Source organism: Ambystoma mexicanum, chromosome 3q (assembly GCF_040938575.1).
Source record: "Ambystoma mexicanum isolate Mex_15411 chromosome 3q, UKY_AmexF1_1, whole genome shotgun sequence".
NCBI lineage: Eukaryota > Metazoa > Chordata > Amphibia > Caudata > Ambystomatidae > Ambystoma > Ambystoma mexicanum.
In genome coordinates, this window is record NC_090926.1 from 199907722 (window position 1) to 200051900 (window position 144179).

The following is a 144179-nucleotide window of genomic DNA, read 5'->3' on the forward strand; positions in this document are numbered from 1 at the left end:
GGGGCTTCTGGGAGGAAAAAAGGCATCAGTATTCCAGCAAGATCATCGTCACCAAGGCCACCATCACTAGGGGATTACAGAGCATGCTGTGACACTCTCCAGGGCCTGGTTGGCCAGGCTTATGTTGAAGAGCACATATCCTAACCCTAAGCTACCTGGGTGGCTGCACCATAGAGGCTGCACCGACATAGGGCTGTGCCCGTAAGGGCTGTAGTCGCGTTTGGGAGCGTTAGGGACGCGTGGAGGACACAGGGCGCAGACCTCTGCCCGTTTCCGACCAGGATTAGCCCCTCATTCTCAGTGGTGGAGCCGGCCACTCCAAAATTGAGGGTGTTGAAGGCCGAAAGCAGCCCTCTCACCCCCAGGGCAAAGAGTGGGAAATGCTTGTTGCATCAAGAGTCTTTCAAATATTTCACTGTTTACATTTAGGAATCGTGAACAAGCAGCAATAAGAATGCATACAGTAGCACAGGACAGAAGACTGCCCAGCGCATATCAGTACACCCCAATGACAAAGTCAAAGATTTAACTGACCTGCTTAGCTATTAGTGGCTGACACCTCACAATGATTATCATCTCTCCGTGAAGCAAAACATCCTCTGAATTGGGTTGAAAGATAGATCAAATGTGCCAAAGGAAGGCAACATGGAAATTCAGTTTCCTGCTCTCAGAGGAAGGAGGGTCCACAGCCCGATGGGTTAATGCACCTACTGCAGCCTCTTATGTGTAGCCTGCAGGCGACACATTCAGTTGCTGGTGAGATGCTGATACAGGTTTGCTTGCTATGCAGGGGCCGGTGGTCACCTCATAGCACCTCGTGAAGGTGTCCTGTTTGAGTCCCAGGGCAATTATTGTATCAACCATGACCCGTAGATTACACCTTTTCCCCTCGTTTTTTTCCAGTCAACTGGGGCCAGAGAGACAAACTTTTGTATGGGTGTTACCTAGGCCAGAGTGCAGAAAACAAAGGCACAACTGCTAGTAGGAATGCAGGTATTGAAGGGGCATTGGCTGTTGGCTGATTGCTCAGGGCAATGCATACCCATTTTCAATTAAAAAATATATTTTTTTAATTAAAAAAAAACATGCCCAGGAGATTGCAGACATTGGATTAGAACTCAGGTCTCCAGCATTCCAAGACTGGTGGCTGTGCTTCTGAGGGTAGCTTTTGGGCGTATATATCTTTCTTCTGCATGCCCCCATGAGCATAACCATTTCAGTTGTGAAACATGTTCACTGGAGCCAAGGAGGATAGACCATCTGGCCCCCCGCTCCACCAAACACCAGCTAACTGCAGTGGCCTAGAGGTTAAGTGCTTGTGTTACAGCACTGGGGGCCTGGGTTCGAGTCCTGCTTTCGGCACAGAAACAGAGTAGTTGGGTAATCAGTTGAGGGGACCCAGTCCTTCTAAAAGGTTCAGTGGTTATGTAATGAGTTCCCTGGTAATGGGAGGGTGGAAAAGAGGCAGGACTGTAGAGGTGGGGGAGAAGAAGTGCAGAGTAAATAAAGGAGGAGGCCGGGTAGGCAAAAAGTGAAGGTAGGGCTGGATGAAGGGGTCCCTGTGGAGAAGAGGAGCGGCCTGGGTGAGTGGGGGGTGGTAGAACGAGAGAAGCATGGGGATGTGGGATAAAGTGGGCCCTGAATAGTGGAGGGAGGGTTCTAATGTGGGGAAAGGGGCCATGAGGAAGGGGGAAGATGGAATGGACCCCACAATGGGCTGAAATTTTTATCCTCATCCGGCACTAACGTGCACTTCCTGGCCGCCTCTATTCTTTCTTCCTCCCTTTACCAGGGAACCTACGCCATGCCCTTCTAGATCTACCCCGCCTCCCATAAGCAAGGAATGCATCTTTTGTTGGTAGATTTCCTTCATGAGGCTTAGCTAGGCCTGCATTCATTTTCAAAGGGCCACAGAAGAGAGCAAAAAAGGAGAAGGCATAATAGAGCGGGAAGTAGGTGTAAGACGAGGGGTTAGGGGGGGTTGGCAGTAAAAGAAACAGGGCCTGGCCTGGCAGAGAGTTAGAAGTTAGGGAACACAATGAGCGAAGGAGGAAGAAAGATGCCTCAGGCATGTAGCTCTCTGACTCTTTCCCACCGAGCCTGCAGAAAGAGCCTTCCTATTCCTAGCTCTCTCCCGAAATGGATACATTTGCCTGGAAAGCCCAGAACTAATTTCAGTTAGCCAGAGGGTAAACAGAGGCCAGTGAGAGGTGCACACCCCTTCATTTCAATAGGCTTCTGGGGCTTCTGGGAGGAAAAAAGGCATCAGTATTCCAGCAAGATCATCGTCACCAAGGCCACCATCACTAGGGGATTACAGAGCATGCTGTGACACTCTCCAGGGCCTGGTTGGCCAGGCTTATGTTGAAGAGCACATATCCTAACCCTAAGCTACCTGGGTGGCTGCACCATAGAGGCTGCACCGACATAGGGCTGTGCCCGTAAGGGCTGTAGTCGCGTTTGGGAGCGTTAGGGACGCGTGGAGGACGCAGGGCGCAGACCTCTGCCCGTTTCCGACCAGGATTAGCCCCTCATTCTCAGTGGTGGAGCCGGCCACTCCAAAATTGAGGGTGTTGAAGGCCGAAAGCAGCCCTCTCACCCCCAGGGCAAAGAGTGGGAAATGCTTGTTGCATCAAGAGTCTTTCAAATATTTCACTGTTTACATTTAGGAATCGTGAACAAGCAGCAATAAGAATGCATACAGTAGCACAGGACAGAAGACTGCCCAGCGCATATCAGTACACCCCAATGACAAAGTCAAAGATTTAACTGACCTGCTTAGCTATTAGTGGCTGACACCTCACAATGATTATCATCTCTCCGTGAAGCAAAACATCCTCTGAATTGGGTTGAAAGATAGATCAAATGTGCCAAAGGAAGGCAACATGGAAATTCAGTTTCCTGCTCTCAGAGGAAGGAGGGTCCACAGCCCGATGGGTTAATGCACCTACTGCAGCCTCTTATGTGTAGCCTGCAGGCGACACATTCAGTTGCTGGTGAGATGCTGATACAGGTTTGCTTGCTATGCAGCGGCCGGTGGTCACCTCATAGCACCTCGTGAAGGTGTCCTGTTTGAGTCCCAGGGCAATTATTGTATCAACCATGACCCGTAGATTACACCTTTTCCCCTCGTTTTTTTCCAGTCAACTGGGGCCAGAGAGACAAACTTTTGTATGGGTGTTACCTAGGCCAGAGTGCAGAAAACAAAGGCACAACTGCTAGTAGGAATGCAGGTATTGAAGGGGCATTGGCTGTTGGCTGATTGCTCAGGGCAATGCATACCCATTTTCAATTAAAAAATATATTTTTTTAATTAAAAAAAAAACATGCCCAGGAGATTGCAGACATTGGATTAGAACTCAGGTCTACAGCATTCCAAGACCAAGCACTTACCACTTGAGCCACTGGTGGCTGTGCTTCTGAGGGTAGCTTTTGGGCGTATATATCTTTCTTCTGCATGCCCCCGTGAGCATAACCATTTCAGTTGTGAAACATGTTCACTGGAGCCAAGGAGGATAGACCATCTGGCCCCCCGCTCCACCAAACACCAGCTAACTGCAGTGGCCTAGAGGTTAAGTGCTTGTGTTACAGCACTGGGGGCCTGGGTTCGAGTCCTGCTTTCGGCACAGAAACAGAGTAGTTGGGTAATCAGTTGAGGGGACCCAGTCCTTCTAAAAGGTTCAGTGGTTATGTAATGAGTTCCCTGGTAATGGGAGGGTGGAAAAGAGGCAGGACTGTAGAGGTGGGGGAGAGGAAGTGCAGAGTAAATAAAGGAGGAGGCCGGGTAGGCAAAAAGGGAAGGTAGGGCTGGATGAAGGGGTCCCTGTGGAGAAGAGGAGCGGCCTGGGTGAGTGGGGGGTGGTAGAACGAGAGAAGCATGGGGATGTGGGATAAAGTGGGCCCTGAATAGTGGAGGGAGGGTTCTAATGTGGGGAAAGGGGCCATGAGGAAGGGGGAAGATGGAATGGACCCCACAATGGGCTGACATTTTTATCCTCATCCGGCACTAACGTGCACTTCCTGGCCGCCTCTATTCTTTCTTCCTCCCTTTACCAGGGAACCTACGCCATGCCCTTCTAGATCTACCCCGCCTCCCATAAGAAAGGAATGCATCTTTTGTTGGTAGATTTCCTTCATGAGGCTTAGCTAGGCCTGCATTCATTTTCAAAGGGCCACAGAAGAGAGCAAAAAAGGAGAAGGCATAATAGAGCGGGAAGTAGGTGGAAGACGAGGGGTTAGGGGGGGTTGGCAGTAAAAGAAACAGGGCCTGGCCTGGCAGAGAGTTAGAAGTTAGGGAACACAATGAGCGAAGGAGGAAGAAAGATGCCTCAGGCATGTAGCTCTCTGACTCTTTCCCACCGAGCCTGCAGAAAGAGCCTTCCTATTCCTAGCTCTCTCCCGAAATGGATACATTTGCCTGGAAAGCCCAGAACTAATTTCAGTTAGCCAGAGGGTAAACAGAGGCCAGTGAGAGGTGCACACCCCTTCATTTCAATAGGCTTCTGGGGCTTCTGGGAGGAAAAAAGGCATCAGTATTCCAGCAAGATCATCGTCACCAAGGCCACCATCACTAGGGGATAACAGAGCATGCTGTGACACTCTCCAGGACCTGGTTGGCCAGGCTTATGTTGAAGAGCACATATCCTAACCCTAAGCTACCTGGGTGGCTGCACCATAGAGGCTGCACCGACATAGGGCTGTGTCCGTAAGGGCTGTGGTCGCGTTTGGGAGCATTAGGGACGCCTGGAGGACGCAGGGCGCAGACCTCTGCCCGTTTCCGACCAGGATTAGCCCCTCATTCTCAGTGGTGGAGCCGGCCACTCCAAAATTGAGGGTGTTGAAGGCCGAAAGCAGCCCTCTCACCCCCAGGGCAAAGAGTGGGAAATGCTTGTTGCATCAAGAGTCTTTCAAATATTTCACTGTTTACATTTAGGAATCGTGAACAAGCAGCAATAAGAATGCATACAGTAGCACAGGACAGAAGACTGCCCAGCGCATATCAGTACACCCCAATGACAAAGTCAAAGATTTAACTGACCTGCTTAGCTATTAGTGGCTGACACCTCACAATGATTATCATCTCTCCGTGAAGCAAAACATCCTCTGAATTGGGTTGAAAGATAGATCAAATGTGCCAAAGGAAGGCAACATGGAAATTCAGTTTCCTGCTCTCAGAGGAAGGAGGGTCCACAGCCCGATGGGTTAATGCACCTACTGCAGCCTCTTATGTGTAGCCTGCAGGCGACACATTCAGTTGCTGGTGAGATGCTGATACAGGTTTGCTTGCTATGCAGGGGCCGGTGGTCACCTCATAGCACCTCGTGAAGGTGTCCTGTTTGAGTCCCAGGGCAATTATTGTATCAACCATGACCCGTAGATTACACCTTTTCCCCTCGTTTTTTTCCAGTCAACTGGGGCCAGAGAGACAAACTTTTGTATGGGTGTTACCTAGGCCAGAGTGCAGAAAACAAAGGCACAACTGCTAGTAGGAATGCAGGTATTGAAGGGGCATTGGCTGTTGGCTGATTGCTCAGGGCAATGCATACCCATTTTCAATTAAAAAATATATTTTTTTAATTAAAAAAAAACATGCCCAGGAGATTGCAGACATTGGATTAGAACTCAGGTCTCCAGCATTCCAAGACCAAGCACTTACCACTTGAGCCACTGGTGGCTGTGCTTCTGAGGGTAGCTTTTGGGCGTATATATCTTTCTTCTGCATGCCCCCGTGAGCATAACCATTTCAGTTGTGAAACATGTTCACTGGAGCCAAGGAGGATAGACCATCTGGCCCCCCGCTCCACCAAACACCAGCTAACTGCAGTGGCCTAGAGGTTAAGTGCTTGTGTTACAGCACTGGGGGCCTGGGTTCGAGTCCTGCTTTCGGCACAGAAACAGAGTAGTTGGGTAATCAGTTGAGGGGACCCAGTCCTTCTAAAAGGTTCAGTGGTTATGTAATGAGTTCCCTGGTAAAGGGAGGGTGGAAAAGAGGCAGGACTGTAGAGGTGGGGGAGAGGAAGTGCAGAGTAAATAAAGGAGGAGGCCGGGTAGGCAAAAAGGGAAGGTAGGGCTGGATGAAGGGGTCCCTGTGGAGAAGAGGAGCGGCCTGGGTGAGTGGGGGGTGGTAGAACGAGAGAAGCATGGGAATGTGGGATAAAGTGGGCCCTGAATAGTGGAGGGAGGGTTCTAATGTGGGGAAAGGGGGAAGATGGAATGGACCCCACAATGGGCTGACATTTTTATCCTCATCCGGCACTAACGTGCACTTCCTGGCCTCCTCTATTCTTTCTTCCTCCCTTTACCAGGGAACCTACGCCATGCCCTTCTAGATCTACCCCGCCTCCCATAAGCAAGGAATGCATCTTTTGTTGGTAGATTTCCTTCATGAGGCTTAGCTAGGCCTGCATTCATTTTCAAAGGGCCACAGAAGAGAGCAAAAAAGGAGAAGGCATAATAGAGCGGGAAGTAGGTGGAAGACGAGGGGTTAGGGGGGGTTGGCAGTAAAAGAAACAGGGCCTGGCCTGGCAGAGAGTTAGAAGTTAGGGAACACAATGAGCGAAGGAGGAAGAAAGATGCCTCAGGCATGTAGCTCTCTGACTCTTTCCCACCGAGCCTGCAGAAAGAGCCTTCCTATTCCTAGCTCTCTCCCGAAATGGATACATTTGCCTGGAAAGCCCAGAACTAATTTCAGTTAGCCAGAGGGTAAACAGAGGCCAGTGAGAGGTGCACACCCCTTCATTTCAATAGGCTTCTGGGGCTTCTGGGAGGAAAAAAGGCATCAGTATTCCAGCAAGATCATCGTCACCAAGGCCACCATCACTAGGGGATTACAGAGCATGCTGTGACACTCTCCAGGACCTGGTTGGCCAGGCTTATGTTGAAGAGCACATATCCTAACCCTAAGCTACCTGGGTGGCTGCACCATAGAGGCTGCACCGACATAGGGCTGTGTCCGTAAGGGCTGTGGTCGCGTTTGGGAGCATTAGGGACGCCTGGAGGACGCAGGGCGCAGACCTCTGCCCGTTTCCGACCAGGATTAGCCCCTCATTCTCAGTGGTGGAGCCGGCCACTCCAAAATTGAGGGTGTTGAAGGCCGAAAGCAGCCCTCTCACCCCCAGGGCAAAGAGTGGGAAATGCTTGTTGCATCAAGAGTCTTTCAAATCTTTCACTGTTTACATTTAGGAATTGTGAACAAGCAGCAATAAGAATGCATACAGTAGCACAGGACAGAAGACTGCCCAGCGCATATCAGTACACCCCAATGACAAAGTCAAAGATTTAATTGACCTGCTTAGCTATTAGTGGCTGACACCTCACAATGATTATCATCTCTCCGTGAAGCAAAACATCCTCTGAATTGGGTTGAAAGATAGATCAAATGTGCCAAAGGAAGGCAACATGGAAATTCAGTTTCCTGCTCTCAGAGGAAGGAGGGTCCACAGCCCGATGGGTTAATGCACCTACTGCAGCCTCTTATGTGTAGCCTGCAGGCGACACATTCAGTTGCTGGTGAGATGCTGATACAGGTTTGCTTGCTATGCAGGGGCCGGTGGTCACCTCATAGCACCTCGTGAAGGTGTCCTGTTTGAGTCCCAGGGCAATTATTGTATCAACCTTGACCCGTAGATTACACCTTTTCCCCTCGTTTTTTTCCAGTCAACTGGGGCCAGAGAGACAAACTTTTGTATGGGTGTTACCTAGGCCAGAGTGCAGAAAACAAAGGCACAACTGCTAGTAGGAATGCAGGTATTGAAGGGGCATTGGCTGTTGGCTGATTGCTCAGGGCAATGCATACCCATTTTCAATTAAAAAATATATTTTTTTAATTAAAAAAAAACATGCCCAGGAGATTGCAGACATTGGATTAGAACTCAGGTCTCCAGCATTCCAAGACCAAGCACTTACCACTTGAGCCACTGGTGGCTGTGCTTCTGAGGGTAGCTTTTGGGCGTATATATCTTTCTTCTGCATGCCCCCGTGAGCATAACCATTTCAGTTGTGAAACATGTTCACTGGAGCCAAGGAGGATAGACCATCTGGCCCCCCGCTCCACCAAACACCAGCTAACTGCAGTGGCCTAGAGGTTAAGTGCTTGTGTTACAGCACTGGGGGCCTGGGTTCGAGTCCTGCTTTCGGCACAGAAACAGAGTAGTTGGGTAATCAGTTGAGGGGACCCAGTCCTTCTAAAAGGTTCAGTGGTTATGTAATGAGTTCCCTGGTAAAGGGAGGGTGGAAAAGAGGCAGGACTGTAGAGGTGGGGGAGAGGAAGTGCAGAGTAAATAAAGGAGGAGGCCGGGTAGGCAAAAAGGGAAGGTAGGGCTGGATGAAGGGGTCGCTGTGGAGAAGAGGAACGGCCTGGGTGAGTGGGGGGTGGTAGAACGAGAGAAGCATGGGGATGTGGGATAAAGTGGGCCCTGAATAGTGGAGGGAGGGTTCTAATGTGGGGAAAGGGGCCATGAGGAAGGGGGAAGATGGAATGGACCCCACAATGGGCTGACATTTTTATCCTCATCCGGCACTAACGTGCACTTCCTGGCCTCCTCTATTCTTTCTTCCTCCCTTTACCAGGGAACCTACGCCATGCCCTTCTAGATCTACCCCGCCTCCCATAAGCAAGGAATGCATCTTTTGTTGGTAGATTTCCTTCATGAGGCTTAGCTAGGCCTGCATTCATTTTCAAAGGGCCACAGAAGAGAGCAAAAAAGGAGAAGGCATAATAGAGCGGGAAGTAGGTGGAAGACGAGGGGTTGGGGGGGTTGGCAGTAAAAGAAACAGGGCCTGGCCTGGCAGAGAGTTAGAAGTTAGGGAACACAATGAGCGAAGGAGGAAGAAAGATGCCTCAGGCATGTAGCTCTCTGACTCTTTCCCACCGAGCCTGCAGAAAGAGCCTTCCTATTCCTAGCTCTCTCCCGAAATGGATACATTTGCCTGGAAAGCCCAGAACTAATTTCAGTTAGCCAGAGGGTAAACAGAGGCCAGTGAGAGGTGCACACCCCTTCATTTCAATAGGCTTCTGGGGCTTCTGGGAGGAAAAAAGGTATCAGTATTCCAGCAAGATCATCGTCACCAAGGCCACCATCACTAGGGGATTACAGAGCATGCTGTGACACTCTCCAGGACCTGGTTGGCCAGGCTTATGTTGAAGAGCACATATCCTAACCCTAAGCTACCTGGGTGGCTGCACCATAGAGGCTGCACCGACATAGGGCTGTGCCCGTAAGGGCTGTGGTCGCGTTTGGGACGCGTTAGGGACGCGTGGAGGACGCAGGGCGCAGACCTCTGCCCGTTTCCGACCAGGATTAGCCCCTCATTCTCAGTGGTGGAGCCGGCCACTCCAAAATTGAGGGTGTTGAAGGCCGAAAGCAGCCCTCTCACCCCCAGGGCAAAGAGTGGGAAATGCTTGTTGCATCAAGAGTCTTTCAAATCTTTCACTGTTTACATTTAGGAATCGTGAACAAGCAGCAATAAGAATGCATACAGTAGCATAGGACAGAAGACTGCCCAGCGCATATCAGTACACCCCAATGACAAAGTCAAAGATTTAACTGACCTGCTTAGCTATTAGTGGCTGACACCTCACAATGATTATCATCTCTCCGTGAAGCAAAACATCCTCTGAATTGGGTTGAAAGATAGATCAAATGTGCCAAAGGAAGGCAACATGGAAATTCAGTTTCCTGCTCTCAGAGGAAGGAGGGTCCACAGCCCGATGGGTTAATGCACCTACTGCAGCCTCTTATGTGTAGCCTGCAGGCGACACATTCAGTTGCTGGTGAGATGCTGATACAGGTTTGCTTGCTATGCAGGGGCCGGTGGTCACCTCATAGCACCTCGTGAAGGTGTCCTGTTTGAGTCCCAGGGCAATTATTGTATCAACCATGACCCGTAGATTACACCTTTTCCCCTCGTTTTTTTCCAGTCAACTGGGGCCAGAGAGACAAACTTTTGTATGGGTGTTACCTAGGCCAGAGTGCAGAAAACAAAGGCACAACTGCTAGTAGGAATGCAGGTATTGAAGGGGCATTGGCTGTTGGCTGATTGCTCAGGGCAATGCATACCCATTTTCAATTAAAAAATATATTTTTTTAATTAAAAAAAAACATGCCCAGGAGATTGCAGACATTGGATTAGAACTCAGGTCTCCAGCATTCCAAGACCAAGCACTTACCACTTGAGCCACTGGTGGCTGTGCTTCTGAGGGTAGCTTTTGGGCGTATATATCTTTCTTCTGCATGCCCCCGTGAGCATAACCATTTCAGTTGTGAAACATGTTCACTGGAGCCAAGGAGGATAGACCATCTGGCCCCCCGCTCCACCAAACACCAGCTAACTGCAGTGGCCTAGAGGTTAAGTGCTTGTGTTACAGCACTGGGGGCCTGGGTTCGAGTCCTGCTTTCGGCACAGAAACAGAGTAGTTGGGTAATCAGTTGAGGGGACCCAGTCCTTCTAAAAGGTTCAGTGGTTATGTAATGAGTTCCCTGGTAAAGGGAGGGTGGAAAAGAGGCAGGACTGTAGAGGTGGGGGAGAGGAAGTGCAGAGTAAATAAAGGAGGAGGCCGGGTAGGCAAAAAGGGAAGGTAGGGCTGGATGAAGGGGTCCGTGTGGAGAAGAGGAGCGGCCTGGGTGAGTGGGGGGGTGGTAGAACGAGAGAAGCATGGGGATGTGGGATAAACTGGGCCCTGAATAGTGGAGGGAGGGTTCTAATGTGGGGAAAGGGGCCATGAGGAAGGGGGAAGATGGAATGGACCCCACAATGGGCTGACATTTTTATCCTCATCCGGCACTAACGTGCACTTCCTGGCCTCCTCTATTCTTTCTTCCTCCCTTTACCAGGGAACCTACGCCATGCCCTTCTAGATCTAGCCCGCCTCCCATAAGCAAGGAATGCATCTTTTGTTGGTAGATTTCCTTCATGAGGCTTAGCTAGGCCTGCATTCATTTTCAAAGGGCCACAGAAGAGAGCAAAAAAGGAGAAGGCATAATAGAGCGGGAAGTAGGTGGAAGACGAGGGGTTAGGGGGGGTTGGCAGTAAAAGAAACAGGGCCTGGCCTGGCAGAGAGTTAGAAGTTAGGGAACACAATGAGCGAAGGAGGAAGAAAGATGCCTCAGGCATGTAGCTCTCTGACTCTTTCCCACCGAGCCTGCAGAAAGAGCCTTCCTATTCCTAGCTCTCTCTCGAAATGGATACATTTGCCTGGAAAGCCCAGAACTAATTTCAGTTAGCCAGAGGGTAAACAGAGGCCAGTGAGAGGTGCACACCCCTTCATTTCAATAGGCTTCTGGGGCTTCTGGGAGGAAAAAAGGCATCAGTATTCCAGCAAGATCATCGTCACCAAGGCCACCATCACTAGGGGATTACAGAGCATGCTGTGACACTCTCCAGGACCTGGTTGGCCAGGCTTATGTTGAAGAGCACATATCCTAACCCTAAGCTACCTGGGTGGCTGCACCATAGAGGCTGCACCGACATAGGGCTGTGTCCGTAAGGGCTGTGGTCGCGTTTGGGAGCATTAGGGACGCCTGGAGGACGCAGGGCGCAGACCTCTGCCCGTTTCCGACCAGGATTAGCCCCTCATTCTCAGTGGTGGAGCCGGCCACTCCAAAATTGAGGGTGTTGAAGGCCGAAAGCAGCCCTCTCACCCCCAGGGCAAAGAGTGGGAAATGCTTGTTGCATCAAGAGTCTTTCAAATATTTCACTGTTTACATTTAGGAATCGTGAACAAGCAGCAATAAGAATGCATACAGTAGCACAGGACAGAAGACTGCCCAGCGCATATCAGTACACCCCAATGACAAAGTCAAAGATTTAACTGACCTGCTTAGCTATTAGTGGCTGACACCTCACAATGATTATCATCTCTCCGTGAAGCAAAACATCCTCTGAATTGGGTTGAAAGATAGATCAAATGTGCCAAAGGAAGGCAACATGGAAATTCAGTTTCCTGCTCTCAGAGGAAGGAGGGTCCACAGCCCGATGGGTTAATGCACCTACTGCAGCCTCTTATGTGTAGCCTGCAGGCGACACATTCAGTTGCTGGTGAGATGCTGATACAGGTTTGCTTGCTATGCAGGGGCCGGTGGTCACCTCATAGCACCTCGTGAAGGTGTCCTGTTTGAGTCCCAGGGCAATTATTGTATCAACCATGACCCGTAGATTACACCTTTTCCCCTCGTTTTTTTCCAGTCAACTGGGGCCAGAGAGACAAACTTTTGTATGGGTGTTACCTAGGCCAGAGTGCAGAAAACAAAGGCACAACTGCTAGTAGGAATGCAGGTATTGAAGGGGCATTGGCTGTTGGCTGATTGCTCAGGGCAATGCATACCCATTTTCAATTAAAAAATATATTTTTTTAATTAAAAAAAAACATGCCCAGGAGATTGCAGACATTGGATTAGAACTCAGGTCTCCAGCATTCCAAGACCAAGCACTTACCACTTGAGCCACTGGTGGCTGTACTTCTGAGGGTAGCTTTTGGGCGTATATATCTTTCTTCTGCATGCCCCCGTGAGCATAACCATTTCAGTTGTGAAACATGTTCACTGGAGCCAAGGAGGATAGACCATCTGGCCCCCCGCTCGACCAAACACCAGCTAACTGCAGTGGCCTAGAGGTTAAGTGCTTGTGTTACAGCACTGGGGGCCTGGGTTCGAGTCCTGCTTTCGGCACAGAAACAGAGTAGTTGGGTAATCAGTTGAGGGGACGCAGTCCTTCTAAAAGGTTCAGTGGTTATGTAATGAGTTCCCTGGTAAAGGGAGGGTGGAAAAGAGGCAGGACTGTAGAGGTGGGGGAGAGGAAGTGCAGAGTAAATAAAGGAGGAGGCCGGGTAGGCAAAAAGGGAAGGTAGGGCTGGATGAAGGGGTCCCTGTGGAGAAGAGGAGCGGCCTGGGTGAGTGGGGGGTGGTAGAACGAGAGAAGCATGGGGATGTGGGATAAAGTGGGCCCTGAATAGTGGAGGGAGGGTTCTAATGTGGGGAAAGGGGGAAGATGGAATGGACCCCACAATGGGCTGACATTTTTATCCTCATCCGGCACTAACGTGCACTTCCTGGCCTCCTCTATTCTTTCTTCCTCCCTTTACCAGGGAACCTACGCCATGCCCTTCTAGATCTACCCCGCCTCCCATAAGCAAGGAATGCATCTTTTGTTGGTAGATTTCCTTCATGAGGCTTAGCTAGGCCTGCATTCATTTTCAAAGGGCCACAGAAGAGAGCAAAAAAGGAGAAGGCATAATAGAGCGGGAAGTAGGTGGAAGACGAGGGGTTAGGGGGGGTTGGCAGTAAAAGAAACAGGGCCTGGCCTGGCAGAGAGTTAGAAGTTAGGGAACACAATGAGCGAAGGAGGAAGAAAGATGCCTCAGGCATGTAGCTCTCTGACTCTTTCCCACCGAGCCTGCAGAAAGAGCCTTCCTATTCCTAGCTCTCTCCTGAAATGGATACATTTGCCTGGAAAGCCCAGAACTAATTTCAGTTAGCCAGAGGGTAAACAGAGGCCAGTGAGAGGTGCACACCCCTTCATTTCAATAGGCTTCTGGGGCTTCTGGGAGGAGAAAAGGCATCAGTATTCCAGCAAGATCATCGTCACCAAGGCCACCATCACTAGGGGATTACAGAGCATGCTGTGACACTCTCCAGGACCTGGTTGGCCAGGCTTATGTTGAAGAGCACATATCCTAACCCTAAGCTACCTGGGTGGCTGCACCATAGAGGCTGCACCGACATAGGGCTGTGCCCGTAAGGGCTGTGGTCGCGTTTGGGAGCGTTGAGGACGCAGGGCGCAGACCTCTGCCCGTTTCTGACCAGGATTAGCCCCTCATTCTCAGTGGTGGAGCCGGCCACTCCAAAATTGAGGGTGTTGAAGGCCGAAAGCAGCCCTCTCACCCCCAGGGCAAAGAGTGGGAAATGCTTGTTGCATCAAGAGTCTTTCAAATCTTTCACTGTTTACATTTAGGAATCGTGAACAAGCAGCAATAAGAATGCATACAGTAGCACAGGACAGAAGACTGCCCAGCGCATATCAGTACACCCCAATGACAAAGTCAAAGATTTAATTGACCTGCTTAGCTATTAGTGGCTGACACCTCACAATGATTATCATCTCTCCGTGAAGCAAAACATCCTCTGAATTGGGTTGAAAGATAGATCAAATGTGCCAAAGGAAGGCAACATGGAAATTCAGTTTCCTGCTCTCAGAGGAAGGAGGGTCCACAGCCCGATGGGTTAATGCACCTACTGCAGCCTCTTATGTGTAGCCTGCAGGCGACACATTCAGTTGCTGGTGAGATGCTGATACAGGTTTGCTTGCTATGCAGGGGCCGGTGGTCACCTCATAGCACCTCGTGAAGGTGTCCTGTTTGAGTCCCAGGGCAATTATTGTATCAACCATGACCCGTAGATTACACCTTTTCCCCTCGTTTTTTTCCAGTCAACTGGGGCCAGAGAGACAAACTTTTGTATGGGTGTTACCTAGGCCAGAGTGCAGAAAACAAAGGCACAACTGCTAGTAGGAATGCAGGTATTGAAGGGGCATTGGCTGTTGGCTGATTGCTCAGGGCAATGCATACCCATTTTCAATTAAAAAATATATTTTTTTAATTAAAAAAAAACATGCCCAGGAGATTGCAGACATTGGATTAGAACTCAGGTCTCCAGCATTCCTGACCAAGCACTTACCACTTGAGCCACTGGTGGCTGTGCTTCTGAGGGTAGCTTTTGGGCGTATATATCTTTCTTCTGCATGCCCCCGTGAGCATAACCATTTCAGTTGTGAAACATGTTCACTGGAGCCAAGGAGGATAGACCATCTGGCCCCCCACTCCACCAAACACCAGCTAACTGCAGTGGCCTAGAGGTTAAGTGTTTGTGTTACAGCACTTGGGGCCTGGGTTCGAGTCCTGCTTTCGGCACAGAAACAGAGTAGTTGGGTAATCAGTTGAGGGGACCCAGTCCTTCTAAAAGGTTCAGTGGTTATGTAATGAGTTCCCTGGTAATGGGAGGGTGGAAAAGAGGCAGGACTGTAGAGGTGGGGGAGAGGAAGTGCAGAGTAAATAAAGGAGGAGGCCGGGTAGGCAAAAAGGGAAGGTAGGGCTGGATGAAGGGGTCCCTGTGGAGAAGAGGAGCGGCCTGGGTGAGTGGGGGGTGGTAGAACGAGAGAAGCATGGGGATGTGGGATAAAGTGGGCCCTGAATAGTGGAGGGAGGGTTCTAATGTGGGGAAAGGGGCCATGAGGAAGGGGGAAGATGGAATGGACCCCACAATGGGCTGACATTTTTATCCTCATCCGGCACTAACGTGCACTTCCTGGCCTCCTCTATTCTTTCTTCCTCCCTTTACCAGGGAACCTACGCCATGCCCTTCTAGATCTACCCCGCCTCCCATAAGCAAGGAATGCATCTTTTGTTGGTAGATTTCCTTCATGAGGCTTAGCTAGGCCTGCATTCATTTTCAAAGGGCCACAGAAGAGAGCAAAAAAGGAGAAGGCATAATAGAGCGGGAAGTAGGTGGAAGACGAGGGGTTAGGGGGGGTTGGCAGTAAAAGAAACAGGGCCTGGCCTGGCAGAGAGTTAGAAGTTAGGGAACACAATGAGCGAAGGAGGAAGAAAGATGCCTCAGGCATGTAGCTCTCTGACTCTTTCCCACCGAGCCTGCAGAAAGAGCCTTCCTATTCCTAGCTCTCTCCCGAAATGGATACATTTGCCTGGAAAGCCCAGAACTAATTTCAGTTAGCCAGAGGGTAAACAGAGGCCAGTGAGAGGTGCACACCCCTTCATTTCAATAGGCGTCTGGGGCTTCTGGGAGGAAAAAAGGCATCAGTATTCCAGCAAGATCATCGTCACCAAGGCCACCATCACTAGGGGATTACAGAGCATGCTGTGACACTCTCCAGGACCTGGTTGGCCAGGCTTATGTTGAAGAGCACATATCCTAACCCTAAGCTACCTGGGTGGCTGCACCATAGAGGCTGCACCGACATAGGGCTGTGCCCGTAAGGGCTGTGGTCGCGTTTGGGAGCGTTAGGGACGCGTGGAGGACGCAGGGCGCAGACCTCTGCCCGTTTCCGACCAGGATTAGCCCCTCATTCTCAGTGGTGGAGCCGGCCACTCCAAAATTGAGGGTGTTGAAGGCCGAAAGCAGCCCTCTCACCCCCAGGGCAAAGAGTGGGAAATGCTTGTTGCATCAAGAGTCTTTCAAATCTTTCACTGTTTACATTTAGGAATCGTGAACAAGCAGCAATAAGAATGCATACAGTAGCACAGGACAGAAGACTGCCCAGCGCATATCAGTACACCCCAATGACAAAGTCAAAGATTTAACTGACCTGCTTAGCTATTAGTGGCTGACACCTCACAATGATTATCATCTCTCCGTGAAGCAAAACATCCTCTGAATTGGGTTGAAAGATAGATCAAATGTGCCAAAGGAAGGCAACATGGAAATTCAGTTTCCTGCTCTCAGAGGAAGGAGGGTCCACAGCCCGATGGGTTAATGCACCTACTGCAGCCTCTTATGTGTAGCCTGCAGGCGACACATTCAGTTGCTGGTGAGATGCTGATACAGGTTTGCTTGCTATGCAGGGGCCGGTGGTCACCTCATAGCACCTCGTGAAGGTGTCCTGTTTGAGTCCCAGGGCAATTATTGTATCAACCATGACCCGTAGATTACACCTTTTCCCCTCGTTTTTTTTCCAGTCAACTGGGGCCAGAGAGACAAACTTTTGTATGGGTGTTACCTAGGCCAGAGTGCAGAAAACAAAGGCACAACTGCTAGTAGGAATGCAGGTATTGAAGGGGCATTGGCTGTTGGCTGATTGCTCAGGGCAATGCATACCCATTTTCAATTAAAAAATATATTTTTTTAATTAAAAAAAAACATGCCCAGGAGATTGCAGACATTGGATTAGAACTCAGGTTTCCAGCATTCCAAGACCAAGCACTTACCACTTGAGCCACTGGTGGCTGTGCTTCTGAGGGTAGCTTTTGGGCGTATATATCTTTCTTCTGCATGCCCCCGTGAGCATAACCATTTCAGTTGTGAAACATGTTCACTGGAGCCAAGGAGGATAGACCATCTGGCCCCCCGCTCCATCAAACACCAGCTAACTGCAGTGGCCTAGAGGTTAAGTGCTTGTGTTACAGCACTGGGGCCTGGGTTCGAGTCCTGCTTTCGGCACAGAAACAGAGTAGCTGGGTAATCAGTTGAGGGGACCCAGTCCTTCTAAAAGGTTCAGTGGTTATGTAATGAGTTCCCTGGTAAAGGGAGGGTGGAAAAGAGGCAGGACTGTAGAGGTTGGGGAGAGGAAGTGCAGAGTAAATAAAGGAGGAGGCCGGGTAGGCAAAAAGGGAAGGTAGTGCTGGATGAAGGGGTCCCTGTGGAGAAGAGGAGCGGCCAGTCGGGGAGTGGTAGAACGAGAGAAGCATAGGGATGTGGGATAAAGTGGGCCCTGAATAGTGGAGGGAGGGTTCTAATGTGGGGAAAGGGGCCATGAGGAAGGGGGAAGATGGAATGGACCCCACAATGGGCTGACATTTTTATCCTCATCCGGCACTAACGTGCACTTCCTGGCCTCCTCTATTCTTTCTTCCTCCCTTTACCAGGGAACCTACGCCATGCCCTTCTAGATCTACCCCGCCTCCCATAAGCAAGGAATGCATCTTTTGTTGGTAGATTTCCTTCATGAGGCTTAGCTAGGCCTGCATTCATTTTCAAAGGGCCACAGAAGAGAGCAAAAAAGGAGAAGGCATAATAGAGCGGGAAGTAGGTGTAAGACGAGGGGTTGGGGGGGTTGGCAGTAAAAGAAACAGGGCCTGGCCTGGCAGAGAGTTAGAAGTTAGGGAACACAATGAGCGAAGGAGGAAGAAAGATGCCTCAGGCATGTAGCTCTCTGACTCTTCCCCACCGAGCCTGCAGAAAGAGCCTTCCTATTCCTAGCTCTCTCCCGAAAGGATACATTTGCCTGGAAAGCCCAGAACTAATTTCAGTTAGCCAGAGGGTAAACAGAGGCCAGTGAGAGGTGCACACCCCTTCATTTCAATAGGCTTCTGGGGCTTCTGGGAGGAAAAAAGGCATCAGTATTCCAGCAAGATCATCGTCACCAAGGCCACCATCACTAGGGGATTACAGAGCATGCTGTGACACTCTCCAGGGCCTGGTTGGCCAGCTTATGTTGAAGAGCACATATCCTAACCCTAAGCTACCTGGGTGGCTGCACCATAGAGGCTGCACCGACATAGGGCTGTGCCCGTAAGGGCTGTGGTCGCGTTTGGGAGCGTTTGGGACGCGTGGAGGACGCAGGGCGCAGACCTCTGCCCGTTTCCGACCAGGATTAGCCCCTCATTCTCAGTGGTGGAGCCGGCCACTCCAAAATTGAGGGTGTTGAAGGCCGAAAGCAGCCCTCTCACCCCCAGGGCAAAGAGTGGGAAATGCTTGTTGCATCAAGAGTCTTTCAAATCTTTCACTGTTTACATTTAGGAATTGTGAACAAGGAGCAATAAGAATGCATACAGTAGCACAGGACAGAAGACTGCCCAGCGCATATCAGTACACCCCAATGACAAAGTCAAAGATTTAACTGACCTGCTTAGCTATTAGTGGCTGACACCTCACAATGATTATCATCTCTCCGTGAAGCAAAACATCCTCTGAATTGGGTTGAAAGATAGATCAAATGTGCCAAAGGAAGGCAACATGGAAATTCAGTTTCCTGCTCTCAGAGGAAGGAGGGTCCACAGCCCGATGGGTTAATGCACCTACTGCAGCCTCTTATGTGTAGCCTGCAGGCGACACATTCAGTTGCTGGTGAGATGCTGATACAGGTTTGCTTGCTATGCAGGGGCCGGTGGTCACCTCATAGCACCTCATGAAGGTGTCCTGTTTGAGTCCCAGGGCAATTATTGTATCAACCATGACCCGTAGATTACACCTTTTCCCCTCGTTTTTTTTCCAGTCAACTGGGGCCAGAGAGACAAACTTTTGTATGGGTGTTACCTAGGCCAGAGTGCAGAAAACAAAGGCACAACTGCTAGTAGGAATGCAGGTATTGAAGGGGCATTGGCTGTTGGCTGATTGCTCAGGGCAATGCATACCCATTTTCAATTAAAAAATATATTTTTTTAATTAAAAAAAAACATGCCCAGGAGATTGCAGACATTGGATTAGAACTCAGGTTTCCAGCATTCCAAGACCAAGCACTTACCACTTGAGCCACTGGTGGCTGTGCTTCTGAGGGTAGCTTTTGGGCGTATATATCTTTCTTCTGCATGCCCCCGTGAGCATAACCATTTCAGTTGTGAAACATGTTCACTGGAGCCAAGGAGGATAGACCATCTGGCCCCCCGCTCCATCAAACACCAGCTAACTGCAGTGGCCTAGAGGTTAAGTGCTTGTGTTACAGCACTGGGGGCCTGGGTTCGAGTCCTGCTTTCGGCACAGAAACAGAGTAGCTGGGTAATCAGTTGAGGGGACCCAGTCCTTCTAAAAGGTTCAGTGGTTATGTAATGAGTTCCCTGGTAAAGGGAGGGTGGAAAAGAGGCAGGACTGTAGAGGTGGGGGAGAGGAAGTGCAGAGTAAATAAAGGAGGAGGCCGGGTAGGCAAAAAGGGAAGGTAGGGCTGGATGAAGGGGTCCCTGTGGAGAAGAGGAGCGGCCAGTCGGGGAGTGGTAGAACGAGAGAAGCATAGGGATGTGGGATAAAGTGGGCCCTGAATAGTGGAGGGAGGGTTCTAATGTGGGGAAAGGGGCCACAGGGGAAAAGGGAAGATGGAATGGACCCCACAATGGGCTGACATTTTTATCCTCATCCGGCACTAGCGTGCATTTCCTGGCCTCCTCTATTCTTTCTTCCTCCCTTTACCAGGGAACCTACGCCATGCCCTTCTAGATCTACCCCGCCTCCCATAAGCAATGAATGCTTCTTTTGTTGGTAGATTTCCTTCATGAGGCTTAGCTAGGCCTGCATTCATTTTCAAAGGGCCACAGAAGAGAGCAAAAAGGGAGAAGGCATAATAGAGCGGGAAGTAGGTGGAAGACGAGGGGTTAGGGGGGGTTGGCAGTAAAAGAAACAGGGCCTGGCCTGGCAGAGAGTTAGAAGTTAGGGAACACAATGAGCGAAGGAGGAAGAAAGATGCCTCAGGCATGTAGCTCTCTGACTCTTCCCCACCGAGCCTGCAGAAAGAGCCTTCCTATTCCTAGCTCTCTCCCGAAAGGATACATTTGCCTGGAAAGCCCAGAACTAATTTCAGTTAGCCAGAGGGTAAACAGAGGCCAGTGAGAGGTGCACACCCCTTCATTTCAATAGGCTTCTGGGGCTTCTGGGAGGAAAAAAGGCATCAGTATTCCAGCAAGATCATCGTCACCAAGGCCACCATCACTAGGGGATTACAGAGCATGCTGTGACACTCTCCAGGGCCTGGTTGGCCAGCTTATGTTGAAGAGCACATATCCTAACCCTAAGCTACCTGGGTGGCTGCACCATAGAGGCTGCACCGACATAGGGCTGTGCCCGTAAGGGCTGTGGTCGCGTTTGGGAGCGTTTGGGACGCGTGGAGGACGCAGGGCGCAGACCTCTGCCCGTTTCCGACCAGGATTAGCCCCTCATTCTCAGTGGTGGAGCCGGCCACTCCAAAATTGAGGGTGTTGAAGGCCGAAAGCAGCCCTCTCACCCCCAGGGCAAAGAGTGGGAAATGCTTGTTGCATCAAGAGTCTTTCAAATCTTTCACTGTTTACATTTAGGAATCGTGAACAAGCAGCAATAAGAATGCATACAGTAGCACAGGACAGAAGACTGCCCAGCGCATATCAGTACACCCCAATGACAAAGTCAAAGATTTAACTGACCTGCTTAGCTATTAGTGGCTGACACCTCACAATGATTATCATCTCTACGTGAAGCAAAACATCCTCTGAATTGGGTTGAAAGATAGATCAAATGTGCCAAAGGAAGGCAACATGGAAATTCAGTTTCCTGCTCTCAGAGGAAGGAGGGTCCACAGCCCGATGGGTTAATGCACCTACTGCAGCCTCTTATGTGTAGCCTGCAGGCGACACATTCAGTTGCTGGTGAGATGCTGATACAGGTTTGCTTGCTATGCAGGGGCCGGTGGTCACCTCATAGCACCTCGTGAAGGTGTCCTGTTTGAGTCCCAGGGCAATTATTGTATCAACCATGACCCGTAGATTACACCTTTTCCCCTCGTTTTTTTCCAGTCAACTGGGGCCAGAGAGGCAAACTTTTGTATGGGTGTTACCTAGGCCAGAGTGCAGAAAACAAAGGCACAACTGCTAGTAGGAATGCAGGTATTGAAGGGGCATTGGCTGTTGGCTGATTGCTCAGGGCAATGCATACCCATTTTCAATTAAAAAATATATTTTTTTAATTAAAAAAAAACATGCCCAGGAGATTGCAGACATTGGATTAGAACTCAGGTCTCCAGCATTCCAAGACCAAGCACTTACCACTTGAGCCACAGGTGGCTGTGTTTCTGAGGGTAGCTTTTGGGCGTATATATCTTTCTTCTGCATGCCCCCGTGAGCATAACCATTTCAGTTGTGAAACATGTTCACTGGAGCCAAGGAGGATAGACCATCTGGCCCCCCGCTCCACCAAACATCAGCTAACTGCAGTGGCCTAGAGGGTAAGTGCTTGTGTTACAGCACTGGGGGCCTGGGTTCGAGTCCTGCTTTCGGCACAGAAACAGAGTAGTTGGGTAATCAGTTGAGGGGACCCAGTCCTTCTAAAAGGTTCAGTGGTTATGTAATGAGTTCCCTGGTAAAGGGAGGGTGGAAAAGAGGCAGGACTGTAGAGGTGGGGGAGAGGAAGTGCAGAGTAAATAAAGGAGGAGGCCGGGTAGACAAAAAGGGAAGGTAGGGCTGGATGAAGGGGTCCCTGTGGAGAAGAGGAGCGGCCTGGGTAAGTGGGGGGGTGGTAGAACGAGAGAAGCATGGGGATGTGGGATAAAGTGGGCCCTGAATAGTGGAGGGAGGGTTCTAATGTGGGGAAAGGGGGAAGATGGAATGGACCCCACAATGGGCTGACATTTTTATCCTCATCCGGCACTAACGTGCACTTCCTGGCCTCCTCTATTCTTTCTTCCTCCCTTTACCAGGGAACCTACGCCATGCCCTTCTAGATCTACCCCGCCTCCCATAAGCAAGGAATGCATCTTTTGTTGGTAGATTTCCTTCATGAGGCTTAGCTAGGCCTGCATTCATTTTCAAAGGGCCACAGAAGAGAGCAAAAAAGGAGAAGGCATAATAGAGCGGGAAGTAGGTGTAAGACGAGGGGTTAGGGGGGGTTGGCAGTAAAAGAAACAGGGCCTGGCCTGGCAGAGAGTTAGAAGTTAGGGAACACAATGAGCGAAGGAGGAAGAAAGATGCCTCAGGCATGTAGCTCTCTGACTCTTCCCCACCGAGCCTGCAGAAGAGCCTTCCTATTCCTAGCTCTCTCCCGAAAGGATACATTTGCCTGGAAAGCCCAGAACTAATTTCAGTTAGCCAGAGGGTAAACAGAGGCCAGTGAGAGGTGCACACCCCTTCATTTCAATAGGCTTCTGGGGCTTCTGGGAGGAAAAAAGGCATCAGTATTCCAGCAAGATCATCGTCACCAAGGCCACCATCACTAGGGGATTACAGAGCATGCTGTGACACTCTCCAGGGCCTGGTTGGCCAGCTTATGTTGAAGAGCACATATCCTAACCCTAAGCTACCTGGGTGGCTGCACCATAGAGGCTGCACCGACATAGGGCTGTGCCCGTAAGGGCTGTGGTCGCGTTTGGGAGCGTTTGGGACGCGTGGAGGACGCAGGGCGCAGACCTCTGCCCGTTTCCGACCAGGATTAGCCCCTCATTCTCAGTGGTGGAGCCGGCCACTCCAAAATTGAGGGTGTTGAAGGCCGAAAGCAGCCCTCTCACCCCCAGGGCAAAGAGTGGGAAATGCTTGTTGCATCAAGAGTCTTTCAAATCTTTCACTGTTTACATTTAGGAATTGTGAACAAGGAGCAATAAGAATGCATACAGTAGCACAGGACAGAAGACTGCCCAGCGCATATCAGTACACCCCAATGACAAAGTCAAAGATTTAACTGACCTGCTTAGCTATTAGTGGCTGACACCTCACAATGATTATCATCTCTCCGTGAAGCAAAACATCCTCTGAATTGGGTTGAAAGATAGATCAAATGTGCCAAAGGAAGGCAACATGGAAATTCAGTTTCCTGCTCTCAGAGGAAGGAGGGTCCACAGCCCGATGGGTTAATGCACCTACTGCAGCCTCTTATGTGTAGCCTGCAGGCGACACATTCAGTTGCTGGTGAGATGCTGATACAGGTTTGCTTGCTATGCAGGGGCCGGTGGTCACCTCATAGCACCTCGTGAAGGTGTCCTGTTTGAGTCCCAGGGCAATTATTGTATCAACCATGACCCGTAGATTACACCTTTTCCCCTCGTTTTTTTTCCAGTCAACTGGGGCCAGAGAGACAAACTTTTGTATGGGTGTTACCTAGGCCAGAGTGCAGAAAACAAAGGCACAACTGCTAGTAGGAATGCAGGTATTGAAGGGGCATTGGCTGTTGGCTGATTGCTCAGGGCAATGCATACCCATTTTCAATTAAAAAATATATTTTTTTAATTAAAAAAAAACATGCCCAGGAGATTGCAGACATTGGATTAGAACTCAGGTTTCCAGCATTCCAAGACCAAGCACTTACCACTTGAGCCACTGGTGGCTGTGCTTCTGAGGGTAGCTTTTGGGCGTATATATCTTTCTTCTGCATGCCCCCGTGAGCATAACCATTTCAGTTGTGAAACATGTTCACTGGAGCCAAGGAGGATAGACCATCTGGCCCCCCGCTCCATCAAACACCAGCTAACTGCAGTGGCCTAGAGGTTAAGTGCTTGTGTTACAGCACTGGGGGCCTGGGTTCGAGTCCTGCTTTCGGCACAGAAACAGAGTAGCTGGGTAATCAGTTGAGGGGACCCAGTCCTTCTAAAAGGTTCAGTGGTTATGTAATGAGTTCCCTGGTAAAGGGAGGGTGGAAAAGAGGCAGGACTGTAGAGGTGGGGGAGAGGAAGTGCAGAGTAAATAAAGGAGGAGGCCGGGTAGGCAAAAAGGGAAGGTAGGGCTGGATGAAGGGGTCCCTGTGGAGAAGAGGAGCGGCCAGTCGGGGAGTGGTAGAACGAGAGAAGCATAGGGATGTGGGATAAAGTGGGCCCTGAATAGTGGAGGGAGGGTTCTAATGTGGGGAAAGGGGCCACAGGGGAAAAGGGAAGATGGAATGGACCCCACAATGGGCTGACATTTTTATCCTCATCCGGCACTAGCGTGCATTTCCTGGCCTCCTCTATTCTTTCTTCCTCCCTTTACCAGGGAACCTACGCCATGCCCTTCTAGATCTACCCCGCCTCCCATAAGCAATGAATGCTTCTTTTGTTGGTAGATTTCCTTCATGAGGCTTAGCTAGGCCTGCATTCATTTTCAAAGGGCCACAGAAGAGAGCAAAAAGGGAGAAGGCATAATAGAGCGGGAAGTAGGTGGAAGACGAGGGGTTAGGGGGGGTTGGCAGTAAAAGAAACAGGGCCTGGCCTGGCAGAGAGTTAGAAGTTAGGGAACACAATGAGCGAAGGAGGAAGAAAGATGCCTCAGGCATGTAGCTCTCTGACTCTTCCCCACCGAGCCTGCAGAAAGAGCCTTCCTATTCCTAGCTCTCTCCCGAAAGGATACATTTGCCTGGAAAGCCCAGAACTAATTTCAGTTAGCCAGAGGGTAAACAGAGGCCAGTGAGAGGTGCACACCCCTTCATTTCAATAGGCTTCTGGGGCTTCTGGGAGGAAAAAAGGCATCAGTATTCCAGCAAGATCATCGTCACCAAGGCCACCATCACTAGGGGATTACAGAGCATGCTGTGACACTCTCCAGGGCCTGGTTGGCCAGCTTATGTTGAAGAGCACATATCCTAACCCTAAGCTACCTGGGTGGCTGCACCATAGAGGCTGCACCGACATAGGGCTGTGCCCGTAAGGGCTGTGGTCGCGTTTGGGAGCGTTTGGGACGCGTGGAGGACGCAGGGCGCAGACCTCTGCCCGTTTCCGACCAGGATTAGCCCCTCATTCTCAGTGGTGGAGCCGGCCACTCCAAAATTGAGGGTGTTGAAGGCCGAAAGCAGCCCTCTCACCCCCAGGGCAAAGAGTGGGAAATGCTTGTTGCATCAAGAGTCTTTCAAATCTTTCACTGTTTACATTTAGGAATCGTGAACAAGCAGCAATAAGAATGCATACAGTAGCACAGGACAGAAGACTGCCCAGCGCATATCAGTACACCCCAATGACAAAGTCAAAGATTTAACTGACCTGCTTAGCTATTAGTGGCTGACACCTCACAATGATTATCATCTCTCCGTGAAGCAAAACATCCTCTGAATTGGGTTGAAAGATAGATCAAATGTGCCAAAGGAAGGCAACATGGAAATTCAGTTTCCTGCTCTCAGAGGAAGGAGGGTCCACAGCCCGATGGGTTAATGCACCTACTGCAGCCTCTTATGTGTAGCCTGCAGGCGACACATTCAGTTGCTGGTGAGATGCTGATACAGGTTTGCTTGCTATGCAGGGGCCGGTGGTCACCTCATAGCACCTCGTGAAGGTGTCCTGTTTGAGTCCCAGGGCAATTATTGTATCAACCATGACCCGTAGATTACACCTTTTCCCCTCGTTTTTTTCCAGTCAACTGGGGCCAGAGAGGCAAACTTTTGTATGGGTGTTACCTAGGCCAGAGTGCAAAAAACAAAGGCACAACTGCTAGTAGGAATGCAGGTATTGAAGGGGCATTGGCTGTTGGCTGATTGCTCAGGGCAATGCATACCCATTTTCAATTAAAAAATATATTTTTTTAATTAAAAAAAAACATGCCCAGGAGATTGCAGACATTGGATTAGAACTCAGGTCTCCAGCATTCCAAGACCAAGCACTTACCACTTGAGCCACTGGTGGCTGTGTTTCTGAGGGTAGCTTTTGGGCGTATATATCTTTCTTCTGCATGCCCCCGTGAGCATAACCATTTCAGTTGTGAAACATGTTCACTGGAGCCAAGGAGGATAGACCATCTGGCCCCCCGCTCCACCAAACATCAGCTAACTGCAGTGCCCAGAGGGTAAGTGCTTGTGTTACAGCACTGGGGGCCTGGGTTCGAGTCCTGCTTTCGGCACAGAAACAGAGTAGTTGGGTAATCAGTTGAGGGGACCCAGTCCTTCTAAAAGGTTCAGTGGTTATGTAATGAGTTCCCTGGTAAAGGGAGGGTGGAAAAGAGGCAGGACTGTAGAGGTGGGGGAGAGGAAGTGCAGAGTAAATAAAGGAGGAGGCCGGGTAGACAAAAAGGGAAGGTAGGGCTGGATGAAGGGGTCCCTGTGGAGAAGAGGAGCGGCCTGGGTAAGTGGGGGGGGTGGTAGAACGAGAGAAGCATGGGGATGTGGGATAAAGTGGGCCCTGAATAGTGGAGGGAGGGTTCTAATGTGGGGAAAGGGGGAAGATGGAATGGACCCCACAATGGGCTGACATTTTTATCCTCATCCGGCACTAACGTGCACTTCCTGGCCTCCTCTATTCTTTCTTCCTCCCTTTACCAGGGAACCTACGCCATGCCCTTCTAGATCTACCCCGCCTCCCATAAGCAAGGAATGCATCTTTTGTTGGTAGATTTCCTTCATGAGGCTTAGCTAGGCCTGCATTCATTTTCAAAGGGCCACAGAAGAGAGCAAAAAAGGAGAAGGCATAATAGAGCGGGAAGTAGGTGGAAGACGAGGGGTTAGGGGGGGTTGGCAGTAAAAGAAACAGGGCCTGGCCTGGCAGAGAGTTAGAAGTTAGGGAACACAATGAGCGAAGGAGGAAGAAAGATGCCTCAGGCATGTAGCTCTCTGACTCTTTCCCACCGAGCCTGCAGAAAGAGCCTTCCTATTCCTAGCTCTCTCCCGAAATGGATACATTTGCCTGGAAAGCCCAGAACTAATTTCAGTTAGCCAGAGGGTAAACAGAGGCCAGTGAGAGGTGCACACCCCTTCATTTCAATAGGCTTCTGGGGCTTCTGGGAGGAAAAAAGGCATCAGTATTCCAGCAAGATCATCGTCACCAAGGCCACCATCACTAGGGGATTACAGAGCATGCTGTGACACTCTCCAGGGCCTGGTTGGCCAGGCTTATGTTGAAGAGCACATATCCTAACCCTAAGCTACCTGGGTGGCTGCACCATAGAGGCTGCACCGACATAGGGCTGTGCCCGTAAGGGCTGTGGTCGCGTTTGGGAGCGTTGAGGACGCAGGGCGCAGACCTCTGCCCGTTTCTGACCAGGATTAGCCCCTCATTCTCAGTGGTGGAGCCGGCCACTCCAAAATTGAGGGTGTTGAAGGCCGAAAGCAGCCCTCTCACCCCCAGGGCAAAGAGTGGGAAATGCTTGTTGCATCAAGAGTCTTTCAAATCTTTCACTGTTTACATTTAGGAATCGTGAACAAGCAGCAATAAGAATGCATACAGTAGCACAGGACAGAAGACTGCCCAGCGCATATCAGTACACCCCAATGACAAAGTCAAAGATTTAATTGACCTGCTTAGCTATTAGTGGCTGACACCTCACAATGATTATCATCTCTCCGTGAAGCAAAACATCCTCTGAATTGGGTTGAAAGATAGATCAAATGTGCCAAAGGAAGGCAACATGGAAATTCAGTTTCCTGCTCTCAGAGGAAGGAGGGTCCACAGCCCGATGGGTTAATGCACCTACTGCAGCCTCTTATGTGTAGCCTGCAGGCGACACATTCAGTTGCTGGTGAGATGCTGATACAGGTTTGCTTGCTATGCAGGGGCCGGTGGTCACCTCATAGCACCTCGTGAAGGTGTCCTGTTTGAGTCCCAGGGCAATTATTGTATCAACCATGACCCGTAGATTACACCTTTTCCCCTCGTTTTTTTCCAGTCAACTGGGGCCAGAGAGACAAACTTTTATATGGGTGTTACCTAGGCCAGAGTGCAGAAAACAAAGGCACAACTGCTAGTAGGAATGCAGGTATTGAAGGGGCATTGGCTGTTGGCTGATTGCTCAGGGCAATGCATACCCATTTTCAATTAAAAAATATATTTTTTTAATTAAAAAAAAAACATGCCCCGGAGATTGCAGACATTGGATTAGAACTCAGGTCTCCAGCATTCCTGACCAAGCACTTACCACTTGAGCCACTGGTGGCTGTGCTTCTGAGGGTAGCTTTTGGGCGTATATATCTTTCTTCTGCATGCCCCCGTGAGCATAACCATTTCAGTTGTGAAACATGTTCACTGGAGCCAAGGAGGATAGACCATCTGGCCCCCCGCTCCACCAAACACCAGCTAACTGCAGTGGCCTAGAGGTTAAGTGTTTGTGTTACAGCACTGGGGGCCTGGGTTCGAGTCCTGCTTTTGGCACAGAAACAGAGTAGTTGGGTAATCAGTTGAGGGGACCCAGTCCTTCTAAAAGGTTCAGTGGTTATGTAATGAGTTCCCTGGTAATGGGAGGGTGGAAAAGAGGCAGGACTGTAGAGGTGGGGGAGAGGAAGTGCAGAGTAAATAAAGGAGGAGGCCGGGTAGGCAAAAAGGGAAGGTAGGGTTGGATGAAGGGGTCCCTGTGGAGAAGAGGCGCGGCCTGGGTGAGTGGGGGGTGGTAGAACGAGAGAAGCATGGGGATGTGGGATAAAGTGGGCCCTGAATAGTGGAGGGAGGGTTCTAATGTGGGGAAAGGGGCCATGAGGAAGGGGGAAGATGGAATGGACCCCACAATGGGCTGACATTTTTATCCTCATCCGGCACTAACGTGCACTTCCTGGCCTCCTCTATTCTTTCTTCCTCCCTTTACCAGGGAACCTACGCCATGCCCTTCTAGATCTACCCCGCCTCCCATAAGCAAGGAATGCATCTTTTGTTGGTAGATTTCCTTCATGAGGCTTAGCTAGGCCTGCATTCATTTTCAAAGGGCCACAGAAGAGAGCAAAAAAGGAGAAGGCATAATAGAGCGGGAAGTAGGTGGAAGACGAGGGGTTAGGGGGGGTTGGCAGTAAAAGAAACAGGGCCTGGCCTGGCAGAGAGTTAGAAGTTAGGGAACACAATGAGCGAAGGAGGAAGAAAGATGCCTCAGGCATGTAGCTCTCTGACTCTTTCCCACCGAGCCTGCAGAAAGAGCCTTCCTATTCCTAGCTCTCTCCCGAAATGGATACATTTGCCTGGAAAGCCCAGAACTAATTTCAGTTAGCCAGAGGGTAAACAGAGGCCAGTGAGAGGTGCACACCCCTTCATTTCAATAGGCTTCTGGGGCTTCTGGGAGGAAAAAAGGCATCAGTATTCCAGCAAGATCATCGTCACCAAGGCCACCATCACTAGGGGATTACAGAGCATGCTGTGACACTCTCCAGGACCTGGTTGGCCAGGCTTATGTTGAAGAGCACATATCCTAACCCTAAGCTACCTGGGTGGCTGCACCATAGAGGCTGCACCGACATAGGGCTGTGCCCGTAAGGGCTGTGGTCGCGTTTGGGAGCGTTAGGGAGCGTTAGGGACGCGTGGAGGACGCAGGGCGCAGACCTCTGCCCGTTTCCGACCAGGATTAGCCCCTCATTCTCAGTGGTGGAGCCGGCCACTCCAAAATTGAGGGTGTTGAAGGCCGAAAGCAGCCCTCTCACCCCCAGGGCAAAGAGTGGGAAATGCTTGTTGCATCAAGAGTCTTTCAAATCTTTCACTGTTTACATTTAGGAATCGTGAACAAGCAGCAATAAGAATGCATACAGTAGCACAGGACAGAAGACTGCCCAGCGCATATCAGTACACCCCAATGACAAAGTCAAAGATTTAACTGACCTGCTTAGCTATTAGTGGCTGACACCTCACAATGATTATCATCTCTCCGTGAAGCAAAACATCCTCTGAATTGGGTTGAAAGATAGATCAAATGTGCCAAAGGAAGGCAACATGGAAATTCAGTTTCCTGCTCTCAGAGGAAGGAGGGTCCACAGCCCGATGGGTTAATGCACCTACTGCAGCCTCTTATGTGTAGCCTGCAGGCGACACATTCAGTTGCTGGTGAGATGCTGATACAGGATTGCTTGCTATGCAGGGGCCGGTGGTCACCTCATAGCACCTCGTGAAGGTGTCCTGTTTGAGTCCCAGGGCAATTATTGTATCAACCATGACCCGTAGATTACACCTTTTCCCCTCGTTTTTTTCCAGTCAACTGGGGCCAGAGAGACAAACTTGTGTATGGGTGTTACCTAGGCCAGAGTGCAGAAAACAAAGGCACAACTGCTAGTAGGAATGCAGGTATTGAAGGGGCATTGGCTGTTGGCTGATTGCTCAGGGCAATGCATACCCATTTTCAATTAAAAAATATATTTTTTTAATTAAAAAAAAACATGCCCAGGAGATTGCAGACATTGGATTAGAACTCAGGTCTCCAGCATTCCAAGACCAAGCACTTACCACTTGAGCCACTGGTGGCTGTGTTTCTGAGGGTAGCTTTTGGGCGTATATATCTTTCTTCTGCATGCCCCCGTGAGCATAACCATTTCAGTTGTGAAACATGTTCACTGGAGCCAAGGAGGATAGACCATCTGGCCCCCCGCTCCACCAAACATCAGCTAACTGCAGTGGCCTAGAGGGTAAGTGCTTGTGTTACAGCACTGGGGGCCTGGGTTCGAGTCCTGCTTTCGGCACAGAAACAGAGTAGTTGGGTAATCAGTTGAGGGGACCCAGTCCTTCTAAAAGGTTCAGTGGTTATGTAATGAGTTCCCTGGTAAAGGGAGGGTGGAAAAGAGGCAGGACTGTAGAGGTGGGGGAGAGGAAGTGCAGAGTAAATAAAGGAGGAGGCCGGGTAGACAAAAAGGGAAGGTAGGGCTGGATGAAGGGGTCCCTGTGGAGAAGAGGAGCGGCCTGGGTAAGTGGGGGGGTGGTAGAACGAGAGAAGCATGGGGATGTGGGATAAAGTGGGCCCTGAATAGTGGAGGGAGGGTTCTAATGTGGGGAAAGGGGGAAGATGGAATGGACCCCACAATGGGCTGACATTTTTATCCTCATCCGGCACTAACGTGCACTTCCTGGCCTCCTCTATTCTTTCTTCCTCCCTTTACCAGGGAACCTACGCCATGCCCTTCTAGATCTACCCCGCCTCCCATAAGCAAGGAATGCATCTTTTGTTGGTAGATTTCCTTCATGAGGCTTAGCTAGGCCTGCATTCATTTTCAAAGGGCCACAGAAGAGAGCAAAAAAGGAGAAGGCATAATAGAGCGGGAAGTAGGTGGAAGACGAGGGGTTAGGGGGGGTTGGCAGTAAAAGAAACAGGGCCTGGCCTGGCAGAGAGTTAGAAGTTAGGGAACACAATGAGCGAAGGAGGAAGAAAGATGCCTCAGGCATGTAGCTCTCTGACTCTTTCCCACCGAGCCTGCAGAAAGAGCCTTCCTATTCCTAGCTCTCTCCCGAAATGGATACATTTGCCTGGAAAGCCCAGAACTAATTTCAGTTAGCCAGAGGGTAAACAGAGGCCAGTGAGAGGTGCACACCCCTTCATTTCAATAGGCTTCTGGGGCTTCTGGGAGGAAAAAAGGCATCAGTATTCCAGCAAGATCATCGTCACCAAGGCCACCATCACTAGGGGATTACAGAGCATGCTGTGACACTCTCCAGGGCCTGGTTGGCCAGGATTATGTTGAAGAGCACATATCCTAACCCTAAGCTACCTGGGTGGCTGCACCATAGAGGCTGCACCGACATAGGGCTGTGCCCGTAAGGGCTGTGGTCGCGTTTGGGAGCGTTGAGGACGCAGGGCGCAGACCTCTGCCCGTTTCTGACCAGGATTAGCCCCTCATTCTCAGTGGTGGAGCCGGCCACTCCAAAATTGAGGGTGTTGAAGGCCGAAAGCAGCCCTCTCACCCCCAGGGCAAAGAGTGGGAAATGCTTGTTGCATCAAGAGTCTTTCAAATCTTTCACTGTTTACATTTAGGAATCGTGAACAAGCAGCAATAAGAATGCATACAGTAGCACAGGACAGAAGACTGCCCAGCGCATATCAGTACACCCCAATGACAAAGTCAAAGATTTAATTGACCTGCTTAGCTATTAGTGGCTGACACCTCACAATGATTATCATCTCTCCGTGAAGCAAAACATCCTCTGAATTGGGTTGAAAGATAGATCAAATGTGCCAAAGGAAGGCAACATGGAAATTCAGTTTCCTGCTCTCAGAGGAAGGAGGGTCCACAGCCCGATGGGTTAATGCACCTACTGCAGCCTCTTATGTGTAGCCTGCAGGCGACACATTCAGTTGCTGGTGAGATGCTGATACAGGTTTGCTTGCTATGCAGGGGCCGGTGGTCACCTCATAGCACCTCGTGAAGGTGTCCTGTTTGAGTCCCAGGGCAATTATTGTATCAACCATGACCCGTAGATTACACCTTTTCCCCTCGTTTTTTTCCAGTCAACTGGGGCCAGAGAGACAAACTTTTGTATGGGTGTTACCTAGGCCAGAGTGCAGAAAACAAAGGCACAACTGCTAGTAGGAATGCAGGTATTGAAGGGGCATTGGCTGTTGGCTGATTGCTCAGGGCAATGCATACCCATTTTCAATTAAAAAATATATTTTTTTAATTAAAAAAAAAACATGCCCCGGAGATTGCAGACATTGGATTAGAACTCAGGTCTCCAGCATTCCTGACCAAGCACTTACCACTTGAGCCACTGGTGGCTGTGCTTCTGAGGGTAGCTTTTGGGCGTATATATCTTTCTTCTGCATGCCCCCGTGAGCATAACCATTTCAGTTGTGAAACATGTTCACTGGAGCCAAGGAGGATAGACCATCTGGCCCCCCGCTCCACCAAACACCAGCTAACTGCAGTGGCCTAGAGGTTAAGTGTTTGTGTTACAGCACTGGGGGCCTGGGTTCGAGTCCTGCTTTTGGCACAGAAACAGAGTAGTTGGGTAATCAGTTGAGGGGACCCAGTCCTTCTAAAAGGTTCAGTGGTTATGTAATGAGTTCCCTGGTAATGGGAGGGTGGAAAAGAGGCAGGACTGTAGAGGTGGGGGAGAGGAAGTGCAGAGTAAATAAAGGAGGAGGCCGGGTAGGCAAAAAGGGAAGGTAGGGTTGGATGAAGGGGTCCCTGTGGAGAAGAGGCGCGGCCTGGGTGAGTGGGGGGTGGTAGAACGAGAGAAGCATGGGGATGTGGGATAAAGTGGGCCCTGAATAGTGGAGGGAGGGTTCTAATGTGGGGAAAGGGGCCATGAGGAAGGGGGAAGATGGAATGGACCCCACAATGGGCTGACATTTTTATCCTCATCCGGCACTAACGTGCACTTCCTGGCCTCCTCTATTCTTTCTTCCTCCCTTTACCAGGGAACCTACGCCATGCCCTTCTAGATCTACCCCGCCTCCCATAAGCAAGGAATGCATCTTTTGTTGGTAGATTTCCTTCATGAGGCTTAGCTAGGCCTGCATTCATTTTCAAAGGGCCACAGAAGAGAGCAAAAAAGGAGAAGGCATAATAGAGCGGGAAGTAGGTGGAAGACGAGGGGTTAGGGGGGGTTGGCAGTAAAAGAAACAGGGCCTGGCCTGGCAGAGAGTTAGAAGTTAGGGAACACAATGAGCGAAGGAGGAAGAAAGATGCCTCAGGCATGTAGCTCTCTGACTCTTTCCCACCGAGCCTGCAGAAAGAGCCTTCCTATTCCTAGCTCTCTCCCGAAATGGATACATTTGCCTGGAAAGCCCAGAACTAATTTCAGTTAGCCAGAGGGTAAACAGAGGCCAGTGAGAGGTGCACACCCCTTCATTTCAATAGGCTTCTGGGGCTTCTGGGAGGAAAAAAGGCATCAGTATTCCAGCATGATCATCGTCACCAAGGCCACCATCACTAGGGGATTACAGAGCATGCTGTGACACTCTCCAGGACCTGGTTGGCCAGGATTATGTTGAAGAGCACATATCCTAACCCTAAGCTACCTGGGTGGCTGCACCATAGAGGCTGCACCGACATAGGGCTGTGCCCGTAAGGGCTGTGGTCGCGTTTGGGAGCGTTAGGGAGCGTTAGGGACGCGTGGAGGACGCAGGGCGCAGACCTCTGCCCGTTTCCGACCAGGATTAGCCCCTCATTCTCAGTGGTGGAGCCGGCCACTCCAAAATTGAGGGTGTTGAAGGCCGAAAGCAGCCCTCTCACCCCCAGGGCAAAGAGTGGGAAATGCTTGTTGCATCAAGAGTCTTTCAAATCTTTCACTGTTTACATTTAGGAATCGTGAACAAGCAGCAATAAGAATGCATACAGTAGCACAGGACAGAAGACTGCCCAGCGCATATCAGTACACCCCAATGACAAAGTCAAAGATTTAACTGACCTGCTTAGCTATTAGTGGCTGACACCTCACAATGATTATCATCTCTCCGTGAAGCAAAACATCCTCTGAATTGGGTTGAAAGATAGATCAAATGTGCCAAAGGAAGGCAACATGGAAATTCAGTTTCCTGCTCTCAGAGGAAGGAGGGTCCACAGCCCGATGGGTTAATGCACCTACTGCAGCCTCTTATGTGTAGCCTGCAGGCGACACATTCAGTTGCTGGTGAGATGCTGATACAGGATTGCTTGCTATGCAGGGGCCGGTGGTCACCTCATAGCACCTCGTGAAGGTGTCCTGTTTGAGTCCCAGGGCAATTATTGTATCAACCATGACCCGTAGATTACACCTTTTCCCCTCGTTTTTTTCCAGTCAACTGGGGCCAGAGAGACAAACTTGTGTATGGGTGTTACCTAGGCCAGAGTGCAGAAAACAAAGGCACAACTGCTAGTAGGAATGCAGGTATTGAAGGGGCATTGGCTGTTGGCTGATTGCTCAGGGCAATGCATACCCATTTTCAATTAAAAAATATATTTTTTTAATTAAAAAAAAACATGCCCAGGAGATTGCAGACATTGGATTAGAACTCAGGTCTCCAGCATTCCAAGACCAAGCACTTACCACTTGAGCCACTGGTGGCTGTGCTTCTGAGGGTAGCTTTTGGGCATATATATCTTTCTTCTGCATGCCCCCGTGAGCATAACCATTTCAGTTGTGAAACATGTTCACTGGAGCCAAGGAGGATAGACCATCTGGCCCCCCGCTCCACCAAACACCAGCTAACTGCAGTGGCCTAGAGGTTAAGTGCTTGTGTTACAGCACTGGGGGCCTGGGTTCGAGTCCTGCTTTCGGCACAGAAACAGAGTAGTTGGGTAATCAGTTGAGGGGACCCAGTCCTTCTAAAAGGTTCAGTGGTTATGTAATGAGTTCCCTGGTAATGGGAGGGTGGAAAAGAGGCAGGACTGTAGAGGTGGGGGAGAGGAAGTGCAGAGTAAATAAAGGAGGAGGCCGGGTAGGCAAAAAGGGAAGGTAGGGCTGGATGAAGGGGTCGCTGTGGAGAAGAGGAACGGCCTGGGTGAGTGGGGGGTGGTAGAACGAGAGAAGCATGGGGATGTGGGATAAAGTGGGCCCTGAATAGTGGAGGGAGGGTTCTAATGTGGGGAAAGGGGCCATGAGGAAGGGGGAAGATGGAATGGACCCCACAATGGGCTGACATTTTTATCCTCATCCGGCACTAACGTGCACTTCCTGGCCTCCTCTATTCTTTCTTCCTCCCTTTACCAGGGAACCTACGCCATGCCCTTCTAGATCTACCCCGCCTCCCATAAGCAAGGAATGCATCTTTTGTTGGTAGATTTCCTTCATGAGGCTTAGCTAGGCCTGCATTCATTTTCAAAGGGCCACAGAAGAGAGCAAAAAAGGAGAAGGCATAATAGAGCGGGAAGTAGGTGGAAGACGAGGGGTTAGGGGGGGTTGGCAGTAAAAGAAACAGGGCCTGGCCTGGCAGAGAGTTAGAAGTTAGGGAACACAATGAGCGAAGGAGGAAGAAAGATGCCTCAGGCATGTAGCTCTCTGACTCTTTCCCACCGAGCCTGCAGAAAGAGCCTTCCTATTCCTAGCTCTCTCCCGAAATGGATACATTTGCCTGGAAAGCCCAGAACTAATTTCAGTTAGCCAGAGGGTAAACAGAGGCCAGTGAGAGGTGCACACCCCTTCATTTCAATAGGCTTCTGGGGCTTCTGGGAGGAAAAAAGGCATCAGTATTCCAGCAAGATCATCGTCACCAAGGCCACCATCACTAGGGGATTACAGAGCATGCTGTGACACTCTCCAGGGCCTGGTTGGCCAGGCTTATGTTGAAGAGCACATATCCTAACGCTAAGCTACCTGGGTGGCTGCACCATAGAGGCTGCACCGACATAGGGCTGTGCCCGTAAGGGCTGTGGGAGCGTTTGGGAGCATTAGGGACGCGTGGAGGACGCAGGGCGCAGACCTCTGCCCGTTTCCGACCAGGATTAGCCCCTCATTCTCAGTGGTGGAGCCGGCCACTCCAAAATTGAGGGTGTTGAAGGCCGAAAGCAGCCCTCTCACCCCCAGGGCAAAGAGTGGGAAATGCTTGTTGCATCAAGAGTCTTTCAAATCTTTCACTGTTTACATTTAGGAATCGTGAACAAGCAGCAATAAGAATGCATACAGTAGCACAGGACAGAAGACTGCCCAGCGCATATCAGTACACCCCAATGACAAAGTCAAAGATTTAACTGACCTGCTTAGCTATTAGTGGCTGACACCTCACAATGATTATCATCTCTCCGTGAAGCAAAACATCCTCTGAATTGGGTTGAAAGATAGATCAAATGTGCCAAAGGAAGGCAACATGGAAATTCAGTTTCCTGCTCTCAGAGGAAGGAGGGTCCACAGCCCGATGGGTTAATGCACCTACTGCAGCCTCTTATGTGTAGCCTGCAGGCGACACATTCAGTTGCTGGTGAGATGCTGATACAGGATTGCTTGCTATGCAGGGGCCGGTGGTCACCTCATAGCACCTTGTGAAGGTGTCCTGTTTGAGTCCCAGGGCAATTATTGTATCAACCATGACCCGTAGATTACACCTTTTCCCCTCGTTTTTTTCCAGTCAACTGGGGCCAGAGAGACAAACTTGTGTATGGGTGTTACCTAGGCCAGAGTGCAGAAAACAAAGGCACAACTGCTAGTAGGAATGCAGGTATTGAAGGGGCATTGGCTGTTGGCTGATTGCTCAGGGCAATGCATACCCATTTTCAATTAAAAAATATATTTTTTTAATTAAAAAAAAACATGCCCAGGAGATTGCAGACATTGGATTATAACTCAGGTCTCCAGCATTCCAAGACCAAGCACTTACCACTTGAGCCACTGGTGGCTGTGCATCTGAGGGTAGCTTTTGGGCATATATATCTTTCTTCTGCATGCCCCCGTGAGCATAACCATTTCAGTTGTGAAACATGTTCACTGGAGCCAAGGAGGATAGACCATCTGGCCCCCCGCTCCACCAAACACCAGCTAACTGCAGTGGCCTAGAGGTTAAGTGCTTGTGTTACAGCACTGGGGGCCTGGGTTCGAGTCCTGCTTTCGGCACAGAAACAGAGTAGTTGGGTAATCAGTTGAGGGGACCCAGTCCTTCTAAAAGGTTCAGTGGTTATGTAATGAGTTCCCTGGTAATGGGAGGGTGGAAAAGAGGCAGGACTGTAGAGGTGGGGGAGAGGAAGTGCAGAGTAAATAAAGGAGGAGGCCGGGAAGGTAGGGCTGGATGAAGGGGTCGCTGTGGAGAAGAGGAGCGGCCTGGGTGAGTGGGGGGTGGTAGAACGAGAGAAGCATGGGGATGTGGGATAAAGTGGGCCCTGAATAGTGGAGGGAGGGTTCTAATGTGGGGAAAGGGGCCATGAGGAAGGGGGAAGATGGAATGGACCCCACAATGGGCTGACATTTTTATCCTCATCCGGCACTAACGTGCACTTCCTGGCCTCCTCTATTCTTTCTTCCTCCCTTTACCAGGGAACCTACGCCATGCCCTTCTAGATCTACCCCGCCTCCCATAAGCAAGGAATGCTTCTTTTGTTGGTAGATTTCCTTCATGAGGCTTAGCTAGGCCTGCATTCATTTTCAAAGGGCCACAGAAGAGAGCAAAAAAGGAGAAGGCATAATAGAGCGGGAAGTAGGTGGAAGACGAGGGGTTAGGGGGGGTTGGCAGTAAAAGAAACAGGGCCTGGCCTGGCAGAGAGTTAGAAGTTAGGGAACACAATGAGCGAAGGAGGAAGAAAGATGCCTCAGGCATGTAGCTCTCTGACTCTTTCCCACCGAGCCTGCAGAAAGAGCCTTCCTATTCCTAGCTCTCTCCCGAAATGGATACATTTGCCTGGAAAGCCCAGAACTAATTTCAGTTAGCCAGAGGGTAAACAGAGGCCAGTGAGAGGTGCACACCCCTTCATTTCAATAGGCTTCTGGGGCTTCTGGGAGGAAAAAAGGCATCAGTATTCCAGCAAGATCATCGTCACCAAGGCCACCATCACTAGGGGATTACAGAGCATGCTGTGACACTCTCCAGGACCTGGTTGGCCAGGCTTATGTTGAAGAGCACATATCCTAACCCTAAGCTACCTGGGTGGCTGCACCATAGAGGCTGCACCGACATAGGGCTGTGCCCGTAAGGGCTGTGGTCGCGTTTGGGAGCGTTAGGGAGCGTTAGGGACGCGTGGAGGACGCAGGGCGCAGACCTCTGCCCGTTTCCGACCAGGATTAGCCCCTCATTCTCAGTGGTGGAGCCGGCCACTCCAAAATTGAGGGTGTTGAAGGCCGAAAGCAGCCCTCTCACCCCCAGGGCAAAGAGTGGGAAATGCTTGTTGCATCAAGAGTCTTTCAAATCTTTCACTGTTTACATTTAGGAATCGTGAACAAGCAGCAATAAGAATGCATACAGTAGCACAGGACAGAAGACTGCCCAGCGCATATCAGTACACCCCAATGACAAAGTCAAAGATTTAACTGACCTGCTTAGCTATTAGTGGCTGACACCTCACAATGATTATCATCTCTCCGTGAAGCAAAACATCCTCTGAATTGGGTTGAAAGATAGATCAAATGTGCCAAAGGAAGGCAACATGGAAATTCAGTTTCCTGCTCTCAGAGGAAGGAGGGTCCACAGCCCGATGGGTTAATGCACCTACTGCAGCCTCTTATGTGTAGCCTGCAGGCGACACATTCAGTTGCTGGTGAGATGCTGATACAGGATTGCTTGCTATGCAGGGGCCGGTGGTCACCTCATAGCACCTTGTGAAGGTGTCCTGTTTGAGTCCCAGGGCAATTATTGTATCAACCATGACCCGTAGATTACACCTTTTCCCCTCGTTTTTTTCCAGTCAACTGGGGCCAGAGAGACAAACTTGTGTATGGGTGTTACCTAGGCCAGAGTGCAGAAAACAAAGGCACAACTGCTAGTAGGAATGCAGGTATTGAAGGGGCATTGGCTGTTGGCTGATTGCTCAGGGCAATGCATACCCATTTTCAATTAAAAAATATATTTTTTTAATTAAAAAAAAACATGCCCAGGAGATTGCAGACATTGGATTAGAACTCAGGTCTCCAGCATTCCAAGACCAAGCACTTACCACTTGAGCCACTGGTGGCTGTGCTTCTGAGGGTAGCTTTTGGGCATATATATCTTTCTTCTGCATGCCCCCGTGAGCATAACCATTTCAGTTGTGAAACATGTTCACTGGAGCCAAGGAGGATAGACCATCTGGCCCCCCGCTCCACCAGACACCAGCTAACTGCAGTGGCCTAGAGGTTAAGTGCTTGTGTTACAGCACTGGGGGCCTGGGTTCGAGTCCTGCTTTCGGCACAGAAACAGAGTAGTTGGGTAATCAGTTGAGGGGACCCAGTCCTTCTAAAAGGTTCAGTGGTTATGTAATGAGTTCCCTGGTAATGGGAGGGTGGAAAAGAGGCAGGACTGTAGAGGTGGGGGAGAGGAAGTGCAGAGTAAATAAAGGAGGAGGCCGGGTAGGCAAAAAGGGAAGGTAGGGCTGGATGAAGGGGTCGCTGTGGAGAAGAGGAGCGGCCTATGTGAGTGGGGGGTGGTAGAACGAGAGAAGCATGGGGATGTGGGATAAAGTGGGCCCTGAATAGTGGAGGGAGGGTTCTAATGTGGGGAAAGGGGCCATGAGGAAGGGGGAAGATGGAATGGACCCCACAATGGGCTGACATTTTTATCCTCATCCGGCACTAACGTGCACTTCCTGGCCTCCTCTATTCTTTCTTCCTCCCTTTACCAGGGAACCTACGCCATGCCCTTCTAGATCTACCCCGCCGCCCATAAGCAAGGAATGCTTCTTTTGTTGGTAGATTTCCTTCATGAGGCTTAGCTAGGCCTGCATTCATTTTCAAAGGGCCACAGAAGAGAGCAAAAAAGGAGAAGGCATAATAGAGCGGGAAGTAGGTGGAAGACGAGGGGTTAGGGGGGGTTGGCAGTAAAAGAAACAGGGCCTGGCCTGGCAGAGAGTTAGAAGTTAGGGAACACAATGAGCGAAGGAGGAAGAAAGATGCCTCAGGCATGTAGCTCTCTGACTCTTTCCCACCGAGCCTGCAGAAAGAGCCTTCCTATTCCTAGCTCTCTCCCGAAATGGATACATTTGCCTGGAAAGCCCAGAACTAATTTCAGTTAGCCAGAGGGTAAACAGAGGCCAGTGAGAGGTGCACACCCCTTCATTTCAATAGGCTTCTGGGGCTTCTGGGAGGAAAAAAGGCATCAGTATTCCAGCAAGATCATCGTCACCAAGGCCACCATCACTAGGGGATTACAGAGCATGCTGTGACACTCTCCAGGACCTGGTTGGCCAGGCTTATGTTGAAGAGCACATATCCTAACCCTAAGCTACCTGGGTGGCTGCACCATAGAGGCTGCACCGACATAGGGCTGTGCCCGTAAGGGCTGTGGTCGCGTTTGGGAGCGTTAGGGAGCGTTAGGGACGCGTGGAGGACGCAGGGCGCAGACCTCTGCCCGTTTCCGACCAGGATTAGCCCCTCATTCTCAGTGGTGGAGCCGGCCACTCCAAAATTGAGGGTGTTGAAGGCCGAAAGCAGCCCTCTCACCCCCAGGGCAAAGAGTGGGAAATGCTTGTTGCATCAAGAGTCTTTCAAATCTTTCACTGTTTACATTTAGGAATCGTGAACAAGCAGCAATAAGAATGCATACAGTAGCACAGGACAGAAGACTGCCCAGCGCATATCAGTACACCCCAATGACAAAGTCAAAGATTTAACTGACCTGCTTAGCTATTAGTGGCTGACACCTCACAATGATTATCATCTCTCCGTGAAGCAAAACATCCTCTGAATTGGGTTGAAAGATAGATCAAATGTGCCAAAGGAGGGCAACATGGAAATTCAGTTTCCTGCTCTCAGAGGAAGGAGGGTCCACAGCCCGATGGGTTAATGCACCTACTGCAGCCTCTTATGTGTAGCCTGCAGGCGACACATTCAGTTGCTGGTGAGATGCTGATACAGGATTGCTTGCTATGCAGGGGCCGGTGGTCACCTCATAGCACCTCGTGAAGGTGTCCTGTTTGAGTCCCAGGGCAATTATTGTATCAACCATGACCCGTAGATTACACCTTTTCCCCTCGTTTTTTTCCAGTCAACTGGGGCCAGAGAGACAAACTTGTGTATGGGTGTCACCTAGGCCAGAGTGCAGAAAACAAAGGCACAACTGCTAGTAGGAATGCAGGTATTGAAGGGGCATTGGCTGTTGGCTGATTGCTCAGGGCAATGCATACCCATTTTCAATTAAAAAATATATTTTTTTAATTAAAAAAAAAACATGCCCAGGAGATTGCAGACATTGGATTAGAACTCAGGTCTCCAGCATTCCAAGACCAAGCACTTACCACTTGAGCCACTGGTGGCTGTGCTTCTGAGGGTAGCTTTTGGGCATATATATCTTTCTTCTGCATGCCCCCGTGAGCATAACCATTTCAGTTGTGAAACATGTTCACTGGAGCCAAGGAGGATAGACCATCTGGCCCCCCGCTCCACCAAACACCAGCTAACTGCAGTGGCCTAGAGGTTAAGTGCTTGTGTTACAGCACTGGGGGCCTGGGTTCGAGTCCTGCTTTCGGCACAGAAACAGAGTAGTTGGGTAATCAGTTGAGGGGACCCAGTCCTTCTAAAAGGTTCAGTGGTTATGTAATGAGTTCCCTGGTAATGGGAGGGTGGAAAAGAGGCAGGACTGTAGAGGTGGGGGAGAGGAAGTGCAGAGTAAATAAATGAGGAGGCCGGGTAGGCAAAAAGGGAAGGTAGGGCTGGATGAAGGGGTCGCTGTGGAGAAGAGGAGCGGCCTGGGTGAGTGGGGGGTGGTAGAACGAGAGAAGCATGGGGATGTGGGATAAAGTGGGCCCTGAATAGTGGAGGGAGGGTTCTAATGTGGGGAAAGGGGCCATGAGGAAGGGGGAAGATGGAATGGACCCCACAATGGGCTGACATTTTTATCCTCATCCGGCACTAACGTGCACTTCCTGGCCTCCTCTATTCTTTCTTCCTCCCTTTACCAGGGAACCTACGTCATGCCCTTCTAGATCTACCCCGCCTCCCATAAGCAAGGAATGCATCTTTTGTTGGTAGATTTCCTTCATGAGGCTTAGCTAGGCCTGCATTCATTTTCAAAGGGCCACAGAAGAGAGCAAAAAAGGAGAAGGCATAATAGAGCGGGAAGTAGGTGGAAGACGAGGGGTTAGGGGGGGTTGGCAGTAAAAGAAACAGGGCCTGGCCTGGCAGAGAGTTAGAAGTTAGGGAACACAATGAGCGAAGGAGGAAGAAAGATGCCTCAGGCATGTAGCTCTCTGACTCTTTCCCACCGAGCCTGCAGAAAGAGCCTTCCTATTCCTAGCTCTCTCCCGAAATGGATACATTTGCCTGGAAAGCCCAGAACTAATTTCAGTTAGCCAGAGGGTAAACAGAGGCCAGTGAGAGGTGCACACCCCTTCATTTCAATAGGCTTCTGGGGCTTCTGGGAGGAAAAAAGGCATCAGTATTCCAGCAAGATCATCGTCACCAAGGCCACCATCACTAGGGGATTACAGAGCATGCTGTGACACTCTCCAGGACCTGGTTGGCCAGGCTTATGTTGAAGAGCACATATCCTAACCCTAAGCTACCTGGGTGGCTGCACCATAGAGGCTGCACCGACATAGGGCTGTGCCGTAAGGGCTGTGGTCGCGTTTGGGAGCGTTAGGGAGCGTTAGGGATGCGTGGAGGACGCAGGGCGCAGACCTCTGCCCGTTTCCGACCAGGATTAGCCCCTCATTCTCAGTGGTGGAGCCGGCCACTCCAAAATTGAGGGTGTTGAAGGCCGAAAGCAGCCCTCTCACCCCCAGGGCAAAGAGTGGGAAATGCTTGTTGCATCAAGAGTCTTTCAAATCTTTCACTGTTTACATTTAGGAATCGTGAACAAGCAGCAATAAGAATGCATACAGTAGCACAGGACAGAAGACTGCCCAGCGCATATCAGTACACCCCAATGACAAAGTCAAAGATTTAACTGACCTGCTTAGCTATTAGTGGCTGACACCTCACAATGATTATCATCTCTCCGTGAAGCAAAACATCCTCTGAATTGGGTTGAAAGATAGATCAAATGTGCCAAAGGAAGGCAACATGGAAATTCAGTTTCCTGCTCTCAGAGGAAGGAGGGTCCACAGCCCGATGGGTTAATGCACCTACTGCAGCCTCTTATGTGTAGCCTGCAGGCGACACATTCAGTTGCTGGTGAGATGCTGATACAGGTTTGCTTGCTATGCAGGGGCCGGTGGTCACCTCATAGCACCTCGTGAAGGTGTCCTGTTTGAGTCCCAGGGCAATTATTGTATCAACCATGACCCGTAGATTACACCTTTTCCCCTCGTTTTTTTTCCAGTCAACTGGGGCCAGAGAGACAAACTTTTGTATGGGTGTTACCTAGGCCAGAGTGCAGAAAACAAAGGCACAACTGCTAGTAGGAATGCAGGTATTGAAGGGGCATTGGCTGTTGGCTGATTGCTCAGGGCAATGCATACCCATTTTCAATTAAAAAATATATTTTTTTAATTAAAAAAAAAACATGCCCAGGAGATTGCAGACATTGGATTAGAACTCAGGTTTCCAGCATTCCAAGACCAAGCACTTACCACTTGAGCCACTGGTGGCTGTGCTTCTGAGGGTAGCTTTTGGGCGTATATATCTTTCTTCTGCATGCCCCCGTGAGCATAACCATTTCAGTTGTGAAACATGTTCACTGGAGCCAAGGAGGATAGACCATCTGGCCCCCCGCTCCATCAAACACCAGCTAACTGCAGTGGCCTAAAGGTTAAGTGCTTGTGTTACAGCACTGGGGGCCTGGGTTCGAGTCCTGCTTTCGGCACAGAAACAGAGTAGTTGGGTAATCAGTTGAGGGGACCCAGTCCTTCTTAAAGGTTCAGTGGTTATGTAATGAGTTCCCTGGTAAAGGGAGGGTGGAAAAGAGGCAGGACTGTAGAGGTGGGGGAGAGGAAGTGCAGAGTAAATAAAGGAAGAGGCCGGGTAGGCAAAAAGGGAAGGTAGGGCTGGATGAAGGGGTCCCTGTGGAGAAGAGGAGCGGCCTGGGTGAGTCGGGGAGTGGTAGAACGAGAGAAGCATAGGGATGTGGGATAAAGTGGGCCCTGAATAGTGGAGGGAGGGTTCTAATGTGGGGAAAGGGGCCATAGGGGAAAAGGGAAGATGGAATGGACCCCACAATGGGCTGACATTTTTATCCTCATCCGGCACTAGCGTGCATTTCCTGGCCTCCTCTATTCTTTCTTCCTCCCTTTACCAGGGAACCTACGCCATGCCCTTCTAGATCTACCCCGCCTCCCATAAGCAAGGAATGCATCTTTTGTTGGTAGATTTCCTTCATGAGGCTTAGCTAGGCCTGCATTCATTTTCAAAGGGCCACAGAAGAGAGCAAAAAAGGAGAAGGCATAATAGAGCGGGAAGTAGGTGGAAGACGAGGGGTTAGGGGGGGTTGGCAGTAAAAGAAACAGGGCCTGGCCTGGCAGAGAGTTAGAAGTTAGGGAACACAATGAGCGAAGGAGGAAGAAAGATGCCTCAGGCATGTAGCTCTCTGACTCTTTCCCACCGAGCCTGCAGAAAGAGCCTTCCTATTCCTAGCTCTCTCCCGAAATGGATACATTTGCCTGGAAAGCCCAGAACTAATTTCAGTTAGCCAGAGGGTAAACAGAGGCCAGTGAGAGGTGCACACCCCTTCATTTCAATAGGCTTCTGGGGCTTCTGGGAGGAAAAAAGGCATCAGTATTCCAGCAAGATCATCGTCACCAAGGCCACCATCACTAGGGGATTACAGAGCATGCTGTGACACTCTCCAGGACCTGGTTGGCCAGGCTTATGTTGAAGAGCACATATCCTAACCCTAAGCTACCTGGGTGGCTGCACCATAGAGGCTGCACCGACATAGGGCTGTGCCCGTAAGGGCTGTGGTCGCGTTTGGGAGCGTTAGGGACGCGTGGAGGACGCAGGGCGCAGACCTCTGCCCGTTTCCGACCAGGATTAGCCCCTAATTCTCAGTGGTGGAGCCGGCCACTCCAAAATTGAGGGTGTTGAAGGCCGAAAGCAGCCCTCTCACCCCCAGGGCAAAGAGTGGGAAATGCTTGTTGCATCAAGAGTCTTTCAAATCTTTCACTGTTTACATTTAGGAATCGTGAACAAGCAGCAATAAGAATGCATACAGTAGCACAGGACAGAAGACTGCCCAGCGCATATCAGTACACCCCAATGACAAAGTCAAAGATTTAACTGACCTGCTTAGCTATTAGTGGCTGACACCTCACAATGATTATCATCTCTCCGTGAAGCAAAACATCCTCTGAATTGGGTTGAAAGATAGATCAAATGTGCCAAAGGAAGGCAACATGGAAATTCAGTTTCCTGCTCTCAGAGGAAGGAGGGTCCACAGCCCGATGGGTTAATGCACCTACTGCAGCCTCTTATGTGTAGCCTGCAGGCGACACATTCAGTTGCTGGTGAGATGCTGATACAGGTTTGCTTGCTATGCAGGGGCCGGTGGTCACCTCATAGCACCTCGTGAAGGTGTCCTGTTTGAGTCCCAGGGCAATTATTGTATCAACCATGACCCGTAGATTACACCTTTTCCCCTCGTTTTTTTCCAGTCAACTGGGGCCAGAGAGACAAACTTTTGTATGGGTGTTACCTAGGCCAGAGTGCAGAAAACAAAGGCACAACTGCTAGTAGGAATGCAGGTATTGAAGGGGCATTGGCTGTTGGCTGATTGCTCAGGGCAATGCATACCCATTTTCAATTAAAAAATATATTTTTTTAATTAAAAAAAAACATGCCCAGGAGATTGCAGACATTGGATTAGAACTCAGGTCTCCAGCATTCCAAGACCAAGCACTTACCACTTGAGCCACTGGTGGCTGTGCTTCTGAGGGTAGCTTTTGGGCATATATATCTTTCTTCTGCATGCCCCCGTGAGCATAACCATTTCAGTTGTGAAACATGTTCACTGGAGCCAAGGAGGATAGACCATCTGGCCCCCCGCTCCACCAAACACCAGCTAACTGCAGTGGCCTAGAGGTTAAGTGCTTGTGTTACAGCACTGGGGGCCTGGGTTCGAGTCCTGCTTTCGGCACAGAAACAGAGTAGTTGGGTAATCAGTTGAGGGGACCCAGTCCTTCTAAAAGGTTCAGTGGTTATGTAATGAGTTCCCTGGTAATGGGAGGGTGGAAAAGAGGCAGGACTGTAGAGGTGGGGGAGAGGAAGTGCAGAGTAAATAAAGGAGGAGGCCGGGTAGGCAAAAAGGGAAGGTAGGGCTGGATGAAGGGGTCGCTGTGGAGAAGAGGAGCGGCCTGGGTGAGTGGGGGGTGGTAGAACGAGAGAAGCATGGGGATGTGGGATAAAGTGGGCCCTGAATAGTGGAGGGAGGGTTCTAATGTGGGGAAAGGGGCCATGAGGAAGGGGGAAGATGGAATGGACCCCACAATGGGCTGACATTTTTATCCTCATCCGGCACTAACGTGCACTTCCTGGCCTCCTCTATTTTTTCTTCCTCCCTTTACCAGGGAACCTACGCCATGCCCTTCTAGATCTACCCCGCCTCCCATAAGCAAGGAATGCATCTTTTGTTGGTAGATTTCCTTCATGAGGCTTAGCTAGGCCTGCATTCATTTTCAAAGGGCCACAGAAGAGAGCAAAAAAGGAGAAGGCATAATAGAGCGGGAAGTAGGTGGAAGACGAGGGGTTAGGGGGGGTTGGCAGTAGAAGAAACAGGGCCTGGCCTGGCAGAGAGTTAGAAGTTAGGGAACACAATGAGCGAAGGAGGAAGAAAGATGCCTCAGGCATGTAGCTCTCTGACTCTTTCCCACCGAGCCTGCAGAAAGAGCCTTCCTATTCCTAGCTCTCTCCCGAAATGGATACATTTGCCTGGAAAGCCCAGAACTAATTTCAGTTAGCCAGAGGGTAAACAGAGGCCAGTGAGAGGTGCACACCCCTTCATTTCAATAGGCTTCTGGGGCTTCTGGGAGGAAAAAAGGCATCAGTATTCCAGCAAGATCATCGTCACCAAGGCCACTATCACTAGGGGATTACAGAGCATGCTGTGACACTCTCCAGGGCCTGGTTGGCCAAGCTTATGTTGAAGAGCACATATCCTAACCCTAAGCTACCTGGGTGGCTGCACCATAGAGGCTGCACCGACATAGGGCTGTGCCCGTAAGGGCTGTGGTCGCGTTTGGGAGCGTTTGGGACGCGTGGAGGACGCAGGGCGCAGACCTCTGCCCGTTTCCGACCAGGATTAGCCCCTCATTCTCAGTGGTGGAGCCGGCCACTCCAAAATTGAGGGTGTTGAAGGCCGAAAGCAGCCCTCTCACCCCCAGGGCAAAGAGTGGGAAATGCTTGTTGCATCAAGAGTCTTTCAAATCTTTCACTGTTTACATTTAGGAATCGTGAACAAGCAGCAATAAGAATGCATACAGTAGCACAGGACAGAAGACTGCCCAGCGCATATCAGTACACCCCAATGACAAAGTCAAAGATTTAACTGACCTGCTTAGCTATTAGTGGCTGACACCTCACAATGATTATCATCTCTCCGTGAAGCAAAACATCCTCTGAATTGGGTTGAAAGATAGATCAAATGTGCCAAAGGAAGGCAACATGGAAATTCAGTTTCCTGCTCTCAGAGGAAGGAGGGTCCACAGCCCGATGGGTTAATGCACCTACTGCAGCCTCTTATGTGTAGCCTGCAGGCGACACATTCAGTTGCTGGTGAGATGCTGATACAGGTTTGCTTGCTATGCAGGGGCCGGTGGTCACCTCATAGCACCTCGTGAAGGTGTCCTGTTTGAGTCCCAGGGCAATTATTGTATCAACCATGACCCGTAGATTACACCTTTTCCCCTCGTTTTTTTTCCAGTCAACTGGGGCCAGAGAGACAAACTTTTGTATGGGTGTTACCTAGGCCAGAGTGCAGAAAACAAAGGCACAACTGCTAGTAGGAATGCAGGTATTGAAGGGGCATTGGCTGTTGGCTGATTGCTCAGGGCAATGCATACCCATTTTCAATTAAAAAATATATTTTTTTAATTAAAAAAAAACATGCCCAGGAGATTGCAGACATTGGATTAGAACTCAGGTTTCCAGCATTCCAAGACCAAGCACTTACCACTTGAGCCACTGGTGGCTGTGCTTCTGAGGGTAGCTTTTGGGCGTATATATCTTTCTTCTGCATGCCCCCGTGAGCATAACCATTTCAGTTGTGAAACATGTTCACTGGAGCCAAGGAGGATAGACCATCTGGCCCCCCGCTCCATCAAACACCAGCTAACTGCAGTGGCCTAGAGGTTAAGTGCTTGTGTTACAGCACTGGGGGCCTGGGTTTGAGTCCTGCTTTCGGCACAGAAACAGAGTAGCTGGGTAATCAGTTGAGGGGACCCAGTCCTTCTAAAAGGTTCAGTGGTTATGTAATGAGTTCCCTGGTAAAGGGAGGGTGGAAAAGAGGCAGGACTGTAGAGGTGGGGGAGAGGAAGTGCAGAGTAAATAAAGGAGGAGGCCGGGTAGGCAAAAAGGGAAGGTAGGGCTGGATGAAGGGGTCCCTGTGGAGAAGAGGAGCGGCCAGTCGGGGAGTGGTAGAACGAGAGAAGCATAGGGATGTGGGATAAAGTGGGCCCTGAATAGTGGAGGGAGGGTTCTAATGTGGGGAAAGGGGCCACAGGGGAAAAGGGAAGATGGAATGGACCCCACAATGGGCTGACATTTTTATCCTCATCCGGCACTAGCGTGCATTTCCTGGCCTCCTCTATTCTTTCTTCCTCCCTTTACCAGGGAACCTACGCCATGCCCTTCTAGATCTACCCCGCCTCCCATAAGCAAGGAATGCTTCTTTTGTTGGTAGATTTCCTTCATGAGGCTTAGCTAGGCCTGCATTCATTTTCAAAGGGCCACAGAAGAGAGCAAAAAAGGAGAAGGCATAATAGAGCGGGAAGTAGGTGGAAGACGAGGGGTTAGGGGGGGTTGGCAGTAAAAGAAACAGGGCCTGGCCTGGCAGAGAGTTAGAAGTTAGGGAACACAATGAGCGAAGGAGGAAGAAAGATGCCTCAGGCATGTAGCTCTCTGACTCTTTCCCACCGAGCCTGCAGAAAGAGCCTTCCTATTCCTAGCTCTCTCCCGAAATGGATACATTTGCCTGGAAAGCCCAGAACTAATTTCAGTTAGCCAGAGGGTAAACAGAGGCCAGTGAGAGGTGCACACCCCTTCATTTCAATAGGCTTCTGGGGCTTCTGGGAGGAAAAAAGGCATCAGTATTCCAGCAAGATCATCGTCACCAAGGCCACCATCACTAGGGGATTACAGAGCATGCTGTGACACTCTCCAGGACCTGGTTGGCCAGGCTTATGTTGAAGAGCACATATCCTAACCCTAAGCTACCTGGGTGGCTGCACCATAGAGGCTGCACCGACATAGGGCTGTGCCCGTAAGGGCTGTGGTCGCGTTTGGGAGCGTTAGGGACGCGTGGAGGACGCAGGGCGCAGACCTCTGCCCGTTTCCGACCAGGATTAGCCCCTCATTCTCAGTGGTGGAGCCGGCCACTCCAAAATTGAGGGTGTTGAAGGCCGAAAGCAGCCCTCTCACCCCCAGGGCAAAGAGTGGGAAATGCTTGTTGCATCAAGAGTCTTTCAAATCTTTCACTGTTTACATTTAGGAATCGTGAACAAGCAGCAATAAGAATGCATACAGTAGCACAGGACAGAAGACTGCCCAGCGCATATCAGTACACCCCAATGACAAAGTCAAAGATTTAACTGACCTGCTTAGCTATTAGTGGCTGACACCTCACAATGATTATCATCTCTCCGTGAAGCAAAACATCCTCTGAATTGGGTTGAAAGATAGATCAAATGTGCCAAAGGAAGGCAACATGGAAATTCAGTTTCCTGCTCTCAGAGGAAGGAGGGTCCACAGCCCGATGGGTTAATGCACCTACTGCAGCCTCTTATGTGTAGCCTGCAGGCGACACATTCAGTTGCTGGTGAGATGCTGATACAGGTTTGCTTGCTATGCAGGGGCCGGTGGTCACCTCATAGCACCTCGTGAAGGTGTCCTGTTTGAGTCCCAGGGCAATTATTGTATCAACCATGACCCGTAGATTACACCTTTTCCCCTCGTTTTTTTCCAGTCAACTGGGGCCAGAGAGACAAACTTTTGTATGGGTGTTACCTAGGCCAGAGTGCAGAAAACAAAGGCACAACTGCTAGTAGGAATGCAGGTATTGAAGGGGCATTGGCTGTTGGCTGATTGCTCAGGGCAATGCATACCCATTTTCAATTAAAAAATATATTTTTTTAATTAAAAAAAAACATGCCCAGGAGATTGCAGACATTGGATTAGAACTCAGGTCTCCAGCATTCCAAGACCAAGCACTTACCACTTGAGCCACTGGTGGCTGTGCTTCTGAGGGTAGCTTTTGGGCATATATATCTTTCTTCTGCATGCCCCCGTGAGCATAACCATTTCAGTTGTGAAACATGTTCACTGGAGCCAAGGAGGATAGACCATCTGGCCCCCCGCTCCATCAAACACCAGCTAACTGCAGTGGCCTAGAGGTTAAGTGCTTGTGTTACAGCACTGGGGGCCTGGGTTTGAGTCCTGCTTTTGGCACAGAAACAGAGTAGCTGGGTAATCAGTTGAGGGGACCCAGTCCTTCTAAAAGGTTCAGTGGTTATGTAATGAGTTCCCTGGTAAAGGGAGGGTGGAAAAGAGGCAGGACTGTAGAGGTGGGGGAGAGGAAGTGCAGAGTAAATAAAGGAGGAGGCCGGGTAGGCAAAAAGGGAAGGTAGGGCTGGATGAAGGGGTCGCTGTGGAGAAGAGGAGCGGCCTGGGTGAGTGGGGGGTGGTAGAACGAGAGAAGCATGGGGATGTGGGATAAAGTGGGCCCTGAATAGTGGAGGGAGGGTTCTAATGTGGGGAAAGGGGCCATGAGGAAGGGGGAAGATGGAATGGACCCCACAATGGGCTGACATTTTTATCCTCATCCGGCACTAACGTGCACTTCCTGGCCTCCTCTATTTTTTTTTCCTCCCTTTACCAGGGAACCTACGCCATGCCCTTCTAGATCTACCCCGCCTCCCATAAGCAAGGAATGCATCTTTTGTTGGTAGATTTCCTTCATGAGGCTTAGCTAGGCCTGCATTCATTTTCAAAGGGCCACAGAAGAGAGCAAAAAAGGAGAAGGCATAATAGAGCGGGAAGTAGGTGGAAGACGAGGGGTTAGGGGGGGTTGGCAGTAGAAGAAACAGGGCCTGGCCTGGCAGAGAGTTAGAAGTTAGGGAACACAATGAGCGAAGGAGGAAGAAAGATGCCTCAGGCATGTAGCTCTCTGACTCTTTCCCACCGAGCCTGCAGAAAGAGCCTTCCTATTCCTAGCTCTCTCCCGAAATGGATACATTTGCCTGGAAAGCCCAGAACTAATTTCAGTTAGCCAGAGGGTAAACAGAGGCCAGTGAGAGGTGCACACCCCTTCATTTCAATAGGCTTCTGGGGCTTCTGGGAGGAAAAAAGGCATCAGTATTCCAGCAAGATCATCGTCACCAAGGCCACTATCACTAGGGGATTACAGAGCATGCTGTGACACTCTCCAGGGCCTGGTTGGCCAGGCTTATGTTGAAGAGCACATATCCTAACCCTAAGCTACCTGGGTGGCTGCACCATAGAGGCTGCACCGACATAGGGCTGTGCCCGTAAGGGCTGTGGTCGCGTTTGGGAGCGTTAGGGACGCGTGGAGGACGCAGGGCGCAGACCTCTGCCCGTTTCCGACCAGGATTAGCCCCTCATTCTCAGTGGTGGAGCCGGCCACTCCAAAATTGAGGGTGTTGAAGGCCGAAAGCAGCCCTCTCACCCCCAGGGCAAAGAGTGGGAAATGCTTGTTGCATCAAGAGTCTTTCAAATCTTTCACTGTTTACATTTAGGAATCGTGAACAAGCAGCAATAAGAATGCATACAGTAGCACAGGACAGAAGACTGCCCAGCGCATATCAGTACACCCCAATGACAAAGTCAAAGATTTAACTGACCTGCTTAGCTATTAGTGGCTGACACCTCACAATGATTATCATCTCTCCGTGAAGCAAAACATCCTCTGAATTGGGTTGAAAGATAGATCAAATGTGCCAAAAGAAGGCAACATGGAAATTCAGTTTCCTGCTCTCAGAGGAAGGAGGGTCCACAGCCCGATGGGTTAATGCACCTACTGCAGCCTCTTATGTGTAGCCTGCAGGCGACACATTCAGTTGCTGGTGAGATGCTGATACAGGTTTGCTTGCTATGCAGGGGCCGGTGGTCACCTCATAGCACCTCGTGAAGGTGTCCTGTTTGAGTCCCAGGGCAATTATTGTATCAACCATGACCCGTAGATTACACCTTTTCCCCTCGTTTTTTTCCAGTCAACTGGGGCCAGAGAGACAAACTTTTGTATGGGTGTTACCTAGGCCAGAGTGCAGAAAACAAAGGCACAACTGCTAGTAGGAATGCAGGTATTGAAGGGGCATTGGCTGTTGGCTGATTGCTCAGGGCAATGCATACCCATTTTCAATTAAAAAATATATTTTTTTAATTAAAAAAAAACATGCCCAGGAGATTGCAGACATTGGATTAGAACTCAGGTCTCCAGCATTCCAAGACCAAGCACTTACCACTTGAGCCACTGGTGGCTGTGCTTCTGAGCGTAGCTTTTGGGCATATATATCTTTCTTCTGCATGCCCCCGTGAGCATAACCATTTCAGTTGTGAAACATGTTCACTGGAGCCAAGGAGGATAGACCATCTGGCCCCCCGCTCCACCAAACACCAGCTAACTGCAGTGGCCTAGAGGTTAAGTGCTTGTGTTACAGCACTGGGGGCCTGGGTTCGAGTCCTGCTTTCGGCACAGAAACAGAGTAGTTGGGTAATCAGTTGAGGGGACCCAGTCCTTCTAAAAGCTTCAGTGGTTATGTAATGAGTTCCCTGGTAATGGGAGGGTGGAAAAGAGGCAGGACTGTAGAGGTGGGGGAGAGGAAGTGCAGAGTAAATAAAGGAGGAGGCCGGGTAGGCAAAAAGGGAAGGTAGGGCTGGATGAAGGGGTCGCTGTGGAGAAGAGGAGCGGCCTGGGTGAGTGGGGGGTGGTAGAACGAGAGAAGCATGGGGATGTGGGATAAAGTGGGCCCTGAATAGTGGAGGGAGGGTTCTAATGTGGGGAAAGGGGCCATGAGGAAGGGGGAAGATGGAATGGACCCCACAATGGGCTGACATTTTTATCCTCATCCGGCACTAACGTGCACTTCCTGGCCTCCTCTATTTTTTCTTCCTCCCTTTACCAGGGAACCTACGCCATGCCCTTCTAGATCTACCCCGCCTCCCATAAGCAAGGAATGCATCTTTTGTTGGTAGATTGCCTTCATGAGGCTTAGCTAGGCCTGCATTCATTTTCAAAGGGCCACAGAAGAGAGCAAAAAAGGAGAAGGCATAATAGAGCGGGAAGTAGGTGGAAGACGAGGGGTTAGGGGGGGTTGGCAGTAGAAGAAACAGGGCCTGGCCTGGCAGAGAGTTAGAAGTTAGGGAACACAATGAGCGAAGGAGGAAGAAAGATGCCTCAGGCATGTAGCTCTCTGACTCTTTCCCACCGAGCCTGCAGAAAGAGCCTTCCTATTCCTAGCTCTCTCCCGAAATGGATACATTTGCCTGGAAAGCCCAGAACTAATTTCAGTTAGCCAGAGGGTAAACAGAGGCCAGTGAGAGGTGCACACCCCTTCATTTCAATAGGCTTCTGGGGCTTCTGGGAGGAAAAAAGGCATCAGTATTCCAGCAAGATCATCGTCACCAAGGCCACTATCACTAGGGGATTACAGAGCATGCTGTGACACTCTCCAGGGCCTGGTTGGCCAGGCTTATGTTGAAGAGCACATATCCTAACCCTAAGCTACCTGGGTGGCTGCACCATAGAGGCTGCACCGACATAGGGCTGTGCCCGTAAGGGCTGTGGTCGCGTTTGGGAGCGTTAGGGACGCGTGGAGGACGCAGGGCGCAGACCTCTGCCCGTTTCCGACCAGGATTAGCCCCTCATTCTCAGTGGTGGAGCCGGCCACTCCAAAATTGAGGGTGTTGAAGGCCGAAAGCAGCCCTCTCACCCCCAGGGCAAAGAGTGGGAAATGCTTGTTGCATCAAGAGTCTTTCAAATCTTTCACTGTTTACATTTAGGAATCGTGAACAAGCAGCAATAAGAATGCATACAGTAGCACAGGACAGAAGACTGCCCAGCGCATATCAGTACACCCCAATGACAAAGTCAAAGATTTAACTGACCTGCTTAGCTATTAGTGGCTGACACCTCACAATGATTATCATCTCTCCGTGAAGCAAAACATCCTCTGAATTGGGTTGAAAGATAGATCAAATGTGCCAAAGGAAGGCAACATGGAAATTCAGTTTCCTGCTCTCAGAGGAAGGAGGGTCCACAGCCCGATGGGTTAATGCACCTACTGCAGCCTCTTATGTGTAGCCTGCAGGCGACACATTCAGTTGCTGGTGAGATGCTGATACAGGTTTGCTTGCTATGCAGGGGCCGGTGGTCACCTCATAGCACCTCGTGAAGGTGTCCTGTTTGAGTCCCAGGGCAATTATTGTATCAACCATGACCCGTAGATTACACCTTTTCCCCTCGTTTTTTTTCCAGTCAACTGGGGCCAGAGAGACAAACTTTTGTATGGGTGTTACCTAGGCCAGAGTGCAGAAAACAAAGGCACAACTGCTAGTAGGAATGCAGGTATTGAAGGGGCATTGGCTGTTGGCTGATTGCTCAGGGCAATGCATACCCATTTTCAATTAAAAAATATATTTTTTTAATTAAAAAAAAACATGCCCAGGAGATTGCAGACATTGGATTAGAACTCAGGTTTCCAGCATTCCAAGACCAAGCACTTACCACTTGAGCCACTGGTGGCTGTGCTTCTGAGGGTAGCTTTTGGGCGTATATATCTTTCTTCTGCATGCCCCCGTGAGCATAACCATTTCAGTTGTGAAACATGTTCACTGGAGCCAAGGAGGATAGACCATCTGGCCCCCCGCTCCATCAAACACCAGCTAACTGCAGTGGCCTAGAGGTTAAGTGCTTGTGTTACAGCACTGGGGGCCTGGGTTTGAGTCCTGCTTTCGGCACAGAAACAGAGTAGCTGGGTAATCAGTTGAGGGGACCCAGTCCTTCTAAAAGGTTCAGTGGTTATGTAATGAGTTCCCTGGTAAAGGGAGGGTGGAAAAGAGGCAGGACTGTAGAGGTGGGGGAGAGGAAGTGCAGAGTAAATAAAGGAGGAGGCCGGGTAGGCAAAAAGGGAAGGTAGGGCTGGATGAAGGGGTCCCTGTGGAGAAGAGGAGCGGCCAGTCGGGGAGTGGTAGAACGAGAGAAGCATAGGGATGTGGGATAAAGTGGGCCCTGAATAGTGGAGGGAGGGTTCTAATGTGGGGAAAGGGGCCACAGGGGAAAAGGGAAGATGGAATGGACCCCACAATGGGCTGACATTTTTATCCTCATCCGGCACTAGCGTGCATTTCCTGGCCTCCTCTATTCTTTCTTCCTCCCTTTACCAGGGAACCTACGCCATGCCCTTCTAGATCTACCCCGCCTCCCATAAGCAAGGAATGCTTCTTTTGTTGGTAGATTTCCTTCATGAGGCTTAGCTAGGCCTGCATTCATTTTCAAAGGGCCACAGAAGAGAGCAAAAAAGGAGAAGGCATAATAGAGCGGGAAGTAGGTGGAAGACGAGGGGTTAGGGGGGGTTGGCAGTAAAAGAAACAGGGCCTGGCCTGGCAGAGAGTTAGAAGTTAGGGAACACAATGAGCGAAGGAGGAAGAAAGATGCCTCAGGCATGTAGCTCTCTGACTCTTTCCCACCGAGCCTGCAGAAAGAGCCTTCCTATTCCTAGCTCTCTCCCGAAATGGATACATTTGCCTGGAAAGCCCAGAACTAATTTCAGTTAGCCAGAGGGTAAACAGAGGCCAGTGAGAGGTGCACACCCCTTCATTTCAATAGGCTTCTGGGGCTTCTGGGAGGAAAAAAGGCATCAGTATTCCAGCAAGATCATCGTCACCAAGGCCACCATCACTAGGGGATTACAGAGCATGCTGTGACACTCTCCAGGACCTGGTTGGCCAGGCTTATGTTGAAGAGCACATATCCTAACCCTAAGCTACCTGGGTGGCTGCACCATAGAGGCTGCACCGACATAGGGCTGTGCCCGTAAGGGCTGTGGTCGCGTTTGGGAGCGTTAGGGACGCGTGGAGGACGCAGGGCGCAGACCTCTGCCCGTTTCCGACCAGGATTAGCCCCTCATTCTCAGTGGTGGAGCCGGCCACTCCAAAATTGAGGGTGTTGAAGGCCGAAAGCAGCCCTCTCACCCCCAGGGCAAAGAGTGGGAAATGCTTGTTGCATCAAGAGTCTTTCAAATCTTTCACTGTTTACATTTAGGAATCGTGAACAAGCAGCAATAAGAATGCATACAGTAGCACAGGACAGAAGACTGCCCAGCGCATATCAGTACACCCCAATGACAAAGTCAAAGATTTAACTGACCTGCTTAGCTATTAGTGGCTGACACCTCACAATGATTATCATCTCTCCGTGAAGCAAAACATCCTCTGAATTGGGTTGAAAGATAGATCAAATGTGCCAAAGGAAGGCAACATGGAAATTCAGTTTCCTGCTCTCAGAGGAAGGAGGGTCCACAGCCCGATGGGTTAATGCACCTACTGCAGCCTCTTATGTGTAGCCTGCAGGCGACACATTCAGTTGCTGGTGAGATGCTGATACAGGTTTGCTTGCTATGCAGGGGCCGGTGGTCACCTCATAGCACCTCGTGAAGGTGTCCTGTTTGAGTCCCAGGGCAATTATTGTATCAACCATGACCCGTAGATTACACCTTTTCCCCTCGTTTTTTTCCAGTCAACTGGGGCCAGAGAGACAAACTTTTGTATGGGTGTTACCTAGGCCAGAGTGCAGAAAACAAAGGCACAACTGCTAGTAGGAATGCAGGTATTGAAGGGGCATTGGCTGTTGGCTGATTGCTCAGGGCAATGCATACCCATTTTCAATTAAAAAATATATTTTTTTAATTAAAAAAAAACATGCCCAGGAGATTGCAGACATTGGATTAGAACTCAGGTCTCCAGCATTCCAAGACCAAGCACTTACCACTTGAGCCACTGGTGGCTGTGCTTCTGAGCGTAGCTTTTGGGCATATATATCTTTCTTCTGCATGCCCCCGTGAGCATAACCATTTCAGTTGTGAAACATGTTCACTGGAGCCAAGGAGGATAGACCATCTGGCCCCCCGCTCCACCAAACACCAGCTAACTGCAGTGGCCTAGAGGTTAAGTGCTTGTGTTACAGCACTGGGGGCCTGGGTTCGAGTCCTGCTTTCGGCACAGAAACAGAGTAGTTGGGTAATCAGTTGAGGGGACCCAGTCCTTCTAAAAGCTTCAGTGGTTATGTAATGAGTTCCCTGGTAATGGGAGGGTGGAAAAGAGGCAGGACTGTAGAGGTGGGGGAGAGGAAGTGCAGAGTAAATAAAGGAGGAGGCCGGGTAGGCAAAAAGGGAAGGTAGGGCTGGATGAAGGGGTCGCTGTGGAGAAGAGGAGCGGCCTGGGTGAGTGGGGGGTGGTAGAACGAGAGAAGCATGGGGATGTGGGATAAAGTGGGCCCTGAATAGTGGAGGGAGGGTTCTAATGTGGGGAAAGGGGCCATGAGGAAGGGGGAAGATGGAATGGACCCCACAATGGGCTGACATTTTTATCCTCATCCGGCACTAACGTGCACTTCCTGGCCTCCTCTATTTTTTCTTCCTCCCTTTACCAGGGAACCTACGCCATGCCCTTCTAGATCTACCCCGCCTCCCATAAGCAAGGAATGCATCTTTTGTTGGTAGATTTCCTTCATGAGGCTTAGCTAGGCCTGCATTCATTTTCAAAGGGCCACAGAAGAGAGCAAAAAAGGAGAAGGCATAATAGAGCGGGAAGTAGGTGGAAGACGAGGGGTTAGGGGGGGTTGGCAGTAGAAGAAACAGGGCCTGGCCTGGCAGAGAGTTAGAAGTTAGGGAACACAATGAGCGAAGGAGGAAGAAAGATGCCTCAGGCATGTAGCTCTCTGACTCTTTCCCACCGAGCCTGCAGAAAGAGCCTTCCTATTCCTAGCTCTCTCCCGAAATGGATACATTTGCCTGGAAAGCCCAGAACTAATTTCAGTTAGCCAGAGGGTAAACAGAGGCCAGTGAGAGGTGCACACCCCTTCATTTCAATAGGCTTCTGGGGCTTCTGGGAGGAAAAAAGGCATCAGTATTCCAGCAAGATCATCGTCACCAAGGCCACTATCACTAGGGGATTACAGAGCATGCTGTGACACTCTCCAGGGCCTGGTTGGCCAGGCTTATGTTGAAGAGCACATATCCTAACCCTAAGCTACCTGGGTGGCTGCACCATAGAGGCTGCACCGACATAGGGCTGTGCCCGTAAGGGCTGTGGTCGCGTTTGGGAGCGTTAGGGACGCGTGGAGGACGCAGGGCGCAGACCTCTGCCCGTTTCCGACCAGGATTAGCCCCTCATTCTCAGTGGTGGAGCCGGCCACTCCAAAATTGAGGGTGTTGAAGGCCGAAAGCAGCCCTCTCACCCCCAGGGCAAAGAGTGGGAAATGCTTGTTGCATCAAGAGTCTTTCAAATCTTTCACTGTTTACATTTAGGAATCGTGAACAAGCAGCAATAAGAATGCATACAGTAGCACAGGACAGAAGACTGCCCAGCGCATATCAGTACACCCCAATGACAAAGTCAAAGATTTAACTGACCTGCTTAGCTATTAGTGGCTGACACCTCACATGATTATCATCTCTCCGTGAAGCAAAACATCCTCTGAATTGGGTTGAAAGATAGATCAAATGTGCCAAAGGAAGGCAACATGGAAATTCAGTTTCCTGCTCTCAGAGGAAGGAGGGTCCACAGCCCGATGGGTTAATGCACCTACTGCAGCCTCTTATGTGTAGCCTGCAGGCGACACATTCAGTTGCTGGTGAGATGCTGATACAGGTTTGCTTGCTATGCAGGGGCCGGTGGTCACCTCATAGCACCTCGTGAAGGTGTCCTGTTTGAGTCCCAGGGCAATTATTGTATCAACCATGACCCGTAGATTACACCTTTTCCCCTCGTTTTTTTCCAGTCAACTGGGGCCAGAGAGACAAACTTTTGTATGGGTGTTACCTAGGCCAGAGTGCAGAAAACAAAGGCACAACTGCTAGTAGGAATGCAGGTATTGAAGGGGCATTGGCTGTTGGCTGATTGCTCAGGGCAATGCATACCCATTTTCAATTAAAAAATATATTTTTTTAATTAAAAAAAAACATGCCCAGGAGATTGCAGACATTGGATTAGAACTCAGGTCTCCAGCATTCCAAGACCAAGCACTTACCACTTGAGCCACTGGTGGCTGTGCTTCTGAGCGTAGCTTTTGGGCATATATATCTTTCTTCTGCATGCCCCCGTGAGCATAACCATTTCAGTTGTGAAACATGTTCACTGGAGCCAAGGAGGATAGACCATCTGGCCCCCCGCTCCACCAAACACCAGCTAACTGCAGTGGCCTAGAGGTTAAGTGCTTGTGTTACAGCACTGGGGGCCTGGGTTCGAGTCCTGCTTTCGGCACAGAAACAGAGTAGTTGGGTAATCAGTTGAGGGGACCCAGTCCTTCTAAAAGCTTCAGTGGTTATGTAATGAGTTCCCTGGTAATGGGAGGGTGGAAAAGAGGCAGGACTGTAGAGGTGGGGGAGAGGAAGTGCAGAGTAAATAAAGGAGGAGGCCGGGTAGGCAAAAAGGGAAGGTAGGGCTGGATGAAGGGGTCGCTGTGGAGAAGAGGAGCGGCCTGGGTGAGTGGGGGGTGGTAGAACGAGAGAAGCATGGGGATGTGGGATAAAGTGGGCCCTGAATAGTGGAGGGAGGGTTCTAATGTGGGGAAAGGGGCCATGAGGAAGGGGGAAGATGGAATGGACCCCACAATGGGCTGACATTTTTATCCTCATCCGGCACTAACGTGCACTTCCTGGCCTCCTCTATTTTTTCTTCCTCCCTTTACCAGGGAACCTACGCCATGCCCTTCTAGATCTACCCCGCCTCCCATAAGCAAGGAATGCATCTTTTGTTGGTAGATTGCCTTCATGAGGCTTAGCTAGGCCTGCATTCATTTTCAAAGGGCCACAGAAGAGAGCAAAAAAGGAGAAGGCATAATAGAGCGGGAAGTAGGTGGAAGACGAGGGGTTAGGGGGGGTTGGCAGTAGAAGAAACAGGGCCTGGCCTGGCAGAGAGTTAGAAGTTAGGGAACACAATGAGCGAAGGAGGAAGAAAGATGCCTCAGGCATGTAGCTCTCTGACTCTTTCCCACCGAGCCTGCAGAAAGAGCCTTCCTATTCCTAGCTCTCTCCCGAAATGGATACATTTGCCTGGAAAGCCCAGAACTAATTTCAGTTAGCCAGAGGGTAAACAGAGGCCAGTGAGAGGTGCACACCCCTTCATTTCAATAGGCTTCTGGGGCTTCTGGGAGGAAAAAAGGCATCAGTATTCCAGCAAGATCATCGTCACCAAGGCCACTATCACTAGGGGATTACAGAGCATGCTGTGACACTCTCCAGGGCCTGGTTGGCCAGGCTTATGTTGAAGAGCACATATCCTAACCCTAAGCTACCTGGGTGGCTGCACCATAGAGGCTGCACCGACATAGGGCTGTGCCCGTAAGGGCTGTGGTCGCGTTTGGGAGCGTTAGGGACGCGTGGAGGACGCAGGGCGCAAACCTCTGCCCGTTTCCGACCAGGATTAGCCCCTCATTCTCAGTGGTGGAGCCGGCCACTCCAAAATTGAGGGTGTTGAAGGCCGAAAGCAGCCCTCTCACCCCCAGGGCAAAGAGTGGGAAATGCTTGTTGCATCAAGAGTCTTTCAAATCTTTCACTGTTTACATTTAGGAATCGTGAACAAGCAGCAATAAGAATGCATACAGTAGCACAGGACAGAAGACTGCCCAGCGCATATCAGTACACCCCAATGACAAAGTCAAAGATTTAACTGACCTGCTTAGCTATTAGTGGCTGACACCTCACAATGATTATCATCTCTCCGTGAAGCAAAACATCCTCTGAATTGGGTTGAAAGATAGATCAAATGTGCCAAAGGAAGGCAACATGGAAATTCAGTTTCCTGCTCTCAGAGGAAGGAGGGTCCACAGCCCGATGGGTTAATGCACCTACTGCAGCCTCTTATGTGTAGCCTGCAGGCGACACATTCAGTTGCTGGTGAGATGCTGATACAGGTTTGCTTGCTATGCAGGGGCCGGTGGTCACCTCATAGCACCTCGTGAAGGTGTCCTGTTTGAGTCCCAGGGCAATTATTGTATCAACCATGACCCGTAGATTACACCTTTTCCCCTCGTTTTTTTTCCAGTCAACTGGGGCCAGAGAGACAAACTTTTGTATGGGTGTTACCTAGGCCAGAGTGCAGAAAACAAAGGCACAACTGCTAGTAGGAATGCAGGTATTGAAGGGGCATTGGCTGTTGGCTGATTGCTCAGGGCAATGCATACCCATTTTCAATTAAAAAATATATTTTTTTAATTAAAAAAAAACATGCCCAGGAGATTGCAGACATTGGATTAGAACTCAGGTTTCCAGCATTCCAAGACCAAGCACTTACCACTTGAGCCACTGGTGGCTGTGCTTCTGAGGGTAGCTTTTGGGCGTATATATCTTTCTTCTGCATGCCCCCGTGAGCATAACCATTTCAGTTGTGAAACATGTTCACTGGAGCCAAGGAGGATAGACCATCTGGCCCCCCGCTCCATCAAACACCAGCTAACTGCAGTGGCCTAGAGGTTAAGTGCTTGTGTTACAGCACTGGGGGCCTGGGTTTGAGTCCTGCTTTCGGCACAGAAACAGAGTAGCTGGGTAATCAGTTGAGGGGACCCAGTCCTTCTAAAAGGTTCAGTGGTTATGTAATGAGTTCCCTGGTAAAGGGAGGGTGGAAAAGAGGCAGGACTGTAGAGGTGGGGGAGAGGAAGTGCAGAGTAAATAAAGGAGGAGGCCGGGTAGGCAAAAAGGGAAGGTAGGGCTGGATGAAGGGGTCCCTGTGGAGAAGAGGAGCGGCCAGTCGGGGAGTGGTAGAACGAGAGAAGCATAGGGATGTGGGATAAAGTGGGCCCTGAATAGTGGAGGGAGGGTTCTAATGTGGGGAAAGGGGCCACAGGGGAAAAGGGAAGATGGAATGGACCCCACAATGGGCTGACATTTTTATCCTCATCCGGCACTAGCGTGCATTTCCTGGCCTCCTCTATTCTTTCTTCCTCCCTTTACCAGGGAACCTACGCCATGCCCTTCTAGATCTACCCCGCCTCCCATAAGCAAGGAATGCTTCTTTTGTTGGTAGATTTCCTTCATGAGGCTTAGCTAGGCCTGCATTCATTTTCAAAGGGCCACAGAAGAGAGCAAAAAAGGAGAAGGCATAATAGAGCGGGAAGTAGGTGGAAGACGAGGGGTTAGGGGGGGTTGGCAGTAAAAGAAACAGGGCCTGGCCTGGCAGAGAGTTAGAAGTTAGGGAACACAATGAGCGAAGGAGGAAGAAAGATGCCTCAGGCATGTAGCTCTCTGACTCTTTCCCACCGAGCCTGCAGAAAGAGCCTTCCTATTCCTAGCTCTCTCCCGAAATGGATACATTTGCCTGGAAAGCCCAGAACTAATTTCAGTTAGCCAGAGGGTAAACAGAGGCCAGTGAGAGGTGCACACCCCTTCATTTCAATAGGCTTCTGGGGCTTCTGGGAGGAAAAAAGGCATCAGTATTCCAGCAAGATCATCGTCACCAAGGCCACCATCACTAGGGGATTACAGAGCATGCTGTGACACTCTCCAGGACCTGGTTGGCCAGGCTTATGTTGAAGAGCACATATCCTAACCCTAAGCTACCTGGGTGGCTGCACCATAGAGGCTGCACCGACATAGGGCTGTGCCCGTAAGGGCTGTGGTCGCGTTTGGGAGCGTTAGGGACGCGTGGAGGACGCAGGGCGCAGACCTCTGCCCGTTTCCGACCAGGATTAGCCCCTCATTCTCAGTGGTGGAGCCGGCCACTCCAAAATTGAGGGTGTTGAAGGCCGAAAGCAGCCCTCTCACCCCCAGGGCAAAGAGTGGGAAATGCTTGTTGCATCAAGAGTCTTTCAAATCTTTCACTGTTTACATTTAGGAATCGTGAACAAGCAGCAATAAGAATGCATACAGTAGCACAGGACAGAAGACTGCCCAGCGCATATCAGTACACCCCAATGACAAAGTCAAAGATTTAACTGACCTGCTTAGCTATTAGTGGCTGACACCTCACAATGATTATCATCTCTCCGTGAAGCAAAACATCCTCTGAATTGGGTTGAAAGATAGATCAAATGTGCCAAAGGAAGGCAACATGGAAATTCAGTTTCCTGCTCTCAGAGGAAGGAGGGTCCACAGCCCGATGGGTTAATGCACCTACTGCAGCCTCTTATGTGTAGCCTGCAGGCGACACATTCAGTTGCTGGTGAGATGCTGATACAGGTTTGCTTGCTATGCAGGGGCCGGTGGTCACCTCATAGCACCTCGTGAAGGTGTCCTGTTTGAGTCCCAGGGCAATTATTGTATCAACCATGACCCGTAGATTACACCTTTTCCCCTCGTTTTTTTCCAGTCAACTGGGGCCAGAGAGACAAACTTTTGTATGGGTGTTACCTAGGCCAGAGTGCAGAAAACAAAGGCACAACTGCTAGTAGGAATGCAGGTATTGAAGGGGCATTGGCTGTTGGCTGATTGCTCAGGGCAATGCATACCCATTTTCAATTAAAAAATATATTTTTTTAATTAAAAAAAAACATGCCCAGGAGATTGCAGACATTGGATTAGAACTCAGGTCTCCAGCATTCCAAGACCAAGCACTTACCACTTGAGCCACTGGTGGCTGTGCTTCTGAGGGTAGCTTTTGGGCATATATATCTTTCTTCTGCATGCCCCCGTGAGCATAACCATTTCAGTTGTGAAACATGTTCACTGGAGCCAAGGAGGATAGACCATCTGGCCCCCCGCTCCATCAAACACCAGCTAACTGCAGTGGCCTAGAGGTTAAGTGCTTGTGTTACAGCACTGGGGGCCTGGGTTTGAGTCCTGCTTTTGGCACAGAAACAGAGTAGCTGGGTAATCAGTTGAGGGGACCCAGTCCTTCTAAAAGGTTCAGTGGTTATGTAATGAGTTCCCTGGTAAAGGGAGGGTGGAAAAGAGGCAGGACTGTAGAGGTGGGGGAGAGGAAGTGCAGAGTAAATAAAGGAGGAGGCCGGGTAGGCAAAAAGGGAAGGTAGGGCTGGATGAAGGGGTCCCTGTGGAGAAGAGGAGCGGCCAGTCGGGGAGTGGTAGAACGAGAGAAGCATAGGGATGTGGGATAAAGTGGGCCCTGAATAGTGGAGGGAGGGTTCTAATGTGGGGAAAGGGGCCACAGGGGAAAAGGGAAGATGGAATGGACCCCACAATGGGCTGACATTTTTATCCTCATCCGGCACTAGCATGCATTTCCTGGCCTCCTCTATTCTTTCTTCCTCCCTTTACCAGGGAACCTACGCCATGCCCTTCTAGATCTACCCCGCCTCCCATAAGCAAGGAATGCTTCTTTTGTTGGTAGATTTCCTTCATGAGGCTTAGCTAGGCCTGCATTCATTTTCAAAGGGCCACAGAAGAGAGCAAAAAAGGAGAAGGCATAATAGAGCGGGAAGTAGGTGGAAGACGAGGGGTTAGGGGGGGTTGGCAGTAAAAGAAACAGGGCCTGGCCTGGCAGAGAGTTAGAAGTTAGGGAATACAATGAGCGAAGGAGGAAGAAAGATGCCTCAGGCATGTAGCTCTCTGACTCTTCCCCACCGAGCCTGCAGAAAGAGCCTTCCTATTCCTAGCTCTCTCCCGAAAGGATACATTTGCCTGGAAAGCCCAGAACTAATTTCAGTTAGCCAGAGGGTAAACAGAGGCCAGTGAGAGGTGCACACCCCTTCATTTCAATAGGCTTCTGGGGCTTCTGGGAGGAAAAAAGGCATCAGTATTCCAGCAAGATCATCGTCACCAAGGCCACCATCACTAGGGGATTACAGAGCATGCTGTGACACTCTCCAGGGCCTGGTTGGCCAGCTTATGTTGAAGAGCACATATCCTAACCCTAAGCTACCTGGGTGGCTGCACCATAGAGGCTGCACCGACATAGGGCTGTGCCCGTAAGGGCTGTGGTCGCGTTTGGGAGCGTTTGGGACGCGTGGAGGACGCAGGGCGCAGACCTCTGCCCGTTTCCGACCAGGATTAGCCCCTCATTCTCAGTGGTGGAGCCGGCCACTCCAAAATTGAGGGTGTTGAAGGCCGAAAGCAGCCCTCTCACCCCCAGGGCAAAGAGTGGGAAATGCTTGTTGCATCAAGAGTCTTTCAAATCTTTCACTGTTTACATTTAGGAATCGTGAACAAGCAGCAATAAGAATGCATACAGTAGCACAGGACAGAAGACTGCCCAGCGCATATCAGTACACCCCAATGACAAAGTCAAAGATTTAACTGACCTGCTTAGCTATTAGTGGCTGACACCTCACAATGATTATCATCTCTCCGTGAAGCAAAACATCCTCTGAATTGGGTTGAAAGATAGATCAAATGTGCCAAAGGAAGGCAACATGGAAATTCAGTTTCCTGCTCTCAGAGGAAGGAGGGTCCACAGCCCGATGGGTTAATGCACCTACTGCAGCCTCTTATGTGTAGCCTGCAGGCGACACATTCAGTTGCTGGTGAGATGCTGATACAGGTTTGCTTGCTATGCAGGGGCCGGTGGTCACCTCATAGCACCTCGTGAAGGTGTCCTGTTTGAGTCCCAGGGCAATTATTGTATCAACCATGACCCGTAGATTACACCTTTTCCCCTCGTTTTTTTCCAGTCAACTGGGGCCAGAGAGACAAACTTTTGTATGGGTGTTACCTAGGCCAGAGTGCAGAAAACAAAGGCACAACTGCTAGTAGGAATGCAGGTATTGAAGGGGCATTGGCTGTTGGCTGATTGCTCAGGGCAATGCATACCCATTTTCAATTAAAAAATATATTTTTTTAATTAAAAAAAAACATGCCCAGGAGATTGCAGACATTGGATTAGAACTCAGGTCTCCAGCATTCCAAGACCAAGCACTTACCACTTGAGCCACTGGTGGCTGTGCTTCTGAGCGTAGCTTTTGGGCATATATATCTTTCTTCTGCATGCCCCCGTGAGCATAACCATTTCAGTTGTGAAACATGTTCACTGGAGCCAAGGAGGATAGACCATCTGGCCCCCCGCTCCACCAAACACCAGCTAACTGCAGTGGCCTAGAGGTTAAGTGCTTGTGTTACAGCACTGGGGGCCTGGGTTCGAGTCCTGCTTTCGGCACAGAAACAGAGTAGTTGGGTAATCAGTTGAGGGGACCCAGTCCTTCTAAAAGCTTCAGTGGTTATGTAATGAGTTCCCTGGTAATGGGAGGGTGGAAAAGAGGCAGGACTGTAGAGGTGGGGGAGAGGAAGTGCAGAGTAAATAAAGGAGGAGGCCGGGTAGGCAAAAAGGGAAGGTAGGGCTGGATGAAGGGGTCGCTGTGGAGAAGAGGAGCGGCCTGGGTGAGTGGGGGGTGGTAGAACGAGAGAAGCATGGGGATGTGGGATAAAGTGGGCCCTGAATAGTGGAGGGAGGGTTCTAATGTGGGGAAAGGGGCCATGAGGAAGGGGGAAGATGGAATGGACCCCACAATGGGCTGACATTTTTATCCTCATCCGGCACTAACGTGCACTTCCTGGCCTCCTCTATTTTTTCTTCCTCCCTTTACCAGGGAACCTACGCCATGCCCTTCTAGATCTACCCCGCCTCCCATAAGCAAGGAATGCATCTTTTGTTGGTAGATTTCCTTCATGAGGCTTAGCTAGGCCTGCATTCATTTTCAAAGGGCCACAGAAGAGAGCAAAAAAGGAGAAGGCATAATAGAGCGGGAAGTAGGTGGAAGACGAGGGGTTAGGGGGGGTTGGCAGTAGAAGAAACAGGGCCTGGCCTGGCAGAGAGTTAGAAGTTAGGGAACACAATGAGCGAAGGAGGAAGAAAGATGCCTCAGGCATGTAGCTCTCTGACTCTTTCCCACCGAGCCTGCAGAAAGAGCCTTCCTATTCCTAGCTCTCTCCCGAAATGGATACATTTGCCTGGAAAGCCCAGAACTAATTTCAGTTAGCCAGAGGGTAAACAGAGGCCAGTGAGAGGTGCACACCCCTTCATTTCAATAGGCTTCTGGGGCTTCTGGGAGGAAAAAAGGCATCAGTATTCCAGCAAGATCATCGTCACCAAGGCCACTATCACTAGGGGATTACAGAGCATGCTGTGACACTCTCCAGGGCCTGGTTGGCCAGGCTTATGTTGAAGAGCACATATCCTAACCCTAAGCTACCTGGGTGGCTGCACCGACATAGGGCTGTGCCCGTAAGGGCTGTGGTCGCGTTTGGGAGCGTTAGGGACGCGTGGAGGACGCAGGGCGCAGACCTCTGCCCGTTTCCGACCAGGATTAGCCCCTCATTCTCAGTGGTGGAGCCGGCCACTCCAAAATTGAGGGTGTTGAAGGCCGAAAGCAGCCCTCTCACCCCCAGGGCAAAGAGTGGGAAATGCTTGTTGCATCAAGAGTCTTTCAAATCTTTCACTGTTTACATTTAGGAATCGTGAACAAGCAGCAATAAGAATGCATACAGTAGCACAGGACAGAAGACTGCCCAGCGCATATCAGTACACCCCAATGACAAAGTCAAAGATTTAACTGACCTGCTTAGCTATTAGTGGCTGACACCTCACAATGATTATCATCTCTCCGTGAAGCAAAACATCCTCTGAATTGGGTTGAAAGATAGATCAAATGTGCCAAAGGAAGGCAACATGGAAATTCAGTTTCCTGCTCTCAGAGGAAGGAGGGTCCACAGCCCGATGGGTTAATGCACCTACTGCAGCCTCTTATGTGTAGCCTGCAGGCGACACATTCAGTTGCTGGTGAGATGCTGATACAGGTTTGCTTGCTATGCAGGGGCCGGTGGTCACCTCATAGCACCTCGTGAAGGTGTCCTGTTTGAGTCCCAGGGCAATTATTGTATCAACCATGACCCGTAGATTACACCTTTTCCCCTCGTTTTTTTCCAGTCAACTGGGGCCAGAGAGACAAACTTTTGTATGGGTGTTACCTAGGCCAGAGTGCAGAAAACAAAGGCACAACTGCTAGTAGGAATGCAGGTATTGAAGGGGCATTGGCTGTTGGCTGATTGCTCAGGGCAATGCATACCCATTTTCAATTAAAAAATATATTTTTTTAATTAAAAAAAAAACATGCCCAGGAGATTGCAGACATTGGATTAGAACTCAGGTCTCCAGCATTCCAAGACCAAGCACTTACCACTTGAGCCACTGGTGGCTGTGCTTCTGAGCGTAGCTTTTGGGCATATATATCTTTCTTCTGCATGCCCCCGTGAGCATAACCATTTCAGTTGTGAAACATGTTCACTGGAGCCAAGGAGGATAGACCATCTGGCCCCCCGCTCCACCAAACACCAGCTAACTGCAGTGGCCTAGAGGTTAAGTGCTTGTGTTACAGCACTGGGGGCCTGGGTTCGAGTCCTGCTTTCGGCACAGAAACAGAGTAGTTGGGTAATCAGTTGAGGGGACCCAGTCCTTCTAAAAGCTTCAGTGGTTATGTAATGAGTTCCCTGGTAATGGGAGGGTGGAAAAGAGGCAGGACTGTAGAGGTGGGGGAGAGGAAGTGCAGAGTAAATAAAGGAGGAGGCCGGGTAGGCAAAAAGGGAAGGTAGGGCTGGATGAAGGGGTCGCTGTGGAGAAGAGGAGCGGCCTGGGTGAGTGGGGGGTGGTAGAACGAGAGAAGCATGGGGATGTGGGATAAAGTGGGCCCTGAATAGTGGAGGGAGGGTTCTAATGTGGGGAAAGGGGCCATGAGGAAGGGGGAAGATGGAATGGACCCCACAATGGGCTGACATTTTTATCCTCATCCGGCACTAACGTGCACTTCCTGGCCTCCTCTATTTTTTCTTCCTCCCTTTACCAGGGAACCTACGCCATGCCCTTCTAGATCTACCCCGCCTCCCATAAGCAAGGAATGCATCTTTTGTTGGTAGATTGCCTTCATGAGGCTTAGCTAGGCCTGCATTCATTTTCAAAGGGCCACAGAAGAGAGCAAAAAAGGAGAAGGCATAATAGAGCGGGAAGTAGGTGGAAGACGAGGGGTTAGGGGGGGTTGGCAGTAGAAGAAACAGGGCCTGGCCTGGCAGAGAGTTAGAAGTTAGGGAACACAATGAGCGAAGGAGGAAGAAAGATGCCTCAGGCATGTAGCTCTCTGACTCTTTCCCACCGAGCCTGCAGAAAGAGCCTTCCTATTCCTAGCTCTCTCCCGAAATGGATACATTTGCCTGGAAAGCCCAGAACTAATTTCAGTTAGCCAGAGGGTAAACAGAGGCCAGTGAGAGGTGCACACCCCTTCATTTCAATAGGCTTCTGGGGCTTCTGGGAGGAAAAAAGGCATCAGTATTCCAGCAAGATCATCGTCACCAAGGCCACTATCACTAGGGGATTACAGAGCATGCTGTGACACTCTCCAGGGCCTGGTTGGCCAGGCTTATGTTGAAGAGCACATATCCTAACCCTAAGCTACCTGGGTGGCTGCACCATAGAGGCTTCACCGACATAGGGCTGTGCCCGTAAGGGCTGTGGTCGCGTTTGGGAGCGTTAGGGAGCGTTAGGGACGCGTGGAGGACGCAGGGCGCAGACCTCTGCCCGTTTCCGACCAGGATTAGCCCCTCATTCTCAGTGGTGGAGCCGGCCACTCCAAAATTGAGGGTGTTGAAGGCCGAAAGCAGCCCTCCCACCCCCAGGGCAAAGAGTGGGAAATGCTTGTTGCATCAAGAGTCTTTCAAATCTTTCACTGTTTACATTTAGGAATCGTGAACAAGCAGCAATAAGAATGCATACAGTAGCACAGGACAGAAGACTGCCCAGCGCATATCAGTACACCCCAATGACAAAGTCAAAGATTTAACTGACCTGCTTAGCTATTAGTGGCTGACACCTCACAATGATTATCATCTCTCCGTGAAGCAAAACATCCTCTGAATTGGGTTGAAAGATAGATCAAATGTGCCAAAGGAAGGCAACATGGAAATTCAGTTTCCTGCTCTCAGAGGAAGGAGGGTCCACAGCCCGATGGGTTAATGCACCTACTGCAGCCTCTTATGTGTAGCCTGCAGGCGACACATTCAGTTGCTGGTGAGATGCTGATACAGGTTTGCTTGCTATGCAGGGGCCGGTGGTCACCTCATAGCACCTCGTGAAGGTGTCCTGTTTGAGTCCCAGGGCAATTATTGTATCAACCATGACCCGTAGATTACACCTTTTCCCCTCGTTTTTTTTCCAGTCAACTGGGGCCAGAGAGACAAACTTTTGTATGGGTGTTACCTAGGCCAGAGTGCAGAAAACAAAGGCACAACTGCTAGTAGGAATGCAGGTATTGAAGGGGCATTGGCTGTTGGCTGATTGCTCAGGGCAATGCATACCCATTTTCAATTAAAAAATATATTTTTTTAATTAAAAAAAAACATGCCCAGGAGATTGCAGACATTGGATTAGAACTCAGGTTTCCAGCATTCCAAGACCAAGCACTTACCACTTGAGCCACTGGTGGCTGTGCTTCTGAGGGTAGCTTTTGGGCGTATATATCTTTCTTCTGCATGCCCCCATGAGCATAACCATTTCAGTTGTGAAACATGTTCACTGGAGCCAAGGAGGATAGACCATCTGGCCCCCCGCTCCATCAAACACCAGCTAACTGCAGTGGCCTAGAGGTTAAGTGCTTGTGTTACAGCACTGGGGGCCTGGGTTTGAGTCCTGCTTTCGGCACAGAAACAGAGTAGCTGGGTAATCAGTTGAGGGGACCCAGTCCTTCTAAAATGTTCAGTGGTTATGTAATGAGTTCCCTGCTAAAGGGAGGGTGGAAAAGAGGCAGGACTGTAGAGGTGGGGGAGAGGAAGTGCAGAGTAAATAAAGGAGGAGGCCGGGTAGGCAAAAAGGGAAGGTAGGGCTGGATGAAGGGGTCCCTGTGGAGAAGAGGAGCGGCCAGTCGGGGAGTGGTAGAACGAGAGAAGCATAGGGATGTGGGATAAAGTGGGCCCTGAATAGTGGAGGGAGGGTTCTAATGTGGGGAAAGGGGCCACAGGGGAAAAGGGAAGATGGAATGGACCCCACAATGGGCTGACATTTTTATCCTCATCCGGCACTAGCGTGCATTTCCTGGCCTCCTCTATTCTTTCTTCCTCCCTTTACCAGGGAACCTACGCCATGCCCTTCTAGATCTACCCCGCCTCCCATAAGCAAGGAATGCTTCTTTTGTTGGTAGATTTCCTTCATGAGGCTTAGCTAGGCCTGCATTCATTTTCAAAGGGCCACAGAAGAGAGCAAAAAAGGAGAAGGCATAATAGAGCGGGAAGTAGGTGGAAGACGAGGGGTTAGGGGGGGTTGGCAGTAAAAGAAACAGGGCCTGGCCTGGCAGAGAGTTAGAAGTTAGGGAACACAATGAGCGAAGGAGGAAGAAAGATGCCTCAGGCATGTAGCTCTCTGACTCTTTCCCACCGAGCCTGCAGAAAGAGCCTTCCTATTCCTAGCTCTCTCCCGAAATGGATACATTTGCCTGGAAAGCCCAGAACTAATTTCAGTTAGCCAGAGGGTAAACAGAGGCCAGTGAGAGGTGCACACCCCTTCATTTCAATAGGCTTCTGGGGCTTCTGGGAGGAAAAAAGGCATCAGTATTCCAGCAAGATCATCGTCACCAAGGCCACCATCACTAGGGGATTACAGAGCATGCTGTGACACTCTCCAGGACCTGGTTGGCCAGGCTTATGTTGAAGAGCACATATCCTAACCCTAAGCTACCTGGGTGGCTGCACCATAGAGGCTGCACCGACATAGGGCTGTGCCCGTAAGGGCTGTGGTCGCGTTTGGGAGCGTTAGGGACGCGTGGAGGACGCAGGGCGCAGACCTCTGCCCGTTTCCGACCAGGATTAGCCCCTCATTCTCAGTGGTGGAGCCGGCCACTCCAAAATTGAGGGTGTTGAAGGCCGAAAGCAGCCCTCTCACCCCCAGGGCAAAGAGTGGGAAATGCTTGTTGCATCAAGAGTCTTTCAAATCTTTCACTGTTTACATTTAGGAATCGTGAACAAGCAGCAATAAGAATGCATACAGTAGCACAGGACAGAAGACTGCCCAGCGCATATCAGTACACCCCAATGACAAAGTCAAAGATTTAACTGACCTGCTTAGCTATTAGTGGCTGACACCTCACAATGATTATCATCTCTCCGTGAAGCAAAACATCCTCTGAATTGGGTTGAAAGATAGATCAAATGTGCCAAAGGAAGGCAACATGGAAATTCAGTTTCCTGCTCTCAGAGGAAGGAGGGTCCACAGCCCGATGGGTTAATGCACCTACTGCAGCCTCTTATGTGTAGCCTGCAGGCGACACATTCAGTTGCTGGTGAGATGCTGATACAGGTTTGCTTGCTATGCAGGGGCCGGTGGTCACCTCATAGCACCTCGTGAAGGTGTCCTGTTTGAGTCCCAGGGCAATTATTGTATCAACCATGACCCGTAGATTACACCTTTTCCCCTCGTTTTTTTCCAGTCAACTGGGGCCAGAGAGACAAACTTTTGTATGGGTGTTACCTAGGCCAGAGTGCAGAAAACAAAGGCACAACTGCTAGTAGGAATGCAGGTATTGAAGGGGCATTGGCTGTTGGCTGATTGCTCAGGGCAATGCATACCCATTTTCAATTAAAAAATATATTTTTTTAATTAAAAAAAAACATGCCCAGGAGATTGCAGACATTGGATTAGAACTCAGGTCTCCAGCATTCCAAGACCAAGCACTTACCACTTGAGCCACTGGTGGCTGTGCTTCTGAGGGTAGCTTTTGGGCATATATATCTTTCTTCTGCATGCCCCCGTGAGCATAACCATTTCAGTTGTGAAACATGTTCACTGGAGCCAAGGAGGATAGACCATCTGGCCCCCCGCTCCATCAAACACCAGCTAACTGCAGTGGCCTAGAGGTTAAGTGCTTGTGTTACAGCACTGGGGGCCTGGGTTTGAGTCCTGCTTTTGGCACAGAAACAGAGTAGCTGGGTAATCAGTTGAGGGGACCCAGTCCTTCTAAAAGGTTCAGTGGTTATGTAATGAGTTCCCTGGTAAAGGGAGGGTGGAAAAGAGGCAGGACTGTAGAGGTGGGGGAGAGGAAGTGCAGAGTAAATAAAGGAGGAGGCCGGGTAGGCAAAAAGGGAAGGTAGGGCTGGATGAAGGGGTCCCTGTGGAGAAGAGGAGCGGCCAGTCGGGGAGTGGTAGAACGAGAGAAGCATAGGGATGTGGGATAAAGTGGGCCCTGAATAGTGGAGGGAGGGTTCTAATGTGGGGAAAGGGGCCACAGGGGAAAAGGGAAGATGGAATGGACCCCACAATGGGCTGACATTTTTATCCTCATCCGGCACTAGCGTGCATTTCCTGGCCTCCTCTATTCTTTCTTCCTCCCTTTACCAGGGAACCTACGCCATGCCCTTCTAGATCTACCCCGCCTCCCATAAGCAAGGAATGCTTCTTTTGTTGGTAGATTTCCTTCATGAGGCTTAGCTAGGCCTGCATTCATTTTCAAAGGGCCACAGAAGAGAGCAAAAAAGGAGAAGGCATAATAGAGCGGGAAGTAGGTGGAAGACGAGGGGTTAGGGGGGGTTGGCAGTAAAAGAAACAGGGCCTGGCCTGGCAGAGAGTTAGAAGTTAGGGAACACAATGAGCGAAGGAGGAAGAAAGATGCCTCAGGCATGTAGCTCTCTGACTCTTCCCCACCGAGCCTGCAGAAAGAGCCTTCCTATTCCTAGCTCTCTCCCGAAAGGATACATTTGCCTGGAAAGCCCAGAACTAATTTCAGTTAGCCAGAGGGTAAACAGAGGCCAGTGAGAGGTGCACACCCCTTCATTTCAATAGGCTTCTGGGGCTTCTGGGAGGAAAAAAGGCATCAGTATTCCAGCAAGATCATCGTCACCAAGGCCACCATCACTAGGGGATTACAGAGCATGCTGTGACACTCTCCAGGGCCTGGTTGGCCAGCTTATGTTGAAGAGCACATATCCTAACCCTAAGCTACCTGGGTGGCTGCACCATAGAGGCTGCACCGACATAGGGCTGTGCCCGTAAGGGCTGTGGTCCCGTTTGGGAGCGTTTGGGAGGCGTGGAGGACGCAGACCTCTGCCCGTTTCCGACCAGGATTAGCCCCTCATTCTCAGTGGTGGAGCCGGCCACTCCAAAATTGAGGGTGTTGAAGGCCGAAAGCAGCCCTCTCACCCCCAGGGCAAAGAGTGGGAAATGCTTGTTGCATCAAGAGTCTTTCAAATCTTTCACTGTTTACATTTAGGAATCGTGAACAAGCAGCAATAAGAATGCATACAGTAGCACAGGACAGAAGACTGCCCAGCGCATATCAGTACACCCCAATGACAAAGTCAAAGATTTAACTGACCTGCTTAGCTATTAGTGGCTGACACCTCACAATGATTATCATCTCTCCGTGAAGCAAAACATCCTCTGAATTGGGTTGAAAGATAGATCAAATGTGCCAAAGGAAGGCAACATGGAAATTCAGTTTCCTGCTCTCAGAGGAAGGAGGGTCCACAGCCCGATGGGTTAATGCACCTACTGCAGCCTCTTATGTGTAGCCTGCAGGCGACACATTCAGTTGCTGGTGAGAGGCTGATACAGGTTTGCTTGCTATGCAGGGGCCGGTGGTCACCTCATAGCACCTCGTGAAGGTGTCCTGTTTGAGTCCCAGGGCAATTATTGTATCAACCATGACCCGTAGATTACACCTTTTCCCCTCGTTTTTTTCCAGTCAACTGGGGCCAGAGAGGCAAACTTTTGTATGGTTGTTACCTAGGCCAGAGTGCAGAAAACAAAGGCACAACTGCTAGTAGGAATGCAGGTATTGAAGGGGCATTGGCTGTTGGCTGATTGCTCAGGGCAATGCATACCCATTTTCAATTAAAAAATATATTTTTTTAATTAAAAAAAAACATGCCCAGGAGATTGCAGACATTGGATTAGAACTCAGGTCTCCAGCATTCCAAGACCAAGCACTTACCACTTGAGCCACTGGTGGCTGTGCTTCTGAGGGTAGCTTTTGGGCATATATATCTTTCTTCTGCATGCCCCCGTGAGCATAACCATTTCAGTTGTGAAACATGTTCACTGGAGCCAAGGAGGATAGACCATCTGGCCCCCCGCTCCATCAAACACCAGCTAACTGCAGTGGCCTAGAGGTTAAGTGCTTGTGTTACAGCACTGGGGGCCTGGGTTTGAGTCCTGCTTTTGGCACAGAAACAGAGTAGCTGGGTAATCAGTTGAGGGGACCCAGTCCTTCTAAAAGGTTCAGTGGTTATGTAATGAGTTCCCTGGTAAAGGGAGGGTGGAAAAGAGGCAGGACTGTAGAGGTGGGGGAGAGGAAGTGCAGAGTAAATAAAGGAGGAGGCCGGGTAGGCAAAAAGGGAAGGTAGGGCTGGATGAAGGGGTCCCTGTGGAGAAGAGGAGCGGCCAGTCGGGGAGTGGTAGAACGAGAGAAGCATAGGGATGTGGGATAAAGTGGGCCCTGAATAGTGGAGGGAGGGTTCTAATGTGGGGAAAGGGGCCACAGGGGAAAAGGGAAGATGGAATGGACCCCACAATGGGCTGACATTTTTATCCTCATCCGGCACTAGCGTGCATTTCCTGGCCTCCTCTATTCTTTCTTCCTCCCTTTACCAGGGAACCTACGCCATGCCCTTCTAGATCTACCCCGCCTCCCATAAGCAAGGAATGCTTCTTTTGTTGGTAGATTTCCTTCATGAGGCTTAGCTAGGCCTGCATTCATTTTCAAAGGGCCACAGAAGAGAGCAAAAAAGGAGAAGGCATAATAGAGCGGGAAGTAGGTGGAAGACGAGGGGTTAGGGGGGGTTGGCAGTAAAAGAAACAGGGCCTGGCCTGGCAGAGAGTTAGAAGTTAGGGAACACAATGAGCGAAGGAGGAAGAAAGATGCCTCAGGCATGTAGCTCTCTGACTCTTCCCCACCGAGCCTGCAGAAAGAGCCTTCCTATTCCTAGCTCTCTCCCGAAAGGATACATTTGCCTGGAAAGCCCAGAACTAATTTCAGTTAGCCAGAGGGTAAACAGAGGCCAGTGAGAGGTGCACACCCCTTCATTTCAATAGGCTTCTGGGGCTTCTGGGAGGAAAAAAGGCATCAGTATTCCAGCAAGATCATCGTCACCAAGGCCACCATCACTAGGGGATTACAGAGCATGCTGTGACACTCTCCAGGGCCTGGTTGGCCAGCTTATGTTGAAGAGCACATATCCTAACCCTAAGCTACCTGGGTGGCTGCACCATAGAGGCTGCACCGACATAGGGCTGTGCCCGTAAGGGCTGTGGTCGCGTTTGGGAGCGTTTGGGACGCGTGGAGGACGCAGGGCGCAGACCTCTGCCCGTTTCCGACCAGGATTAGCCCCTCATTCTCAGTGGTGGAGCCGGCCACTCCAAAATTGAGGGTGTTGAAGGCCGAAAGCAGCCCTCTCACCCCCAGGGCAAAGAGTGGGAAATGCTTGTTGCATCAAGAGTCTTTCAAATCTTTCACTGTTTACATTTAGGAATCGTGAACAAGCAGCAATAAGAATGCATACAGTAGCACAGGACAGAAGACTGCCCAGCGCATATCAGTACACCCCAATGACAAAGTCAAAGATTTAACTGACCTGCTTAGCTATTAGTGGCTGACACCTCACAATGATTATCATCTCTCCGTGAAGCAAAACATCCTCTGAATTGGGTTGAAAGATAGATCAAATGTGCCAAAGGAAGGCAACATGGAAATTCAGTTTCCTGCTCTCAGAGGAAGGAGGGTCCACAGCCCGATGGGTTAATGCACCTACTGCAGCCTCTTATGTGTAGCCTGCAGGCGACACATTCAGTTGCTGGTGAGATGCTGATACAGGTTTGCTTGCTATGCAGGGGCCGGTGGTCACCTCATAGCACCTCGTGAAGGTGTCCTGTTTGAGTCCCAGGGCAATTATTGTATCAACCATGACCCGTAGATTACACCTTTTCCCCTCGTTTTTTTCCAGTCAACTGGGGCCAGAGAGGCAAACTTTTGTATGGGTGTTACCTAGGCCAGAGTGCAGAAAACAAAGGCACAACTGCTAGTAGGAATGCAGGTATTGAAGGGGCATTGGCTGTTGGCTGATTGCTCAGGGCAATGCATACCCATTTTCAATTAAAAAATATATTTTTTTAATTAAAAAAAAACATGCCCAGGAGATTGCAGACATTGGATTAGAACTCAGGTCTCCAGCATTCCAAGACCAAGCACTTACCACTTGAGCCACTGGTGGCTGTGCTTCTGAGGGTAGCTTTTGGGCGTATATATCTTTCTTCTGCATGCCCCCGTGAGCATAACCATTTCAGTTGTGAAACATGTTCACTGGAGCCAAGGAGGATAGACCATCTGGCCCCCCGCTCCACCAAACATCAGCTAACTGCAGTGGCCTAGAGGTTAAGTGCTTGTGTTACAGCACTGGGGGCCTGGGTTCGAGTCCTGCTTTCGGCACAGAAACAGAGTAGTTGGGTAATCAGTTGAGGGGACCCAGTCCTTCTAAAAGGTTCAGTGGTTATGTAATGAGTTCCCTGGTAAAGGGAGGGTGGAAAAGAGGCAGGACTGTAGAGGTGGGGGAGAGGAAGTGCAGAGTAAATAAAGGAGGAGGCCGGGTAGGCAAAAAGGGAAGGTAGGGCTGGATGAAGGGGTCCCTGTGGAGATGAGGAGCGGCCTGGGTAAGTGGGGGGGTGGTAGAACGAGAGAAGCATGGGGATGTGGGATAAAGTGGGCCCTGAATAGTGGAGGGAGGGTTCTAATGTGGGGAAAGGGGGAAGATGGAATGGACCCCACAATGGGCTGACATTTTTATCCTCATCCGGCACTAACGTGCACTTCCTGGCCTCCTCTATTCTTTCTTCCTCCCTTTACCAGGGAACCTACGCCATGCCCTTCTAGATCTACCCCGCCTCCCATAAGCAAGGAATGCATCTTTTGTTGGTAGATTTCCTTCATGAGGCTTAGCTAGGCCTGCATTCATTTTCAAAGGGCCACAGAAGAGAGCAAAAAAGGAGAAGGCATAATAGAGCGGGAAGTAGGTGGAAGACGAGGGGTTAGGGGGGGTTGGCAGTAAAAGAAACAGGGCCTGGCCTGGCAGAGAGTTAGAAGTTAGGGAACACAATGAGCGAAGGAGGAAGAAAGATGCCTCAGGCATGTAGCTCTCTGACTCTTTCCCACCGAGCCTGCAGAAAGAGCCTTCCTATTCCTAGCTCTCTCCCGAAATGGATACATTTGCCTGGAAAGCCCAGAACTAATTTCAGTTAGCCAGAGGGTAAACAGAGGCCAGTGAGAGGTGCACACCCCTTCATTTCAATAGGCTTCTGGGGCTTCTGGGAGGAAAAAAGGCATCAGTATTCCAGCAAGATCATCGTCACCAAGGCCACCATCACCAGGGGATTACAGAGCATGCTGTGACACTCTCCAGGGCCTGGTTGGCCAGGCTTATGTTGAAGAGCACATATCCTAACCCTAAGCTACCTGGGTGGCTGCACCATAGAGGCTGCACCGACATAGGGCTGTGCCCGTAAGGGCTGTGGTCGCGTTTGGGAGCGTTAGGGACGCGTGGAGGACGCAGGGCGCAGACCTCTGCCCGTTTCCGACCAGGATTAGCCCCTCATTCTCAGTGGTGGAGCCGGCCACTCCAAAATTGAGGGTGTTGAAGGCCGAAAGCAGCCCTCTCACCCCCAGGGCAAAGAGCGGGAAATGCTTGTTGCATCAAGAGTCTTTCAAATCTTTCACTGTTTACATTTAGGAATCGTGAACAAGCAGCAATAAGAATGCATACAGTAGCACAGGACAGAAGACTGCCCAGCGCATATCAGTACACCCCAATGACAAAGTCAAAGATTTAACTGACCTGCTTAGCTATTAGTGGCTGACACCTCACAATGATTATCATCTCTCCGTGAAGCAAAACATCCTCTGAATTGGGTTGAAAGATAGATCAAATGTGCCAAAGGAAGGCAACATGGAAATTCAGTTTCCTGCTCTCAGAGGAAGGAGGGTCCACAGCCCGATGGGTTAATGCACCTACTGCAGCCTCTTATGTGTAGCCTGCAGGCGACACATTCAGTTGCTGGTGAGATGCTGATACAGGTTTGCTTGCTATGCAGGGGCCGGTGGTCACCTCATAGCACCTCGTGAAGGTGTCCTGTTTGAGTCCCAGGGCAATTATTGTATCAACCATGACCCGTAGATTACACCTTTTCCCCTCGTTTTTTTTCCAGTCAACTGGGGCCAGAGAGACAAACTTTTGTATGGGTGTTACCTAGGCCAGAGTGCAGAAAACAAAGGCACAACTGCTAGTAGGAATGCAGGTATTGAAGGGGCATTGGCTGTTGGCTGATTGCTCAGGGCAATGCATACCCATTTTCAATTAAAAAATATATTTTTTTAATTAAAAAAAAACATGCCCAGGAGATTGCAGACATTGGATTAGAACTCAGGTTTCCAGCATTCCAAGACCAAGCACTTACCACTTGAGCCACTGGTGGCTGTGCTTCTGAGGGTAGCTTTTGGGCGTATATATCTTTCTTCTGCATGCCCCCGTGAGCATAACCATTTCAGTTGTGAAACATGTTCACTGGAGCCAAGGAGGATAGACCATCTGGCCCCCCGCTCCATCAAACACCAGCTAACTGCAGTGGCCTAGAGGTTAAGTGCTTGTGTTACAGCACTGGGGGCCTGGGTTTGAGTCCTGCTTTCGGCACAGAAACAGAGTAGCTGGGTAATCAGTTGAGGGGACCCAGTCCTTCTAAAAGGTTCAGTGGTTATGTAATGAGTTCCCTGGTAAAGGGAGGGTGGAAAAGAGGCAGGACTGTAGAGGTGGGGGAGAGGAAGTGCAGAGTAAATAAAGGAGGAGGCCGGGTAGGCAAAAAGGGAAGGTAGGGCTGGATGAAGGGGTCCCTGTGGAGAAGAGGAGCGGCCAGTCGGGGAGTGGTAGAACGAGAGAAGCATAGGGATGTGGGATAAAGTGGGCCCTGAATAGTGGAGGGAGGGTTCTAATGTGGGGAAAGGGGCCACAGGGGAAAAGGGAAGATGGAATGGACCCCACAATGGGCTGACATTTTTATCCTCATCCGGCACTAGCGTGCATTTCCTGGCCTCCTCTATTCTTTCTTCCTCCCTTTACCAGGGAACCTACGCCATGCCCTTCTAGATCTACCCCGCCTCCCATAAGGAAGGAATGCTTCTTTTGTTGGTAGATTTCCTTCATGAGGCTTAGCTAGGCCTGCATTCATTTTCAAAGGGCCACAGAAGAGAGCAAAAAAGGAGAAGGCATAATAGAGCGGGAAGTAGGTGGAAGACGAGGGGTTAGGGGGGGTTGGCAGTAAAAGAAACAGGGCCTGGCCTGGCAGAGAGTTAGAAGTTAGGGAACACAATGAGCGAAGGAGGAAGAAAGATGCCTCAGGCATGTAGCTCTCTGACTCTTTCCCACCGAGCCTGCAGAAAGAGCCTTCCTATTCCTAGCTCTCTCCCGAAATGGATACATTTGCCTGGAAAGCCCAGAACTAATTTCAGTTAGCCAGAGGGTAAACAGAGGCCATTGAGAGGTGCACACCCCTTCATTTCAATAGGCTTCTGGGGCTTCTGGGAGGAAAAAAGGCATCAGTATTCCAGCAAGATCATCGTCACCAAGGCCACCATCACTAGGGGATTACAGAGCATGCTGTGACACTCTCCAGGACCTGGTTGGCCAGGCTTATGTTGAAGAGCACATATCCTAACCCTAAGCTACCTGGGTGGCTGCACCATAGAGGCTGCACCGACATAGGGCTGTGCCCGTAAGGGCTGTGGTCGCGTTTGGGAGCGTTAGGGACGCGTGGAGGACGCAGGGCGCAGACCTCTGCCCGTTTCCGACCAGGATTAGCCCCTCATTCTCAGTGGTGGAGCCGGCCACTCCAAAATTGAGGGTGTTGAAGGCCGAAAGCAGCCCTCTCACCCCCAGGGCAAAGAGTGGGAAATGCTTGTTGCATCAAGAGTCTTTCAAATCTTTCACTGTTTACATTTAGGAATCGTGAACAAGCAGCAATAAGAATGCATACAGTAGTACAGGACAGAAGACTGCCCAGCGCATATCAGTACACCCCAATGACAAAGTCAAAGATTTAACTGACCTGCTTAGCTATTAGTGGCTGACACCTCACAATGATTATCATCTCTCCGTGAAGCAAAACATCCTCTGAATTGGGTTGAAAGATAGATCAAATGTGCCAAAGGAAGGTAACATGGAAATTCAGTTTCCTGCTCTCAGAGGAAGGAGGGTCCACAGCCCGATGGGTTAATGCACCTACTGCAGCCTCTTATGTGTAGCCTGCAGGCGACACATTCAGTTGCTGGTGAGATGCTGATACAGGTTTGCTTGCTATGCAGGGGCCGGTGGTCACCTCATAGCACCTCGTGAAGGTGTCCTGTTTGAGTCCCAGGGCAATTATTGTATCAACCATGACCCGTAGATTACACCTTTTCCCCTCGTTTTTTTCCAGTCAACTGGGGCCAGAGAGACAAACTTTTGTATGGGTGTTACCTAGGCCAGAGTGCAGAAAACAAAGGCACAACTGCTAGTAGGAATGCAGGTATTGAAGGGGCATTGGCTGTTGGCTGATTGCTCAGGGCAATGCATACCCATTTTCAATTAAAAAATATATTTTTTTAATTAAAAAAAAACATGCCCAGAAGATTGCAGACATTGGATTAGAACTCAGGTCTCCAGCATTCCAAGACCAAGCACTTACCACTTGAGCCACTGGTGGCTGTGCTTCTGAGGGTAGCTTTTGGGCATATATATCTTTCTTCTGCATGCCCCCGTGAGCATAACCATTTCAGTTGTGAAACATGTTCACTGGAGCCAAGGAGGATAGACCATCTGGCCCCCCGCTCCATCAAACACCAGCTAACTGCAGTGGCCTAGAGGTTAAGTGCTTGTGTTACAGCACTGGGGGCCTGGGTTTGAGTCCTGCTTTTGGCACAGAAACAGAGTAGCTGGGTAATCAGTTGAGGGGACCCAGTCCTTCTAAAAGGTTCAGTGGTTATGTAATGAGTTCCCTGGTAAAGGGAGGGTGGAAAAGAGGCAGGACTGTAGAGGTGGGGGAGAGGAAGTGCAGAGTAAATAAAGGAGGAGGCCGGGTAGGCAAAAAGGGAAGGTAGGGCTGGATGAAGGGGTCCCTGTGGAGAAGAGGAGCGGCCAGTCGGGGAGTGGTAGAACGAGAGAAGCATAGGGATGTGGGATAAAGTGGGCCCTGAATAGTGGAGGGGGGGTTCTAATGTGGGGAAAGGGGCCACAGGGGAAAAGGGAAGATGGAATGGACCCCACAATGGGCTGACATTTTTATCCTCATCCGGCACTAGCGTGCATTTCCTGGCCTCCTCTATTCTTTCTTCCTCCCTTTACCAGGGAACCTACGCCATGCCCTTCTAGATCTACCCCGCCTCCCATAAGCAAGGAATGCTTCTTTTGTTGGTAGATTTCCTTCATGAGGCTTAGCTAGGCCTGCATTCATTTTCAAAGGGCCACAGAAGAGAGCAAAAAAGGAGAAGGCATAATAGAGCGGGAAGTAGGTGGAAGACGAGGGGTTAGGGGGGGTTGGCAGTAAAAGAAACAGGGCCTGGCCTGGCAGAGAGTTAGAAGTTAGGGAACACAATGAGCGAAGGAGGAAGAAAGATGCCTCAGGCATGTAGCTCTCTGACTCTTTCCCACCGAGCCTGCAGAAAGAGCCTTCCTATTCCTAGCTCTCTCCCGAAATGGATACATTTGCCTGGAAAGCCCAGAACTAATTTCAGTTAGCCAGAGGGTAAACAGAGGCCAGTGAGAGGTGCACACCCCTTCATTTCAATAGGCTTCTGGGGCTTCTGGGAGGAAAAAAGGCATCAGTATTCCAGCAAGATCATCGTCACCAAGGCCACCATCACTAGGGGATTACAGAGCATGCTGTGACACTCTCCAGGGCCTGGTTGGCCAGCTTATGTTGAAGAGCACATATCCTAACCCTAAGCTACCTGGGTGGCTGCACCATAGAGGCTGCACCGACATAGGGCTGTGCCCGTAAGGGCTGTGGTCGCGTTTGGGAGCGTTTGGGACGCGTGGAGGACGCAGGGCGCAGACCTCTGCCCGTTTCCGACCAGGATTAGCCCCTCATTCTCAGTGGTGGAGCCGGCCACTCCAAAATTGAGGGTGTTGAAGGCCGAAAGCAGCCCTCTCACCCCCAGGGCAAAGAGTGGGAAATGCTTGTTGCATCAAGAGTCTTTCAAATCTTTCACTGTTTACATTTAGGAATCGTGAACAAGCAGCAATAAGAATGCATACAGTAGCACAGGACAGAAGACTGCCCAGCGCATATCAGTACACCCCAATGACAAAGTCAAAGATTTAACTGACCTGCTTAGCTATTAGTGGCTGACACCTCACAATGATTATCATCTCTCCGTGAAGCAAAACATCCTCTGAATTGGGTTGAAAGATAGATCAAATGTGCCAAAGGAAGGCAACATGGAAATTCAGTTTCCTGCTCTCAGAGGAAGGAGGGTCCACAGCCCGATGGGTTAATGCACCTACTGCAGCCTCTTATGTGTAGCCTGCAGGCGACACATTCAGTTGCTGGTGAGATGCTGATACAGGTTTGCTTGCTATGCAGGGGCCGGTGGTCACCTCATAGCACCTCGTGAAGGTGTCCTGTTTGAGTCCCAGGGCAATTATTGTATCAACCATGACCCGTAGATTACACCTTTTCCCCTCGTTTTTTTCCAGTCAACTGGGGCCAGAGAGGCAAACTTTTGTATGGGTGTTACCTAGGCCAGAGTGCAGAAAACAAAGGCACAACTGCTAGTAGGAATGCAGGTATTGAAGGGGCATTGGCTGTTGGCTGATTGCTCAGGGCAATGCATACCCATTTTCAATTAAAAAATATATTTTTTTAATTAAAAAAAAACATGCCCAGGAGATTGCAGACATTGGATTAGAACTCAGGTCTCCAGCATTCCAAGACCAAGCACTTACCACTTGAGCCACTGGTGGCTGTGCTTCTGAGGGTAGCTTTTGGGCGTATATATCTTTCTTCTGCATGCCCCCGTGAGCATAACCATTTCAGTTGTGAAACATGTTCACTGGAGCCAAGGAGGATAGACCATCTGGCCCCCCGCTCCACCAAACATCAGCTAACTGCAGTGGCCTAGAGGTTAAGTGCTTGTGTTACAGCACTGGGGGCCTGGGTTCGAGTCCTGCTTTCGGCACAGAAACAGAGTAGTTGGGTAATCAGTTGAGGGGACCCAGTCCTTCTAAAAGGTTCAGTGGTTATGTAATGAGTTCCCTGGTAAAGGGAGGGTGGAAAAGAGGCAGGACTGTAGAGGTGGGGGAGAGGAAGTGCAGAGTAAATAAAGGAGGAGGCTGGGTAGGCAAAAAGGGAAGGTAGGGCTGGATGAAGGGGTCCCTGTGGAGAAGAGGAGCGGCCTGGGTAAGTGGGGGGGGTGGTAGAACGAGAGAAGCATGGGGATGTGGGATAAAGTGGGCCCTGAATAGTGGAGGGAGGGTTCTAATGTGGGGAAAGGGGGAAGATGGAATGGACCCCACAATGGGCTGACATTTTTATCCTCATCCGGCACTAACGTGCACTTCCTGGCCTCCTCTATTCTTTCTTCCTCCCTTTACCAGGGAACCTACGCCATGCCCTTCTAGATCTACCCCGCCTCCCATAAGCAAGGAATGCATCTTTTGTTGGTAGATTTCCTTCATGAGGCTTAGCTAGGCCTGCATTCATTTTCAAAGGGCCACAGAAGAGAGCAAAAAAGGAGAAGGCATAATAGAGCGGGAAGTAGGTGGAAGACGAGGGGTTAGGGGGGGTTGGCAGTAAAAGAAACAGGGCCTGGCCTGGCAGAGAGTTAGAAGTTAGGGAACACAATGAGCGAAGGAGGAAGAAAGATGCCTCAGGCATGTAGCTCTCTGACTCTTTCCCACCGAGCCTGCAGAAAGAGCCTTCCTATTCCTAGCTCTCTCCCGAAATGGATACATTTGCCTGGAAAGCCCAGAACTAATTTCAGTTAGCCAGAGGGTAAACAGAGGCCAGTGAGAGGTGCACACCCCTTCATTTCAATAGGCTTCTGGGGCTTCTGGGAGGAAAAAAGGCATCAGTATTCCAGCAAGATCATCGTCACCAAGGCCACCATCACTAGGGGATTACAGAGCATGCTGTGACACTCTCCAGGACCTGGTTGGCCAGGCTTATGTTGAAGAGCACATATCCTAACCCTAAGCTACCTGGGGGCTGCACCATAGAGGCTGCACCGACATAGGGCTGTGCCCGTAAGGGCTGTGGTCGCGTTTGGGAGCGTTAGGGACGCGTGGAGGACGCAGGGCGCAGACCTCTGCCCGTTTCCGACCAGGATTAGCCCCTCATTCTCAGTGGTGGAGCCGGCCACTCCAAAATTGAGGGTGTTGAAGGCCGAAAGCAGCCCTCTCACCCCCAGGGCAAAGAGTGGGAAATGCTTGTTGCATCAAGAGTCTTTCAAATCTTTCACTGTTTACATTTAGGAATCGTGAACAAGCAGCAATAAGAATGCATACAGTAGCACAGGACAGAAGACTGCCCAGCGCATATCAGTACACCCCAATGACAAAGTCAAAGATTTAACTGACCTGCTTAGCTATTAGTGGCTGACACCTCACAATGATTATCATCTCTCCGTGAAGCAAAACATCCTCTGAATTGGGTTGAAAGATAGATCAAATGTGCCAAAGGAAGGCAACATGGAAATTCAGTTTCCTGCTCTCAGAGGAAGGAGGGTCCACAGCCCGATGGGTTAATGCACCTACTGCAGCCTCTTATGTGTAGCCTGCAGGCGACACATTCAGTTGCTGGTGAGATGCTGATACAGGTTTGCTTGCTATGCAGGGGCCGGTGGTCACCTCATAGCACCTCGTGAAGGTGTCCTGTTTGAGTCCCAGGGCAATTATTGTATCAACCATGACCCGTAGATTACACCTTTTCCCCTCGTTTTTTTCCAGTCAACTGGGGCCAGAGAGACAAACTTTTGTATGGGTGTTACCTAGGCCAGAGTGCAGAAAACAAAGGCACAACTGCTAGTAGGAATGCAGGTATTGAAGGGGCATTGGCTGTTGGCTGATTGCTCAGGGCAATGCATACCCATTTTCAATTAAAAAATATATTTTTTTAATTAAAAAAAAACATGCCCAGGAGATTGCAGACATTGGATTAGAACTCAGGTCTCCAGCATTCCAAGACCAAGCACTTACCACTTGAGCCACTGGTGGCTGTGCTTCTGAGGGTAGCTTTTGGGCATATATATCTTTCTTCTGCATGCCCCCGTGAGCATAACCATTTCAGTTGTGAAACATGTTCACTGGAGCCAAGGATGATAGACCATCTGGCCCCCCGCTCCATCAAACACCAGCTAACTGCAGTGGCCTAGAGGTTAAGTGCTTGTGTTACAGCACTGGGGGCCTGGGTTTGAGTCCTGCTTTTGGCACAGAAACAGAGTAGCTGGGTAATCAGTTGAGGGGACCCAGTCCTTCTAAAAGGTTCAGTGGTTATGTAATGAGTTCCCTGGTAAAGGGAGGGTGGAAAAGAGGCAGGACTGTAGAGGTGGGGGAGAGGAAGTGCAGAGTAAATAAAGGAGGAGGCCGGGTAGGCAAAAAGGGAAGGTAGGGCTGGATGAAGGGGTCCCTGTGGAGAAGAGGAGCGGCCAGTCGGGGAGTGGTAGAACGAGAGAAGCATAGGGATGTGGGATAAAGTGGGCCCTGAATAGTGGAGGGAGGGTTCTAATGTGGGGAAAGGGGCCACAGGGGAAAAGGGAAGATGGAATGGACCCCACAATGGGCTGACATTTTTATCCTCATCCGGCACTAGCGTGCATTTCCTGGCCTCCTCTATTCTTTCTTCCTCCCTTTACCAGGGAACCTACGCCATGCCCTTCTAGATCTACCCCGCCTCCCATAAGCAAGGAATGCTTCTTTTGTTGGTAGATTTCCTTCATGAGGCTTAGCTAGGCCTGCATTCATTTTCAAAGGGCCACAGAAGAGAGCAAAAAAGGAGAAGGCATAATAGAGCGGGAAGTAGGTGGAAGACGAGGGGTTAGGGGGGGTTGGCAGTAAAAGAAACAGGGCCTGGCCTGGCAGAGAGTTAGAAGTTAGGGAACACAATGAGCGAAGGAGGAAGAAAGATGCCTCAGGCATGTAGCTCTCTGACTCTTCCCCACCAAGCCTGCAGAAAGAGCCTTCCTATTCCTAGCTCTCTCCCGAAAGGATACATTTGCCTGGAAAGCCCAGAACTAATTTCAGTTAGCCAGAGGGTAAACAGAGGCCAGTGAGAGGTGCACACCCCTTCATTTCAATAGGCTTCTGGGGCTTCTGGGAGGAAAAAAGGCATCAGTATTCCAGCAAGATCATCGTCACCAAGGCCACCATCACTAGGGGATTACAGAGCATGCTGTGACACTCTCCAGGGCCTGGTTGGCCAGCTTATGTTGAAGAGCACATATCCTAACCCTAAGCTACCTGGGTGGCTGCACCATAGAGGCTGCACCGACATAGGGCTGTGCCCGTAAGGGCTGTGGTCGCGTTTGGGAGCGTTTGGGACGCGTGGAGGACGCAGGGCGCAGACCTCTGCCCGTTTCCGACCAGGATTAGCCCCTCATTCTCAGTGGTGGAGCCGGCCACTCCAAAATTGAGGGTGTTGAAGGCCGAAAGCAGCCCTCTCACCCCCAGGGCAAAGAGTGGGAAATGCTTGTTGCATCAAGAGTCTTTCAAATCTTTCACTGTTTACATTTAGGAATCGTGAACAAGCAGCAATAAGAATGCATACAGTAGCACAGGACAGAAGACTGCCCAGCGCATATCAGTACACCCCAATGACAAAGTCAAAGATTTAACTGACCTGCTTAGCTATTAGTGGCTGACACCTCACAATGATTATCATCTCTCCGTGAAGCAAAACATCCTCTGAATTGGGTTGAAAGATAGATCAAATGTGCCAAAGGAAGGCAACATGGAAATTCAGTTTCCTGCTCTCAGAGGAAGGAGGGTCCACAGCCCGATGGGTTAATGCACCTACTGCAGCCTCTTATGTGTAGCCTGCAGGCGACACATTCAGTTGCTGGTGAGATGCTGATACAGGTTTGCTTGCTATGCAGGGGCCGGTGGTCACCTCATAGCACCTCGTGAAGGTGTCCTGTTTGAGTCCCAGGGCAATTATTGTATCAACCACGACCCGTAGATTACACCTTTTCCCCTCGTTTTTTTTCCAGTCAACTGGGGCCAGAGAGACAAACTTTTGTATGGGTGTTACCTAGGCCAGAGTGCAGAAAACAAAGGCACAACTGCTAGTAGGAATGCAGGTATTGAAGGGGCATTGGCTGTTGGCTGATTGCTCAGGGCAATGCATACCCATTTTCAATTAAAAAATATATTTTTTTAATTAAAAAAAAACATGCCCAGGAGATTGCAGACATTGGATTAGAACTCAGGTTTCCAGCATTCCAAGACCAAGCACTTACCACTTGAGCCACTGGTGGCTGTGCTTCTGAGGGTAGCTTTTGGGCGTATATATCTTTCTTCTGCATGCCCCCGTGAGCATAACCATTTCAGTTGTGAAACATGTTCACTGGAGCCAAGGAGGATAGACCATCTGGCCCCCCGCTCCATCAAACACCAGCTAACTGCAGTGGCCTAGAGGTTAAGTGCTTGTGTTACAGCACTGGGGGCCTGGGTTCGAGTCCTGCTTTCGGCACAGAAACAGAGTAGCTGGGTAATCAGTTGAGGGGACCCAGTCCTTCTAAAAGGTTCAGTGGTTATGTAATGAGTTCCCTGGTAAAGGGAGGGTGGAAAAGAGGCAGGACTGTAGAGGTGGGGGAGAGGAAGTGCAGAGTAAATAAAGGAGGAGGCCGGGTAGGCAAAAAGGGAAGGTAGGGCTGGATGAAGGGGTCCCTGTGGAGAAGAGGAGCGGCCAGTCGGGGAGTGGTAGAACGAGAGAAGCATAGGGATGTGGGATAAAGTGGGCCCTGAATAGTGGAGGGAGGGTTCTAATGTGGGGAAAGGGGCCACAGGGGAAAAGGGAAGATGGAATGGACCCCACAATGGGCTGACATTTTTATCCTCATCCGGCACTAGCGTGCATTTCCTGGCCTCCTCTATTCTTTCTTCCTCCCTTTACCAGGGAACCTACGCCATGCCCTTCTAGATCTACCCCACCTCCCATAAGCAAGGAATGCTTCTTTTGTTGGTAGATTTCCTTCATGAGGCTTAGCTAGGCCTGCATTCATTTTCAAAGGCCACAGAAGAGAGCAAAAAAGGAGAAGGCATAATAGAGCGGGAAGTAGGTGGAAGACGAGGGGTTAGGGGGGGTTGGCAGTAAAAGAAACAGGGCCTGGCCTGGCAGAGAGTTAGAAGTTAGGGAACACAATGAGCGAAGGAGGAAGAAAGATGCCTCAGGCATGTAGCTCTCTGACTCTTCCCCACCGAGCCTGCAGAAAGAGCCTTCCTATTCCTAGCTCTCTCCCGAAAGGATACATTTGCCTGGAAAGCCCAGAACTAATTTCAGTTAGCCAGAGGGTAAACAGAGGCCAGTGAGAGGTGCACACCCCTTCATTTCAATAGGCTTCTGGGGCTTCTGGGAGGAAAAAAGGCATCAGTATTCCAGCAAGATCATCGTCACCAAGGCCACCATCACTAGGGGATTACAGAGCATGCTGTGACACTCTCCAGGGCCTGGTTGGCCAGCTTATGTTGAAGAGCACATATCCTAACCCTAAGCTACCTGGGTGGCTGCACCATAGAGGCTGCACCGACATAGGGCTGTGCCCGTAAGGGCTGTGGTCGCGTTTGGGAGCGTTTGGGACGCGTGGAGGACGCAGGGCGCAGACCTCTGCCCGTTTCCGACCAGGATTAGCCCCTCATTCTCAGTGGTGGAGCCGGCCACTCCAAAATTGAGGGTGTTGAAGGCCGAAAGCAGCCCTCTCACCCCCAGGGCAAAGAGTGGGAAATGCTTGTTGCATCAAGAGTCTTTCAAATCTTTCACTGTTTACATTTAGGAATCGTGAACAAGCAGCAATAAGAATGCATACAGTAGCACAGGACAGAAGACTGCCCAGCGCATATCAGTACACCCCAATGACAAAGTCAAAGATTTAACTGACCTGCTTAGCTATTAGTGGCTGACACCTCACAATGATTATCATCTCTCCGTGAAGCAAAACATCCTCTGAATTGGGTTGAAAGATAGATCAAATGTGCCAAAGGAAGGCAACATGGAAATTCAGTTTCCTGCTCTCAGAGGAAGGAGGGTCCACAGCCCGATGGGTTAATGCACCTACTGCAGCCTCTTATGTGTAGCCTGCAGGCGACACATTCAGTTGCTGGTGAGATGCTGATACAGGTTTGCTTGCTATGCAGGGGCCGGTGGTCACCTCATAGCACCTCGTGAAGGTGTCCTGTTTGAGTCCCAGGGCAATTATTGTATCAACCATGACCCGTAGATTACACCTTTTCCCCTCGTTTTTTTCCAGTCAACTGGGGCCAGAGAGGCAAACTTTTGTATGGGTGTTACCTAGGCCAGAGTGCAGAAAACAAAGGCACAACTGCTAGTAGGAATGCAGGTATTGAAGGGGCATTGGCTGTTGGCTGATTGCTCAGGGCAATGCATACCCATTTTCAATTAAAAAATATATTTTTTTAATTAAAAAAAAACATGCCCAGGAGATTGCAGACATTGGATTAGAACTCAGGTCTCCAGCATTCCAAGACCAAGCACTTACCACTTGAGCCACTGGTGGCTGTGCTTCTGAGGGTAGCTTTTGGGCGTATATATCTTTCTTCTGCATGCCCCCGTGAGCATAACCATTTCAGTTGTGAAACATGTTCACTGGAGCCAAGGAGGATAGACCATCTGGCCCCCCGCTCCACCAAACATCAGCTAACTGCAGTGGCCTAGAGGTTAAGTGCTTGTGTTACAGCACTGGGGGCCTGGGTTCGAGTCCTGCTTTCGGCACAGAAACAGAGTACTTGGGTAATCAGTTGAGGGGACCCAGTCCTTCTAAAAGGTTCAGTGGTTATGTAATGAGTTCCCTGGTAAAGGGAGGGTGGAAAAGAGGCAGGACTGTAGAGGTGGGGGAGAGGAAGTGCAGAGTAAATAAAGGAGGAGGCCGAGTAGGCAAAAAGGGAAGGTAGGGCTGGATGAAGGGGTCCCTCTGGAGAAGAGGAGCGGCCTGGGTGAGAGGGGGGTGGTAGAACGAGAGAAGCATGGGGATGTGGGATAAAGTGGGCCCTGAATAGTGGAGGGAGGGTTCTAATGTGGGGAAAGGGGCCATGAGGAAGGGGGAAGATGGAATGGACCCCACAATGGGCTGACATTTTTATCCTCATCCGGCACTAACGTGCACTTCCTGGCCTCCTCTATTCTTTCTTCCTCCCTTTACCAGGGAACCTACGCCATGCCCTTCTAGATCTACCCCGCCTCCCATAAGCAAGGAATGCATCTTTTGTTGGTAGATTTCCTTCATGAGGCTTAGCTAGGCCTGCATTCATTTTCAAAGGGCCACAGAAGAGAGCAAAAAAGGAGAAGGCATAATAGAGCGGGAAGTAGGTGGAAGACGAGGGGTTAGGGGGGGTTGGCAGTAAAAGAAACAGGGCCTGGCCTGGCAGAGAGTTAGAAGTTATGGAACACAATGAGCGAAGGAGGAAGAAAGATGCCTCAGGCATGTAGCTCTCTGACTCTTTCCCACCGAGCCTGCAGAAAGAGCCTTCCTATTCCTAGCTCTCTCCCGAAATGGATACATTTGCCTGGAAAGCCCAGAACTAATTTCAGTTAGCCAGAGGGTAAACAGAGGCCAGTGAGAGGTGCACACCCCTTCATTTCAATAGGCTTCTGGGGCTTCTGGGAGGAAAAAAGGCATCAGTATTCCAGCAAGATCATCGTCACCAAGGCCACCATCACTAGGGGATTACAGAGCATGCTGTGACACTCTCCAGGACCTGGTTGGCCAGGCTTATGTTGAAGAGCACATATCCTAACCCTAAGCTACCTGGGTGGCTGCACCATAGAGGCTGCACCGACATAGGGCTGTGCCCGTAAGGGCTGTGGTCGCGTTTGGGAGCGTTAGGGAGCGTTAGGGACGCGTGGAGTACGCAGGGCGCAGACCTCTGCCCGTTTCCGACCAGGATTAGCCCCTCATTCTCAGTGGTGGAGCCGGCCACTCCAAAATTGAGGGTGTTGAAGGCCGAAAGCAGCCCTCTCACCCCCAGGGCAAAGAGTGGGAAATGCTTGTTGCATCAAGAGTCTTTCAAATCTTTCACTGTTTACATTTAGGAATCGTGAACAAGCAGCAATAAGAATGCATACAGTAGCACAGGACAGAAGACTGCCCAGCGCATATCAGTACACCCCAATGACAAAGTCAAAGATTTAACTGACCTGCTTAGCTATTAGTGGCTGACACCTCACAATGATTATCATCTCTCCGTGAAGCAAAACATCCTCTGAATTGGGTTGAAAGATAGATCAAATGTGCCAAAGGAAGGCAACATGGAAATTCAGTTTCCTGCTCTCAGAGGAAGGAGGGTCCACAGCCCGATGGGTTAATGCACCTACTGCAGCCTCTTATGTGTAGCCTGCAGGCGACACATTCAGTTGCTGGTGAGATGCTGATACAGGTTTGCTTGCTATGCAGGGGCCGGTGGTCACCTCATAGCACCTCGTGAAGGTGTCCTGTTTGAGTCCCAGGGCAATTATTGTATCAACCATGACCCGTAGATTACACCTTTTCCCCTCGTTTTTTTCCAGTCAACTGGGGCCAGAGAGGCAAACTTTTGTATGGGTGTTACCTAGGCCAGAGTGCAGAAAACAAAGGCACAACTGCTAGTAGGAATGCAGGTATTGAAGGGGCATTGGCTGTTGGCTGATTGCTCAGGGCAATGCATACCCATTTTCAATTAAAAAATATATTTTTTTAATTAAAAAAAAACATGCCCAGGAGATTGCAGACATTGGATTAGAACTCAGGTCTCCAGCATTCCAAGACCAAGCACTTACCACTTGAGCCACTGGTGGCTGTGCTTCTGAGGGTAGCTTTTGGGCGTATATATCTTTCTTCTGCATGCCCCCGTGAGCATAACCATTTCAGTTGTGAAACATGTTCACTGGAGCCAAGGAGGATAGACCATCTGGCCCCCCGCTCCACCAAACATCAGCTAACTGCAGTGGCCTAGAGGTTAAGTGCTTGTGTTACAGCACTGGGGGCCTGGGTTCGAGTCCTGCTTTCGGCACAGAAACAGAGTAGTTGGGTAATCAGTTGAGGGGACCCAGTCCTTCTAAAAGGTTCAGTGGTTATGTAATGAGTTCCCTGGTAAAGGGAGGGTGGAAAAGAGGCAGGACTGTAGAGGTGGGGGAGAGGAAGTGCAGAGTAAATAAAGGAGGAGGCCGGGTAGGCAAAAAGGGAAGGTAGGGCTGGATGAAGGGGTCCCTGTGGAGAAGAGGAGCGGCCTGGGTAAGTGGGGGGGTGGTAGAACGAGAGAAGCATGGGGATGTGGGATAAAGTGGGCCCTGAATAGTGGAGGGAGGGTTCTAATGTGGGGAAAGGGGGAAGATGGAATGGACCCCACAATGGGCTGACATTTTTATCCTCATCCGGCACTAACGTGCACTTCCTGGCCTCCTCTATTCTTTCTTCCTCCCTTTACCAGGGAACCTACGCCATGCCCTTCTAGATCTACCCCGCCTCCCATAAGCAAGGAATGCATCTTTTGTTGGTAGATTTCCTTCATGAGGCTTAGCTAGGCCTGCATTCATTTTCAAAGGGCCACAGAAGAGAGCAAAAAAGGAGAAGGCATAATAGAGCGGGAAGTAGGTGGAAGACGAGGGGTTAGGGGGGGTTGGCAGTAAAAGAAACAGGGCCTGGCCTGGCAGAGAGTTAGAAGTTAGGGAACACAATGAGCGAAGGAGGAAGAAAGATGCCTCAGGCATGTAGCTCTCTGACTCTTTCCCACCGAGCCTGCAGAAAGAGCCTTCCTATTCCTAGCTCTCTCCCGAAATGGATACATTTGCCTGGAAAGCCCAGAACTAATTTCAGTTAGCCAGAGGGTAAACAGAGGCCAGTGAGAGGTGCACACCCCTTCATTTCAATAGGCTTCTGGGGCTTCTGGGAGGAAAAAAGGCATCAGTATTCCAGCAAGATCATCGTCACCAAGGCCACCATCACTAGGGGATTACAGAGCATGCTGTGACACTCTCCAGGACCTGGTTGGCCAGGCTTATGTTGAAGAGCACATATCCTAACCCTAAGCTACCTGGGGGCTGCACCATAGAGGCTGCACCGACATAGGGCTGTGCCCGTAAGGGCTGTGGTCGCGTTTGGGAGCGTTAGGGACGCGTGGAGGACGCAGGGCGCAGACCTCTGCCCGTTTCCGACCAGGATTAGCCCCTCATTCTCAGTGGTGGAGCCGGCCACTCCAAAATTGAGGGTGTTGAAGGCCGAAAGCAGCCCTCTCACCCCCAGGGCAAAGAGTGGGAAATGCTTGTTGCATCAAGAGTCTTTCAAATCTTTCACTGTTTACATTTAGGAATCGTGAACAAGCAGCAATAAGAATGCATACAGTAGCACAGGACAGAAGACTGCCCAGCGCATATCAGTACACCCCAATGACAAAGTCAAAGATTTAACTGACCTGCTTAGCTATTAGTGGCTGACACCTCACAATGATTATCATCTCTCCGTGAAGCAAAACATCCTCTGAATTGGGTTGAAAGATAGATCAAATGTGCCAAAGGAAGGCAACATGGAAATTCAGTTTCCTGCTCTCAGAGGAAGGAGGGTCCACAGCCCGATGGGTTAATGCACCTACTGCAGCCTCTTATGTGTAGCCTGCAGGCGACACATTCAGTTGCTGGTGAGATGCTGATACAGGATTGCTTGCTATGCAGGGGCCGGTGGTCACCTCATAGCACCTCGTGAAGGTGTCCTGTTTGAGTCCCAGGGCAATTATTGTATCAACCATGACCCGTAGATTACACCTTTTCCCCTCGTTTTTTTCCAGTCAACTGGGGCCAGAGAGACAAACTTGTGTATGGGTGTTACCTAGGCCAGAGTGCAGAAAACAAAGGCACAACTGCTAGTAGGAATGCAGGTATTGAAGGGGCATTGGCTGTTGGCTGATTGCTCAGGGCAATGCATACCCATTTTCAATTAAAAAATATATTTTTTTAATTAAAAAAAAACATGCCCAGGAGATTGCAGACATTGGATTAGAACTCAGGTCTCCAGCATTCCAAGACCAAGCACTTACCACTTGAGCCACTGGTGGCTGTGCTTCTGAGGGTAGCTTTTGGGCGTATATATCTTTCTTCTGCATGCCCCCGTGAGCATAACCATTTCAGTTGTGAAACATGTTCACTGGAGCCAAGGAGGATAGACCATCTGGCCCCCCGCTCCACCAAACACCAGCTAACTGCAGTGGCCTAGAGGTTAAGTGCTTGTGTTACAGCACTGGGGGCCTGGGTTCGAGTCCTGCTTTCGGCACAGAAACAGAGTAGTTGGGTAATCAGTTGAGGGGACCCAGTCCTTCTAAAAGGTTCAGTGGTTATGTAATGAGTTCCCTGGTAATGGGAGGGTGGAAAAGAGGCAGGACTGTAGAGGTGGGGGAGAGGAAGTGCAGAGTAAATAAAGGAGGAGGCCGGGTAGGCAAAAAGGGAAGGTAGGGCTGGATGAAGGGGTCGCTGTGGAGAAGAGGAGCGGCCTGGGTGAGTGGGGGGTGGTAGAACGAGAGAAGCATGGGGATGTGGGATAAAGTGGGCCCTGAATAGTGCAGGGAGGGTTCTAATGTGGGGAAAGGGGCCATGAGGAAGGGGGAAGATGGAATGGACCCCACAATGGGCTGACATTTTTATCCTCATCCGGCACTAACGTGCACTTCCTGGCCTCCTCTATTCTTTCTTCCTCCCTTTACCAGGGAACCTACGCCATGCCCTTCTAGATCTACCCCGCCTCCCATAAGCAAGGAATGCATCTTTTGTTGGTAGATTTCCTTCATGAGGCTTAGCTAGGCCTGCATTCATTTTCAAAGGGCCACAGAAGAGAGCAAAAAAGGAGAAGGCATAATAGAGCGGGAAGTAGGTGGAAGACGAGGGGTTAGGGGGGGTTGGCAGTAGAAGAAACAGGGCCTGGCCTGGCAGAGAGTTAGAAGTTAGGGAACACAATGAGCGAAGGAGGAAGAAAGATGCCTCAGGCATGTAGCTCTCTGACTCTTTCCCACCGAGCCTGCAGAAAGAGCCTTCCTATTCCTAGCTCTCTCCCGAAATGGATACATTTGCCTGGAAAGCCCAGAACTAATTTCAGTTAGCCAGAGGGTAAACAGAGGCCAGTGAGAGGTGCACACCCCTTCATTTCAATAGGCTTCTGGGGCTTCTGGGAGGAAAAAAGGCATCAGTATTCCAGCAAGATCATCGTCACCAAGGCCACCATCACTAGGGGATTACAGAGCATGCTGTGACACTCTCCAGGACCTGGTTGGCCAGGCTTATGTTGAAGAGCACATATCCTAACCCTAAGCTACCTGGGTGGCTGCACCATAGAGGCTGCACCGACATAGGGCTGTGCCCGTAAGGGCTGTGGTCGCGTTTGGGAGCGTTAGGGACGCGTGGAGGACGCAGGGCGCAGACCTCTGCCCGTTTCCGACCAGGATTAGCCCCTCATTCTCAGTGGTGGAGCCGGCCACTCCAAAATTGAGGGTGTTGAAGGCCGAAAGCAGCCCTCTCACCCCCAGGGCAAAGAGTGGGAAATGCTTGTTGCATCAAGAGTCTTTCAAATCTTTCACTGTTTACATTTAGGAATCGTGAACAAGCAGCAATAAGAATGCATACAGTAGCACAGGACAGAAGACTGCCCAGCGCATATCAGTACACCCCAATGACAAAGTCAAAGATTTAACTGACCTGCTTAGCTATTAGTGGCTGACACCTCACAATGATTATCATCTCTCCGTGAAGCAAAACATCCTCTGAATTGGGTTGAAAGATAGATCAAATGTGCCAAAGGAAGGCAACATGGAAATTCAGTTTCCTGCTCTCAGAGGAAGGAGGGTCCACAGCCCGATGGGTTAATGCACCTACTGCAGCCTCTTATGTGTAGCCTGCAGGCGACACATTCAGTTGCTGGTGAGATGCTGATACAGGATTGCTTGCTATGCAGGGGCCGGTGGTCACCTCATAGCACCTCGTGAAGGTGTCCTGTTTGAGTCCCAGGGCAATTATTGTATCAACCATGACCCGTAGATTACACCTTTTCCCCTCGTTTTTTTCCAGTCAACTGGGGCCAGAGAGACAAACTTGTGTATGGGTGTTACCTAGGCCAGAGTGCAGAAAACAAAGGCACAACTGCTAGTAGGAATGCAGGTATTGAAGGGGCATTGGCTGTTGGCTGATTGCTCAGGGCAATGCATACCCATTTTCAATTAAAAAATATATTTTTTTAATTAAAAAAAAACATGCCCAGGAGATTGCAGACATTGGATTAGAACTCAGGTCTCCAGCATTCCAAGACCAAGCACTTACCACTTGAGCCACTGGTGGCTGTGCTTCTGAGGGTAGCTTTTGGGCATATATATCTTTCTTCTGCATGCCCCCGTGAGCATAACCATTTCAGTTGTGAAACATGTTCACTGGAGCCAAGGAGGATAGACCATCTGGCCCCCCGCTCCACCAAACACCAGCCAACTGCAGTGGCCTAGAGGTTAAGTGCTTGTGTTACAGCACTGGGGGCCTGGGTTCGAGTCCTGCTTTCGGCACAGAAACAGAGTAGTTGGGTAATCAGTTGAGGGGACCCAGTCCTTCTAAAAGGTTCAGTGGTTATGTAATGAGTTCCCTGGTAATGGGAGGGTGGAAAAGAGGCAGGACTGTAGAGGTGGGGGAGAGGAAGTGCAGAGTAAATAAAGGAGGAGGCCGGGTAGGCAAAAAGGGAAGGTAGGGCTGGATGAAGGGGTCGCTGTGGAGAAGAGGAGCGGCCTGGGTGAGTGGGGGGTGGTAGAACGAGAGAAGCATGGGGATGTGGGATAAAGTGGGCCCTGAATAGTGGAGGGAGGGTTCTAATGTGGGGAAAGGGGCCATGAGGAAGGGGGAAGATGGAATGGACCCCACAATGGGCTGACATTTTTATCCTCATCCGGCACTAACGTGCACTTCCTGGCCTCCTCTATTCTTTCTTCCTCCCTTTACCAGGGAACCTACGCCATGCCCTTCTAGATCTACCCCGCCTCCCATAAGCAAGGAATGCATCTTTTGTTGGTAGATTTCCTTCATGAGGCTTAGCTAGGCCTGCATTCATTTTCAAAGGGCCACAGAAGAGAGCAAAAAAGGAGAAGGCATAATAGAGCGGGAAGTAGGTGGAAGACGAGGGGTTAGGGGGGGTTGGCAGTAGAAGAAACAGGGCCTGGCCTGGCAGAGAGTTAGAAGTTAGGGAACCCAATGAGCGAAGGAGGAAGAAAGATGCCTCAGGCATGTAGCTCTCTGACTCTTTCCCACCGAGCCTGCAGAAAGAGCCTTCCTATTCCTAGCTCTCTCCCGAAATGGATACATTTGCCTGGAAAGCCCAGAACTAATTTCAGTTAGCCAGAGGGTAAACAGAGGCCAGTGAGAGGTGCACACCCCTTCATTTCAATAGGCTTCTGGGGCTTCTGGGAGGAAAAAACGCATCAGTATTCCAGCAAGATCATCGTCACCAAGGCCACCATCACTAGGGGATTACAGAGCATGCTGTGACACTCTCCAGGGCCTGGTTGGCCAGCTTATGTTGAAGAGCACATATCCTAACCCTAAGCTACCTGGGTGGCTGCACCATAGAGGCTGCACCGACATAGGGCTGTGCCCGTAAGGGCTGTGGTCGCGTTTGGGACGCGTAGAGGACGCAGGGCGCAGACCTCTGCCCGTTTCCGACCAGGATTAGCCCCTCATTCTCAGTGGTGGAGCCGGCCACTCCAAAATTGAGGGTGTTGAAGGCCGAAAGCAGCCCTCTCACCCCCAGGGCAAAGAGTGGGAAATGCTTGTTGCATCAAGAGTCTTTCAAATCTTTCACTGTTTACATTTAGGAATCGTGAACAAGCAGCAATAAGAATGCATACAGTAGCACAGGACAGAAGACTGCCCAGCGCATATCAGTACACCCCAATGACAAAGTCAAAGATTTAACTGACCTGCTTAGCTATTAGTGGCTGACACCTCACAATGATTATCATCTCTCCGTGAAGCAAAACATCCTCTGAATTGGGTTGAAAGATAGATCAAATGTGCCAAAGGAAGGCAACATGGAAATTCAGTTTCCTGCTCTCAGAGGAAGGAGGGTCCACAGCCCGATGGGTTAATGCACCTACTGCAGCCTCTTATGTGTAGCCTGCAGGCGACACATTCAGTTGCTGGTGAGATGCTGATACAGGATTGCTTGCTATGCAGGGGCCGGTGGTCACCTCATAGCACCTCGTGAAGGTGTCCTGTTTGAGTCCCAGGGCAATTATTGTATCAACCATGACCCGTAGATTACACCTTTTCCCCTCGTTTTTTTCCAGTCAACTGGGGCCAGAGAGACAAACTTGTGAATGGGTGTTACCTAGGCCAGAGTGCAGAAAACAAAGGCACAACTGCTAGTAGGAATGCAGGTATTGAAGGGGCATTGGCTGTTGGCTGATTGCTCAGGGCAATGCATACCCATTTTCAATTAAAAAATATATTTTTTTAATTAAAAAAAACATGCCCAGGAGATTGCAGACATTGGATTAGAACTCAGGTCTCCAGCATTCCAAGACCAAGCACTTACCACTTGAGCCACTGGTGGCTGTGCTTCTGAGGGTAGCTTTTGGGCATATATATCTTTCTTCTGCATGCCCCCGTGAGCATAACCATTTCAGTTGTGAAACATGTTCACTGGAGCCAAGGAGGATAGACCATCTGGCCCCCCGCTCCACCAAACACCAGCCAACTGCAGTGGCCTAGAGGTTAAGTGCTTGTGTTACAGCACTGGGGGCCTGGGTTCGAGTCCTGCTTTCGGCACAGAAACAGAGTAGTTGGGTAATCAGTTGAGGGGACCCAGTCCTTCTAAAAGGTTCAGTGGTTATGTAATGAGTTCCCTGGTAATGGGAGGGTGGAAAAGAGGCAGGACTGTAGAGGTGGGGGAGAGGAAGTGCAGAGTAAATAAAGGAGGAGGCCGGGTAGGCAAAAAGGGAAGGTAGGGCTGGATGAAGGGGTCGCTGTGGAGAAGAGGAGCGGCCTGGGTGAGTGGGGGGTGGTAGAACGAGAGAAGCATGGGGATGTGGGATAAAGTGGGCCCTGAATAGTGGAGGGAGGGTTCTAATGTGGGGAAAGGGGCCATGAGGAAGGGGGAAGATGGAATGGACCCCACAATGGGCTGACATTTTTATCCTCATCCGGCACTAACGTGCACTTCCTGGCCTCCTCTATTCTTTCTTCCTCCCTTTACCAGGGAACCTACGCCATGCCCTTCTAGATCTACCCCGCCTCCCATAAGCAAGGAATGCATCTTTTGTTGGTAGATTTCCTTCATGAGGCTTAGCTAGGCCTGCATTCATTTTCAAAGGGCCACAGAAGAGAGCAAAAAAGGAGAAGGCATAATAGAGCGGGAAGTAGGTGGAAGACGAGGGGTTAGGGGGGGTTGGCAGTAGAAGAAACAGGGCCTGGCCTGGCAGAGAGTTAGAAGTTAGGGAACCCAATGAGCGAAGGAGGAAGAAAGATGCCTCAGGCATGTAGCTCTCTGACTCTTTCCCACCGAGCCTGCAGAAAGAGCCTTCCTATTCCTAGCTCTCTCCCGAAATGGATACATTTGCCTGGAAAGCCCAGAACTAATTTCAGTTAGCCAGAGGGTAAACAGAGGCCAGTGAGAGGTGCACACCCCTTCATTTCAATAGGCTTCTGGGGCTTCTGGGAGGAAAAAACGCATCAGTATTCCAGCAAGATCATCGTCACCAAGGCCACCATCACTAGGGGATTACAGAGCATGCTGTGACACTCTCCAGGGCCTGGTTGGCCAGCTTATGTTGAAGAGCACATATCCTAACCCTAAGCTACCTGGGTGGCTGCACCATAGAGGCTGCACCGACATAGGGCTGTGCCCGTAAGGGCTGTGGTCGCGTTTGGGACGCGTAGAGGACGCAGGGCGCAGACCTCTGCCCGTTTCCGACCAGGATTAGCCCCTCATTCTCAGTGGTGGAGCCGGCCACTCCAAAATTGAGGGTGTTGAAGGCCGAAAGCAGCCCTCTCACCCCCAGGGCAAAGAGTGGGAAATGCTTGTTGCATCAAGAGTCTTTCAAATCTTTCACTGTTTACATTTAGGAATCGTGAACAAGCAGCAATAAGAATGCATACAGTAGCACAGGACAGAAGACTGCCCAGCGCATATCAGTACACCCCAATGACAAAGTCAAAGATTTAACTGACCTGCTTAGCTATTAGTGGCTGACACCTCACAATGATTATCATCTCTCCGTGAAGCAAAACATCCTCTGAATTGGGTTGAAAGATAGATCAAATGTGCCAAAGGAAGGCAACATGGAAATTCAGTTTCCTGCTCTCAGAGGAAGGAGGGTCCACAGCCCGATGGGTTAATGCACCTACTGCAGCCTCTTATGTGTAGCCTGCAGGCGACACATTCAGTTGCTGGTGAGATGCTGATACAGGTTTGCTTGCTACGCAGGGGCCGGTGGTCACCTCATAGCACCTCGTGAAGGTGTCCTGTTTGAGTCCCAGGGCAATTATTGTATCAACCATGACCCGTAGATTACACCTTTTCCCCTCGTTTTTTTCCAGTCAACTGGGGCCAGAGAGACAAACTTTTGTATGGGTGTTACCTAGGCCAGAGTGCAGAAAACAAAGGCACAACTGCTAGTAGGAATGCAGGTATTGAAGGGGCATTGGCTGTTGGCTGATTGCTCAGGGCAATGCATACCCATTTTCAATTAAAAAATATTTTTTTTTAATTAAAAAAAAACATGCCCAGGAGATTGCAGACATTGGATTAGAACTCAGGTCTCCAGCATTCCAAGACCAAGCACTTACCACTTGAGCCACTGGTGGCTGTGCTTCTGAGGGTAGCTTTTGGGCGTATATATCTTTCTTCTGCATGCCCCCGTGAGCATAACCATTTCAGTTGTGAAACATGTTCACTGGAGCCAAGGAGGATAGACCATCTGGCCCCCCGCTCCACCAAACACCAGCTAACTGCAGTGGCCTAGAGGTTAAGTGCTTGTGTTACAGCACTGGGGGCCTGGGTTCGAGTCCTGCTTTCGGCACAGAAACAGAGTAGTTGGGTAATCAGTTGAGGGGACCCAGTCCTTCTAAAAGGTTCAGTGGTGATGTAATGAGTTCCCTGGTAAAGGGAGGGTGGAAAAGAGGCAGGACTGTAGAGGTGGGGGAGAGGAAGTGCAGAGTAAATAAAGGAGGAGGCCGGGTAGGCAAAAAGGGAAGGTAGGGCTGGATGAAGGGGTCCCTGTGGAGAAGAGGAGCGGCCTGGGTGAGTCGGGGAGTGGTAGAACGAGAGAAGCATAGGGATGTGGGATAAAGTGGGCCCTGAATAGTGGAGGGAGGGTTCTAATGTGGGGAAAGGGGCCATAGGGGAAAAGGGAAGATGGAATGGACCCCACAATGGGCTGACATTTTTATCCTCATCCGGCACTAGCGTGCATTTCCTGGCCTCCTCTATTCTTTCTTCCTCCCTTTACCAGGGAACCTACGCCATGCCCTTCTAGATCTACCCCGCCTCCCATAAGCAAGGAATGCATCTTTTGTTGGTAGATTTCCTTCATGAGGCTTAGCTAGGCCTGCATTCATTTTCAAAGGGCCACAGAAGAGAGCAAAAAAGGAGAAGGCATAATAGAGCGGGAAGTAGGTGGAAGACGAGGGGTTAGGGGGGGTTGGCAGTAAAAGAAACAGGGCCTGGCCTGGCAGAGAGTTAGAAGTTAGGGAACACAATGAGCAAAGGAGGAAGAAAGATGCCTCAGGCATGTAGCTCTCTGACTCTTCCCCACCGAGCCTGCAGAAAGAGCCTTCCTATTCCTAGCTCTCTCCCGAAAGGATACATTTGCCTGGAAAGCCCAGAACTAATTTCAGTTAGCCAGAGGGTAAACAGAGGCCAGTGAGAGGTGCACACCCCTTCATTTCAATAGGCTTCTGGGGCTTCTGGGAGGAAAAAAGGCATCAGTATTCCAGCAAGATCATCGTCACCAAGGCCACCATCACTAGGGGTTTACAGAGCATGCTGTGACACTCTCCAGGGCCTGGTTGGCCAGCTTATGTTGAAGAGCACATATCCTAACCCTAAGCTACCTGGGTGGCTGCACCATAGAGGCTGCACCGACATAGGGCTGTGCCCGTAAGGGCTGTGGTCGCGTTTGGGAGCGTTTGGGACGCGTGGAGGATGCAGGACGCAGACCTCTGCCCGTTTCCGACCAGGATTAGCCCCTCATTCTCAGTGGTGGAGCCGGCCACTCCAAAATTGAGGGTGTTGAAGGCCGAAAGCAGCCCTCTCACCCCCAGGGCAAAGAGTGGGAAATGCTTGTTGCATCAAGAGTCTTTCAAATCTTTCACTGTTTACATTTAGGAATCGTGAACAAGCAGCAATAAGAATGCATACAGTAGCACAGGACAGAAGACTGCCCAGCGCATATCAGTACACCCCAATGACAAAGTCAAAGATTTAACTGACCTGCTTAGCTATTAGTGGCTGACACCTCACAATGATTATCATCTCTCCGTGAAGCAAAACATCCTCTGAATAGGGTTGAAAGATAGATCAAATGTGCCAAAGGAAGGCAACATGGAAATTCAGTTTCCTGCTCTCAGAGGAAGGAGGGTCCACAGCCCGATGGGTTAATGCACCTACTGCAGCCTCTTATGAGTAGCCTGCAGTCGACACATTCAGTTGCTGGTCAGATGCTGATACAGGTTTGCTTGCTATGCAGGGGCCGGTGGTCACCTCATAGCACCTCGTGAAGGTGTCCTGTTTGAGTCCCAGGGCAATTATTGTATCAACCATGACCCGTAGATTACACCTTTTCCCCTCGTTTTTTTCCAGTCAACTGGGGCCAGAGGGACAAACTTTTGTATGGGTGTTACCTAGGCCAGAGTGCAGAAAACAAAGGCACAACTGCTAGTAGGAATGCAGGTATTGAAGGGGCATTGGCTGTTGGCTGATTGCTCAGGGCAATGCATACCCATTTTCAATTAAAAAATATATTTTTTTAATTAAAAAAAAACATGCCCAGGAGATTGCAGACATTGGATTAGAACTCAGGTCTCCAGCATTCCAAGACCAAGCACTTACCACTTGAGCCACTGGTGGCTGTGCTTCTGAGGGTAGCTTTTGGGCGTATATATCTTTCTTCTGCATGCCCCCGTGAGCATAACCATTTCAGTTGTGAAACATGTTCACTGGAGCCAAGGAGGATAGACCATCTGGCCCCCCGCTCCACCAAACACCAGCTAACTGCAGTGGCCTAGAGGTTAAGTGCTTGTGTTACAGCACTGGGGGCCTGGGTTCGAGTCCTGCTTTCGGCACAGAAACAGAGTAGTTGGGTAATCAGATGAGGGGACCCAGTCCTTCTAAAAGGTTCAGTGGTTATGTAATGAGTTCCCTGGTAAAGGGAGGGTGGAAAAGAGGCAGGACTGTAGAGGTGGGGGAGAGGAAGTGCAGAGTAAATAAAGGAGGAGGCCGGGTAGGCAAAAAGGGAAGGTAGGGCTGGATGAAGGGGTCCCTGTGGAGAAGAGGAGCGGCCTGGGTGAGTGGGGGGGTGGTAGAACGAGAGAAGCATGGGGATGTGGGATAAAATGGGCCCTGAATAGTGGAGGGAGGGTTCTAATGTGGGGAAAGGGGCCATAGGGGAAAAGGGAAGATGGAATGGACCCCACAATGGGCTGACATTTTTATCCTCATCCGGCACTAGCGTGCACTTCCTGGCCTCCTCTATTCTTTCTTCCTCCCTTTACCAGGGAACCTACGCCATGCCCTTCTAGATCTACCCCGCCTCCCATAAGCAAGGAATGCATCTTTTGTTGGTAGATTTCCTTCATGAGGCTTAGCTAGGCCTGCATTCATTTTCAAAGGGCCACAGAAGAGAGCAAAAAAGGAGAAGGCATAATAGAGCGGGAAGTAGGTGGAAGACGAGGGGTTAGGGGGGGTTGGCAGTAAAAGAAACAGGGCCTGGCCTGGCCTGGCAGAGAGTTAGAAGTTAGGGAACACAATGAGCGAAGGAGGGAGAAAGATGCCTTAGGCATGTAGCTCTCTGACTCTTCCCCACCGATCCTGCAGAAAGAGCCTTTCTATTCCTAGCTCTCTCCCGAATGGATACATTTGCCTGGAAAGCCCAGAACTAATTTCAGTTAGCCAGAGGGTAAACAGAGGCCAGTGAGAGGTGCACACCCCTTCATTTCAATAGGCTTCTGGGGCTTCTGGGAGGAAAAAAGGCATCAGTATTCCAGCAAGATCATCGTCACCAAGGCCACCGTCACTAGGGGATTACAGAGCATGCTGTGACACTCTCCAGGGCCTGGTTGCCCAGGCTTATGTTGAAGAGCACATATCCTAACCCTAAGCTACCTGGGTGGCTGCATCATAGAGGCTGCACCGACATAGGGCTGTGGCTGTAAGGGCTGTGGTCGCGTTTGGGACGCGTGGAGGACGCAGGGCGCAGACCTCTGCCCGTTTCCGACCAGGATTAGCCCCTCATTCTCAGTGGCGGAGCCGGCCACTCCAAAATTGAGGGTGTTGAAGGCCGAAAGCAGCCCTCTCACCCCCAGGGCAAAGAGTGGGAAATGCTTGTTGCATCAAGAGTCTTTCAAATCTTTCACTGTTTACATTTAGGAATCATGAACAAGCAGCAATAAGAATGCATACAGTAGCACAGGACAGAAGACTGCCCAGCGCATATGTGAGAATGATAGACAGGAGACAAAACTCGTGCTGCAATAATCTTTATTATTGCTGCATGGTTGATTCGGAAAGAGTCAATAACTGAGGTGTGGTAAATCAATAATAAACTGAAAATTCTGGCGGTTGCTTCACCGTGGGGTTTCTCCTTCCCCAATTGCCCTTGGGATAAGGCTGTGGTCCTCTAACTCGGGTTATCTGGGTAGGCCCACCACTCGGGGTTGCCTGCGTGCTCCTCGGTGTCCTGTGAAAATAACAGACAGCCTTGTTTAGAAAAGGCGGGCCTTTATATACTTCACTGGGTTCAAATCCCCACCAATGAGCAGACGTCTTGCCTAGCTCGTCTGTTATTGGTTGGGAAGGTTTGGCCCCGCCTCCCTTAAAACCGGGTTTCCCTGCCGTCAGTTTCGCCTGCCCCTGTAGCATGGGGACTGTTCCTGAAGCGTTTCCGTCGGCGGCATCCATGCGGCGCCGGGACTTGGGTACATAGGGGTGGCCTCTGATGTCGGGGTTCTTACTCCTCCTCGGCCGCGGGCCGCGGCCTGCATCCTGACAAGGTTCCCGTCCCCTTCCCAGTCCGGGTCGGCGACTCCAGTAAGGTGAGTAGCTAACCCCGCCGTAGCGTTCGGCGGGGGCGGCTCCGCTCCCGTCAGGATCGCCGAGTTCGTCCGATGTGTGCGAGTTGGTGGCTTTTCCCAAGGCCGCTGCCGGCACCTCTTCACACATACTCACCCCGGGATCTGGCCGATCGGGCCAGTGAGAGCACCTAGACAGGTAGTCCGCCACCAGCTGAAATCTGCCTGGCCTATGCAGAATCAGAAAGTCAAAGGGTTGTAGGGAGAGGAACCAGCGAAGAACCCTCTGGTTGGTATCCTTGTGTCGGGCAAGCCATTGTAGAGGTGCATGGTCCGAGAACAACGTGAACCGACGACCAACCAGTTAGTACTTGAGGGATTCAATCGCCCATTTTATGGCCAGGCATTCTTTCTCAATTGTGGAGTACGCCGACTCATGTGGCAGCAACTTTCGGCTGATGAAGCAAATGGGCCGCAGTTCCGATTCTTGTTCCTGAGACAGGACGGCGCCCAAGCCATGGTCCGAGGCATCAGTCTGGAGGAAGAACTGCTTCTGAAAGTCGGGACAACATAATACCGGATCAGATGTGATCCTTTCCTTTAGAAGATCTATGGCCCTTAGGGCGGCTTTGTTATTGGTCAGGTTTGGGTTCCCTTTGAGTCTTAGCGCATCGGTGAGTGGCGCGGCTATGGAAGAAAAATCGGGAATAAACCTCCTATAATAACCAATGAGCCCCAGAAAAGCCCGTATTTGTTTCCTGTTCACAGGTGTTGGGATGCGATGAATGGCCTCAGTTTTGGACATCTGTGGTTTCAGCATTCCACCCCCCACCACGTGTCCGAGGTACTTTGTTTCGTGAGTTCCCATCGTGGTCTTACTGGGATTGATGTGAAGGCCTGCTACATGTAGGTCGGCTACCACCGTTTCCAAATGGTTCAGATGATCCTCCCAGGTTTTGCTGTATACGATGATATCGTCAAGGTAGGCCGCTGCATATCCCTCATGCGGTTTTAGGATGATGTCCATAAGTCTTTGGAAGGTGGCTGGTGCCCCATGTAGGCCAAAAGGAAGAACCTTAAACTGATAAAGTCCCCTTGGTGTGGAAAAGGCGTTTTTTTCTTTATCCTGGGGTCGCAAAGGGATCTGCCAGTATCCCTTTGTTAGGTCTAGCGTACTCAGATACCGGGCAGCCCGAGTCCCTCTAACAACTCGTCCATCCGTGGCATTGGGCATGCTTCGTAACTAGACACGCTGTTCAGCTGCCTGTAGTCCATGCAGAAGCGGATTGAGCCATCAGGTTTAGGGACCAGAACGATGGGCGATGACCAAGCGCTGACTGAAGGCTCAATGATGTCTAGTTGCAACATTTCATCTACCTCCGTGTTTATGATTTGTCTCCGGGCTTCGGGTATCCGGTAGGGTCTGAGCCGTACTACTTGTCCGGACTCTGTTTTTATCTCATGCTCAAGTAATTTGGTCCTTCCTGGTAAGGTGGAAAAGGATTCTCTGTAGGGTAGTAGCCTATGCATCAGCTCCGTTCTCATGAGTGGCGATAGGGCGTTCCCCCACTGGATGTGGTCCAGCGAACCGGGGTCCGGGTTCGCGGTTTCCAACGTTTCTATGTCTCCGATGGTTCCTAGTGCTGATACCAGGGGTTCATTCCACTCCTTCAACAAGTTGATGTGGTATATTTGATCCGGGTTGGTTCGGTCAGGTTGGTGCACCCTATAGGTCACGGGACTGAGAACATCCGTGATCTTGTACGGGCCTTTCCATCTGGCCAGTAATTTGTTGGCGCTGGTAGGTAAGAGTACGAGTACCTGGTCTCCTGGGCTGAACCTTCTCATTCTGCTCCCTTTATTATAGTTTTTCTCTTGTATGTTCTGGGCATGAGAAAGGTTGGCTTCCGCCAAAGCACGCAGTGCGCTTAAATGTTCCTTCAGTTCCTCGGTATATTCGGTTAGGGTCGTTTCTTCGGAGGCTTCCCATTCTTCCTTAACCAGGTCTAGGATTGTTCGGGGTTGTCTCCCGAACAGGAGTTCAAAGGGGGAAAACCCCGTGGAGGATTGGGGTGTGTCTCGAAGGACCATCAGAACAAGAGGTATCGCCCTATCCCAGTTCTGGGCACCTGGTCCTGTCACCCTTTTCAACATTTTCTTTATCGTTTTGTTATATCTTTCGACTAAGCCGTCGGTTTGGGGATGATACACGGATGTTCTTAGTTGCTTGATGTGTAGGCGTTCACACAATTGTCGTAGTAAAGTCGACATGAAATTCGTCCCTTGGTCAGTGATGATTTCTGAGGGTAAGCCAACTCGGGCAAAGAAGGGTATGAGTTGATCACATAGTTGTCTGGCTGACGTCCCTTTAAGGGGAAATGCTTCAGGATAACGTGTAGCGTAGTCGACTACGACCAGCATGTATTTATACCCTCTACTGGCTGGTTCCAATGGACCGACAATATCCATGCCGATCCTCTGGAATGGTACTGTAATAAGGGGCATCTTTTGTAGAGGAGCTTTAGCTGGTTTTACTCCGCTCGTTAGTTGACAGGTAGGGCATCTTTTGCAAAACTGAGCCACCTCGCCATAAATTCCCGGCCAATAAAACCGTTTGAGTATATTTTGCTGTGTTTTCAGCGAAGCCATGTGGCCTCCACAAGGATGGTTGTGGGCTAATTGCAGTACTATGGGGCGTTGCTTTCTGGGTAAAACTAACTGTTCCTTAACAGTCCCATCATCTGCCTTGTATCTTCGGTACAGTAGACCTTGATGAAGCACAAATCCTGGTTCCCTGGAAAGATCTGGATCCCCTTCCTGTGTAGCCCTCTCTCGGGCTACCTTGAGGGTGTTGTCCGTTAGGGTTTCGGTCCTAATGCTATCTTCATTATCCTCTAGTCTCCAGTCGATGGCTCTAGTCGTATAACAAGCCTGACACCAGTCCATACGGCTTCGTCTCTTTTTATTGATGAGGGTTCTTGGACCAGACATGCCCCTCCCGGGTTCTGGCTCGGGACCTACTTCCCTTCTCCCCTCCTTCGTCATCAGTGTCTGGTCAAAGTTAGGTAAATCAGTCCCTATGACTACTGGGGCAGGCAGAGAAGGTAGGACGGCAGCCCTCACGGGTGACAACTCCCCATTTATTTCGATAGCCACATTTTTCATCGGATAAAGTTTTATATCTCCATGTATACATTTAATAGGTACGGACACGTTAAGTAAGTTGGGTTTGCTACTTACAGTAGGTGATATGGCGGTTTGCCGGCTGCCGCTGTCAAGTAGACCACGTGTGGGTCTGCCGTCAACTCGTATGTCCACGATGTAAGGATCGGGTACGCTCTCTTCTTGTAGCGCGTGCAGGTACCCAATATCCATTGGTTCCGCGGATCTTCTCCTGGGACAGAACCGGGCTATGTGGCCCCATTTGTTGCACTCAAAGCACTGAGGTTGCCGATATCCTGGACTGGTCCCAGCGGACTTGTCTTCAATTCCAGACCTCTTCTCGTCTGGCCTCCGAACCGCTTCCTCGGGTTGTCTCCATCTCAACTGTTGTGGTCTGACCCCTTTGGTCAGTGGGGCATCAGTCGTTGGTACTGCTATGCGGGCTGTTATCCCTGTGGGTGGAAACCTGTGGTACCCAGCCTTTTGATACGCCGAGACAACATCCACCGCTTCAGTTAGGGAGGGTCTGTGATGTTGCCTCACCCACCTCTGCATTTGTCCTGGCAGGGCTTCTACGAACTGCTCAAGGATAATCTTTTCAAGTATCGGTTGAGTTACGACTGTCGGAGTTGACAGCCATTTTTCCGCCAGGTCTTTTATTCGATAATACAACTGCCGTGGATTTTCCCCAGGTCGTAACTTGGTGTCCCTTAGTTGAATTCGATAGGCCTCTTCATCAAGGCCAAGGCGATCCAGTACAGCCACCTTTATTTCACCATAGGGAGTATTCCCGGTGGGGTTTGCCGCCTGGTAGGCTCCTTGCATGACGCCGGACAACAAGGGGGCGACATATTGTCCCCATCGTTTGGGGGGCCACTGTGCGTTCCTGGCTATTCTTTCGAAACTTGTAAAAAAGAAGGCAGGGTCCTCGCCGTCTTTGTACTTTTGTAGTAATGCGGATGGGACCATTGGTTGTGTCCTAGAGCTAGCCACCATCTCGGTTAGCTTCGATATTGTGTCATGATGTTTGTCCTGTGCAGTAGTTTGCACCGTGCTTTGTACCTGCAATGCCTGCTGGAAGGCTTGGCGGTCGGCAGCTGCTTGTTGGTTTTGTATCTGAACCAACTGCTGCAGTTGCTGCTGTCCTTCCGACAGCGTTTTGATCAATGCCTCCATCGCGCCGCCGTGTATCCCACCTTCGTCGCCAGTTGTGAGAATGATAGACAGGAGACAAAACTCGTGCTGCAATAATCTTTATTATTGCCGTATGGTTGATCCGGAAAGAGTCAATAACTGAGGAGTGGTAAATCAATAATAAACTGAAAGTTCTGGCGGTTGCTTCACCGTGGGGTTTCTCCTTCCCCAATTGCCCTTGGGATAAGGCTGTGGTCCTCTAACTCGGGTTATCTGGGTAGGCCCACCACTCGGGGTTGCCTGCGTGCTCCTCGGTGTCCTGTGAAAATAACAGACAGCCTTGTTTAGAAAAGGCGGGCCTTTATATACTTCACTGGGTTCAAATCCCCACCAATGAGCAGACGTCTTGCCTAGCTCGTCTGTTATTGGTTGGGAAGGTTTGGCCCCGCCTCCCTTAAAACCGGGTTTCCCTGCCGTCAGTTTCGCCTGCCCCTGTAGCATGGGGACTGTTCCTGAAGCGTTTCCGTCGGCGGCATCCATGCGGCGCCGGGACTTGGGTACATAGGGGTGGCCTCTGATGTCGGGGTTCTTACTCCTCCTCGGCCGCGAGCCGCGGCCTGCATCCTGACAAGGTTCCCGCCCCCTTCCCAGTCCGGGTCGGCGACTCCAGTAAGGTGAGTAGCTAACCCCGCCGTAGCGTTCGGCGGGGGCGGCTCCGCTCCCGTCAGGATCGCCGAGTTCGTCCGATGTGTGCGAGTTGGTGGCTTTTCCCAAGGCCGCTGCCGGCACCTCTTCACACAGCATATCAGTACACCCCAATGACAAAGTCAAAGATTTAACTGACCTGCTTAGCTATTAGTGGCTGACACCTCACAATGATTATCATCTCTCCGTGAAGCAAAACATCCTCTGAATTGGGTTGAAAGATAGATCAAATGTGCCAAATGAAGGCAACATGGAAATTCAGTTTCCTGCTCTCAGAGGAAGGAGGGTCCACAGCCCGATGGGTTAATGCACCTACTGCAGCCTCTTATGTGTAGCCTGCAGGCGACACATTCAGTTGCTGGTGAGATGCTGATACAGGTTTGCTTGCTATGCAGGGGCCGGTGGTCACCTCATAGCACCTCGTGAAGGTGTCCTGTTTGAGTCCCAGGGCAATTATTGTATCAACCATGACCCCTAGATTACACCTTTTCCCCTCGTTTTTTTCCAGTCAACTGGGGCCAGAGAGACAAACTTTTGTATGGGTGTTACCTAGGCCAGAGTGCAGAAAGCAAAGGCACAACTGCTAGTAGGAATGCAGGTATTGAAGGGGCATTGGTTGTTGGCTGATTGCTCAGGGCAATGCATACCCATTTTCAATTAAAAAATATATATTTTTAATTAGAAAAAACATGCCCAGGAGTTTGTGGACATCGGATTAGAACTCAGGTCTCCAGCATTCCAAGAACAAGCACTTACCACTTGAGCCACTGGTGGCTGTGCTTCTGAGGGTAGCTTTTGGGCGTATATATCTTTCTTCTGCATGCCCCCGTGAGCATAACCATTTCAGTTGTGAAACATGTTCACTGGAGCCAAGGAGGATAGACCATCTGGCCCCCCGCTCCACCAAACACCAGCTAACTGCAGTGGCCTAGAGGTTAAGTGCTTGTGTTATAGCACTGGGGGCCTGGGTTCGAGTCCTGCTTTCGGCACAGAAACAGAGTAGTTGGGTAATCAGTTGAGGGGACCCAGTCCTTCTAAAAGGTTCAGTGGTTATGTAATGAGTTCCCTGGTAAAGGGAGGGTGGAAAAGAGGCAGGACTGTAGAGGTGGGGGAGAGGAAGTGCAGAGTAAATAAAGGAGGAGGCCGGGTAGGCAAAAAGGGAAGGTAGGGCTGGATGAAGGGGTCCCTGTGGAGAAGAGGAGCGGCCTGGGTGAGTGGGGGGGGTGGTAGAACGAGAGAAGCATGGGGATGTGGGATAAAGTGGGCCCTGAATAGTGGAGGGAGGGTTCTAATGTGGGGAAAGGGGCCATAGAGGAAGGGGAAAAGGGAAGATGGAATGGACCCCACAATGGGCTGACATTTTTATCCTCATCCGGCACTAACATGCACTTCCTGGCCTCCTCTATTCTTTCTTCCTCCCTTTACCAGGGAACCTACGCCATGCCCTTCTAGATCTACCCCGCCTCCTCTCCACAGGGACCCCTGCATCCACCCCTCCCTCTCCCTTTTGCCTGCCCTACCTCCTCCTTTAGCGTGCACCACTTCCTCCTTTAGCCTGCACTCCCTCACTTTCACAGTCCCACTTCTCTGCTATGTTTCACAGCAACTGTACAAGGAGATTACCCCACAGTTAGCTGGTATTTGGTGGAGCTGGGGGGGCCAGATGTTCTATCCTCATTTTCTTCAGTGAACATGTTTCACAATGCAAATGGGTATGCTCGCAGGGGCATGCAGAAGAAAGATATATAGGCCCAAAAGCAACTCTCAGAAGCACAGCCACCAGTGGCTCAAGTGGTAAGTGCTTGGTCTTGGAATTTTGGAGACCTGAGTTCTAATCCAATGTCTGGAATCTGCAGGGCATTTTTTATTTTATTTTTTAAAACATTTATTTTTTCTTTTGAAAATGGGTATGAATTGCCCTGTGCGATCAGCCAACAGCTAATGCCCCTTCAATACCTGCATTCCTGCTAACAATTGTGCCTTTGTTTTCTGCACTCTGGCCTTGGTAACGCCCATAGAAAAGCTTTTCTCTCTGGCCCCAACTGACTGGAAAAAAACGAGGGGAAAAGTGTAACCTACGGGTCATTGTTGAGAAGATATTTGCACAGGGACTCAAACAGGACACCTTCTCGAGGCGCTGTGAGGTGACCCCCGGCCCCTGCATAGCAAGCAAACCTTATCAGCATCACACCAGCAACTGAATGTGTCGCCTACAGGCTACACATAGGAGGCTGCAGTAGGTGCATTAACCCATTGGGCTGTAGACCCTCCTTCCTCTGAGGGAAGAACACTGAATTTCCATGTTGCCTTCCTTTGGCACATTAGATCTGTCTTTCACCCCAATTCAGAGGATGTTTTGCTTCACGGAGAGATGATACTAATTGTGAGGTGTCAGCCACTAATAGCTAAGCAGGTCAGTTAAATCTTTGCCTTTGTCATTGGGGTGTACTGATATGTGCAGGGCAGTCTTCTGTCCACTACTACTGTATGCTTTGGTATTGCTGCTTGTTCAAGATTTTTAAATGTAAACACTCTGCTCTCAAAAGTGAGAGATTTGATAGACTCTTGCTGTAGCAAGCCTTTCCCACTCTTTGCCCTGGGGGAGAGAACAGAGGCGTAGGCAGGGTAGGGCCTGAGGGGCAAGGCCCACCGAAAATCTGTAAATGCCCACTCAGCAGCGCTGTGTGGGTATTTACAGATACCTTTGTCAGTGCAGTGGGCCCAACTACATTAGCATCAGGCTCCATTTGCTAGACAATCCTGGCTACACCTCTGGTGCTTCCCGACTCAACAACCCAATCACCCCTTCAGCCCTTCATGCTCGTCTCACAGCACCTCCCATAAGCAAGGAATGCATCTTTTGTTGGTAGATGTCCTTCATGAGGCTTAGCTAGGCCTGCATTCATTTTCAAAGGGCCACAGAAGAGAGCAAAAAAGGAGAAGGCATAATAGAGCGGGAAGTAGGTGGAAGACGAGGGGTTAGGGGGGGTTGGCAGTAAAAAAAACAGGGCCTGGCCTGGCAGAGAGTTAGAAGTTAGGGAACACAATGAGCGAAGGAGGAAGAAAGATGCCTCAGGCATGTAGCTCTCTGACTCTTCCCCACCGAGCCTGCAGAAAGAGCCTTCCTATTCCTAGCTCTCTCCTGAATGGATACATTTGCCTGGAAAGCCCAGAACTAATTTCAGTTAGCCAGAGGGTAAACAGAGGCCAGTGAGAGGTGCACACCCCTTCATTTCAATAGGCTTCTGGGGCTTCTGGGAGGAAAAAAGGCATCAGTATTCCAGCAAGATAATCGTCACCAAGGCCACCATCACTAGGGGATTACAGAGCATGCTGTGACACTCTCCAGGGCCTGGTTGGCCAGGCTTATGTTGAAGAGCACATATCCTAACCCTAAGCTACCTGGGTGGCTGCACCATAGAGGCTGTGCCCGTAAGGGCTGTGGGAGCGTTTGGGAGCGTTTGGGACGCGTGGAGGACGCAGGGCGCAGACCTCTGCCCGTTTCCGACCAGGATTAGCCTCTCATTCTCAGTGGTGGAGCCGGCCACTCCAAAATTGAGGGTGTTGAAGGCCGAAAGCAGCCCTCTCACCCCAGGGCAAAGAGTGGGAAATGCTTGTTGCATCAAGAATCTTTCAAATCTTTCACTGTTTACATTTAGGAATCATGAACAAGCAGCAATAAGAATGCATACAGTAGCACAGGACAGAAGACTGCCCAGCGCATATCAGTACACCCCAATGACAAAGTCAAAGATTTAACTGACCTGCTTAGCTATTAGTGGCTGACACCTCACAATGATTATCATCTCTCCGTGAAGCAAAACATCCTCTGAATTGGGTTGAAAGATAGATCTAATGTGCCAAAGGAAGGCAACATAGAAATTCAGTTTCCTGCTCTCAGAGGAAGGAGGGTCCACAGCCCAATGGGTTAATGCACCTACTGCAGCCTCTTATGTGTAGCCTGCAGGCGACACATTCAGATGCTGGTGAGATGCTGATAGAGGTTTGCTTGCTATGCAGGGTCCGGTGGTCACCTCATAGCACCTCGTGAAGGTGTCCTGTTTGAGTCCCAGAGCAATTATTGTATCAACCATGACCCGTAGATTACACCTTTTCCCCTCGTTTTTTTCCAGTCAACTGGGGCCAGAGAGACAAACTTTTGTATGGGTGTTACCTAGGCCAGAGTGCAGAAAACAAAGGCACAACTGCTAGTAGGAATGCAGGTATTGAAGGGGCATTGGCTGTTGGCTGATTGCTCAGGGCAATGCATACCCATTTTCAATTAAAAAATATATTTTTCTAATTAAAAAAAACATGCCCAGGAGTTTGCAGACATTGGATTAGAACTCAGGTTTCCAGCATTCCAAGACCTAACACTTACCACTTGAGCCACTGGTGGCTGTGCTTCTGAGGGTAGCTTTTGGGCATATATATCTTTCTTCTGCATGCCCCCGTGAGCATAACCATTTCAGTTGTGAAACATGTTCACTGGAGCCAAGGAGGATAGACCATCTGGCCCCCCGCTCCACCAAACACCAGCTAACTGTAGTGGCCTAGAGGATGAGTGCTTGCGTTACAGCACTAGGGGCCTGTGTTCCAGTCCTGCTTTCGGCACAGAAACGGAGTAGTTGGGTAATCAGTTGAGGGGACCCATTCCTTCTAAAAGGTTCAGTGGTTATGTAATGAGTTCCCTGGTAAAGGGAGGGTGGAAAAGAGGCAGGACTGTAGAGGTGGGGGAGAGGAAGTGCAGAGTAAATAAAGGAGGAGGCCGGGTAGGCAAAAAGGGAAGGTAGGGCTGGATGAAGGGGGTCCCTGTGGAGAAGAGGAGCGGTCTGGGTGAGTGGGGGGTGGTAGAAAGAGAGAAGCATGGGGATGTGGGATAAAGTGGGCCCTGAATAGTGGAGGGAGGGTTCCAATGTGGGGAAAGGGGCCATTAAGGAAGATGGAATGGACCGCCACAATGGCTGACATTTTTAATCCTCATCCGGCACTAACATGCACTTCCTGGCCTCCTCTATTCTTTCTTCCTCCCTTTACCAGGGAACCTACGCCATGCCCTTCTAGATCTACCCCGCCTCCTCTCCACAGGGACCCCTGCATTCACAACTCCCTCTCCCTTTTGCCTGCCCTACCTCCGCATTTAGCATGCCCCACTTCCTCCTTTAGCCTGCACTCCCTCACTTTCACAGTCCCACTTCTCTGCTATGTTTCACAGCAACTGTACAAGGAGATTACCCCACAGTTAGCTGGTATTTGGTGGAGCTGGGGGGGCCAGATGTTCTATCCTCATTTTCTTCAGTGAACATGTTTCACAATGCAAATGGGTATGCTCGCAGGGGCATGCAGAAGAAAGATATATTGGCCCAAAAGCACAGCCACCAGTGGCTCAAGTGGTAAGTGCTTGGTCTTGGAATTTTGGAGACCTGAGTTCTAATCCAATGTCTGGAATCTGCAGGGCATTTTTTATTTTATTTTTTAAAACATTTATTTTTTCTTTTGAAAATGGGTATGAATTGCCCTGTGCGATCAGCCAACAGCTAATGCCCCTTCAATACCTGCATTCCTGCTAACAATTGTGCCTTTGTTTTCTGCACTCTGGCCTTGGTAACGCCCATAGAAAAGCTTGTTTCTCTGGCCCCAACTGACTGGAAAAAACGAGGGGAAAAGTGAAACCTACGGGTCATGGTTGAGAAGATATTTGCACAGGGACTCAAACAGGACACCTTCTCGAGGCGCTGTGAGGTGACCCCCGGCCCTGCATAGCAAGCAAACCTTATCAGCATCTCACCAGCAACTGAATGTGTCGCCTACAGGCTACACATAGGAGGCTGCAGTAGGTGCATTAACCCATTGGGCTGTCGACCCTCCTTCCTCTGAGGCAAGAACACTGAATTTCCATGTTGCCTTCCTTTGGCACATTAGATCTGTCTTTCACCCCAATTCAGAGGATGTTTTGCTTCACGGAGAGATGATACTCATTGTGAGGTGTCAGCCACTAATAGCTAAGCAGGTCAGTTAAATCTTTGCCTTTGTCATTGGGGTGTACTGATATGTGCAGGGCAGTCTTCTGTCCACTACTACTGTATGCTTTGGTATTGCTGCTTGTTCAAGTTTTTTAATGTAAATACTCTGCTCTCAAAAGTGAGAGATTTGATAGACTCTTGCTGTAGCAAGCCTTTCCCACTCTTTGCCCTGGGGGAGAGAACAGAGGCGTAGGCAGGGTAGGGCCTGAGGGGCAAGGCCCACCGAAAATCTGTAAATGCCCACTCAGCAGCGCTGTGTGGGTATTTACAGATATCTTTGTCAGTGCAGTGGGCCCAACTACATTAGCATCAGGCTCCATTTGCTAGACAATCCTGGCTACACCTCTGGTGCTTCCCGACTCAACAACCCAATCACCCCTTCAGCCCTTCATTCTCGTCTCACAGCACCTCCCATAAGCAAGGAATGCATCTTTTGTTGGTAGATTTCCTTCATGAGGCTTAGCTAGGCCTGCATTCATTTTCAAAGGGCCACAGAAGAGAGCAAAAAAGGAGAAGGCATAATAGAGCGGGAAGTAGGTGGAAGACGAGGGGTTAGGGGGGGTTGGCAGTAAAAGAAACAGGGCCTGGCCTCACAGAGAGTTAGAAGTTAGGGAATACAATGAGCGAAGGAGGAAGAAAGATGCCTAAGGCATGTAGCTCTCTGACTCTTCCCCACCGAACCTGCAGAAAGAGCCTTCCTATTCCTAGCTCTCTCCCGAATGGATACATTTGCCTGGAAAGCCCAGAACTAATTTCAGTTAGCCAGAGGGTAAACAGAGGCCAGTGAGAGGTGCACACCCCTTCATTTCAATAGGCTTCTGGGGCTTCTGGGAGGAAAAAAGGCATCAGTTTTCCAGCAAGATCATCGTCACCAAGGCCACCATCACTAGGGGATTACAGAGCATTCTGTGACACTCTCCAGGGCCTGGTTGGCCAGGCTTATGTTGAAGAGCACATATCCTAACCCTAAGCTACCTGGGTGGCTGCACCATAGAGGCTGCACCGACATAGGGCTGTGCCCGTAAGGGCTGTGGGAGCGTTTGGGAGCGTTTGGGACGCGTGGAGGACGCAGGGCGCAGACCTCTGCCCGTTTCCGACCAGGATTAGCCCCTCATTCTCAGTGGTGGAGCCGGCCACTCCAAAATTGAGGGTGTTGAAGGCCGAAAGCAGCCCTCTCACCCCCAGGGCAAAGAGTGGGAAATGCTTGTTGCATCAAGAGTCTTTCAAATCTTTCACTGTTTACATTTAGGAATCATGAACAAGCAGCAATAAGAATGCATAAAGTAGCACAGGACAGAAGACTGCCCAGCGCATATCAGTACACCCCAATGACAAAGTCAAAGATTTAACTGACCTGCTTAGCTATTAGTGGCTGACAACTCACAATGATTATCATCTCGCCGTGAAGCAAAACATCCTCTAAACTGGGTTGAAAGATAGATCTAATGTGCCAAAGGAAGGCAACATGGAAATTCAGTTTCCTGCTCTCAGAGGAAGGAGGGTCCACAGCCTGATGGGTTAATGCACCTACTGCAGCCTCTTATGTGTAGCCTGCAGGCGACACATTCAGTTGCTGGTGAGATGCTGATACAGGTTTGCTTGCTATGCAGGGGCTGGTGGTCACCTCATAGCACCTCGTGAAGGTGTCCTGTTTGAGTCCCAGGGCAATTATTGTATCAACCATGACCCGTAGATTACACCTTTTCCCCTCGTTTTTTTCCAGTCAACTGGGGCCAGAGAGACAAACTTTTGTATGGGTGTTACCTAGGCCAGAGTGCAGAAAACAAAGGCACAACTGCTAGTAGGAATGCAGATATTGAAGGGGCATTGGCTGTTGGCTGATTGCTCAGGGCAATGCATACCCATTTTCAATTAAAAAATATATTTTTTTAATTAAAAAAAACATGCCCAGGAGATTGCAGACATTGCGTTAGAACTTAGGTCTCCAGCATTCCAAGACCAAGCACTTACCACTTGAGCCACTGGTGGCTGTGCTTGTGAGGATAACTTTTGGGCGTATATATCTTTCTTCTACATGCCCCAGTGAGCATAACCATTTCAGTTGTGAAACATATTCACTAGAGCCAAGGAGGATAGACCATCTGGCCCCCCGCTCCACTAAACACCACTAACTGCAGTGGCCTAGAGGTCAAGTGCTTGTGTTACAGCACTGGGGGCCTGGGTTCGAGTCCTGCTTTCGGCACAGAAACGGAGTAGTTGGGTAATCAGTTGAGGGGACCCATTCCTTCTAAAAGGTTCAGTAGTTATGTAATGAGTTCACTGGTAAAGGGAGGGTGGAAAAGAGGCAGGACTGTAGAGGTGGGGGAGAGGAAGTGCAGAGTAAATAAAGGAGGAGGCCGGGTAGGCAAAAAGGGAAGGTAGGGCTGGATGAAGGGGTCCCTGTGGAGAAGAGGAGCGGCCTGGGTGAGTGGGGGGTGGTAGAACGAGAGAATCATGGGGATGTGGGATAAAGTGGGCCCTGAATAGTGGAGGGAGGGTTCTAATGTGGGGAAAGGGGCCATTGAGGAAGATGGAATGGACCCCACAATGGCTGACATTTTTATCCTCATCCGGCACTAACCTGCACTTCCTGGCCTCCTCTATTCTTTCTTCCTCCCTTTACCAGGGAACCTACGCCATGCCCTTCTAGATCTACCCCGCCTCCTCCCCACAGGGACCCCTGCATCCACCCCTCCCTCTCCCTTTTGCCTGCCCTACCTCCTCCTTTAGCGTGCCCCACTTCCTCCTTTAGCCTGCACTCCCTCACTTTCACAGTCCCACTTCTCTGCTATGTTTCACAGCAACTGTACAAGGAGATTACCCCACAGTTAGCTGGTATTTGGTGGAGCTGGGGGGGGGCCAGATGTTCTATCCTCATTTTCTTCAGTGAACATGTTTCACAATGCAAATGGGTATGCTCGCAGGGGCATGCAGAAGAAAGATATATTGGCCCAAAAGCAACTCTCAGAAGCACAGCAACCAGTGGCTCAATTGGTAAGTGCTTGGTCTTGGAATTTTGGAGACCTGAGTTCTAATCCAATGTCTGGAATCTGCAGGGCATTTTTTTAATTTTTTTAAAACATTTATTTTTTCTTTTGAAAATGGGTATGAATTGCCCTGTGCGATCAGCCAACAGCTAATGCCCCTTCAATACCTACATTCCTACTAACAATTGTGCATTTGTTTTCTGCACTCTGGCCTTGGTAACGCCCATAGAAAAGCTTGTCTCTCTGGCCCCAACTGACTGGAAAAAACGAGGGGAAAAGTGTAACCTACGGGTCATGGTTGAGAAGATATTTGCACAGGGACTCAAACAGGACACCTTCTCGAGGCGCTGTGAAGTGACCCCCGGCCCCTGCATAGCAAGCAAACCTTATCAGCATCTCACCAGCAACTGAATGTGTCGCCTACAGGCTACACATAGGAGGCTGCAGTAGGTGCATTAACCCATTGGGCTGTGGACCCTCCTTCCTCTGAGAGCAGGAAACTGAATTTCCATGTTGCCTTCCTTTGGCACATTAGATCTGTCTTTCACCCCAATTCAGAGGATGTTTTGCTTCACGGAGAGATGATAATCATTGTGAGGTGTCAGCCACTAATAGCTAAGCAGGTCAGTAAAATCTTTGCCTTTGTCATTGGGGTGTACTGATATGTGCAGGGCAGTCTTCTGTCCACTACTACTGTATGCTTTGGTATTGCTGCTTGTTCAAGATTTTTAAATGTAAACACATTTGGAGGAGTGCCAGCCCTTGGATAACTAGCGTTTACAGAGGATTTAACACATTTCTCATTAGAATACCACGAATCGTGAAGGTGGCAGACTGACGCACTTGCGTCCTTGTACACTCAAAAGTGAAAGATGTGATAGACTCTTGCTGTAGTGAGCCTTTCCCACTCTTTGCCCTGGGGGAGAGAGCAGAGGCGTAGGCAGGGTAGGGCCTGAGGGGCAAGGTCCACCCAAAATCTGTAAATGCCCACTCAGCAGCGCTGTGTGGGTATTTACAGATATTTCTGTCAGTGCAGTGGGTCCAACTACATTAGCATCAGGCCCCATTTGCTAGACAATCCTGGCTACACCTCTGACAAGGTCATGACACATTTTCTTAAAGGTATGGAGTTTGATGTGTGTGAACGTACACCATGGTGGGTGACACTCACCAAAATCATGTGAGTTGAGAGATACGGGTATCTGTCGCAACGACTATCATCCCAGGAAGTGGATGTAAGTTAGTGCTTCATTTGAACTGTAGCAAAGAGACCGTTTAGCTGTCTAGTCAGGCTTTTCCATACCATTGTGATCTGCCTCCACACATGGCAGAGCCTGATCACTGCAGGAGGAAGGGGACCGAACCCTGGGATCTGCCTCAGTTACCTTAACATCTATCACATGCGTGGGGTGGCGCACAAGGCAGAGTTAATACTTTAGGGCCAAGACTACCAGCAGGAGGTGGGTGCGCTCGAGCGACCTGCGCTCGGTACGGGGAGGCAGCATACCATGCCTACATTTCTAAACACAAAACCTGGAGAATGACATCACTGAGGCCCCGCCCCCTCCCCAAAACCCCGCCCATTTGACTTAACCACTTTAAAAAAACAAAAACATAAGCACCCCCGCTTGGGGGTGGACACATTCAAGCCGAATCCATATTTGGTCTTGGGAAGATACCGTTTCATCCAATGTAAGAGACAGGATCCTTAAAGTCCCATCCTGTAACACTAATCAAAATGATCACCGCTAGAAAACAGTTTAGTTTTCTGGGCACCAGGATGACATCCAGATTGCCTGCTCAGCCTATACCCTGGTCCCCCGCCCCTCCTCCCATATTCTGATGTCACTGAGCAGCCACAGTTCCCATGCTCAATATCATAAATCTATAGGACGCCAGTATCATGCAGATCATTTCCCATGCAGCCAAATCGTGCACTGTGCAGCAGCCACTTGCAGTCAAACAGTGCAGATAATTGATTTCTGAATGTGGCAGATGATCCGGGGCTTCTCTAGAGGACTGCACATGGTGGCTATTGTGGGGTCGGCTGTGGGCACACGACCGGCCTCACCGGTGCTGGGCAGACTAGCCCTGTTCGGTTGCCGGGATCACCCAGACTTATGCTTGTTGCAGGGCCGGACCCTGATAGGCCATGAGGATATGGCCTGGGTTCCGGGGGCACCATGGTTGCTGGGAGCATCCGAGATGGAGGGTGCCTGGGATTGACCTAGGGCACCAGGCTGATCTGGGGGGCCAGACCAGCAGGGACCCGTAGGAACGTGATCACACGGTGTGGGCCTGCAGGCCCAAAATGAGAGACGGACACAGGACTTCCATTGTTGGGGACTGCAGTCGTTCTGAGGAACGTGAATGCAGCGATTCCTTTAATTAGGTCGAGCATGACACAGTCATGGCCCATCTTAAAAGGGCAATACACTCGGGAGGGTCACATATAACACTTCTCCTTAAAGGGGCAATACACTTGGGAGGGTCACACATAACATTGGCGACTGGTTGCAGAACTCCACTCTGCAAGCTACTTCCCTTGACAGCAAAACAATGTAGCGGTTTACGCCCCCACCTGTTAACGACATAGAATGACTACTCCCTTGAGGTTGTAGGTCAAAGGATCGACAACCAAACGGTCGAATGGTCAAAGGATCGACACCAAAGGACTGAAAACCAAAGGATCGAATTTTATTATTATATATTTTTTTTTTTGGTAGGTTCCCTCCCCCCCCAACCCCTGTTTTTGTCGTAAAAAACACTTTTTACACTAAACGAAAACCCCCAAAAAAATATATAATGAAAAAAAGAATTTCATCCTTTGGTTTTCGATCCTTTGGTGTCGATCCTTTGACCATTCGACCCTTTGTATTCGATCCTTTGACCAGACACCCTCCCTCGAGTGAGAGTGTATCCCACAGCTGTCTTAAGATTTGTAACAGTCATGTAACCTGACGTCAAATGACCTGATTGCAAGCGAGGATGTGTGCGCAATCCTTAGTTTCCGCCAACACCTCAATGTGATTGACCACAAATGGCAGTAGGTAGGCAGGCAGAGACTAGGCAGGCAGAGGCATTGCTGGGGGGGGGGCGCTGAGGGCGCAATAGCCCTGTATCTTTTGGTTGTAGTCCCAGATAGAAGCTCAGGGGCTACAAACAAAAGGCTAGCTAGCCCAGAGTCCCGACAGTCCTGACATTAGCCTAGCCCCAGATCTTTTCTTGACCTAGCAACACCCCTGTAGGCAGGTATGGGAGGCAGACCAGCTGCAGGATGCCTCTTTCGGCATGGAACGCTGGGGGGCCAGCAGGAAATCAGTATGCGTAATGGGATGCAGTATGCCACCTCCTGCGGTCAGAGCCCTCGGACAAGAACGCGTCTTGCCGGTGCTCCTGACAGGATGCCATGCTTGTGGCGAAACAGGACGCTGCAGCGAGACGATCCAAGTATGGTCCGTCTCCTTTCATCGCCAGTTGTTGGCACTCTGGATGCGACCATGAAGGAAGGAACTCGCTTGTAACAGAACTTTATCATTGCTAACTTTTCCTTTCTTAACTCCTCCCTTTTCTCTCAGCACGGTGTTCCCTCTAAAGGGGCCCGTTCTGCAGGGACATCATTTGGGGGTTGCCAGAGGTCGCAAGTGCAACCTCTGAGGTCTCATCTGCGACCTCTGTGGTCCTCCTTGCGACTTCTAAAAAAAAATGTTTTTTAAAAAAACATTTTTTTTGCAATGCAAGCTCCTGGGCTTTGGCCAGCACAATGTGGCTCTTTAATTCTGCAGTGGCTAGCTTTCTTGTTCAGGCCCCTTAAAAAAAGAAAAATAAGAACATGAGGGCCACAAGTCTAACACTTTCAGCACTGAACCTAAATAAGAAAGAATAGGAATGCCAAAAATTGTGTATTTCTGGAATTCTATGCTATAATAATGGCTAGACTCATTAAAGGTTTATTTCAGGCACACTTCAGGGGGTGAATCACTGATTCAGTCTGTTCTCAAACGCCTCAACTCAGCCTTTCATCCTTCTGAGGTCGATAAATGGGTACCAACACAGGTTGGGTGATATTGGGTGTATATTTCTTCTATGTAAAGCGCTTAAGCGTAAGTGCTGTATAATAACACATCATTATCATTTGGTCATGGACGTCTGCTTGCACTCACAGTAATTTGGTAATATGGGCCTATACACACTGATCTTAATGATACATATGGCGATCCATTCAGGTATGAAATGTACATCACATTATAGTGATATCATAACCATATTTTTTGTAGTGTACAATGCTATGTGATGCCACTTCCTGTTTTGTCAACGGGTGAGAGGTCGTGTTCCATCGCTTCCTGCTATATCACTTTGGGGTGGGGTCAAATGACATCACTTCCTGTGATGTCATCAGGGTTCAAGGGTCGTGTGATGTCACTTCTGCTACCCCTGGCATTTTGGTGAAATGACGTCCCTGCCGTGCTGCAAAACACAGTTGCTCACTTGAATGCGAGCTTTTGGAAGATAGCTTGTCATATATTTTAAACATCTGTTAGCTGCTGGCATACCTCTTCTGCAGAGGCATAGCTTTCTTATAAATCCTACAGTGTCTTTACAGTCTGCATGATCAGCCTCAGCTCGACTTCTCATACAAAACCCTCTAATACAAGACCATGCTGTTGCAGGTGGAGGTATCGTACCAAAATAAAGGATGAAAAAATTCTGAGGACGAAAATGCTGAATGTCAGGGGCTGTATTTCGCTGCATATATATGTGGTGGGGTGGGTAAGTGTAGTAATAAATGTGGGGGGACTTGGAGGTGGCTGCGGGGGATCTCCCCCCACATAAATATGCAGCAAAATGCATTACACAAAATCAACATTTTCTTCCTCAGAATATGTTTTTCGACATAACAATATAGATCTGTATGTGGAGCGGCTACGAAGAAAGCCAAGGGTTGGCATTATGCTTAAGTAAACAGGCAGCATATTTCATTTTTAGAGAAACTAGATTCATGAGTGGTTTTAATATTTGCATAAAATAAGATAAACTATCAGCAGGTGTAGAAGAGGTGTTCAGGGTTCTTGATAGCCATAATTATTAAAAAAGGAGGATCAGCACAACAACATAAAATTGAGCGGATTCAGTTATCTAACCTAGCGTTATCTATTGCATAGAAAATTAAAGAATGATCAGACCAAGAAACCAGAATAATGGCAGCTTTGATCAGAGCAAGATCAAAGTCTAATACCGGGTCTAGAAGATTACTTTGATTGGGCTTCGGGTCTGCAGTGCGCTGTGCCAACCCCAAACCCACAGTGCTCGCAAGTTTCCTGTAGCCATGCGTGAGAAGTTCATCCACTTCAGTTTTTTTTTACCTTTGTATTCTGGGACTTGTGGTTTCTTCTTTCGAATTTGAAATTTAGAAAAACGACATGCCCCAGAGTTCCAAGAGTAGAACATCCTACAAAATGGCTGTGGGTTTGGGGATTAACAGCTCCCAGAATGAACATTACACCCCAGACTAATAGCAATTTTTAACTATATGCTGCAAATGTGTTTAACAATTGGCATGCAGCCCAGGAGGGCGATAGATAACCGCAATCAGCATTAAAACATCAGAGCCAGCTGTACATTTCACCGTCAGATGGTCAAAGGATGAACCAGCTAGAATGGCTCCCGTCTTACCAGTGGCATGGTGGCTTCATACCCCACATGGACAGTAACTCATATGAAGGCAAGTTTTAGTAATAGCAAATCTACCCAATCTCAAGTCTTTGAACAAATCAGGTGTACAAAAGCTCTGCTTAACAGCAGAACCAACAGAGAGCAATTCAAAGATGGAGAAGCCAGGCCAGATGTTGTATTAACAGAAAACAAAACCAATATCCATATTTGTTCCTGCCCATTAAAAGAGCACCCTACAACCTCCCATGGTGATCATTTGTTCAGCCCAAACACTCTGGAATCAAACTCGGAGACCTGGCTTTCCAAAATTTACTGCGCAATCCACCCTTGGAAAACCACCCGGCCTTCAAGACCTATGCTGTAAAACAGAAGCCTGGGCAGCAAACCAGATACCACGTGATGATGCGGTAGACCAATCTGCATGCGGCTGTAATGGCTGGTGGGTGGTACTGTGCACCGCGAGGGCTGCGCTCCTGCCACCCGCCCATAGCTTATAGCATAAAACTCAAACATTGGCGCATTGTCTCACTGATGAGGTGTGTCAATTGCTTATGGCAACAGTCTCATTGATTGGGTGACAGTCTCATAACCTCCGAACCATCATATTAATGCATTGCAAGCAAAATTCTTGGAGCACAGTCTCACTTACTGGACGGAGAGCTCTGACCTCTGAGTGAAGTTCCTCATATTTATGTTACGATATTAGAATTCGGTCCAGCTAGGCTCTACCACTTACCTACCTGGTCAGTGTCACTAGAAAGCCTGCTAAAGAAACTTTTAACTGAACCTAATATAGGAATATAACAGCCCTAGCGCCCAATTAAAAATAAAGGGGCCTGCTAAGAAGTGTCCATGCTGCCCCATTAAGAGAACAGGAGGCCTGCTGAGAAGTACCAGTACTATACCAACGTATTGCAAATATGCCAGCTGTACTGTGAAATTATGTATGCCACACTACACTACAGTAACCTTTAGGAAAGGACATTCTACTCTGAGTTCTTGCATACTTCTCTGTCCATTTGGTGTTTGCATGCCCTTGACATGTTGTGGCATTTTACCAAACTAAAATGGTGGTAGCAAGCCTGATAAGGGACATGGTGGTACTGTGCCATGCAAAGTATAGCAGGCCTGTGTTGAAGTGCCGGCATTGTCAACTGCTGAGAAGCATGATGCTTCCCCATTACAAGTTAATGTTCCATCAAAGGACTGTTAGCCTTACTGAGAATTTTCAATTGTGTTCCATTAATAATATCGTGCCATCACAGAAGGGCTTTGAATTGATTGTACAGTGCTAGTAAAAGAATGGAAGGCAAGCTGAGAAGTGCAGATATTAACACATGAAATATATGGCAACCCTGTTGAGGGAAAATGTGTGCACGCCCATTAAAAAAATAACCCATCTAGTCAGAAGTGTGGATAACTTTGGTACTGTTAATAATAATAGCAAGTACTTTCCCATCACCTGCATCACAGATCCGCTGAGAAGTAATGGGGGCCAACAGCAATGGCAACGAGATACAGAAGAGGAACCAGAATACGTCAGGAACCCAAAACAAAACCTGACCGATATATTCCATCACGAAACAGACCTTTCTGAACACACCCCACATCCTGAGAGTAACAAGGAAACTCGCCAATAAGACCACTCTAAGACGAAACCAAGAGCAAAACAAGGCACTATAAAAAGAAAACTACACTGCAATCTGATCAACGAAAGATCGATATCCAAACATACTACAAAGATCTATGATCTACTCTGCGACAGTGGAATCGACATCCTATTCATCATAGAAACCTGTTTAGATGACAAATACAAAATCACACTACACATCTGTCTCCCCCACAACTTCAACTGCACACAGGTAAAAAAGGAAGAGGACTACAGTAGCCAACAAAGAACAACTGAAAATAAAAACAGCGGACCCACTGAACATCAGAAACTGTGAATCCCTCGTCCTGACAGCAGACTCAAAAACAAACCTCACATTCATACTCGTGTATAGACTATCAACCTACAATGGCACCTTCGTAGACACCTTCATAGAAGCCATCACAAACCTGGCCTTCAAATGTGATCACCTGATAATCCTCAGGGCCTTCAACATATGGCTTGAAGAAGAGAATGCAAACTCGCAAAAATCACTAATCAAGCAGCTCGAGACAATGAAACTACGCCAGATGGTTAAAGGAGCGACACACATAGCAGGACACACTCTCTGATCTCAACTGCACCACCAAAGCAAATACTATTGATAGACCACCTCATCATACCGTTTGTAATCCAACTACAATCTAATGCACCCAAACAGCCCCAAAAGTTCCCCCCTATCTGGAAAAGAAACTGGAATGCCATCAAAAGCAGTAACTTAAACGATCAACTGGAATCCTAGAAACCATCAACCACAACGCTGGATGGAACTGACCTAGACGAAAAAGCAGACATAATACAGAAACGGATTGGCGACACAATAGGCAGCATCTCCCCAGAAAAACCCTTCATCCCATCACAAAAGCAAGCAATGGCAAGATGGTTTACACCCCACCTCAATACAATGAAAAAAAAGAACTGGAAACTTGAACTAGAATGGAGGAAAAACTACAACCAAGTCAAAAGAATACATTGGGCCTCATTACGAGTCTAGCAGTAGCCGTGCCGGAAAAACCGGCAGGCTGCCTCTGGACCGGTAATACCATTCCGCCTCTATGATTGCTGGAATCACTGGGGCATTACAAACCTGGTGACCCGGTAATTCTGGAGGCGGAATTCTGTAAATCTCCATTCCCATGGAGACCATGGAAACACCGGCGCCGTCTATGACGGATCCGGTGTTTCCATGTCCACCTGCAGACGGGTGCTGTTACTTCCGCCAGGTCAGACCTGGCAGGGGTGGCACCTCCCGCCTGCAGGACTCAGAATCAGCCGGTCCGGAAACAACGGTGGCGGCAGATTTACCGCCATCGTTGTTTCCGGACCGGCTGACTCATAATGAGGCCCATTATCAAAAACAAATACAAGCATACAAAAAGGAAACTCTCAAAGCCAAAAAGAAATACTACGATGACTGAATCACAAAAGCCACCCACCAGCACCCACAAATATCTATTCAACATCGCAAATGAGATGAGAAATCCTCCTGAATGCAATAACACACCGGTACCTTCACATAAGCTATGCAATGATCTCACAGACCACTTTAAAATAAAATCACCTACATACATCGAATCATACAAAGTAGACCAATCAACCAGACCATGCACCGTCCCCTACCTACACTGGAACCACAGAACAAGCTGCAAAGTTTCGGCTAAATGTCAAGAGAGAAATTCCTGAAGCTGGTGAAACAATGAAACAAAGCAAGCTCCCCAATGGACCCCTGCCGACCTGACATCTATAAATCAATCCTTACACAGGGCACACCACCTGAATGCCACATAAATCTCTTCAACCTATCACTCACAATGAGGAGAGTACCGCAGGCCTTCAAATCTGAATACATCAAACCACTCCTAAATGGTACAACAGGAGATGTGGAAGATCTCTAACTACAGACCGATGTAGAGGTGGAGTCAAGTACCCCCACCAAAAGCTCTGCCCCCATGAAGCCTATATGTTGGGAGCCAGAAATTGCAACGCGTGCAGTACCATTGAGGATGCCTGTACTGCAGAGAATCCTGGAAACAAGGTATCCATTGAGAAAACCCTATCATTCACAAAGAAGTAATGGCCCTCTGGACAAAGTCCTGGACGAAGTGTGAAAATGAGTGAAGGAGAAGACTGGCGACATCATGCGAAGCAGAGCTGATGCACCCAGAAAAGATGCATGAGATAAAAGAACATAGACGTTGTATAAGATCTGAAGAGGAGGTGTCAAAGATGACCAACACTTCAGGCTTGAGATGAAGTTGTTCATGCTACAGAAACACTGAAGAAAATACAAATCCGTTTACACTTGTACAGATGCAGTAACGGAAGATGACAAAGTGATTTTAGGGCTGGCTACTTAGTGAATAGTTTGCAGCATTGCACCGATTTATACACGTAGGAATGTATAGAACCTGGATATTCTACAATGCACTTTAGCAGGGCCTGAAACCCTGTGATTGGAAAGGGTTTTCAGTGTGGCACAGTTGGAAAATTACTGATGGCAGAGGAGAAATTCAAGAAAGGCTTGGCTGGCCCAGCACCAAGAAGTCGAGGCCACTGTGAGCCTGGTTGTCCATCCAGTAGTTACATGGACGTGGGAAAGAAACAAACTTCTGTTTGAGGTGGAATGGAAAAACACTGAAGGTGTCAAAAGTTCATCATTTAATAGTATTAAATACAGAAAAGAGCTTAGAAACATGGTCTCCAGTCACATGGTCAGATCAAAATAGGCATTGGACCGAGCTACACCGAAACCAAGAAGACACTCCCTTTTATTCTCAGGCACAGAGTGCTTCTGCAAGGCCAAATGGGATACTTCCCAACTTTATTTGCATTACTGCCCACCCATCCGGCGGTATTACCGCCGGATCACGGGTTAGGCGGCATGCATTATTCCCCATTTTCCATACATTTTCAGCACAATTACCGCCAGCATTATTACCACAGAGTAATTGCACCCAAAATCAGCATTTTTCCTGAACTGGGGGTAAACAAGCCATACTCATGATTGGGCGGATCCTTAAATGCAGCGGTAACTCTGTTACCGCTGCATTTAAGGGATACCGCCCAACTCATGATGAGGCCCTAAGTCTCTTCCCACCTCTTTTTCTCTCTATTTATTTGCTCTCCTTTGCCAACTCTCTTTCCACTGCTTCTTTATGTTTGCCTTCCTGTCTTGCATGCCCTCTCTTCCACCCATCTTCCTCGGGCGGTTTCCTACATCTCTTTTTCTCTATTTCCTCTGCCATCATCTTCCTTCTTTTACTGTGATGCCTGTTACCCTCTCCCTATGCACATCTCTATGCCTGTCACTCTCTGACTCTCTCTGTCTCTTTACTAGTGCCCATGTTCTCTCTCTTCCCATCTCACCCCGCTCTCTCTCTCTCTGTCTCTGCCCATCACCCTCCCTATTTTTCCTTTCTATCTTCCCCATCTCTGTGTACTGTATACCCCAACTTTATCTGAACCACAGTATGTTAAAAGAAACGCGATACAGAAAAAGCTTTGCCATCTGGCAGTTAAATAACTGGCCCATTCTATTATCTTGCATGGTCTATTGCCAGTAATAAAATATGTTAGAAAAATGTTTCCATGCTGCATAATTGAATGTCCAGATGGAAAAATTCTCGTAAAACAAAACAAAAAGTATGTTTTAATATGTTAACACACTGTCTGTCACCCAGATAACTGACATTCAGTTATCCAACATTTTTATTTATCGGTATCACTGGAGTCCCACCGATAACAAAGATTTTCCTGTACTTTGAAATACAAGCAATTCAAAACAAAACACTGGAAATAACTCAGAAAGTACACTGCACAGCATAAACAAAATATCTGCCCCTCCAGACTTCAACTGCTACAGTCAACACATTAGGCCTCCTCATGAGTTGGGCTATTGCCCTTAAATGTGGCAGTAATGGTATTATGGCCCTATCATGAGTTGGGTGCTTAATGGGCTGTTTTACCTCCAGCTTATTTCTGGTGGTGAAAATCCCATTTAGCGCCCTGTATTACCGATGTCTGTATTAGCGTGCAGTGTTACTGCTGAAAATGCCCCCATTGAATCCAATGGACCCAATGGGGAACGGGGATTTACCATTAACTCCCAACCTATGATCCAACAGTAATACCACCACACCGGTGGATGCTAACGCTATTACAGGTGTGCGGTATTACAGCCGGGATACCACCCAACTCGTGATGAGTCCCATTGTCACTTCCACATTTCAATCCACACCATATACCACAAATAAATAAACTCACCGCATTGGTTTCTCACCAAACCCCAAGTTGCATCTTTCACTCCTTTCAATTTCCATTTCGCATGATGCATGCAGGGGTCAACACCAACAGAACTGTTCAGAACTAGTTCTATTGAAGCCTGTCAGAAAAGAGGGGCTGCAGCTCCAAGTCTTTGAAAAAGACACAGCTCTCCAAAAAGTAGATCAGTTCTATGGGACATGGTCTGTGTTTTTCAGGTGGAATGTGTTGCTGCTAATTCAGGCAACAGGGCTTTTCAAATTGGGTTTAGAGGCAATGACTGGCCGAGCACAGCACCATTCCATTACTGTTGTCCGACATTAATGCCACGATAAAAGGGAAAATGAGCACAAATCAGGGAGCTGGGTGGGGGGGTTCTTTGTTTAGGGGGGCAAAAATAGTTTTGGTTGGCTGAGCCTTTCCAGATCATCTAGAGCTATGGTCTTTACCACATGTCTTTGCAAAGGTCCTTTGTTGCTTGAATTCTTAGGCAATGCCAGACACTTCTTAGGCCCAACCCCAAATATTGTTTCGCCACTCATTGGCTCCCCCTGCCAACCGAGATTTTCTGTCCCACGGAAAGCAGTGCACTTCAGCATCAAACCCCTCTGATCCCACTCACAGGGAGGGAGGGACTACACTGGAATCGGTATCGGTGTTTCTTGTGGAGCTACAAAGGGGCATTTGGTTTCTGCCTGAAATCTTTCTGTTGCCATTTTTGCCAGTCTGCCACGGGGACCTGATGCATCAGCTGCTTCCAAGGAACTCTTGGGAGAGCTGTGGATGCCAACTCTGCTTTGAAATGTAAGTAGATAATAAGCAATTCCCATCCCTGACATTACCCAAATGTAAGTGATTTGCTCTTTTAATGGATTCCTTCCTCCCACTGATTTCCTCTTCTTACATAGTCTGCCATAGCAAAAGAGAACCCTGTAGGAGGGAGGATCGCAAGAATTGCCACCTAGACTAGAAAACTCTGAAGCACCACTCGGCCAAAATTGACCTCCTGACTATACCGGGAATCCAGGCAGTAGTGCTTGGCAAACATATGCATGGAAGCCCAGCTGCCTGCACAATAAAGACATCTCTTTCCCTCTTCTGAGTGAGCCCATAGATCTTCGGGCACATCCTTCCTAGCCATATCATGGCAGTCTGAAAAGCAGTGGATGGTCTATCTAGACAGATCTTGCTTGGTAATAATAATAATAATAATAATAATGTGTTGCATGAGCAGCAGGTTAACCAATAAAGAGCTGCTCATTCTGCCTGTAGGCCAATGATCTTCATCAGACAATAGAATGTCTGGTCCAGGAGAAGGGGCTGATTCTTGACTTCGCCTCAAGAGGAATCGAATTGCGGGATCCCCCAAGAGGAGTGATAGAGGGGCAACTCAAGTCAACCTTTGGTTCCCAGAGCTTCAGAGGAGAAGGTGCGCCAGAACTCTGTAAGAGACCAGCCCGGGGATGAGGTGTCAGACCACTGACAAAGAGAGAGAGTTCCCTAATATAAAAGCCAGCATGGAAGTACAGGTTTAACCTTCAGTGTTGATGGAGAGTAAACACCAACTGGAGCAAGTGCGGGAGCTGCAGTACATGAGCCGGCAGGAAGGAGGGGGATGCCTGGATATATGAGCTACAGGGAGGATGCAGTGGAGCAGAGTAGTGATGTGGCGATGACTCTCATGGAGTACTGTATCTGTTTGGTGGAACTGATGCCCCATGAGCGGTGGTGTGAAGCCGGATCTGCCAGCCTTCTGTGGAGTCTGAACTTGAACTCTATGAGGCTGTGGAAGTCAGGCCTGGCTTGATGGCCTGGTAAAATCACCTTTTCCGACCCAGATTAGTGCTTAGGCGGTTTTCCACCATTGCAAGATGTGCAGACCACTGGCAGTTACTTGCAAACCTGACCCCCAAGTAGCAGTCTGAATCCTCCACACTTAAATTAACCTTGTCTATGCACTAATTGCATGTATGTTCTTTTTTAGAGCCAAACACAACAACCTTAGTTTTTTTAAAATTTAATTTTGCACCATTTTGTTTAAAATAATTAAATGCATAGTCAAGGCTGCGAGCCAGTGCCTTGGGGGTCAGATCTAGAATTACTGCATCATCTGCATAAAGTAGAGAAGGGTGTAGCACCCCATTCAGTCTTGGTGGAAAAGAGCCCATCGGATCCGAGGGTGATGTAAAATCAGAAAGAAAAATAATGAATAAAAGAGGGGCCAACAGACAGCCCAGATGTACGCCTTTGTTTGTCCTGAACCCATGCGAGGGCCCTGCACTGGATTGTCCTCTAACAGAGGCCCTAATATCTAAGTATAAACATACAATCAGATTGGGTAATGAAGATGGAACTCCCAGTCTATTGAGTTTAGCCCATAAAAGAGGCAGTTTAATGGAATCAAAGGCTTTGGCTAAATCCAAAAATGCTGCCTACACTGCGCCCCATCTTATCCTTACATATTTATCTAAAATTGTTGTGAGTACAAAAACATGGTCCGTTGTTGAGAATCCCTACCTGAATTCTGCCTGATGAATGGGGAGTATCTTATATTCCTCCACCCATAACTCATGCCTGGCCAGGAGACAATTAATATATATGTTTGAGCTACAATCTAATAGTGAGATGGGGCGATAGCAGTGAGGATCAAGCCTCAAGCCTTTTTCTTTTAATTCCTTTGATTAGACTCAGTGACTAAGAGAGAGGAATCATAGATGAGGCGGAGATTGCATTGAAATGTTTTAACAAAACTGGTATCCACCATTCCGGGAACCACCTGCAAATTTCAGGTTTGATATCGTCCGTGCCCGAAGCCTTGCCTGGTTTAATGGCCATGATAGCATTCTCCACATCTTCCAGTGATCCCACAAGCTGCTTCAAGGAGGAGCCTTTTAGAGGTAGCCCCTGACTTAGGCAGTCTGGCATTAAAATCACCCAAAATGACTGTACCAGAATCACATTCCCAAAGTAGATGGTCAGCCAGCCACCTGTTTGGGGGTATAATATTCTTTAACTCCTCCTTCGGATTTAGACAGATATTCCCAATAAGGAGTCTGGCGTCCCACCACCGGTTGCCCGGTGTAATGGACATCGAGAGAATTTGGTCTGTTGGTGAAAAAATATGAGCGGGAGCCCAATTCCCAGATCGGCATATCAGGGTGGCAAGGCCCTTATGTGGCTAGCCATTGCCCTCTCGTGAAGCCGGGAAAGTTGTAACTCAGTAATCCGGGGAGTGCCTCACTAATACCGTATCTTTGGCTTGCCATGTCTCCTGGAGGCAAAGTATATCAAAGGTTTTTAGCCAGCCTAACCAATCTGGGTCGTCTAATTTATTAGCCACCCCTGCCACATTCCAGCTCAACAAACGAGGTGCAGGTGGGGACAAGCCAACCAAGACTGACCCCTTAGCGGGGCGCTTCTTAATGTTCCCTTTTATATTACCATCAGCCTCTGTGAGGTTGACTCCAGCCTGAGATATATGGGTAGGAGCCGAAATGCCCCCAATTACGCTACACCCTCAACATGGGCTGTTGTGTAAAGCTGTATACTATCTACCTCACCTGATCTGAAATGTTAATCTCTAGGGGAGGCCGTCGACCTAGTCTATAGTCTAATTCATTACTAATCGGGTCGATAATAAGCCTGTTTGACGAGGGGGCAATTGGAGGAGTGCCAGCCCTTGGATAACTAGCGTTTACAGAGGATTTAACACATTTCTCATTAGAATACCACGAATCGTGAAGGTGGCAGACTGAGGCACTTGCGTCCTTGTACACTTCAATACCTTTAGCTGCCAACCCTTCGCGACAGTTTAAAAAACATCATCTAAGGTCAGTATTTATAAAAGAAAACCGAATATTACAACCCTTGCAGTACATACAGTCTGACAGAATTCATACAAAGGAAACAATTTAAAAGAGATATCATCAATCCCAAGAACTTCAGACAATGATCTAATCAGCATTCTCTTATAAGAATGCTTGTGTCCACGTGTTAGTCCCTTAAAGCAAAGAATTAGATTCTTTCCTCTCCAGCCCATCAAAGGATCTCCAGTTGGATGTATACCCCCAGTGCTGTGTACCTGAGGGCAAGACTCTGGGGATGCCTCGACACTTACACCTCCACCTCCTCTCGCCACCCTGATTGCCGGGGCTTTAGGCAGACAGGAACGGGAGCAGGGGGAAGGAGAAGGAGGAGGCAGCCCCGCCTTACCGGCCTGGGCTGAAGGCGTTTGAGGTTTTTGGCCAGGGAGGAGTCCAACGCTTGAATCGAGAGCTGCAGCAGCCTCCTGGCTTGTAATCTGACTTAAGCTAGGCATGGCCACAGCATCACCTGCACCTGCACTGGGGTCTAAGGTAGCATAGGGCTTGGAGGCCGGCTGCTTGTAAAAACCATCCATCATGTTAGTCACGGTGGCATTTATATCTAAACACTTTTCCATATAAATTGCGTCCTTTTCTCTCGGTTCAGCCAAATGTCGTAAGGAGAGATTCACCTAATTATAGGCGTTCCTTACCCGATTCACACAGTCTACTAAGAAACTGGGATTCCGCAGAATTCTCTCGGGGCCACTGGGATTCACAGAATCTAACAGTTCATCGTACTCATCCAATAGGGGCTGCCTAAGATGGGCCTCAGAGCTGTCAGTACATGGGTCTTGCTGCTCTGAAAGATCCAAACTGTTGCTCTTCATGACTTAGCTTATGCTGCTACCCAATACAGGTTGATTAGTAGGAGAGCTGTTATTGTAAATGTCCATCAGGAATTCAGAAAAATGGTCGACTATAATGTTGGAAATAGCGGAGATAGAGATAAAAGCTTGCTCTATTGGATGAGGGATGCAGACAAGAGCCGCAGTGTCGACAGAAGATGAAAATGGACTATCAGAGCAGACCGGTGCCGGGGCTTAAACATGGTGCAGAATAGAAGGATTATCACCAGCTGCGCTGCTTCTCTATGCATTCCTCATGGAGGCACAAGATTGTCTGTGCACAAAGTTCTCGTAGTGGCGATCAATTGGATCTTCCAATGCCTCAAGAGTGGCACTATCAGAGGCAAGCAGAGGTGAAGATGGAGATGTAGGGTGACAAGGACCCTCAGCAGTTCGAGCCTCTCCTGATACTGTTCTGTGGACTCATATCAATGCATTCATACTCCCTGTGCTCTTCGGCAAGCTGTCGAGCTTCCTCCTCCACATCTCCCGAGGTCAGAGAAGGAGCAGGCAAGGCTGGCAGGCTAGGAAGAGTGATGTTGTTGATGGCGATGGGTGGCAATGCCACCTCATTGAGTAGTTTTAGTGGGCTACTTGTGGCCAGCAAAGCCAAGCAGCCCACCGGGGACTGAGCCAACTTGCTCCCGTGGGTCTCCCCGACTTGCTTCACGGGGCCCAATTAATTGTGGACTGCTTTAAGAGCTCCTTGCATTTGCCTTTCAGATTATAGTCACTCCTTACACGCCCAGAGCCCCTTTGGCTCCTTCCCGGTTGTAACATTCTCTTAGCTGCCCCCTTTGCAGAGCTTGTCTTAGCCATCTTGCTGGCATGCAATGTTAGACACCCTAACTTTAGCCCCGTTGGTCCCTGCAGGACAAGAGCTGAGTGCTGGGTGTTCACGTGGGCTTACGTGGGCATGCAAATAAGGAAAGGACAAGAGGCCGAGGGGAGGGAGGGTGAGGGGGGGTCGGGGAGTGGGACAAATGGGGAGCAGGGTTAGCATGCAATGCCAATGCCGTCAAGTGGTTCAATGTCCACCCAGACTACCTTCCCAGCCCCCCCCCGCACCTAGTATGTGGCACGGGGGACAGCTAGGATTGCGGGGAATGGCTGGGTGGCTGGGTGAAAAAGAGAAGCACAGCCTTTACCACCCTTACTTTTGTTGTGAAAGAGCTTTGCCAAGCCTCCCCCTCCGCCCCCCGCACCCAGCAGTACTAGCAGTACCTGTCTCTGCCGGCACACCGTTAATGCTCTGTGCAGACGGTATATAGTGTTATAGTAGTGGTATAGCAGACTATCACAGTAGTGCCACCAGTATCATGCCAGTATTACCAATTCCACCAATACCCTCACCTTGGCAGTGTTTCAAGCATTTTTGCTGTTTTGCAGTTTTCTTCCCTTTTCTGATGGTTCTGCTTCCCAAGGAAAGAGATCCCAGCCACACCACGCCCCAGTACAGGCACTGTCGCTCCAGGGGCAGGAAACGGGAGGAGGAAAGGAGGGCAGAGCTCAGAGTTTCCAGAGCTCAGGGCTCACAACTGCACATCACCTTCACACTCGCATTTGTGTTTAGAGAAAGGAACCTCTCACGCACCACACAATGATCGTCAAGCAGCACTGAACCCAGAGTCAGCTGCTTCCGACAATCTCGTTACAGGTGCTGCTGCTGATGTGAAGTCCCATGCGATGATCCGTCTGAATGTTTTACCTCTGACAGCACGAATGAAAAATGGCTGTTTAACTCAAAGCTCTGTACTTGTGGCTGCAGGACTGAGGAGGACTTAACTCACTTTTTATTTATCTGCCCAAAACTCTTGGACCTCCGAGGTTTATGGCTGAAAAAACACTTTAACGCTAAGAACATCAAGCATGTCTCAGACGCTATGAATTTTGTTTTGTCATGTGTAGATGCGTATTTTATTAATGGTTTATGTAAGTACACTGCTGACGCTCATAAACATTTGGGGAGAACATTTTAATCTGTTTTCATATTTAATTATTATGCGCTGTATTTTACTTACTGTTAATGGTGAAAACCGAATAAAGTGTATTACTAACTAACTGGTTTTACTAACTAACTGATGGCTAGGGCACTGGATCTGAAGTCCAGGCAGAGAGGTTAGCAGTGAAGTGGTGGTCTTGGGGCTGTGGCACTAGTGACAGGATACTGATATGATGGCGCTGATTCAGAGTCAGACCAAGGATTGGACTGTGGAGTGCAGCAAGGAGAACGCTTAAGGGCCGGGCACTTGAGGAAAAGCGCCATGTGATTTGTGTGCTGGGTTCTTGTCTTTGGCATGCAGATGGTCCAGTTATATGAGTGAAGAGGTGTAGGAGTCTGGGTGGAAGGTTCACCTTCAGGGATTTCACAGTGAGAGGACTAGGGTAAGCTCCAATCAAGAATGGACATTCAAAGACTGACAAAAGGGGATCAGCCCCCTCCAGGAATAGAAGCTGCAACTAAGCGTGAAATTAATATGATCTTAACAGAGTTTGGGGCCCCAAGATCGGCCTACCCATCCTCAATTACAGAACTGAAAGGAAGAGTGGATATCAAAGACCGGCTCCAAGCTCTGGAAAATAATCAGCTATCAACTGATCTATTGGATCCTAAATACGAAGCCAGCTTGACCAAAATCGAAAAGCATTCACGTGAGTTGGAAGTGAAAATAGATGATGTAGAGAATAGAGAAATGAGGTGTAACCTGTGCGTCTTTGGGGTCCTAGAGAAAAAGGGGTACTTGTTAACTAAGGTGGGGGTGGTTTTAAAAGAAATTGTGGCTAAATTGTTTTGTGAGGAAGGAGGTACGGCTATTAGACTGGATAGAGCTCAAAGAGATGGGAGCAGGCCTCAAATCCATTGTAGTTCATCGGTACTATTTCAAAGACAAATAGCGAAGCCTCGGCAAACAAGAGAGAAGGATTTAATTGGGCCTCATTATGGCTCTGGCGGTAGACATGCCGGTAAATAGTCATGAATTTTCTGGCACCCAGGAATGGCCATTTACCAGGGCATCAAAGCCCCGGCGGACCCGGTAATTGCCCATTACCGGGCGCCAGAACATGTTACTCTCCATTCCCATTTGAGTCCGATTGGACTCAAAGGGAATGGGGAGGACGGATTCACTTGCACTGTTCAAGGTCTGCGGGCGGGTGCCGTTCCGCCCGCCAGGTTAGACCTGGGGGGCTGAAAGGCAGCCGCTCGCAGAACTCTTAGTTTGCCGGTCCGGAAACAACGGTACCGGCAAGCTTACCGGTACCGTTGTTTCCGGACAATGAGGCCCATTGTCTAAACAAACCATCAATTGCATGTTTTTCAGGATCTTTACTCTGTATTGTGCAAGGCATCAGGAGAGTTGCATAGAGACTGGGTGTCTGAGGCAGAGTAAAGATGCATTATCAATTCGCTTTGCTATTCGAGTATGGAGAGGAAGCTTTCTCTTTCACAGGGGCAGAAGAGATATGCCACGTGACAGAGCAGTTGATGGGGATCCTGGTGAGAGACAATCTATTTCAGAGAGCCTGTGCGCTTTGTCCCATGAGAGATGCAAATGTCCTCCTCAACAAAAATATGGCTGTCGAAAAAGAAAATTAAAAAAAGTTCATCACACCACAGGGAATGGGTAGAGGGTAGAGGAAAGGGTTTAACTGGAGAAAGGTTGGAGGTTGGAAAAAAGTTATTGATGACCACATAAGTGTTTATTTGAGTAAGTAGCATTTAAAAGGGATTCTGGGCTTGGTGGATCTTATCTCTTAACTATACAGTAGTTGTACAATCATGTGAAGGAAAAGTGGTGAAATGTTCTGGATTATAGTTCTGGCAAAGTTGATGTCACGGAGAAGTGCTAAAGGCCTTTTTTGTTTAATATTTTTGGTTGTGGAGGGCCATCTAAAGATGGAATTGTAATGTTTACTGGGGAGGGTGGTTAGGGCTTGGCAATGACTCCCCTAGTCTTCTGGGGTTTTCCTGGATTCTCTGTACGTTTTGAGAAATTACCCTTTCTTGTCCTGAATGGCGATTGTGAGATGTAGTAGTTTCGAAAGAGCTTAACATTTCTAGATGGATGACTTTAAATATGTATCTTTCCATCAGCATTCGGAAGTTAAAAAAAGCTGGTGCTTAATGGTTTCAGGGTGCAAAGGATCAGGACATTTGATGGCATGATGCGGGCAATTGCTGAGGAATTATTGCAAGAGGAATTTTCGCAGGACTTGGACAATTGAGGATGTGACGATGGTGTTCTTGTGTTCAAGGGGGTTGCAGAGAGACTTTGGAATCTCTCATAAGGGGTTGAATAAAGCGCAAGTGTCTCGGTGGTGTATCACCACCTCCAATGTCAAAGGGCTAAATTTGCAAGTCTCTACTTGGAAGCAAATTTAAAAGCAGGAAGTTGGATGAACTATTAATTCAGGAAACACATTATCAATATAGGAAAGAAAGGGCTATAAAGGGGCAAGAGTTAGGTCTCAGTGTTATGCTTTTAGAGAGCAGAAGAAGGCAGGGATGGGAATATAATTTTCATCATGATTTAAATTGGAGCAATAAGTGATAAAAAAGGTGTTTGCAGGGCAAACTCTTGATGGTGAAGGAGAGCAGGAAGGGAAGAGTGGTTTTCAAGCCAAGTTTGATGAGCAGAATTTCGAAAAGGGGGTGCCATAGTTGAAGGGCACATTGGTTATAGGAGGAGACTTTAATGTAGTGGTTAGTCATTGGCATAAAAGGGTGAACTTCGGGGGTGCATGTATACAAAAAACGAGCATGAAGCACGGCTGTTTCTGGTCACTGATAGAGATGTGCATTCATCTGGATGCACTGAAGGGAGCTAATACTAAGAATAAGGATTTATTTATTTATTAGTTGTTTTTAGTTCACAGAACTTATAGAACTATCACCATTCCAAGGAACCATGAGTTCATACAGAGCTGCCAAAAATGGTCAGATGAGATGAATGACCAATCATGGACATATCGACCATAGTTCAATTGATACAAAGTCTTCATTGTTGTGCAGCTCGTAAAGACATGTCTCACTGTTTCAGGAGCATTTATGTCATTACACATGCGACAGAATTGTTGGTCTATGGCCAATTTCCATTGGGTACTATGAATAGCACGTACCACCAGTTGATTAGTTCTCATGAACAATCGGAACTTGCGTATTGACGGGTCAGGGCAGCACATCAGATATGGTTGAGGACGTAGAGAACAATAAGACATACCATGAATGTACTTATAATTATGCAATTTGTACATTCGTGTAAAGTTGCCTACCCAATCATTCATCCTCACTTTATTTTTAAAAGCGGATTTAACAGAATTATAATGATCACAGCAACTCCACTCAATATTCCATTTGAGTTCAGAAAACAAGGTATGACAAGTGTTGTCAAATGTGTTTGTACTATTGTGTGTTTTCAATTTAATCAAATTTAGGCCAATCATATGCAATAGATCACTCTGGGGTTGACACATGGCCGTTAACATTGAAAGACCACGCTGATGCAACACAATGGCCTTAAGGGACTGAAGGCCAAGCTTGACCCTAATATATTGGATCAGGCATGACGTTGGTAAGGCTACAATGTTATGGCAGAAGAAGCCTGCAATTTTTGCAAGCCATTATAGATTTTCCATGGCAATGGCTTCAATTCCATATGTCACTACTGGGGTTAGCCGTTGCCTATAGAGCAAAATTATTCCTTTCAATGAATAACCAGCATGATGGGTAATAAAGTTCTTTATGAGTAGTGTTATTTGTTTAGCACGTTTGATTTTCCTATCGATTAACAGGTCAAAACCTCCTATGCTACTAAACAATATACTCAAATATTTATAATTATTAGTGTACTCGATTGTGCCCCAAAACACCTCCATTTTAGATCTGTTAACATGCTTTCATGAATAAAGCATAATTTGGGTTTTCTTTAAGTTAATAGTCAATGAGTATTCAGAAGCAAATTGACCCAATTCTTCAAGAATAGACTTCATACCACTAAAATTATGGTCTATTAGTGCAAGGTCTGCAGCATATAATAGTCCAGTAATTCGTTCAGTGTCAAATTTGGCTGGACAATTAGCTTTAGCATTTAGACGTCCGATCAGCAGGGACAGATACACATTAAAAAAAAGCAGCTAATAGGCACCCGTTTTACACCCTTGTTAACATAAATGGTTTTAGTGAGACGCCCATGATTGTCCAGACGAATTTGCACAGAGTTGTCAGCATGAAGTTCTTTGAAGATATCAATTAGCCACAGTGGACATTTCAATTCTTTCAATAATACCCACAATTTCGAGCAATTGACATTGTCAAATGCGGATTTAAAGTCTCCAAAAGTAATATAGACTGATGGATTACCAGCAATTTTAGCTCTAAATGTAATAGCGTCAATAGGACGTATATTGTGAGTAGTGCTGGTACCCGCCCTAAAGCCAGATTGGAAGGGGTGGAAGATGGAATTAGCATTAGCCCAACATAACAGCTGATTAAGGACAATGGCTGTGAAAACTTTACTGGTAGTGTCAAGGATAGACAGCATACGATAGTTTTCAGGCATGTCTCTAGTTCCAGTTTTAAATACTGGAATAATAATAGCTGATTTCCAGGAATCAGGGATACTAATCGCGACAGACCTTACTAAATAGTACACAGAGGACCTGGCCCA